Source organism: Manis pentadactyla, chromosome 3 (assembly GCF_030020395.1).
Source record: "Manis pentadactyla isolate mManPen7 chromosome 3, mManPen7.hap1, whole genome shotgun sequence".
NCBI lineage: Eukaryota > Metazoa > Chordata > Mammalia > Pholidota > Manidae > Manis > Manis pentadactyla.
Window position 1 is genome coordinate 214,275,520 of NC_080021.1, and position 111,597 is coordinate 214,387,116.

The window sequence follows — 111,597 nt, forward strand, 5'->3', positions numbered from 1 at the left end:
ATGGTGGGAGGTCCCTCAAGTCTCATGTCCCCAGGGAGGCACCCTTGACCATGACCTCCCCATTCTATCTTGATGAACTTTCCAGACCCTCAGAGCTTCCTGCAACAGGGAGGCCAATTCACTGCCCACTCAGCTGGCTGACAGGTGCCATCCCCATTATCCAGGAGTCCCCCACAGAGAGATGAGGGGGTCAGGGCCAAGGCCATGCAGCAAGGATGCAGCTCTGAGCTCACTTCTGCCTGACCACAAGTCCCCAGGAGCACAGACACTGCCTCAGTCACCCTGGACCCCCAGGCCTGGCACAGCCTCGCCCCAGCATGGCCAGTGTGAGGAAGGGCCCTGGGGCTTCCACCAGAGCCATGGGCAGGCATGGCGGGCCAAGGTGGGCTGAGGGGCCTGAGGAGGAGTGAGGGAGGGTGAGGGGCTGGGACTCAAGGCTGAGGTGGCCTTTCGTGAACTGACTCCATGGAAGTGAAGAATAAGGAGTAAAACCAAATGTCCTTGGAAATGCCTTTAGTGCTCAGCTGTCCATGCAAACAGGATAACGTGGCTTCCTCTGCACTCCAGCCCCGCAGGGTGGAGGCGCTGAGCTCAGGCCAGGACAGCCTTGAGTCAGGACAGGGTGGGGCAGTCTCTGAGCTGGGGAAGCGCTCCAGCATTGCTACTTGAGGGCATCCAGGTGAGTACAGACTTGGGCGAAGACGCTGTCCACGGAGCCTTCGGCATTGACCTGCCGGGAGAAGGGCGTGCAGGTGGAGATGCTGGGGAGGGCTGCACGGACGCTGCAGAGGCAAGGGCTGACCTCCCCTGAGCCCAGGCCTGGCTCACTATCGAGCCAGTGGGGAAACCAAGGCCCGGAGGAGAGAACTGGCCCCAGGTCCCAGCAGCGCGAGGCTGTGCCAGGGCCCCCCGCAATCCCCAGGAGCACACCTTGCGAACAATGCCTCGTTTCTCGTAGAAGGCGATGACCGGCTCTGTGGCCTTGTAGTAGGTCTCCAGCCGCTTTTTGATGGTCTCCTCGTTGTCGTCCACACGCCCGCTGGTCTCTCCGCGCTTCAGGAGCCGCTGGGTCATGGTCTCGGGGCCTGCGTCCACATACAGCAGCAGCGTGGGCTGTCCGATCTGCAGGCCGGGCACTAGTCACATCTGCTCCCCATCTTCCCACTTCTGAGGCCCCGACTTGAGACCCACTCAGATCTTCAAGCTCTTCTCCAAGGCAGCCTGAGGGACCTTCCTAAAATCGGTCTGTCCTCCCACTTGCTCAAACCTCTTCCATAGCTCCCTAGGGCTCTCAAGAGACCGCCCAAACTCCTCTTCAACCTACTAGAGCCCTGACCTCCCTCCCTCCTTACCCCCTGCTTCCTACCCCTTCCCTCTCCTCCCTTCAGCCACACTGTCTGCCTCCGCCTCCTGCCATGCCAGGCCTTTGCTCGTGCCAGAAGCCTCTGCCAGGAGCCCTTACCTCCCATACCAAGTGTTCGCCTTCAGGTGTGAGCTACAGTCTCATTTCTTCGGGGCGGTCCCCCCTGATGCCGTGCCCCCACCAGCTCCCTGGCTCACGGCCGGTTCTCCTTTACTCCCTGAACTGGCTCAGGGGGGCTGCTGGTTATTTGCTTAATGATCGCCCCAAGCCAGGCCTTGAGCCCCTGAGGTCAGGGAGGCGTCTGCTTATACCCGCAGGGCTGGATAAAGATCTGATGAAGGACCAAGGGCTGATTGAAGGGGTGAGGGGCCGCTGGGCGCTGGGGGGTTCTGAACAATGTCGCTCTCACTGGAAGGAGCGTTTCATCCGGGCGGACGACGGCAAGAGCGAGAAGCAGCAGGGCTGACGAGTCCTCCTTCGGGGAGACCCTGGCGCCCCCTGGTGTCCAGAGTCGAGAAGACCAGGTGCAGGGACTCCCGCAGGTAGTGGCTGGGCTGCAGCCGGTACTGACTGAGTCCACCACCCACGGCAGCGCCCACAAGAGCCTCAGGAGGGATGGGCACCTGCATCAACCCTCTTTTATAGATGTGGCCCTGAGAGTTGGAGGTGATATCACATAGCTGGCGTGTGGGGGCCAGGACAGAACGTGCCCCATAGGGTTGATGGCCCACTAGTCTGAAAGAAGCCCAGTGAACTTCCATGCCACAGACGGGGAACCTGAGGCCTAGAGCAGGACAGTTTCTTGAGGTCTTACAGCTACTTACAGGTCAAGAAATACAATCTTCTACTTCTGGATGAGGTCGGAAGCTGGGAAGCCCAAAGGTGGCCCTAGCCTCACAGAAGATGGGGAGTAGGCTGGGGTCTGGTCTTACTCCCAGCTTACTGGGATCCCAGGTCCTCCCTGTGGGGCCTGGAACACGTCCCTCTGCCAAGAAGCCCCCCTTGAGCCCCCCACACTTGCTGACCTCTCCCTCCTAGGCACTTGTAGCCCCATCTGTTTTCCCAGTATGGCCCACGACACCAGAGGCACAGGTGTATGTGTCCACATATGTACTGTACATGTGTGTGCATCCCCGAGTGTGGGTGCACTGTGTCCATGTGCATGCACTATATGGATATGCATGTAGATACACTGCATGTGTGTATGTTCTTTGTGTGCATGCACACATGCCTGTGTACATGTGTATGTTTGGGCAAAATGACTCCCCCGACCCTGGTGGGCACCCATTCCAGGCAGTTCTGGGCCATCATCCTCAAGTCCCTCTCTCTCTACCCAGACTCCCGTCCCTGGCACTGGAAGCCTCCAGCCAGGCCTGAACCTCTCTCTCCCACGTTAGCCCCAGTTGCCCTGTCCCACATATTCTGTCCTCCCCACACCAGCCTGACCCTTCCAGCCCTGTCCATGCTGTTCCTGGCCCTCTGACTGCGTGTTTACAGGGTACCAAGCACCACTTTTGAAGGGTGCATCCTCTCTGATCCCCATGCTGCTCTTGAAGGCAGCTTTGACCTGCTTTTGTGGATGGGATGCTGAGGTCCAGAGAGGGAGAAGGACTGGCCCAAACCCTCACACGGTTGAACTGGAACCTGAGCCCAGGTTTGTGAGCACCCCAGACTGGTGCTGCTTCTTCTAGACTTTTCTCCTAGACTTCTAAAAAGACTCTGGAAAGTCTCCCCAGTTTCCCTCCTTACCCCTTCCACATCCCCGCAGTCAGTCTCTCTCTCTCTCTGCCCAAAACTCTGGTAGCACAGCATCCTTTGCCTGGCTGCCCACACCACAGCTCCCAACGGCCACCCACCAAGGTGCGCCTTACCCTCCACTCAAACTCTTCCCCCTGCTGCACCTCCCGAGGGTAGCCATCGATCAGGAAGCCCTTGGAAGAATCCACCTTGGCCACCATGGCATCGCGGAGCATGTCCAACACTGTGTCCTGGGGGTGCAGGAACAGAGGGAGGGCCATGAGCCCCCGCCCCCTCCTCTGGGCCTTTGCGTGCACTGCCCCGCAGCCCGAAACGCCCTCTGCCCTAACACAGCACAAACGAGCCTCCCTCTCCAGGTAGCCTTCTCTGAACTGTGAAGACTTGATTGATGATGATTCATTCAGTCATTCATTCATTCACTAACAGGAACTGAGCCCCTCCTCCCAGCCAGCTCCTGTCCGGGGGCCCTGAGGACGAGGACGCGGCTGTGGATGCAGCAGACATTTCCTGCCCTCGGGAAGCTCACAGCTTGGTGAGGGAACAATCACACTGTTGATTTATCAATTTTCAAGCACTACCAGTTGAATGAGCAAAGAAGGGGGGCTCCTGGAGTATAAAATTAAGGGGTCTAAGCCCAAACCTGAGGAGTCAGGAAGGCCTGAAGGTTGAGGAGGAAAGGACCTCTAGGCAGGAAGGAGGGTCAGGAGTTCGAGGGGACAGGAAGGCCAGGGCGCCTGGCAGGTGGAGAGCTTGGGGGACTGGGTGGCATGGAACTGGAGGGGCTGGCGGGCAGGAGCTGGAGGCTCAGGGGAGCTTCTGGAAGGAATTTTCTGCCAAGGGGAATGAGACCCACAGGAGGGTTTAGAGCCCAGAAAAGTCACGGCAGCCCTGCCAGCGTATCCACTCATGGCCACCATCACACCCCCTGCCCAGCCCCCCACTGGGGTCCACTCACCAGTGGCACCAGTTGCCCCTTCTCCATGATTTCCGACAGCATCCTGCCCCGGGCTGAGCCCGAGTTGACCTCTGCCCGCAGAAGGTCCCCGGTGGAAAGGTGGGTGTAGCCGTACTTCTGGACAATCTTCTCACACTGGGTTCCCTTCCCCGAGCCGGGCCCGCCTGCAAGTGCCCACCCATTCAGAAGCTCCAAGAAACGGGACCCCACCAGGGACAGGGGCTGCCCGGGCGACCCAGCGGGGGGGGTGGAGCCCGGGCGCCCCCCAGGGCCTGCGACGCCCATCCCTACTTGCTGCCTCACCGCCTGCCTGGGACTCACCCACCACAAAGACGATCTTGGTTTTCTTCAGTTTCTCTGTAGGAGAGAAAAGGAGAGCGGAGCTCAGTCAGTCGCTTGACAAATAGTCAGAAGCGCCCCCGAGTCCCAGGCTGGTGCCGGGCCCTGGGTGGGGGGATGGCCACAACGCACGCTCCTGCCAGGGAGGCCGACAAGTCACAGCGCAGAGTGAAGTGAGGTGGGGCGAGGAAGGCTCAGGGACGGGGACAGGTCAGGGAAGGAGGGCGGTGCAGGCAGAGGGACCCGCAGAGGTGAAGGCCCGGAGGCTACAGGCCTCGAGGGTGGTTCTGAAGGGCTCGATGCCAACCCTCAGGGGCCCCCCTGTGGGGGACTGGAATGCAGGGGCAGGTCACCTGTGGCCTTAGAGTCTTCCACATTCCGGGGACTTCCCCCTGAGCAGCAGGCCCCCATGGTCCTGTCGTGCTGTGTCCCCTATCCTTCCCCCGCCAGGCCCTGGGCCTGCCCATCTCCTGCCTTCCCTGGGAGGTCAGAATGGGGAGTTGGCAACCACACATGTTGCCCTGGAGACAGTTACCGAGGAGGGCTGGGATGGGCACATGGAACCCTCGCCCAGACAGGGAGGCGAGCTTCCATTCCAACCTCTGCCTCACAGCCCTTAGAACTCAGCAAGACCACAGCCCCACCGTTTCAGGGAAACCAAGGCCTAGAGAGTCAGGGGCCTGCTCCGGGGATGCCAGAACCGGAACTGGAACCCAGGCCCTCTTCCCAGGCTGCCTGGCTTTCCCCTCTTCTCACAGAAGTAGGATCTCACTGTGTGACCTTAGCAAAGGAGCACCCGCCCCTCTCTGGCTCTCTGTCCCTGCCCCCGAGGAGGTGGGCTCAGCAGCTCCCAGGGAGCTTCCAGCCGTGAGCGTGGAGGCCTAGTGAGCTGTTGGAAGAATGGCTTCTCTGGTGGGCCCCCGTCCTCTGCCTGGGGGTGAGGCAGGCCACACAGCCCAGTGGCAGCTAATGTTCGGAGCCAGGGGGTGAAGCGTGACTGCTCCACTCAGGCAGCAGCAGCCGTGCCACTGGGCGCCTTTAAGAGCTGCCCGGGCCAAGGCACGATGCCAGCGATGGGTGGATAGTGCTGCCAGGGGGCGGGCAGCCAGGCTCTCTGCCTGCCCTGCCCCAGTCTCCCTCCAGGTCCTGGCGCTCAGCAGCCAGGAGGCCGCAGGCAGCCTTGAGTCCTGCCCACCCCGGGCTACTGGGAGGCGCAGAAGCTGCCTCCTCTCATCAGGCTTGGCATTTGCGCACTTGGGGCGTCTCCTCAGGGCCAGCCACCCCTCGCCAGCACCCACCCTCTTCAAAAGAGGCAGGGATTCGGCTCTATAAATACCAGCGTAGGAGGTGAGCTGAGGGGGCCCTCAGGAGCCTCAGGGAGACCTCATTGCTTCTAAAATTAACCCCGGAGCTGACACATCCCGTGAGGGGCCTGGGGAGGATGCCTGAGGCTCCCAGACAGCCCCCCTCTGGCAGCCCCGGAGCCCCCTCCAACCCGTCCTAGAGTGTCTCCCCAAAGCACACCTCCTTAGCCGGGCCCACCAAGGCCCAAGCCGTGAGCAGGAAAGGAGACTCGTACCTTCCATCCCGCTGAGGTCCAGGGAGCCCAGTCAGTGCTCTGCAAGAAAGGGCACACATCGGTGGGTGAGGGGCACTCTGCCCCCCCCAGTCTGTGCACCCACCAAGCCACTCGGTGTATGCCACTGACGTGCCCTCGGGAGGCAGGGCGGGCCCAGGAGGCTGTGTGACCTTGGGAAAGTCACCTTTCCTCTGCGCGCTTGCAGGGCCTCCCCTGTCACAGCCAGCAGCCCCTCTGTCTGCCTCGTCCTGTCGGAGGAGCCGGAAGGTGAGGGCCGCGCTGAGTGGCACAAACAGAGACACCAGCAACTGCTGAGCCGCTCCCCTTGCAAGGCCCAGCAAGCAGTGTGCGGGTCCCCCGTGTGCGTGCCACCTTGACAACGTGGCCTGGGGACTGGGCAGAAGCTGCTGGGAGGGGACAGAGCTGCCTCCTCCTCTGAGCGTGACACAGAGGCTCAAGGGCGCAGCGGCTGTGCAAGACCCTCCTGTGGACGCAGCCCCACAATTTGCAAACGAGGGGAACCCCAGGCCTTCACCCCTGCACACACCCTGCCTCCACCCCGCCATGAGGCCCCCACCCCTCGCCCCCTTGAGGACTTTGCTCCCCTGACCCCTTCCTCTCAGCACGTTAATCAACTGCAACCCCTCCTGGGACCCCTGTCTTATTCCATGGACCCCAGGAACCACCCTCAACCCCTCCCCCCATCAGTTGCTTTAGAGTTGCCACCTACACGCCTCCACTTCCCACCCACCTGCCCTCCCCAAGGCCACCAGCAACCATCACAGCCATTATTGCATTGACCTTTGATCCTTGACCCTCAATTAATGCATTCCTCCTGCCTGGGACCCCCACCCCAGGCCCCCACTCCACCTTCACAGTGGGTTTCAGGCTCCCAGGACCCCCCATCCCCACACAGCCAGCCCAGGCCTCTCTCCCCCACCCTGTGAGTCTTTAGCTCCTAGACAGGCCCAGAGTCCTGTGGGCTCCTCACACTCTCCCAGCCCCTCTTGAGCCCCCGGCTCTGCACCCTGTTGCCCCAGGCATGTGAACGCCCTTCTCCCCAACCCTGTCCTGCTCATGCACAGCCCAGCCCTCTGGCTCCTGAACCTCTTTTCAGTCTGTGTCCTTACCACCACTTCCCTGTTCCAAGCAGGCGGCCTGGCCACTGCCCCAGCCTCACATGGGCCTCCCATCCTACATACCCCACCAGGCAATCTGTAGGATCTTCTCTGACAAGTCTCAGACCGTGCCCTTACCTGCTTAAAGCCCTCCCCTCTGTGGCCCCCTCTGCTCCCAAGATAAAGCTGTAGCCGGCCCCCCCACCCTCTGCAGCCTTATCAGCCTCTGCTTGACCTTCTTGGAGCCGCTCACCCACCTCCAGGCTTTGGATAATATACCCGACGCTTGGATGTCTTTCCCCACGGCGTTGTTATTTAGGACTCAGCTCAGTTGTCACCTCCTTCAGGAAGCTTCTCTGGCCTCTGCCTTCCACTGGCAGGCGCCTCCTGAGGCCCCACGCTGTGTCGGACCTCTGTGTTGTACTACAGGCCTGTCACCTCAGCAGACTGGGCTCGGCCTGGGCTGAGCGGAGGGCTGGGGGCCTCACTCCAGCCTCCCAGCCACCCTGGAAGGAAACCGAAGCTTGGGGAGGAGGAGAGACTTGCTCCAGGGCCTGGCTGGGGTCGGACCCAGGGCTGCGTTAGCTGAGGCTTGGAGCCTGGAGCCCACTAGGTCCTCAAGCAGCTTTGCTGACTGTCCCGCGTGAGTTACAGCCTCCTCCCTGCTGAGTGTGCTTAAGGAAGAGCAGGGCTGTCGGTGCCCCTCGGCAGCTGGCAGGGGAGGGGGACGGCTCCCAGGCCAGGTGTCCTGCAGTGACACCCTGAGGAGTGGCCTCGACCTCACCCTGCCCTGCACCCTCCCAGTAACCTAAGCCCCTGTCCTGCTGGCACTTGCCACTTCCTTGGTCCAAAATAACTTCAGTTGTGAGGAGGCCTCACAGAGGCCTGGGGTCCAGGATAGAGTTAGGTTACGGACTCAGCACCCAGGCCTTATAAGGCCCCCTCAGTTCGGGGCCACTGAGTCTCCTCCTATGACTGGGTGGTCTGCCTGGGGCTTGGGTAGCGAGGCACAAAGGGACAGAGACTTAACCTCAATCACAAGGCAAGGCCAGGGCAAGACCAGGGTCCCCCAGCTCCTTCCCAAGTGGTTGGCAACAACTAGGGTTCAAGTCCCAGCTCCATCACTCCAGTGTGTGACCTTGGGCAGCTGGTGTCCCCTGCCTGGGCCTGTCCCACCGCTGCTGAAGAGTCCCGGGTGGGTGGTTGAGCAGTGCTCAAGAACGGCCCCCGCTGGCCCCAGGGCTCCTTCACAGCCTCCTCCCATCCAGTGGGCTTCCTGTCCCCTCTGCTCTCAAAAGGATATGACAGGATAGCTCACCTAATCACACAGGCTACCCCCACCCAGGACCTCGGGGCAGGGGGTCAGGCCACAGCCCCCACTCCCTCGGGCCCCAGCTGGGACATGCGAGCCCCAGGAGTACCAGCCGGGACAAAGGGGTGACTGTCTAGGAGGCTAGGAGGATGGTGGTACAGACCCACTTCCACAAAGGCACACACAGCGTGGCACAAATACCCAGAGCAGACCTGGGAATACAGGCAGGCAAATACATGCAGATCATAACCACAGGTACAAACACAGCCGCACAGACCCCAGGATACCCTGACACACAGACACACAGACACACAGACACACAGACACACAGACACACACACACACACACACACACACACACACACACCACACACGCAGCACCACACACACACACACACACACACACACACCACACACGCAGCACCACACACACACACACACACACACCAGGATACCCTGACACACACACACACACACACGCACACGCACGCACACGCACACGCACACACGCACACCACACACGCAGCACCCAGGGCCACGCGGCTTCCCCACTCCGCACAGGGCGCCCCCCAAGCATGCAGATGAGCACAGGGGCACACACTGACCTGGCCGAGGGTTGTGTGTGGGTGGGCGCCCAGGTCGGTGGTGCCCTGCCTGTCGTCGCCAGCCGCCTGCAAAGGCGACTATTTATAAGGCTGTCAGCGGCGCGCAGCATGCCGGGAGCCAGCGCTCCAGCGCTCCGAGAGGGCAGGCAGGGAGGGAGGGAAGTAGGAGGAGAGTGGACCAGGAAGGGAGGGGGCGCCGGCCAGAGCGGAGCCCTGATGGGAAGCCAGAGCAAGACCTTAGTCCTGCACTGTGTACCCCCAGGTGGCTGCGCACCGCACCTCACAGTCTGCTGAGGGTTTTCCATTCCTGCATTACCTCCATTGTGCCCACATCACTCCAGGAGAATGGGACCAGTCTCCCTGAATTACAACTGGAAAAACTGAGGCCCAGGAGAGGCTCTTTGCACAAAATCCTACAGCAAACTGATGGCAGAGAGAGGCCAGAATGAGGGAGGGAGGGGACCAAGGCATGGGTCTTGGGGACTTCGCTGGCCGGACCAGTCTCCCAGCCTTCCTCAGACCCTGCCCGGAGGCCCCTGGGCCAAGATCCACCTGGAACTCCTCCTCTCCTGTTGGAAGGGCCCAGAGAACTCCCCTGGGACTGAAACTCCCCAGGACCCCAAAGGCCACCCCTGTACCCATCCTCCAGCTGGTGATGGTGTAGATGATTATAAAAAACCAGCCGTGCCCCCATGGAGCTGCCAGCGTTCCCAATGAGGACGTGGGACATTGAGAATGCTGTGCGTACCCAACAGGGAATAATCCCGATAAAAAGAACAGCTCCCATAAATGAGCATTCACTGTGTGCCGAGCACTGGCTGGAGTGCTGGAGTCACACCATGTCTGCGAATCCTTAACCATGAAGGAAAGTGCGGGTCACGCCTGCAAAATAGTTTGCCTGAGGGTCCTAGGTAGACAGTTAACTGTTTACCCACGGAGACGGGCACAAGCTCAATAACACAGCAGGGCTGAGACCAGGACCACGCACCTTCCGAACTCATGCACTTGACCACGAGACCCCCTCATGTCCCTGAAGGCAGTGACCCCAGATAGTGGGGTGGGTTGAATGTAGAATTTGTCTTGTAGGCACTAGGGAGCCATGGAAAGTTGTTGAGCAGGAGAGTGAGATCACCAGCAGAGTGAGACCACCTTAGGTGGGTGGTTTCTTAGCAATAACAGCAGCCAGGACGCCAGTGGCCCTGGGTCTAGTCCCAGCTCTGCCACCTGTGACATGAGACAAGGTCCTTATATTTGGGAGCTTAGCTCCCCCTATGATGGAGGGGTGGGTGCTGGGTCAGAATTTCTGCCTTAGAAGTTGCTCCTCTCAGAAAGCTGTCGGTACTTGTGTGCACGGGCATAACCTTTGGGGAAAGCAAATTGATGATGTCAACCAAAATTTCAAACGTGTCCTTCTACTTTCAGAAATCCCACGTGTAGGCACAAAACGTGTACAGGATGGTTCTCTAGCGTCAGCGGGACTGCCTGATGGGAGGGAGTGTGGTGCAGGGCAGGGAGGTAGCCCGAGAAAGGAAGCCAGGGCTCTGCGAGGCTGGTGGGGCAAGAGAAATAGGCAAAGCCCGACTTGCTGGTCTTATCCGCTTCTGTGAAAATAATTCTAATCATGCAGGGGTGCATAGAATCTACCCTGGAGTTAAAAAAAAAATCTCTGAAATCATGCTATCATATAATCAAATCGATGGTATCTTAAAGTTAATGAAATAAAGCAGAACTGAGAGGGTAGATGTGTACACATGATCCCCTTGGGGCTGGACTTTCACTTCTTACTTAAAGCCTTCCCAGGCTTTAAAAAAGTACAAACACAGGCCATCTACTGCCTTATACACATAACAATTTTAACACAGATGTACCTTGAAGACATTATGCTAAGTGAAATTAGTCAGTCACAAAAAGACAAATATTGTATGATTTTACTTACAAGAAGTATCTAAAGTGGTCAAATTCATAGAGACAGAAAGGAGAATGGTGGTTATTAGGGGCCGGGGGAGGGGGAATTCAGAGCTGTTTATGATAGTTTCAGATATGCAGGATGAAAAAGTTCTGAAGATCCGTTTCACACCGATGTAAATATACTTAACACTCCTAAACTGCACACTGAAAAATGGGGTAAATCTTATGTGTTTTGTGCCACGATAAAAAAGAAATTAAAAAATCTTAAAAGCTGAGAAAAAACTATTGTAAGTACCTGTTTTATTCTGCATTTGAGTCTTAACCATATTTCAGTGTGAAAAACACAATTTTGCCTTTTTCATTCTATTTGAGCAAGCTGGAGGTTTCATTAGCTTTCCAGCCAACCAAATTTCTGCATTCGAGTACCTATTTTAATTATTTCATTTGCATTCGACCTATGGATTTCCCACCAATGCTGGGATACCACTGTTTCAGGACTTTTCTTCCCAGCTAGAACCTAAAGAAAAAAAAAAAGAGGGAGCGAGGAAGAGAGGGGGGAAGAATGGAAGGAGGGAAGGGAGAAAGGGGAAGAAAAAAATTGCATGGAGGAAAAATGAAAGATTATACCAGATTTCACAGGGAATAGGACCGGGCAATGACCTTGCTTGCTATCTTTTATGGTTGGTATGGTTTAAGTTATTTTATAACATCTAAAAACATAAGCACCTAAAATGAAACCGATTTTTGAAACAGTTTAAAAGTATATTGGTTAAGAAAGAAATCGGAGGCTTGAAAACCAGGCAGCGTCGGGGATGCACGTGGGGCGGGCAGCCTCTCTCTGAGGTCTGGGGCTGGATCCGTGCCCCAGCACACAGGGCCTTGCGGGGGGCACGGGAGGGATCCACAGGGGTGCAGGGGGCCCTAAAGCCCAAATGAGGAGGTGGACTTGGTCCTGGCCACTGTGGGGAGCCAGTGAAAATTTCAGAACAAAGAGGACCCTGATGCAGTGGCTTTAGGACAATGAGTGGACTGGTCACCCCTGGGCCCCATCTGAAGGGTGGGAGTTTGTGGGTTTTGAGGACTAGGACCCAGGCTTCCTGCACTCGGCATTCTCCACCAAAGTCCTTCCTCTGGATGCCAAACTGAACTTCCCCAGCATCCACTCCCAGCAGCCCACCCCTCTTGACACCCTCCTACTGTACCTTCCTTCATGCCCACCAGTGGGCATAAGGAAGAGCCAGGCATTCTGGAAGGAATCCTACCTAGAAACTTCTGCCTGGGTCCAGAGTCCCGGGAGCCTTAGTGTGGGGCTGGAAGTGTGCTATACTCCCACACCCCATTCCCATGCAGGCCCTTAGGCTCCCCACGTAATGACCTTGCAAGGGGTCCCTGTCCCTCTGACATGCCCACCACCACCAGCACTACTGTCTGGTTGGCCCTGGGCCTGGGTCCTGCAATCTCCCAGCCTCCCCGTCCTGCTGCTGTCAAGCAAGGTTGCTCTTCAAGCAAGAAGGAGGGAGGCTTTGTCCCCTCATGCTGGCCCCAGGTGCTCTCGTCTCCCACTGCTGCCTCCTTCTGTGGCCTCACTGCGTACCAAGCAAGCCCACAGTCCCCTGATCGGGCCTCTGTTCAGGCCATTCTTCCCATCTGACATTCCCTCCCTCGTCAATCGCACGTAACGCAGCCCATGGTACTCGGCTACCTGTTTCTTGAATGTACACTCGAACTGAGAGGCAAACGCAGGTGCTCTGCTCGCCTCCCAGCTCTGTGGCCCACCATCCTGCTGGCCCAGTGCCCAGGGACAGCTCTTGCCCCATGTTCCCGGCAGACCGTCTGCCCCCGTCTCAGACAGCCACCCTTTGTTAGGCCTCTGCTCCCCTGGGCATCTTATCGGCCTAAACAGGTTGTAATCTCCCAGAGTCACAGGCCCCCTTCCTCCTGCCAACCTGGAGTAAATGAGCCCTTTCTTTCGCTGAGTTTGGCGGCCATGAGGAGTCCACCCCTCCCATGGCAGCAGCCCTGCCTTCCTCTTTCCTGCTGGCCCTGCAGGAAATTATGGCTCCCTGTCCCCAGCACTTCCAGGCCCTAGGGCCATCCTCTGGCCCAGGCTGCCCTCCCCTCACTCGATCCGCTCTACTGGCCTCCTCCAAGTCCCCGCCAGCTGCTTTCTCACTTACCTCCGGCTCCTACGCGTCCCCCTTGCTCTTCTCTCCCTGCTGGAAGCTCTTCCCTCAAACCTCTTTGTCCTTCACCTCCTCAAGGCACGCCGTGTTATTGTCCCGTGTGACTGTCCTTGTAGCCCTTACCGCCCTTGGTGGTCAGACTGGGACAGAACCTGCCCGGGCCCACCTCCCTGCACGTTAAGCTTGGGAGCCGTGTCTGGTCCTGTCCTGCCCAAGAGGGAACTGGGGCTCTCGGAGGTGAAGTGACTCACCAGAGGTCACAGAGGCAGGGGGAGGCAGGACTGGAAAAGCCAGGTAAGCCTGGCTCGGGAGTCCATACCCCCAGCCTCCAGAGCTGCCAGGTCTCCACCCAAGCCACAAAATGCATGACTCGCTGGCCAGCTGAAGAAGCCTGTCTGCGGGCGCCCAGCCTGGAGGATGTGGCGCTGTCCTGAGGAAGCCCACAGCACTGGGCCAGAGGGGGCATCCGGGAGACTCAGGAACCACAGCCAGAGCTTAGATGCATTTATTCCTGTACAAATCATACAAAACCAACTCTGGGGCAGTCGCAGGCCCCCCCACCCAATCCCAGTGTGCAATGGCTGCTGCTGGCCTCCTCCTCCTCCACCTGACCCCTCCCGCTCCACAGCCTTCTCCAGGAAGCCCTCCAGTTTTCCTTCCAGGCTCTGGAAGAGCAGGGAGGCAATCCCAGCCCACTGAGGCCCAGCAATAAAGTGCCTGATGTTGAGTGAGGGGACAGAACCCAGGTGGCACAGCTCCTAACCCCCTGGAGCCTTCCCAGGCCCAGTTTGGGGAGACCCTTGGAAGACTCCAGCAATTGCAGACAAACAGGCTGCATGAAACCCCATTTGGCTGGGTTTCCCCTTTCTCAGCCCCAAAGGCTCCTCCGACAGGTGGAAAGCCTCACTGCTGATGACAGAAAAGGGGGCCTGGCTCTTTAAGAGCCAAGCAAGGGGCAGCTGGGTGGAGGGGCTAAGAAAACAGCTGCTTCGGGTTCCTGCCAGAGTCTCCCAAACCCTGGGAGTGTTTGCACAAAAACACCCTTAAGTTTCCAGGAGGCAGTGGGGAAGGGTACCCCAGGCCCTAGGGAAGCTGAGTGCCCCAGCAAGGGGTGGTGCTGGAAGGGCCCAGCCTTTCCTTGTGGGGACAGACCCCAGGCTATCAGTGGGGGAGGCGGGAGGGGGTCTCAGACTCCACATTAGAACCTGACACAGGCAGAAGGGTGACAGAGGGGGCAAGGGGTTTGTCCAAGGCCACTTGGGGCGGAGCCAGGACCCAGATGCTGACCTCCCGCCTCCGGAACCCCTAGAACCCCAAAAATTCCCTGGCCCGGCCTCCAGACAGCTCCCACCCTCACACAACCTCCTCTTAGCTCTGGGGAGTGAAGGGGCAGCACGAAGTTCCCAGCTGCTTGGGATGGGACCCCAGTGTCCCAGCCAATAGGGAGTGATCTGGGTTCCACCCTGGGGCCCTGAACCAAGGCCTCAAGAGAAAGGACATGTGCTTAGCCTCAGATTACTCAGAAATACCCTGATTGACTATGCTTAGACCCTGACTGGACAAGAAGTACCCCTAACACCCCGATTAACCACATAGAAGCCCAAATCCCTGATTGGTCAAGAGACACCCCCCAGCCCTCACTGGCTGGAGGGTAAGTCTTCTACAAGGCCTGGATTGGCCAGAAGACTCTCCGGCCAGCCTTCACAGGCCGGACGATGGCCCTTGGTTGAGTGGCTGAGTGGAAAGCCCCTCTCCTTGTCCCTAAGAGCCCCACAGGCAGGGCAGCCTAGGTCCAGGAGGGGTGGGAGAAGGTGATTCCATACAGCTGGGCCCACGATGAGAAGACCCTCTTCTCAGTGATGAAGCGGTGGTGGTTGCCCTTGCGGCTGTGCTCGTTCTGGATGTAGGTGACACACTCATCCGGCCCCTTGGGCTCATAGTAGTGGTAGGGCATGCGCTGCAGGCGGGGCTGCTGGCTGGGGCAGAGCAGATGGGGCGTAAGGGCAGGGCAGGCCCTGGCAGGGCCCTTGCCCTGCCCAGCCCCTGACTCGCTATCGGATGTTAGTAAGGGAAATCACAGCCCCTCCCTGGGGCTCAGGTTCCCCATCTGTAAAAGGGATACAGGAGGGACTAGGTTTGTGATGATAAAACTTTTTTAATGTAGTGGAAACGTTTCCTTGCCCTGAGAGGGTGGCAGTGTAGGGTAGTGGTAAAGACCACGGGCTTGGAGCCTGGCCCCACCTCTTTGTGTGGGGAACTTAGGCCACTTACAGAACATCGTCCTCAGTTTTCCTTCCTATGAAATGGGGAGAATAATGCACCTACCCATCACGGTCACTGTGAGGAGTAAATGAGAAAAAAAATGTAGCCATGCTTGGTACTTGGTCAGCACTCATAAAGAAGAGCTGTCACCTGGTGGGCTTTTCACATAATAGTAATAGTAGTTGTTATTAATATGCAAACTCGGGCCCCTGGCTGAGCTGCAGTGGAGGCTCCTGAGGTAGCTCCAAGGAGCCCAGGTCTCTGCACAGCAGTTGGAATACCACAAAACCGAAGTGCTCAAAGGCACCCCCGGGCAAAGTTTCCAGGCTCCCAGTTCCTCCTGTGGCCAGTGGCTGGGTGATGTCCTGGGGGTGCTCACCTGCAGTAGTCGGGGGGGACCATGCCATAGACGTGCACATGGTCACACAGCTCCACCGCAATCACCATGGTGAACCAGCCAGTGCTCAACCACGAATGGGACTTTTCCCTAGGGTAGGAGAGGGGCCATCCTGAAGGGGCCTGCAGGCAGGGGTGTGGTGGGCATGAGTCTCCCTGAACTCCTCCCACCACCCATCGGGGCCCTCCCCCCGCTTCAGTTCCCCCAGTCCAGCCCCATTGCAGGAGCCCCGGCATGCTGGCAGAGGGCTTGTCTGGGCAGAAATGAGGCACTTGGGGGAGCTCCTTTAAAGGAACAGGGCATACTGGGGATAAACTCTTAAGGAGACCAGTCACAGGTGAGCAGGCTGGGAGTGACCCGTAGAGCTTGTTAGAAGCATCTGGGCCCATTCGAGGAGCAAATTCCTAAGGGGACACTAATGAGAGAAGGGCATGCTGAGAGTGTCCCTCAGTGCAGAGCAAGGCATAGAAGAACTAGCCAAGAACCTAGAGCTGTGCTGCCCACTAGAGCACCACTAGCCACATGTGTGCACATGCAACACCTCACATGTGGTTGAAATGTGCTGTCAGTATAAAATACACACCGGATTTCAGGATTTCATAGAATGAAAAAAGAATGTAGAGTCTGTCACTGATAATTTTTTTACATTAATTGCATGTTGAACTGAAAATATTTTGGGTATGTTTGATTGAAGGTGGTTCTTTGAAAAGTTTAAAAAGAAAATAAACTTCTCAGAAGACCGACAAAAAGAGAGAAAAAACACAAGTTACCAATATCAAGAGTAAAAGAGAAAACATCACAGACCCTGTAGACATTAAAGGGATAATAAGAAAACCACAAACAACACATACATAAATTTGACAACTTAGATGAAATGGGCCAATTCCTCGAAAATCATGAACTACCAAAACTCACCCAAGATGAAATAGGTAACCTGAATATCCTATAACTTTTAAAGAAATTGAATTCATAGTTTAAAATCTTCTGGAAAGAAAAAAAACCTACCTAGGACCAGATGATTTCACTGGCAAATTCTACCAAACACTTAAAGAAGAAATAACACCAATTCTATACAATCTCTTCCAGAAAATAGAAGAAACATGTCCCAATTCATTTTCTGAGGCCAGCATTACCTTGATACCAAAACCAGGCAAAGACAGTAACAAAAAAAATTATAGACTGCTATCTCTCATGAACACAGACACAGAAAATCTCAACAAAATATTAGCAAATTGTATCCAGCAATATATAAAAAGAGTATATGCCACAACTAAGTAGAGTTTATTCCAGAAGTGCAAGGCTGATCCAATATTTAATAATCCACCCTATTAAGAATCTTAAGGAAAACCACATGACCGTATCAACTGATACAGAAAAACATCTGATAAAATTCAATATCCAGTAATGATGAAAACTCTTAGAAAACTAGTAAGAGTCAGGAACTACCTCAGCCTGATAAAGGGCAGCTAAAAACCCTACAGCTAACAGCATACTGACATCATAACAATGAGGAATGACTGCTTTCTCCTTAAAACTGGGACCAAAGCAAGGATGTCTATTCTCATCACTTCCACTACAATTTGACTTTGTTTTGAAAGTTCTAGCAAGTGCAGTAAGGCAAGAAAAATAAATAAGAGACATAAAGACTGGAAAGGAAGAAATAAAACTGTCCTTGACTGCATGTCCCTTTAACATGATCATCTGTATAGAAAATCCCAAAGAACCTACAAAAATCTCCTAGAACAAATAAGTTTTACAGGATTATAGGATAGAAGGTCAACACACAAAAATCAAACATTTCTCTGTACTAGCAATGAATAATTAGAAACCCGAAAAAATTTTTAAAATACCATTTATAATAGTTCCAATAAGTTTAAAGTATTTAGGTATAAATCAAACAAAATATGTATAAGATCTATATGTTTGTTGGACATGCTGGGTTAAATAAAAACATTAAAATTAATTTTACTTTTTTTTTTTTTACTTTTCTAAAGTGGCTGCTATAAAAACTTTAATTACATATATGGCTTGCATTATATGTCTATTGGACAGCACTGGCCTAGCTTTTCTAGGAAGATTAGTCAGAGCAAGACATGCTGGGAATGACATATCCTTAGAATAAAGCATGCTGGGAACAACTGTATGCTTAAAGCAAAACGTGCTGGAAGACAAGCAACACTTTCCAGGAGACACACATATTACGGGAGTTCTCCTAGAAAGATGCCAGGAGTGAGTGTGCAACCTAGAGCAGAGCATGCTGGGAGCCCTTGTTCCCTCAGAGCAATGCACACTGGGAGGAAACCCTTCTGGGGAGAAAAGGCCATGCAGAGCATGTTGGAAATGACTCATGCTAAGAGCTGGACATAAAGAGAACTCCTATAGGAACCTGACCAGAGGGTGGCAAAAAGTGACCACACCCTCAGAGCAGTGCATGCTGGGAGCAACAGGCCCTCTGGGCAGAGCATGCTGACAGAGAGCATAGGGCTGGTCAAAGGAGGCAGGCAGGAGGCTGGTACCTGTCCTTGCCTGTCTCACCCCGGAAGAGGTCGTCAAATTGGCGCATGCGGCCGGGAGAGACAGCGTAGGCCTCCATATTGGGGAACACCAGGCCTGCCCGCTGGATGACACGCACGAGGCTGCCCTGGGGCTTCTGCATCTTGTTTGGGGGGCCCCAGAAGATGAATATGGTTTCAGGGGTCCGGTTGACGAACTCCTGGGGCCTTCGCAGCACACGGAATACGCTGGAATGGGCCACTACGCGGAAGGTGGTCTTGTTGCCCACATCAGCTGAGTAGCCCGTGGTGGGCGCATCGTTCATGCGGATTGTGCACTCGGCCCGCTCGATCTCAGGGCCCAGCTTGGTGCCCAGCAGGTGGCTAGAGCTGGTGACAATCACACACTGGTGGCACCGGGAGGGCAGTGTCTGAGGGGAGCAAGGAAAGTCAACATTGTCATGATCGCTCATTGCCAGGCCCGGTGCTCTGTACACCAGGCTCCAGGAGACAGGAATTATTATGCCCATTTTAAAGACAGAGACACAAACTCATTCATTCAACATTCAACAAATATTTACAGCGAGCTGGCTAAAGACCAAGTACTACGGACAGAGCAAAGAGCAAAAGAGATGCGGTTCCTGCCTTTAAGAAGCTCACAGCTGGGGAGACAGACAGTGAACAAGTAAAAGATAAAATATGCCAGGTGGTAAGTAAAACATGCTAGGAAGAAAATGAAATCAAGAGTGACGGGAATGGGGCTACCCTAGACAGGTCATCTGGGGAGGCCTCTCTAAGCTGAAACCTGAAGGATGAAAAGGAACCACATAGGGAAAAGTACTCAAGGCAGGAAAGCCAGAGAGACCAGAGGCTCTGAAGCAGGAGTGACTGTGGCTGGTTGAGAAGGAAAAGAAGGCCACTTGGTTGGTGCAGAGTTAAGGAAAAGAACAGGACAGCCATGCAGGGATGTCTCCCAGGTCACACAGCAGAGTGCACGGCTGGGATGTGAACCCAGTCCATGTGGCCACAGACCCTCAGCCTAGCCCAGCTCCCCAAAGGGGACACCCACCCCAATGCACTGAGGACATTTCCACATCACCCACAAACAAGATATCTTGTCAATAAGGAAGGGGTAGAAGCCACTCTGGGCCTCTGGTTCCCCAATAGTGAAATGGATGGGTTGGAACCACATGCTCTCTCAGGCCTATGTTCTGCCCATGGAATGGCCTTTCACCCTTCAAGGCTAAGCTCAGGTGCCACTTCCTCCAGGCAGCCTTCCCTCAACTTACTCTAAGATCCAGCAACATGTGCCATGTACCTGCACTGATGGCTTTTCTACCTTCCCTGAGCTCTATTTTTCTGGCCTCCCCTGTCAGACTAGAGACAGCTACCAGCCAAGCTCTGCGTCTTTCCCTCTGGATCACCCAGTCAAGCCGCTCCACTTTCTCCCAGGTTCTGCCATTTTTATTTCCCTTCCAGGGCTTCTCAGGATAGAGGAAGTCTCAGTTAAGTGTTGTTCTGTCTCTAACACCTACTAATGTGCCCTTTCCCTGTGAGGGTATGTTCAGAGCCCCAGGTTCTATACACTGTGTATGCAAAGACCCTGACAGATTTTAGGGGGTTAGTGAGGGAGGACAGAGAGGTTGGTAGGGCCTTGGAGAGCCCTCCTCCTCCTAGAATGTGAAGTCCATGCTTGAGACCAGTAATTTTCTTCCTGACCCCAGGGAAAACAATTAAGGCTTAGAGGACTACAGGGTGACCCCAGAAATACAACCTGAGTTTCATGGCTACTCAAGGCAAACAGAAGCCTCGGAAATGACTTCTGGCCTCCTGACACAGCTGCAACTCAGCAGGGGTCGGGCAGTACCCTGGTCCACCCGCCCTTGCTGTGTGGCCTTGGACAAGTGGTTTCGTCTCTCTGAGTCTCAGTTTTGCCCCCTCTTCCAGAGAGAGAACATTGCTGACCTCACAGGGTTGGTGTGAGGATGACTGCTGATCACAGTGCCCAGCACACAGCAGGCAACTGGCCAAGGGCAGCCATTATTGTTACTATGTTTGTGCGGTCAAGTACCCTGTCCTGTTCCCCAGTCCTGTGCGCACTCGGCAGCAGAGAAAGAGATCAGAGAAAACAAAACACCTTCCCAAAGGGATTCTGACTCAGGAGACGGTAGGATATTAGCACTAAGGGTGGGACCTTGCAGAGAACTGAGGCCCAGACAGGGACAGGGCACAGGCCACACAGCAAACAAGGGGCTGAGCACTGGAGGCCAGGGCCTGGACTCCCAGGGCCCACCCTCTCCTTTCGGAGGGATGAGCTGGAGGTAGCAGAGAGGAGAGCTGGAGCAGGAGGAGGTGGTGGGAGCACGGATGGAGGGTGACAGGGAGGACCGCCTGCCAGATGGGTGCGGGGCGTTGCCTGAAGTTCCACTCTACCTTGTTGCCAAGAATGGGGACATAGCCGTCAGTGATGCCCCACTTCTTGAGGTTGGCAGGCCGGCGGCCGCGGCCCCGCAGGGAGCCGTAATGGAAGACCTCACTGGCGCTGTTGGAGCTGTAGAGGATGAGGATGGTGATGAGAGCAAAGAGGATCACGAACACTGCTGACCGCTGCTCCTGGAGAGGGAGAGGCCGGTGAGGGCCCAGCCACCCTGCCCCCTACCACGCCTGGCTAACTTTTGTTCTTCACTCCAGACCAGCCCAGGCACTACCTCCTCCAGCCCCCTGAATGTCCCCCATCACTGCCCCATCACACTGCATCTAAACTGTGGGCCCCCCAATTAGACCCTGAGCTCCGAAGCCTGGAACTGAGTCGGCAGCCATCCCCGGCATATCCAGATCCCTGGGCAGGGCCTGGAGCACAGAAGGTTCTCAGGGAGGATTTGCTGGATTGGCCTGGAAGTGGGTGTTGGAAGGACCCCTCCAGCTGCAGCTGGAAGGATACCTGGATGCAGGTGGGACATCCAAGTGACAGCATCAGGTCTTCCCCCTAACAGTAACTCTCCATGAATGTCTACCACTCAGACTTAGAGGGGATGGATCTGGTCAGGAATTGGGATGTGCGGGTAGTTGGCGCAACAATATGTGGCTGACAGGGCAGGAAATTGATATCCAAACTGTCCGCTGAGATTTATTTGCCCAGGGTCTGCAAGGTTAGGTGAGACCTGGGAATCCTAGCTCCTTGTGTTGAATCCCCTGTGCTGCTTCTCAGCTCCAAGTTCATACCCCTTGTCTGCTCTGTGACAGTGGATCTGGGCCCTCTACATGTTTTTCTTTGCCAGGTAACTGCATTTTAAGCTTTGTCAGTAGAGGGCACTGGAGAGACGGTGCCAGAAGGAAGGAGTTTTCTTCCTGGTTCTGTGGGCTTTGCACCTGGTCTGGTGCACATGCTTCAGTGTCTGTGGCTTCTCCAACACCCGCCCACTCCAGAGGCCAGTGGCCAGCACTGCGCTGCACTCAGCAGGCCCCTCCGGCACCACCTTCAGGCGGTTTTGGAGAAGAGTGCCTCTGGCTCCTGATGACCGTGCTTTCTCTGGAGTTCAGCTCATGCAGTGCACTCAGCCATCTGTAACACCCAGAGACCATTAGCTGCCCCTCCCTGGGGCAGTTCTGTCCAGAACTTGGAGTACGTCCTGGGAGTAATCTGTGAACAGACCTCCTTGAGGGTGGATCCATGACAATTTCCACCAGCAGAGCACCACTCTGCTGCCATCCAGTGGGGCAAAGCTGTGCCCTCTGCAGCACAGCCTGCTCTCAGCCCTGGGGGTGGTGGCAGCTCTTGCACCTGCTGTTCCTGTATTCCTTAGAATTCCAATCCCTTGTTACTCCAGTGCCTGGTTCTTGTTAGTAATTCTTTATATTACACTTTCCCTGTTCAAATTACTGTGTGGTTTCTTTCTCCCAACTGGACCCAGACTGATACACCCACATTACCCCACTCCCAATCCTCAGGCTCTGCCAAGACTGCAGAGAGTTGACCCTAGAGAAGGGGTGAGCAGGGTCAGGCACACAGTAGGTGCTCAGGAAAACACGAATGAATGGATGATGGGGAATCCTGCCACACTCGGAGCAATGCTCACAACATTCTGTCATCTTTGACACTGACCAATGCCCCCTGCCCCAGTCTCCCTCTGACCTCCACCTCCACATCCCCACCCCCTACACATCACTCCACAGTCACCTTCTCAGCCAGCCCTTCACCACGGATGGACCAGCCACGCCCAGGAGGACAGAGGTGGACCCGGGACCAGAGAGAGGCAGGAGCTTGCCCAAAGCCACATGGATCAGTGGCCAGAGCAGGTCTGAAACCAGGGCCTCCCAGGCATCAGCGGCTTCCCGGTGGGGAAGATAGCCGTGGCGGCCTGGTTCTGGGGCAGGTCTAAAGAAGCCCTTTCACAGAGGAAGTAAGAGGCTGAGGGGCGGGGAGAGGAAATGGAGGGGAACTTACTTTGTTGCTACTCATCTCTCTCCAGCGGGCTGCAGGTGGCCCAGGGGGCAGGGATGTGGGGTTATACCTGAAAGCCACAGAAAGGGTTATAGCCTGGGCACCCTCCCCTCAGTCCAGCTGGTCAAAGTCTACACCCTCCCCACCTCTGCCAGCCCTCCTACCCACCCCTGACGTCACAGCTCAGGGCCATATCTATTTTGCAGATGGAGACACTGAAGTCCAGAAAGGGCAGGAACCTGCCTCAGGTCCCACAGCCTTGCCTCTCTCCTGGGCCCTTGCTCTCTCCCACTCTGCTCCCTGAGCAGGGGCCTCCCCACACCCTGGCTCTCCTATGCAGTTGGCAGGCCTGCCCCCAACCCAGAAGGAACCCCATTCATACCCTATTCTAAGTACTGCCTTAAATCTCTGTGTTCCCAGAATAACGCAACATTCCTTATAGGTCCCCAAACTCCTCTGCACTCAACACGCTTCCAGGGCTTACAAAAACTGTCCCCTCTGCCTGGGATACCCGTCCTCCTGCACCCTGCTCACGCCCACTCATCCTCTAAGCCTGCGGTGGGCCAGGCACTTCCCCTGTGGACTGGAAGCTCTCTGAGGGCAGCTAGAAAACCTTGTCTGCAGAGCCGCACACTCCCTGCAGAGCTGTGCAGACGGATCGCTGGATGACTTCATCATAAACAAGTAAGGTCTTGGGGTTAAGGGCACAGACTCATCTATCAAGTGGCTATAATTGCATCCCACCCTCTGGAGCGGGGGCTAGGGGATGATGCAGCCTTAGGCAGCCTTTCCTCCCTGCCCAGACCCAGCAACCTCGGCTGCTCAGTGACAAGGCAGCTCTGCTATTCTCTCCCCAAGTGACCCCCATCTTTGCAGGACCCAGCTCCTCTCCAGATCTCAATTTTGGCACCTGCCAAAAGGTGGACAGAGGTGCCCAGTACTTGTGTCCGGCCCCCTCCAGCAGACTTAAGGCCAGAAGACCCTAGGGACCGAGAACGTGCAACGGGAAAAACTGGAGCCCAGAGGCTCCCCAGCTCAGTGCTCCCCTCCAGGGGCCTCCCAGCAGCCACCACTCTCTCTGCCCCTTGACCTAACTGCTGTTTACTCCCAGACTGCCACCAGAATAGCCGTAGAACCTCAGACCCGAGGAGGCTCTCCCCACATGCCGCTCCTGATTGGTTAGGTCATGGCCCCACCCACTGCCTAACCCCGCCCCCTCTCCGCCGGAGCTCTCCCCCTTCCCCAGCCCGGTTTCAGATTTCTCCAGACCGGCCCTCAAGGCCTGTCCACAAGGCCTGGTACCTCATTGGGTCCAGGACCCGAGGTACAGATCAGGAAACAGGCTCATCGGAAAGAAGGAGAGCCCTGTCCTTGGATTCAGCCTGTCAGGGCAAGAGCCAGGAGTCCAGAATCCCAGGATGGCGCCCGTCAGCCCTGACGCTCTGGCATCCCAGGCCCTCCGAGGTCCCGCTGCCTCTGAATTGAGCCTGCCCTCTCCCTACCCCTTTCTTCAGATGCCCCCTGCTCCAGACACACTAGAGCACTCCAGTTCCCAGGCCCACCCAGACTTTCCCACCTTTGCCTCAGCAGTGCCCTCAGCCAGGACCACCGTCCCCCTGGTCAGCCCCGTCACCATCCTGCTCTGAGGAGGCCATGGTCAGTACAGCTTCTCAGGCTCGAGTGTGAAGAGCTCCACCACTTACTGGCTGAGGGGCCTCGGGCAAGCCATGTGGCCTCTCTGAGTCTCAGTTTCCTCATCTGCGAAATGGGAATAATAAGTGTAACTCACAAGGTTATTGAAAGGATTCAAGCAGATGGGGCTTGACAGTGCTCAGTCAGTGCCAGCAGCTGTTGCTCTTATGGTTATTCACGGGTCAAGGCCCCTCTCACCATGAGTTTGCCAGTGAAATACTACCTCCGCCTGTGACACCTAGAGAGCGACTTTAACATCAAGGAAAGCGTGCAGGGAGCCATGCCAAGTTTCACCACTCAAAGACCCTCCAGGCAACGCTGCGTGGTAAGGGCTCTTATTCCCCATTTCACAGATAAGAAGACTGAGGTCCGGAGAGGCAAAGTGCCTTGCGTGGCTGCCCAGAGACTGCTGGGGAGCCTTGTTTACAGGGGGCAGCTCCTCTGCACGGGCTGAGCCTGACGGGATCTTTCCGGAGGACCCACATGGGCCATAAGGAGCCAGAGGCACGGAGTGTTGGCCCAGCACCTGGACCGGTACCGGCGAGCAGGCCTGTCGGGCAGCGACGAGCTCAGGCTGGGGAGGAGGCAGCCCAGAGCCCAGGTCCAGGAACGTGGTGGGACCAGTACCAGGGCGGACGATGCAGGACTGTGGGCTAAGGGTGGGGGCTACCCCTGCCCTCTGTCTGGGGGCTTTGCCTCCCCCAGCCCAGGGAGCCCTCCTGCGTGGGAGGAGGGCTAGGAGGAGGGCGGGAGGGCGCCGCGCCGGTGGGACCACCTGGGGGTGGGAGCGACTCACCCTCTGCTCCCCCTTTGCGCTGACACCCCCTCCCTCCCCAATTCCCGTCTTCCTGGGGGTCCGGAGCCCTGGTCCTAACTGGGAAGAGATGGGAAGCAGGACGGCGGCAGAATCCCAAGCTCTAATGGGGAAGTCAGCGGCAGGGGGCCCCCGTGAACCCCGAGACAGCCCTTCGGCTCGGGCACCGGGATCTCCGGGCGCGGTTGCCAAGAATGAGCGGGGTCTAGGGGAGCCCCGGGGCCCCCGCCCCCGCGCGGCGCCCGCTCACCTCGCCCGGGGAGCGCCTGGCCCCCCGCGGCCCCCGCGCCCCCTCACATGGCTCCGGGAGACCAGAACCGGGTCCGCGCTCCGCAGGCCGCCCAGGCCCCGCCGCAGCCCCAGCCCGCCGGGTCCTAGCGCCGCCGGCAACGCTCAGGTCCAGGCCTGGGAGGGGGGCGGAGCCTCGAGGGTCCGAGGTGGCTCCGCCCCGGGGCGGTGCCGGCGGGGAAGGGTGGTGGGGCAGGAGCCCCGGCCCCGGCCTAGGGAACACCTCGTGTATTCCTCTGGGCGGTCTTTCCCGGGCTGAGAACGAACATACAGCCTTCCGGAGCCCGTTAGTGTAGGAAAGGCCCACTTCTATCTCGCTTTATTGTCACCACGATAGGGATGGGGAAACTGAGTCTCAGAGAACGCTGCACTTGGAACTGGTTGAGTTTCTCCCTGGGTCCCCCTGCCCGGGCCTCCAGAGCCCCTCACCCAGTCACCGTGGGTGAACTCAGGGGTCCACCTCTGGATTTAAGTCCAGCTCTGCCATCTACCAGCTGTGCGACCTCAGCACATCTACCCTAACCCTGCCTACGGAAAATAGGAAGAGCAACCTCATAGGGTATTGTGAAGCCTGAAAATGTTATGTCGCTTCTTTCAGCTACAGGGATATTCATTAAATCATTTTATGTGGTAATGAAAAATAACAGCTTCAGCAGCAGTGATTGGGGCCTGGTTAAATAAAGGCACAAGCCCCACAAAAATGAATAATGCAGATCAATATCTACTGACAGGAAGAGATGTCCAGGGTATTTAAGGGAAGGAAGCAAGTTAAAGAACTGCATCCCTATGATCATTCTGGAAAATGAAGTTGTAAAAATATGCTTTCCATTCCTGGGAAAATACCCCGGGGAAATTCTTACACATGTACATAACAGAGTTCATAGCAGCATTACTTGAAATAAAGAACTGGAAACAGCCCATAGAACCATCAGCAGGGCTTTTACACATCGTGGTGCAGTCTCGGTGTGGAATATCATATAGCAGGGAAAATGAATGAGCTACAATTACGTGAGTGGATCTTAGGGACCTGAGGAATGAGAAAGAAGACAAAATGTACAATATATTGTTTAAGCAGACAGAGGGCAGTAGGCCACCTGTCATAGCAAGGGACAGGAGACATCTTTTGTGTATCAGAGTGATTAAAGTTTTAAAGGCAAAAGTCAAAAATAGTTATCTCAGGGGGGGAAACAGGGATGCGGAAGGAGGGGAGGGAACACAGGTGTGCAGTTCCAGTAATGGGTCTGGTCTTTAGGTGGAGCCTGGGTTCAAGAGGTTCATTATAATATTTTTTTATAACTTAACAGTACGGTACATGCTGTCATTTGTGTGTATCACAGTATTTAAAAAGTAAAGTGAAAAAATGAGATACGTTTTGCCTATCACAGTGATTAATAGTGGTTAGTTCTGGAAGGATGAGATTAGATGCTGCCATTTTTCTTTAGGCTTAACAGTATTTTCCAAAGAGCTTAAGATAATGGTCATATGTTGTGTTTATATTCAAAAACATTTTTAGTTAAAAAAATTATAAATTTTTAATGATATGGTTAACTTGATATACTTTATAAAAAATCACATACGGCATGATTCCTTTTTTAAAAAAGTACAACTACCTATGCATAAGTGTTTGTAAATGCATACACAGGTGTCTGAAGAATCCACATGGCACCACTGGCAGTAGTTTGTGTGATGCGGATGTGCAGGAGAAGGGGTGGGTGCAGTATCTTCCTTTTTTGTTCTATATAAACTTCCAGGTTGCTTGCCCTGGACTAATTTGTTTAGTATCAGTTCGTTTTTAATTAAAACAGAACTCAAAAGCCCCCAAGGTCCAGCCTCCAGGCTGTGGAGACACTGCCCACCAGGCAGTTGGGGGGAGTGGGGAGGGTCAAAGGTGGATTCCAGATTCCTGTCCCTCTGCCTGGGACCACTGGCCACCGGACAGAAAACCACAGAGAAAGGGACAGTGCAGTAAGGCAGGAAGCCTGGTGAACCCAACACCTGGGGGCTCAGAAAGGGGAGTTCCGTGCCTGAGATTAGCGGGCAGGTTGGAGGCTGTATCAGGGTGGGGGCATCCTGTCCCCAGCCCTTCTCCCTGCCCAGGCCAATGACCTGGACTTGCAAGAGGGTGGAGCAACCCAGCTCGGGGAGCTTCCTCTTTAGGCATCCCATGTCTGCAGGCCAGGATTACTCCAGGAGGCTCTGCATTAGGGCAGCTTTCCTTTCCTGGCCCCAAGAACAACGACGCAAACAATGATGAGGATAAGGAAAACAACGGCTCCTATGTGTCCGGTGCTTTCTCTTGTGCTAAGCACTTTGCAGACACACATCACTGAATCCTTAAAATAACCTATGAGATGGGTACTACTTTAGCCCTACTTTCCAGAGGGAGGGAGGAGTGAGGCACACTGAGCTGGGATTTCCCCAGGCCTGTCTGCTGAATAACCCACAAGCTGTTCTCCCCCAAAGCCCCAGGCCTGCCCCATACCCACACCAGGGCCTTCATGGATGGGTAGCCTGGCCAATATTGGTGCTACTCCTTAACCTGGCTTGGGGCTTGTCCTCGCCCTGCATCGCTGCCCCATAATCTGGGAGAGATGGCCTCTGCTTAAGCCCTTCCTGCCCCAGGGTGGATCCTGGATGTAACCCCTCCACCTTACCCCCTTAGCAGTCTTTGCACCGTTAACAATTTTTTCCTTCCATGGGGTCCTGGAAAGAGCCCTCAGAGACCCCTTCACCTGCCACCCCAGCTCTCAATTTACAGAGACTGAAATGAAGGCCCATAGAGGGGGACAGGATTTACCCAAGACACCCCAAAGATCCTAGGCAGAGCCAGGGTGCGAGCCAGGCCTGGAGACTCCAGCCTCTCTCCCTCTGGCAGAGAAGGAACCCAAGGGACAGGCCCCTGGAGAAAGGGGGGTGAAAGCCACTTCAGGTGAGGACCTGCACAAAGTAGTTGCTCCGCAAGTGCCCGTTCTCAAGACCTGGACAGTGGATCTGGAACCGGAGCCTGGTTCTTCACGAACAGAGCTGGAGTGGTCAGGCCAGTCCCGGTGACATTGGACAGAGGGGCCCACCAGTACCTGGAAGATGTTCTTTTCCTCATCTGGCTACAGAGGCTTGAGTGTGAGTTATTGGCCTGGCCCCAAGTTCCTTCTGAGGAGAGAGGCCCCTTAAGATACCTCCAGGCTATGAGGCTCACCTAACTTCCCCTCTGGCCTCAGGAGGAAGTAGGTGGGCCCCCCAGCAGGCCACCTGAGGGGACAGAGGAGCCAGGGTGTGGACAGAAAAATAGATGCCCACAGAGGGGCTGCACAGCAAAGCACCCCAACCACACCATGACACTCCTCTGGGTTGAGAGGAGGCTCCTGCCCCCAACTCACCTCCTAGAAGCTGCAGGAACTGCAGAGGCTGGGAAGGGGGTCCTCCGAGAGGCTTCAGCAGGCCCTGAACGAGTCCCAGCCCAGCCAGGGATGGCCTTCCTCTGCCTGGGGAAATACCTGTGCATCACTGCTGCCAGGTCACCACCCAAGGACACAGTAACTGGGCCACCCCAGCAGTAAACACCCAACCCAGGGGCAGGGCCAGGACAGAGGCACTTCTGTGCACTGGGCCGGCATCTCCCAGGGGACGGAGCAGCAGGAGGAGACAACTTCCTGGGAGGGGTTGAGTTGGATCCCTTGAGAACCAGGAGCCCCTGAGCCTTGGAGACCGAGGAGAGGCTGTGAGCAGAGACACAGCCGACGGGGGGCGAGGTCTTGGTACCCATCTGCCACACTCAAGTAGGGTAGAGCCAGGTGAGGAAGGGCCACCCACTAAAATTGATGGCTCCCAAGTATCAAGCGCCAGTCCTGGGGACAGGCACTTCACAGGTGCCACCTCTGAATTTGTACAATCTCTTGAAGGTGGAGACTACTTTAATACCCTTTACAGATAAGGAAACAGGCCTAGAAAGAGGCACTCATTTGCTGGGGTCCCTCCAGCACAACGTGGAGCCAGAATGAGGCCGGGTCTGACTCCAGAGCCCTCTCTCCGAGCCAGCACGCTCCCCCCACCAGCCCCCTGCCTGCCAGGTTACATCCCACCCTTACCTCTATTTCACAGCTGCTCAGAGAGGCCCGCCCCTGCCAGGCCAGTAGCTGTGGCTTGGCAGCCAGCCCATCCCTCCCGCGGCACCGCTCCTGCCTCCCAGCTCAGGGCGCTCCTTCTTCCTCCCACACCTGCATTGCCTCTGGGCCTGCCAGTACTGGGGAGGGGGAGGCAAGGTGTGGGCCAAGTGCCAGGTCTCCAGCCACTCCTGAGAAGTCACCCCAACTCCCTGCCACGACTGGCTACATAATTTGTGGGGATCCAGTACAAAATGAAAATGTCTGGCTGCTCATCAAAAAAATACATTAGTAATTTCAAGTCTGACACCAGAGCATTATTCTAAGTATAGGACCCTGGGCACCGCCCAGGTCAGATGCCCATGAACTGGGCCCCGACCCCTGGTGCTGGGAGCCAGGACCCCAGGGCTCCTCCCAGCTGAGGGCCTGAGGTCCTGTGCCTTGGTCCTCCTGACTGTCCCGGTCCCCAGAGGAAGGAAGGAGGGAGGGAGGGAGGGAAGGGAGGGAGGCGCAGCCCTCACGGGCTCTCTCCAGCCCTCTGGTGCAGGGCCCAGGACCTCGGGCTCAGCTCTCGCCCTGGGATGGCATCGTGGCTCAGCCCTGGCTTCTCACCTGTCAGGGGCAGCAAGCCCTTGTGGTTTGTTGGTGGGTCTGCTTGCCCCACTTCACAGGTAAGGCAACAGAAATGAGAGAAAGAGAGCCTGGGGCGGCCTCCACCTTCCTTTCTTGCAGTATAACCAACTCCAGAGTTAATAAGGAATTTAACTGGCAAGGTTCCTGGAATTTGACCAAGGACCAGGCAGATGACGTGCAGTAGAGGAATTTACTTCCCACCCTGAGCTGTGTCCTCCCACTGGGAGGCCCCAGATTCTCCTCCCACCAGGGGCAGGGCAGGGGTCCCAAGGAAATCTCTGAGCTGGGGCGTTTCCTAAGTGCTTCCAGGGGGCCAGATCCCCTGACCTGGTGCGGAAGGAGGCAGGCTTCTGGGGAAGAATCATGCAGACAGATTAAATGTCCGGGAGCCAGGCAGTCTCGGGAGGGGCCCCGGGATTCGGCTTCCCCTCGCGTCAACAGGTTATGGGATTGAGGTAGAGAGAGCACCCCCAATCCCCACCCCAGACACATGACCACACTTGAGACAGGCTTCCAGAAAACACTGTTTACCCGTACACTCCAGAGGTGGCCCTGGCAGTCACAGTTCAAAGACCCCTTTGCCCAGCGAGCCCTAGGCTCTGGGTGGCCCTGATGAAGGCAACCAGCCTGGGAAGTGTGGCACCAAAGGTGGGTGGATGGGGGAGTGTGGAGAGGAGGGACCAGGGCTGGTGTAAGGTCAAAGAGCATGTGTAAGGTCAAAGGTCATGATGCTGGTGAATTGGGGGCCATCAGCCCCAGAGGCAAAGGCCACTGGACAGACTCAGAGGTGGGATGAACCCCAAAGTAAAGATCTGGATTACTCAGAGAGCAGGGGTGGGGAGGAGGGTGCAAAGATCGCTGTGGGTCCCTTCTCCTCCCCGTCAAGTCGGAGGCTTGAGATGGCTCCCAGTACCCCCAGGGTAGGACAGGAAGAGACCTGAGGTCCACGCGGCATGTGGCAGGAGACAGGATCCATAAATTAAATGTTTTCGGTGGAGTGTGGATGGAACGGAGGCCTGGTGAGGACGGTGCGGCCAGCTGATGACCGGGCTACTGGGTCCTCCAGGACGGGTGGGCGAACACGATGGGCCTCCTCTTGGCCCAGCGGGAGAACACAGCCTTCTCAGTGATGAAGCGGTGGGCACTGCGGGGCGCCCGTTCGTGTGCCAGGTACATCTGACACTCGTCTAGCCGGCCCTTCTCAAAGTAGTGGTAAGGCACGGAGGGGTGGCTCCGCTCCCTGTGGGTGGGGAATAGGGACAGGCTTGGGGCACCAGGATGCACGCGCCTGCCTGCCGCCGCAAACCTGCCACCTACCGCGACCAACTCTCACTGGTTCCTACGAGCCCACGGAGGCCCATGCCTGGTCCTGGGGAAGGCCAGGTCGGATGGGAGGGGCAGGGCAGCCCACAGATCCCAAAGGCCAGGTTCAACCCCAGCTCTGCCTCTGGCAAGGCTGGCTCTGGGCCAGAGACGCCCCTGTGAGCCGCAATGACCCATCTGTAAAATGGGGATGGTGGCAGCCACCTTCTAGGCTGAGACCCTAGGTGAAAAAGGGTGAAGACTGCGAAGGGCCTTGCTGGTGCTGGGCTCACGGTGACACAGAACTGCCAGCCCTGCCCAGCCACCTACTCACTGGCACCAGGCACACTGGTGGCCTGGCCCGGCAGAGGGCACACAGGCTCCTCTAACCTCATCCTGTGCTCCACAAACAAGTTCCAAAGAGAACAGAACTTGTTATAATGATACTGAAATATAATGATTCCAAAGCAGAAACTTGGATGTACTGTATCACTGACATCTCTATCAGCCCGATGCTGTGGTAAGCACTTTACCAGATTATTCTCCGTGTTTCCACAGCCTTCCAAGGAAGGTGCCATTATTTTCTCTCTTTTACACATAAGGAAACGGAGGCTCTGGGAGGTGACGAGACCAACCCAGGGCCAAACCAGCCTGGAGACTCGTAACCAGCCTGTTCCAGAGGCTGTGCTCCTTCCCCGGCACCAAGTACCTTGGCCACCCACCAAGATGCCCACACACCCTGTGCCCCACAGCTCCTAGGCCCTCCAGTGTGAGGCCAGGACAGGGAGCCCACAGTCCTCCCAGCCCCCTGCTCCCCTCCGGCCCAGGGCCTGGCTGGCCTGACCTGCAGTAGCTGTCGCTGACCATTCCATAGACCACGATCTCCTCACACAGCTCCAGGGCCAGGATCATGGTGAACCAGCCTGTACTGAGAAAGGAGCCAGACTGCTTCCTGGTGGGGACAGGGAACAGTTAGCCGGCCACTTCCCCACTCAGCTCGGAGCAAGCCTCTGCTCTCTCAAGGCACAGCACTGGTGACCCTCCCCACCAGGGCCCTCACCTTGACCCCTACCGAGGGGCCCCTGGAGGAGGCTGGGGAAGGGACAGAGCCAGCCGAGAGCCAGCAGCAGGCATGAGGTGCAGCTGACGCAAACCCAGGTCTATTCAGTTCCTCAGCACCCATGCAGGGCTTGAGCAAACCCCCAGAGGATGGTGCGGGGGCCCTGCCACATCCTCCTGCACCCAAGGGACCAAGCTTAGGGAGACAGCAGGAGGCAGCAGAGCACAGTGGTTCGAGGTAGGGAAGAGGGTTGTACGGGGTCAGATGGTCTTCTGAATCTGCTCTGGGGTATCAGGTGTGCTCATGAACCTCTCTAAGCCTCAGAGACCCATTTGTGAAACAGGGGTAATTATAGGTGGTTATGGGGAGGGAACACTGTTAGCCCAGCACCTTCCCCAGGTTCCCCAACTAAACTTGGAGCAAGGGGCTGTATGGCCACCCCAGGCTTCAACTCTCTCAAGGCAGAGCACCAGTGACTCTCCCAGCCAAGGGCACCTTGCCATCACCTCTACAGAGGGACTGTGGGTGGTTCATTCATTCACACTGAACACCTCCCAGGCCCCGTGCAGGCCAGGAACCTGCCACACCCAGCACTCACATTCCCAAAGGAGGGAGCAGCTGCAGGGGTGCTGCTGAGAAGGGGAGGAAACAAGAAAGGGGGCAAAGAGTGGGTGGCCACAGAGGGCCTCTCTGGGCAGGTGGCATTCCATCCAGACCTGAATGGCAAAAATGAGTCAGTCGTGGGGAGATTTGGGGGAAGAGCATTCCAGGCAGTGGGAATGGCATGTGTCGGGGTCTAGAGGTGGGAACCAGGGTGGGTTTGGAAGCCCATATGGCCAGTATAGCTGGAGCAGAGTGGGCAAAGGGAGACGAGGTCATGGAGTCAGGTAGGGGCCAGAACTCACAAGGCCTGTAGACTAGGGTAGCGGAGGTGCAAGTCTGAGCTTTATTCTCTGTGGGAAGTGAACTTGTTGGATTGAGGGCAGGTGGCTAATGGCATGAATTCACTGGGGAGGGTGGCACTCAGGCTATGGGGACCAGGGTGGCAGCAGAGATATCAGCGAGGGCTGCTGCTAGGGCGGGGTGTAGGGGTGGTGGCTTAGGTCAAGGGGGCACCCATGGGCACAGAGGAGATTCAGCAGCCCGTCACAGGTGGCAGAGAATGGAACGAAAGAAGTCTGGCGCAGAGCCCAAGTTCTTGGTTGGAAAACTAGAGGCTGGTGGCACTGATTCCTGAGCTGGGAAGAAGTGGGGGGGCCAGGGTACAGAGGGGGCCTCCGCGGAAGTGCTCCTGTGGGTGTGGGGTACGAGAGATTTTGAGTGCAGAGTGCTTAACCAGGTGCCTGTGCTTGAGGAGGCTGTTAGCGTGTGACTGCTGCTTTTGCAAATCCGGAAGGACTTCAGAGGCTGGCTGAGATCTCAGGGAGCACCCCTCGAGAGGGAAGCGCCTGTCCCACACCCACACCACCCCTCACTGTAGCGCTCTCCCCCCTAGAGCTCCTAATGCCCCTCACCACCAGTTGGGATTCTCAATCTATGTGATAACTTGATGAATGGAAGTCCCTCTGATTTCTGCCCCCCATTAGAGGACAGGACCACACCAGCCTCCATCACTGCTGACCCCCAGTGCCTGGCAGAGCACAGCCTTGATGGACAAGAAGCACCTCAAGAAGGGAGGCCCCCACCCCTGCCACCACCCGGGAGACCTCCGCAGCAGGCCGCAGGCTCACCGGTTCTTGCCCGTCTCGTCCTGGAAGACCTGGTCGCAGTACGCCATCATGCGCTCGGTGAACGTGTACACCTGCAGGCCTGGGTACATCTGGGTGAGCTGCACCAGCGTGCGGTAGGTGCGGCCGCCCAGCGCCCGGTCCATGTGCCTGCCCTGGCCCCACACCACGTAGAGCGTGTCTCGAGCCTGCCGGAAGTAGTGCGAGTAGTTGCGCAGTAGCAGCGGCACGCTCGTGTGTGAGACCACGCGCAGGGTGCTGCGCCGGCCCACATCTGCCTCAAAGCCCACAGTGGGCGCCTGGTTCATGCGCAGCACACACTCAGCGCCGTCAATCTTTGCACCCAGGCCCGAGCCCAGCATCTGGCCAGAGCTGGACACCACAGCACAGCTGCGGCATGGTTCTCGGACCAGCGGCTGCAGGGGGAGGTAGAGAGAAAGAGAGAGGCATGGGCACACAGCTCCCACCACCCTGCTCCTCCACCCAGTACACCCACTGGCCTCGCTTGATCCTTTTATCAGTTTGAAGTACTTACGGGCCCATTTTGAAGATGAGGAAATTGAGACTGGGCATTGGAGTGACTTTCCCAGTCATATGGACAGCAAAGGACAGAGCTGAGATTCTGTGTTCAGAGCCCCATGCTTCCACATCAGCCATATTCATGGCTCTTGTCCCTACCGCCGAGACCCCAACAGGCCCTAAATCATGAGTCCTCTATTAGTGTAACATGAGCAAATATTTATAAAGCACTTAGAGTAGTACCTGGCACAAGACAGTCATATGTATGTTTGTTAAGTAAATATGAACCTGAGCTTTTGAGAATCACTCTTAGGTTACTCCCTCCTCCGTGCAAGCCCTGCTCATGTTGTGCCCAGTTCGTAAAATAAAAGCAGAGTCCTTAGTGCCCATGACAATGTTGGGAACCTCCAGTTCTGAGCCTGAATCCTGGCTCGGCCCCCTCCTAGCTGTGTGGCCTTAGGCAAGTCACTTTGCCTCACTGAGCCTCAGTTCCCTCATTTGTGAAATGGGAATAAAAAGGGCATCTACTTGACCAGGTTCTCAGCGTTGGATTAAAAATGCCTAGAGAAGGATGAACTAGCAGAAAGAGAAATCAGGAAAACAATTCCATTCACAATTGCATCAGAAAGAATAAAATACCTAGGAATAAACCTAACCAAGGAAGTGGAAGACCTATACCCTGAAAACTACAAGACACTCCTAAGAGAAATTAAAGAGGACACTAACAAATGGAAACTCATCCTATGCTCTTGGCTAGGAAGAATTAATATTGTCAAAATGGCCATCCTGCCCAAAGCAATCTACAGATTCAATGCCTATCAAAATACCAATAGCATTCTTCAACGAACTGGAACAAATAGTTTTAAAATTCACATGGAACGACAAAAGACTCCGAATAGCCAAAGCAATCCAGAGAAGGAAGAATAAAGCAGGGGCATCTTGCTTCCCAACTTCAAGCTCTACTACAAAGCCACAGTAATCAAGACAATTTGGTACTGGCACAAGAACAGACCCATAGACCCACAGGAACAGAATAGAGAATCCAGACATTAACCCAGACATATATGGTCAATTGATATATGATAAAGGAGCCATGGACATACAATGGGGAAATGACAGCCTCTTCAACAGCTGGTGTTGGCAAAACTGGACAGTTACATGTAAGAGAATGAAACTGGATTATTGTCTAACCCCATACACAAAAGTAAATTCAAAATGGATCAAAGACCTGAATGGAAGTCATGAAACCATAAAACTCTTAGAAAACAATATAGGCAAAAATCTCTTGGACATAAACATGAGCAACTTCTTCATGAACATATCTCCCCGGGCAAGGGAAACAAAAGCAAAAATGAACAAGTGGGACTACATCAAACTGAAAAGCATCTGTACAGCAAAGGACACCATCAATAGAACAAAAAGGTATCCTATAGTATGGGAGAATATATTCATAAATGACAGATCCGATAAAGGGTTGACATCCAAAATATATAAAGAGTTCATGTACCTCAACAAACAAAAAGCAAATAATCTAATTAAAAAATGGTCAGAAGAGCTGAACAGACACTTCTCCAAAGAAGAAATTCAGATGGCCAACAGACACATGAAAAGATGCTCCACATCACTAATCATCAGAGAAATGCAAATAAAAACACAATGAGACATCACCTCACACCAGTTAGGATGGCCAGCATCCAAAAGACAAACAACAACAAATGTTGGAGAGGATGTGGAGAAAGGGGAACCCTCCTACACTGCTGGTGGGAATGTAAATTAGTTCAACCATTGTGGAAAGCAGCATGAAGGTTCCTCAAAATACTCAAAATAGATATACCATTTGACCCAGGAATTCCACTCCTAGGAATTTACCCTAAAATGCAGCAACCCAGTTTGAAAAAGACAGATGCACCCCTATGTTTATAGCAGCACTATTTACAATAGCAAAGAAATGGAAGCAACCTAAGTGTCCATCAGTAGATGAATGGATAAAGAAGATGTGGTACATATACACAATGGAATACTATTCAGCCGTAAGAAGAAAACAAATCCTACCATTTGCAACAACATGGATGGAGCTAGAGGGTATTATGCTCAGTGAAATAAGCCAGGCGGAGAAAGACAAGTATCAAATGATTTCAATCCTCTGTGGAGTATAAGAACAAAGCAAAAACTGAAGGAACAAAACAGCAGCAGACTCAGAGAACCCAAGAATGGACTAACATTTACCAAAGGGAAAAGGACAGGGAGGATGGGTGGGAAGGGAGGGATAAGGGGGGGAGAAAAGAAAGGGGGCATTACGATTAGCATGTATAATGTGGGGTGGGGCACGGGGAGGGCTGTGCAACACAGAGCAGACAGGTAGTGATTCTACAGCATCTTACTACGCTGACGGACAGTAATGTAATGCGGTTTGTTGGGGGGACTTGGTGATGGGGGTACTCTAGTAAACATAATGTTCCTCATGTAATTGTAGAGTAATGATACAAAAAAAAAATGCCTAGAGAGTAATAAGCACAGACCTGGGGACAGTGAGGGCCCAGCTACACCTCATTATCCCCTGGGAGGCAGAAGATGAATCAACAACCCTGCCAATAGTTACTGGGGGTGAGGGGCCACGGCTCCCAGGAAATGGCTTGCTCCGCGACCATGCCTCCACCAGGGGAGAAGCAGAACACTTTCTGGGGGGACATGGGTTTATGGAGGATGTAAAGGATGCGGGAACATTTATTCCAGTCAGTAAAGACACAGTGCCATGTCTCACTCAGGGATGGTTTATGTCCACCACATTGTTGACTTAAGGACTCACAGGCCCATTTTCCACACCCCAGCAATAAAGAACAAGTTCCTTCTTCTGCCCTCAGTCTGAGGACAGTCCTGACAACTGGAATCTGTTCATATCTGAGGTTCCCAGCAGCCCAGGAGGTATTCTCCTTGCCCGGAACAAGGTCTTAGAAATATTTGATTAACTCAAAACTTGGATTTCCTGCTTCTCTCAAAAAACCCAGGGGATCTGGTACCTTGGGTCCCCATCCACATGAGCTCTGAGTGTCTGAAATGAATGTTGGCCACCACCATGGAAGATAGGACAGTGTCCAGCCAGGCATCCACTATTTGTCCCACATGGCCAAGCTTGTTTGTGGCCCCAGCCCTGGGTGGTTTTTGCATCTTGATCAAATATTTATGCAGCACCTGTCTGTGTGAACTACCAGACGAACCATCGCAGCGATCTTATAGAGGGAAATGGCAAGGATAGTCTTTTACAGACGAGGAAGCAACTAAGACTGTGAGGGATGAAGACCGGAAGCAGGTCTCCTCAAAGCCAGGGCCCCTAAGCATACCTCCCTCTGACCAGCACTCAAGAGAACCATCAAACTCAGAAGTGGGAGCTTCCTGCACTGGGCATCAATGCAGGATGCCTTTGGAAACCTCACCATGCGGGGCTACTGAAATCAGAGTGAGGAATGGTTGCTGGGAACCGTGTCCAGAAGAGTAAGCACGGGGAGGTGGGCACCTTGGGGCAGGGGCCACAGCGGTCTCATCACCCCTGGGCCCTAATGTCCCCGGCTCCCCATGAGAGGGAGAGCTCTGGGCTTGACATGACTTCTCTGTGTCATCTCTATCCCCAGCAGAGATCAGCACAAGTCAGGATACACCCAAGGTACCAAATACACATTTACACGACTGGATTGTGTGTGTAGGCGTGAAATCTAATGATGCACAGAAGACATGCATCAGCACGATTTGATGGTGTCTGTCTCCCCCACTGGACAGGGAGCTCCAGGTGGCCGGCCACCCTATCTGACTCACCTTTTCCATTGCCAGCATGCAGCTGAGAGAAGCCAGGCAGCATTTGTTGAATACAAAAACCCATTTCCTCTTAGAACTTGTGGCTCAGAGAGGTGAAGTGACTGGTCAACATCCTACAGCTGGTGAGCACAGGAGCCAAGCCCAGGGTCCAGGTTGGCCTGGCATGAGCCCAGGTCTCACTACTCTCCAGAGAGTTATGGGGGGGCACTCTGGCAGCCTGTGCCAGGCCTGCCCCCAACATGTTTGCCTGGCCCACTCACCTTCCCATCTGGCACACTTCTGTATCCACTAAAGTGCAGGGGCCCTGGCACAGTGGGCCTGGAGTTGGCAGAGAGGTGGGGGTCCAGGCAGGTGGCCAGGCAAAAGGGCAGGCAGGCCCAGCAGCATAGCAGGATATAGACAGTGGAGAAGCCCAAGGAACATAGGATGACAAGCAGAAGCCGACCCTGGGGAAAACAGGGGTCATGGAGTTGGGGTGGGGGTCCCTGGGGCTCCTAGGAGCTTCTGCAAGGGTGCTGCACCCAGCCTGGTGGGTCCAAACCCCAGCTCAGCAGCTCCTAGAACATCAGCAGTCTTCTCTCCAATAACCAGGACTTGCTCTGGGCTCAAGCCCCAGAGATAAGCCTTATTATTATCCCCATATTAGATAAGGAAACCAATTTGGGGTGAAGTATGTAACTCAAGGTCACAAAGCAAGAAAGCAGCAGGGTGGAGTCCAAGATTCAGGCTGCAAAGTGCACGTTCTTAACCAGAAGCCTTGGTGCGCGGTGCAGCTTTGGGTGCCTCTCCACCTCTCTGGGCCTGTTCTGCCTCTACAGAATAGGGGCCCATAAGGCCTGCAACGTGAACTGACTACGTGAGGATAGTGGAGAAAATGCTCTGTAAACTGTAGAGTGCCGTGCACATGAGGCTAGGAGAGTGGCCCATAAGAAAGACAACCAGCCCTCTTCAGACCCTGGACTGAGGCCGCCAACGTGCCCATCCCCTATGCCGTCCCCCAGCCGACTCAGTGGCCATCCCCTGAGCTGATGATCACAATCTGGGCCAGCAGTCCCCATGAGTAAAGAGGATGGTAGAAGGGAATGTGAGGGATGCATCCTTCAAGAAGCAGTTTCAATAATTGAAAGCTGCTGCTCAGAGACCCCCACCTCCAGAAACCATGTGCCAAAGGCCATTTAACCAGGAAGCCCTCCTGGCCCCTGGCCCAGGGCCCAGTCTGGGGCTGGTCCACCAAGAGGCTTAGTGAATGGACCCAGCAAGCCTTCGAGAAGGGGCCACCTGATTGGGGACACAACGCAGGGCTGCCATGGTTTGCTGGGCCACCCTGGTCACCTGTGTGTCTCTGGGCTCTCCAAGTCACAGGTCCCTTGCTGCCCCTCAGAAACCACCTAGCAGCTGGCTGGCACTCCGAAAATCAGAGGCGGGAAAGCAGCCTCCACCATCCGCCCCCACCCCCACCACAGGCGTATCCTGCCAGAGGCACACGCTTTCTGCCCACAAGCCACATCAGCTTCTAAAAATAAATCTTCCCTCTGCGGCCAGCTGTGTAGGAGAGAGGGTTCGGCCCCTGAGGACCCAGGCTCTGCTGGCACCTGGTCCCCTGCCCGCGAGGGACCCAGAGATCCGATTCAGGCAGACATGGCGGGCTCCCTGCAACACCCAAGGCTCTCTCCCGCCGCCACAGGCTCCTGAATAAAGTCAAGAGCAGCTAAACAGAACTTTCACACCAGGGAGGTGCCTCGCCTGGGTGACCTCGGCGATGCTCAAAGGAAATAGTACTCCTCTGTTTTACAGGGAGAGGGTCAACACACTGAAACCAGAGAGGGAACACCACTTGCATGCAGCTACCCAGCCTGTCAGGGCAGGGCAGGGCTCGGGCTGGGAGAGGCAACTGAGGTTGGTGGGCCGGAAGCCCTCCAAGCCTTCTTCCTTCCACCACTTACCGGAGCCTTCATGCTGTCGCTGCTGCTCAGCAGCCGGGGGAACGCTGCCTCCAGGGCCCCGGCTGGGAGGCGGAGGGAGCCAGGCACCTGCCAAGACCCAGAAACTCAGAGCTGGGTCCCGGGCCTCTGAGGAAACTGCCCAAGGGAAACTGAGGCAGGGCGGGTACAGGCCGGCATCAAAGCGGATGGCTTCGGGGGCTCAAATGCCTTGAAGTCACCAAATACAGAGCAGCACTGTCTCCGTCCTAAAGGGGCTGGACTCGGTGACCTCTGCGAAAACTCCCCCATTCCCAAATCCCATTGTGCCGATGGGGAAGGAGTAGAGAGAAGGAGCCCCCCTCGGCCCAAGGTCACCCGTCGCGTCTGGGTCAGACAGAACCAGGCGCCCGCAAGCCCCATCCCGCCTCCCACCCGCATCTCCGGGAGGCCTGCGGCGGGCCAGGACCCGGGATAACCTCCCTCCCGGGTTCCACCGCCCCCTCCCCCGGCCGAGCGCCAACCGGGCGGGCAGGTTGGCGGGCGCCGGCTTATCTCGACCCGCCGCGCGGAGCTCCATGGCCCGCGGGCCGGGCGGGCCAGGCTGGAAGCCGGAGCCCGAGGCGGAGGTGGCGCCGCGGCCGCAGCTTCTGGAGGCGAGAAGCTGAAGGCGCGCTGCCGGCGGCGGGGGCGCAGCCCGCGAGGACCGGGAGGGGACAGGCGCGCGGGGCGGGGCCTGCGCGGCGGGGCGGGGCCTACGAGCGCGGCCTGCGCGGCGTGGGGCGGACGTGCGTGGCCCGGCGGGTCGCGCTTTTCACGCGAGCTCTTGCGGGGGTTGGGGTTTGGGGTGGGCGACCCGCAGGGTGAAAGACCCAGAGGCTGTTGGAACCCCCGAGACGTGCCTGTCTTGAGGGCACGAAAGTCTTGAGCTTCTCCATTTCTGAAATTGGGTGTTAGGAAAATTAAACAGGGGCTTGGGGTCAGGCAGCCCTGAGTTTTAATCTGGTAGGTCTGCCAGTTTGGGCAAGTAAAATACAGTAGGCCTACTTATTGGAATTAGAATTTCAAATAAACAACGAATAACTATATTAAAAATGACACTCCTGTGTTTTCTCTGGCAACGCTACCTGGGCTGTCTAGCAGTGAAGTTTCTTCTCTGTGAAGTGGGGATAACTACAGCACCTGCCTCCCAGGGAGATCGTGCAGTGCAGGGTGCTAGTGGCAGAGGCAGGATTCCAGCTCTGGGCAGTCTCACTCCAGAGCCAGGCCTCTGACCACCTACTTGCACTCCCCAAATGCCCCACTCCCAAGGTGTCCTCCAAATCCAAGCAAACTCAGTCTTGGGCCCCTGCACATGCTGAAATGTGTCCCATTTGAAGGCTCAGATGCAGTCCCTCCAGGATTGCAAACTCAAGTGCCTTCAGGAGCAAGAAAGGGTTGAAAGGGCAGATACGGGGCAACAGAGAGAGGTGGGCCTGTGGTGAAGTAGATAGCTTACTTCCCAAGTAAAGCGTTTTTTTTCACAACATGCTTCATGAGCCAGAAAGTTCATCTTACCACCCTTGCCACACCCACATCCCTCTGCAGGGCCCTGGCCTGGGAACCAGCCCGAGTTCTTGCTCTGGCCCCATTTCAAATGGCATTTTCCTTTATCTCAGAGGCTCTGGTGTGAGCACAGTGCCAAGGTATCCATGTTGTGTATCTGCACCCAGGAGATGCTGGGGAAGACGCTGAAGGGGCCTTGCCCCTGGGGCCTCCCTTGAGCACAAGCCACACAGTGAGTCCCCAGAGCTGGAGCCCTTCTGGCCTCCCCCAAGCCCTTATCCTTCAAGCTCAAGTTTCTCTTCTCACAGACCCGACTCCATGGTGACAATGGTGGGAAGTTCCATATGGATTCGTTTATCACCCACAGTGGCTGGTAAAGTGACAGCTCCTTCTCCAGAAAGGCAGCACCCCTTGCTCGGACCACATGGAGGCAGGGGCATGCCTGAATGTCTTGGGCTCACAGAACAGGACAGGATCATATGTCCACAATGGAACTGACACTGAGAAGTCCTACAGCCTGCAATGAGGTTCTTCAATTTGATTTTGGCAAAAGCCCATCCCTTACCCTGTCCTACCAAGTCCTGCACAGTCTGAACTCCTGTTTCCTTTTAGTCACCATCTGCCCACCCTGGCCACCCTTCCCACCCCCAGTCCTGTTGAGCTCATTCCTACTTCAGGACCTTTGCACTTGCTGTATCCTCTACCTGGACTGCTCTGTTCACATGGCCAGCTCCTTCTTGTCATTCAAGTCAAACGTCACCTCCGCAGAAAGGCCCTCACCAACCACTCTATCCAACCCTGCATCCCTGTCCCTCTAGTCCCACCTTGAATTATCTTTTTCATAGTATTTGTATTAACTCTATGTATTAGCTGGTTTTCTTGTTTATGATCAACCCACCCGCTAGAGTCTAAGCTTTGTGTGGGCAGTCAGGCCAGTCCTCTTCCAGGGCATTTCCAGCACATGCACAGTGCCCAGCCCCCACTAGGTCCTGAATGAACCAGTTAGAAAAGCCAGGAGGCCTGAGACCTGAGATCTTGAACAAGTCACTTCCCTCTCCAGCCTCAGGCCCTGCCTCAACCCATTGCCAGAGACCTGAGGGGGTGGGGGCTGAGCCACCCCTGTCCAGGAGCACAGGGCTCTGGGGCTCTGACTCAGTCCTGTCAGGTTCCGAGCCTGGGGAAACCCAGGGCTAAACCCCAGTGCTGCCCAACGGCTGCTGTTTCCACGGCCCACCCACCTCCGGCTTGATGACCTTAATGTTCTGTATGTCTCAACTTCCTGCTGAATCACAACAAGAAAGTCTCTGTGACTTGTGCTCACACAGAGTTTGAGTCATCACTTAAGGTCACCCAGACAACTTGGGGTTATGTTACACACACACACATCTCTGAGGACCCCACACTCCAGCCCTGCAGTACGAGCTATCCCTTCCCCTCCCTCCCCCATCAGCCATTTTCCTTCATTTTATCTGAAAGCCAATGGAAGGAAATGGCAGTGTTTAGTGTGGCTGAGCAGCTTTCCCGAGGTTGAGTTGTGCAGTCCTGGGAGTCAGCTCTTGGCCCACAAGCACCTCTGCAACCACCACACCGTTTTCTCCCCCACTAAACTCCAACCACAGCAAAACAGGTTTCTTTCTCACAAAAGCCAAGTTCTCTCACACATCAGACCTGACCTGTGCTGTGCCCTTGGCCTGGGACCCCAGGGTTGCTGACTCTTCTGGTCTCAGTTTAGAGGGTAGAATCCCCTCCGCCCAGTCAAATAATCAAGTGGGGGCCCTTCTCGAGCTCCACAGCCCCACACTCCTTCACAAGGTTTTGTCACACCAAGCTCCCTTTGTCAGCACCCCTCCCCAGATTGTGAGTTCTGGAAAGTGGAGTTTGTGCATCATGCTTCACCCCCAGGACCCCAACGCCTAGCAGAATGGCTGTCACAGAGCAGGTGCTCAATATATATTTAATGAGTTAATGAGGTCCATTTTCGTCCTTCCCATTTTACAGATGAGACCATTGAAGCACAGAGAGGTTTAGCACCTTGCCTTGGTCATACAGTTAGGCCCCAGAGCAGCTCTAGAGGAAAGGCCCACTTAGGCATGGTGGGACTGGACCAGGGTCAGAGGCTGGGCTGGAGTTCCCTGGAGGAGGGAGAAGGAATGATCAGGGACTATGCAGGAACTTGGTTTCTCTGCTCCCAGGGATGTCTGTGTGGCCCTTGGTCTGACCACCAACCTGTGTCCCCATTTCACAGATAAGTGAAATGATTCCCAGAGGAGGGCAAAGTTTACTCAAGATCAGCAGTGGCCCCAACATAATGCCTCTCAGACTGCAGCCCTCCCATGCCCCACCTTCTCCCACATGTACCCCAAGAGGAGTGCAAGCAAGGGGGCCACCCAGAGGGAGGCCAGTGGATCTTGCTTGAACCAGGGGCAGGGGGTGGGGAGGGCTGGGTTTTCAGTCTGGCCTTGCCACTTACCTGTGCAAAAGCCCCTGAAAGTCTCTGAGCCTCAGCTCCCCCATCTGCATGGTAAGGGGACTGGACTGGAGCCTTGGGCCTCCCCACTTCCCCAGAGCGTGAGGACAGGACAGAGGGAGCTGGTGGGTAAGAACACAGGCTGAGTCCAAAAGGCATAGTTGAGTCCTGGTTCCAGCATTTATTGCTGAATGATCTTGCTCAGTCCCTTCACCCCCTGAGCCTCCATTTCATGGTCTGTAAAGAGAGAATAATAGCATTTTTTTAGGATTAAATGAGCTAATGTAGGGGATACTTGATACAATGCCAGGCACAGCATCTCCCGTGAAATGAGGCTGTGCTGTCATAGTTTTAGTTAGGGGATCTGCCCTCTGGAGGCCAACCGGGGGAACAGCAGGCGATGGGAGCCCGACCCGCCGCCCTGACCAGGCTGGACCCAGCGTTCCCGGCTGGCGCCATGGTCCAGATGGGGAGAGCGCAGCCCGGCGCCTGTCACTCCGTGTGCGCCTCCACCCACTGGCAGAGGCGACGGGCGTAGCGGGCCGGGCTAACTGTGGAGAAGGTCCGGCCCGGGTAGCGCAGCGTCTTCCATAGGTGTTCCAGACGCTTGCGGAGCCCGTAGACCGTGGCGAGGTCCACGAGGCCCAGGAAATAGCGTTGCTCCGGTCCGTCTAGAATGTGGAGCGCGTTGGGGGCGTCGGGCAGCAGTCGTCGGTTCTGGGCTCCCGGCTCCTCCGGGCTCTGCACCCCTCGCACAGACCTGGGGGCCGACAGGAGGATGAGGCTACCGGCTTCCCCAGGGGGGCCCCAGGCAGTGGACGACGGAAGCGTAGCCCGGCGGCCCCTGCTCTTTCCTCATCAGCGTGTCAGGCCTGTGAAGTCAGATAAACTGGAACGCTGAGGAAATGTAGCCGACTGTCTAGGGGCTCACTACCCAATATATAACCGCTAGCTACCCGTGGCCACTGAGCACTTAAATGTGGCCAGTCCCAATTGTGATGCACTGTAAGTGCAAAATACATACTGAATTTCCAAGAAAGTATGTGAAAAAGAATGTAAAATATCCCACAAATGTTTATATTGGTTAGATGATGAAATGATAACATTTTGGATATACTGAATAAATAAAATACACTATTAAAATTATTTTTACCTGTTTCTTTCTACCCTTTTTAAAGAAGCTCCTAGAAAATTAAAACTACAAGTGTGACTTGCATTACAGTGCTATTGGGTAGTGCTGGTCTAGAGCATTTGGATCCCACAGACCCTGGCTCTGCACTCACGTGCCATATCACTTTGCGTATCTCCTGAACATCCGTTTAGGGCTGCCAACCCTGGAAGTTTCAGAGTGCCAGAGCCGAAACTTTGTGAACAGAGTCCAACCCAATTTGTAGATGGCATGTGGGATTTTTTTTTTTTTTTTGCCTCAAAATGTGTTTCAGATCTGAATACGCCTTTGGCTGGGCCCCCAGTCCCAGCCAGAAGCAGGTTCAGTGTCCTCACTTTGCCCCCTGGGGACAGTGGGGAGGTGAGGGGGGAACGTCACTGAGGGGTTTTACTCCTGCCCTGCCAGGCACAGACCAATCAGAACCCAGTGTCCTGGGAGTCCCGGCAAGACACTGGTACCCTCTGCCCAGTCTGGGTTAACCTAGATGATGGAGAGGTGGGAAGCGGGGTCTGTGTTCTGAATGAGGGGCTGGGAACTGGCAGTGGGGTGCATGGTAGGACCAGGACAGTGGCTATTTACTAGCTAGCACAGAAATATTTCAATATGAAAACAACCATTATATGCAAACTTAGGCTTACTGGCTAAATGACAGCTGTAATCTAAACACCAGCCGGGGATAGAGAGCAAGGGGCAAGCTGACCTGACTTGGACAGGCAGACTGGGAAGGTCCTGTGCCCCATGGCAGGAAATCTACCCTCTGGTCAGGATGTGTCCAGCCAGCCACGGGGTACAGGGAGCCAATACCCTGGACTCTGCCCAAGCCTCACCCATCCCAAGATCTTCCTTCAAGGGGAGCAGATGGGAGGCGGGATGAAAGGATGTTCTTTTTCACTTGTCTTGTCCATCCAGCATATCAACGGGCTTCTTTCCCTGAAGTGCCTGTGTTAACCCTTATGTAATTCTGTTGCAGGGCCTTGGAGGACTGAAATCCAAGTGACTAACCAAGAACCAATGTGAATCTCAGATGCCACTCTACAACTTCACTTCCCTCTCCGAGCGCCCAGTTTTCGCCTCTCTAAAAGGGAATGAGCCCACCTTAATGAGGTTCATGGTCAGCATGCAAGGAGTGACTGTTACTACCGCAGAGGGGAGGACGTGGTGATGGTGCCAAAGGAGATAACCTCAGGGTCCTAGAAGTGGAACAGGGTTAAGGGGCAAGAGCTCTTTCTTAGGCAAAAATTAAATAGGTCTGAAACCTTCAGTGGCTCCACATCCTCTTCTGGAAAATGGGCAGATTCTCCAAGTTAGCACGGAAGCCCTTGTCCAGCTGGATGTCATCTGTCTTTCCCTCTGTGGCCCACCTGTGCCCATCACCCCACCAGCCAGGCGTCTCTAGCCCTCCACCCTACACACACACACACACACACACACACACACACCACACTTGCCGGTCTTACGGCATTTGCCTGTGCTGTTCCCCTCATAGCCCCTCAACCTCATTCTTGCTGTCGCCCCTCTCAGGGGCCCACCTGGCTGTGCGGAAGATGAGGCTGCTGCCTAGGCCCTTCTCGTCCTCATGGAGACGCTGGAAGGCCATCAGGAGGCTGTAGTCCAGCACGTTGAGCTCCCGGAGGAAGGTGGTATCCAGTTCCATCTGGTGGAGGAGCCAGCTCCGCTGGGGCCCTGTCGGAGCACCAGTGTCCCCAACTGAGCGCTTGTCATGTGCTAGGTAAGGTACTGAGGGCTCCACATGCATCCGCCCCGGGAGGACAGGTGCTATTACTGTCCCATTTCACATACGAGGAAACTCATCTGTAATCTGCCCTGGTCACCTAGCTAGTAGGTGTGGAGCCAGGATTTGCCTGACTCCAGAACCCAAGCAGAGGGCAGTGCCAGGAACACCCCTCTAACTTCACCCTGAATGGAGGAAGAGCAGGCAGCGACTGCCCCCAGAGCTTACCCAGGTCGATGGTCTTGCCCTGGAAGTTGAGGTCCTTCAGCACCAGCACAAGGGGGCTGCCTTCAGGGGTCGGGTCCACCCACCGGCTCACCTCGCAGCCCTTGATGTCATACCTGGGTGTTGATGGTGAGGGGGACAGACACAGGATTCGGGTTTACACGGACTTGAGACACACAGGGAACCTCACGAGGTAATAATAAGAAACAAGAGCTTTCACTGGGTGACTGTTCAAGAACTTGCACAACCCCGTTCCATTAACGTCCTCATATTAGACAGGAAAGACGAAAAGAGGAAAAGAGTTCCTTTGACACGCCCAAGACCACGCAGTATGTAAAGGGCAGAGCAGGGACTCAAACCCAGGCTTTAGAACCCCTACCTATGCCTGCCCGTCAGCACTTTGCCATCCTGGGTTCGCGGGGAGGTCGGGGACACAGGGGTCCAACCCCCCACAGCACCAGGAGGCATGAGGGAAGTGGGTGGCCCTGAGGGAGCACCAGAGAGGGGCTCTGGGGCAGCGCTGGGGAGGAGGCACAGAGGGCAACGTGCAGACAGAGGCCGCTCCCCACAGGGCAGCTATGAGTTTCTCATCTATAAAACGGGGATGACACCTACACCTCCCCTCAGAGTCGTTCTGGTGAAGAAGGTAATGAATACAAATGGCTCAGCACAATGCCCAGTGCATACTGAGCACTCCTGAGATGCTGGTCGTGGGTACCACTGACTCCAACCCACCAGGAGATCCTGGGAACATCCCTTCTCCCCGGGCCTCAGCTTTGCCATCTATCTAGCGAGTGTGGGTGCTTCAGGTGGCACAATCCGGGTGGCGCCGGGCCCCTGGGAGGCCCACTCACCTCTCAGAGATGCGTCCGGTGGGATAGAAGACGCTCTGCATGATGATGAAGTATATCTGGGGACGCGGGTAGGGAGTGAGGGGGGCCAGTATCTCACCCTCCAGCCGCCCGCTCCGCCCGGGCCCCTCGCCCCGTCCTCACCCACCTTCTTTCCCCTGGCCACCTGCAGGCTGTGCACTCCTGGAAGGGGAGAGGGCATCAGGTGAGGGGCCCCAAACTTGACAACCCCGGATCCATGCGGCCCCAGTCCCGGCTCAGGGCCGCGCCCCAGGCCCTCAGCCAGTCAGTCCCGACTCCATTCGCCTCTAAGTCGAGCCGCAGAGGAGCCGGGTCCTCAGGCATGGCCCCGCCCACATACCCTCTCCTAGAGATGTCCGATCCAAGCCCCGCCCCTTTGGACCCCATCATTCCCCCAACTTTGCCGTCTAGGACCCGCCCCTCACCGAACTCTGCCCGCGGCCAGACCAGCTGCTGTCCGGTTCCCTGAACCCGGCTTGAGCTTGGGTACCCCACATCCCCCACCCTGGCCCCACCCCTCCTTGTCTAGCTCTTCTTCGCCCCCGTCTCCGCAGCAGGTCCCAGCCCCGCGCCCGCCGTACCCAGCAACCGCGCTAACAGCGAGTGCGGGTACCGCTGCAGGTGCTGCGTGTAGCGGGGCAGGTGGGCGAGCAGCGCCCGCACCTCCCGGCGCCGCTGGGTCTTCAGGAAGAAGCGTTGGTCGTGCCTGGGGGTGGGAGGCAGAGGTCACTGCCCATTCCGGGCTGGAGCGGCCCCCAGCAGGCCCCCTGACCCCGCCTGCCCACGTGCAGCTCTGTCTCCCAGGACCCAGGCTCGCGGCCTCCCCGCCGTCCGTCGCCTTCTGCCCTGGCCCTCAGTCTCTCCTCCATCTGACCTCTACCTGGTCTTGACCCCCCCTGACCTGGCCATTCTGTTTCTCTTCCCAAACGTCCCACCTCCGACCCGGAAACCACTCCCACCCTTCCCCCGCTGCCAGCTCACGACAGGAAGAAGCTGGCCTTGCTCTTGGATGTGCTGAGGAACTGCAAGAAGGGCCCGCCGGAGCCCAGCGCAGCCTGATAGTCCTCGTCGGCTAGGCCCAGTGAGCGGCGCAGCCAGGCGAAGGCCGGGCCTGCCAGGGTGCCCAGCTCGAAGCCCTGCAGGAGAAGGAGAGCATTCCCAAGAGTGTCCACGCGGGGGCCAGGGCTGTGTAATTGGCTCCAGTGTGGGAGGGCCAGGGTAGCCACACCCTTCCTGCAAGGCCTTCGGTCCCACTGCACCAAAGGGGAAACTGAGGAAGAAAAAGAACAAAGCCAGGTGCTCACCCCTCCCATGCAGCAGTCTGGGGCTCCATACCTCATGAACCTGGGTCAGGACCTCGGAGAAATCCTCCTCAGTGGGCGCCCCCTGCAGGAGGGGCAGAGAGGCTCAGGGCAAGTCTCAGCCCCACAATGCCAACCCCAAGATCTCCAAACATCCTGCACCTGGTTTTACCCCCTTCTCCTAAGGTGGTCCCTCCAGCAAAGAGAACAGCCCTGGGTGTGTCTGAGGGGCAGATGGGCTGCAGACCTTCCCAGGGTTGGAGGGAAGATGAGAGAATGGCCTGAGGCAGGTGCTGGGTGAGCCTCATCCACAGCTGGGTCCCCAGCACCAGGCTCTGAATTCGAGCCTGACACATTTGTCCGAACACACAGCCAAGTGAACAGATGCCATCCCAGTGAAAAGGGATGGTCTTGAAGCCAAGTGACCTGCCTGACTCAGTCTGGGAAAGGCAAGATCAGAGAAGGCTTCCTGGTGGAGGTGACCTCTAAGCTGAAGTCTGAGAGTAAAGGAGAGGAGGAGCAGGGTGCTTGCAGCAGTGGGAACAGCGCTGGTTGCCACCAGGAAAGGAAGGAGGGCCCAAGGGGCTGATGTAAGGGAGGGATGGAGTGTGAACAAGGTTGACAGTTGGCCCTTGGGCTTGAGCCAGTAGGATCCTGAAGCCATGTTGAGGAGTTCTGGGGAGCTAATGAAGATTTCCAGCAAGGGATGAGATTTAGAGGACTTTCTCGGACTCCTACACTTTCTCTAGACCTCTAGGTCCCTGTGCCAGGACTTGGCCTGTGTGATTTGGTCACACCGTGCACACATATACTCACACACAAAGAACACACATGCTTATCTGGGCCTGTCCAGCTGCTGAGCTTGCTGTCGGTCCACCCTTTCTGCTGAGCCAGCCTGGCCCCAGCCTGAGCTCTGGGAGGATGGGCCCAGCTGGTGGGGTGGGGGTGGGGTCCCTTTTCAACAATACACCTGGCAGAGAGGGGAGGGCCTCAGACACTAAGGAGTACAGTTCTCCACCCACTAGGCAGATGGGGACACTGAGGTCCACAGAGAGGCAGAGGCTCATCTTGAGTCACACAGCAACCACCTGGGTCAGGGGCTCCTCATCCCCAGTACACACCGGGCTTTCCAGTTTTCTGAACTCAGCCCCCACCCCAGAATGTCCCTCCCTCCCGGCATCAAGCCCTGGACTTCCTCCCTTGATAGCCTCTGATCCCCAACCTGGCAGCATGAGCAGGAAGGGGAATCGGCCTGATCTCGCTGTTGGCACAGTGGAGGTACGTGGGACAGACTGGCCACTCACCATGGGTGGGTGGTCCACGGAGACCTGGGTGGCAGACCACAGCCCTGCCTGCATCATACACGTCAGCTGGTGCAGCTCATGCCCGGGGCCAATCTCAAACAGGCCTAAGCGTGACTGCTTGTCTCGGAGACGCCAGAGGAGGCCACGGCGAACTGAGCTGGAGGTGGCTGCTCTGACTCCAGCCTCTGGGGAGGTAGCCAGAACCTGGTGGCAGGAAGCACAGAAACAATGAGCATGTGGCAGCAACTCGGAGGGAAAAAGCTGAGTTTGAGTCCACCTCCACTACTTGTGACCCCTCCTTTCATTTCCCTCTGCCTCAGTTTCCTCAACTATAAAACAGGGATAATGCTGGATACCCCTCTCTGGGTGTTGTGATGGGCCACACAGTGCCTGGCATGCAGTCAGCACCCAGAATAGAGTGATGGTTATTATTGTCAGTAGGAACAGCATGCCTTTGGCAGCCAAATCTGACCCAAGACTGTCTCTCACCAGCTGTGTGACCTTAGATAAGTCACCTAAACTCTCTGTACCTCATTTTCTCATCTGTAAAATAAGAACTACAACTTCTTCCTGGTAGGTGTTAACTGTTACTGTTGAGTCTGAGCTCTGTGCACAGGGGCCCTTGAGAGTAGGAGCTGTGATGCTGGGATTCGGGATCTGTTCCACTCATCTATGCTTAAAGTTCCTCCAGGCCGGCGCAGAGGTCCCACGAAGCTGAACTCATAGCAGCTGACCCACTAGTAGTGGGCACCCATAAGGTGCACAGCACAGCAGAGCTTGACCTCCTAACAACCCCGTGGAGATTTTTCTATCATCTCCATTTTCCCGATGAGGAAGCTGAGGAGGTTCTCAGGGGATGCCCGCCAGAATCTCCTGTTCATACCTGCAGCCCCATGTGGGGCGTGTCCTGGTCCCCGTCCAGTGCCGGACCCCTCCTGGGCTTGGATGGGTGTGTGTCTGGGGAGAAGCAGCCCGGCTCCTTTTCCCCAACCCTTCCCTCTCCTGTCCTCCCTCGGATCCGCACCTACCTCCCGGAGCCCCGGGCTCGGTGCGGCCATCGCCCCCGCAGCAGCTTCCCGGGCTCTGGCCGCTTCCCCCCGCCGCCCGGCTGCGGGACCCGGGCTCCGCCCCTGCCTCTGGACTGACCAATCGCGCGGCGCCGGCCACGACTGCACCCAATCCGCGCGGGGGGCACCGGCGATCTCCTGCGGGCCCCGCCCCCGAGGCTGCAGCATCCCTCGGACCACGGTCCTGAGCGGGGCGGGGCCGCCGCGAGTTTGTTAGGGCTTCGCGAAGTAAAGACGGCCCCCCTAGTTCCCTTCCTGAGGTGAGGCACTGGGTCTAGGGGCCGCTTGGGGAGGCGGGAACCTATATCCAATCCCGCCCACCAACTCTGACGTGAAATTCCCACCGACTGTCTCAGGGAGGAAACTAAGGTCTAGAGAGAGAAGTGACTACCTCCAGGTCACACAGGAAGTCAGGAGCATGCATTCATTCAACACATATTTTGAACACTCACCATGGGCCAAGAGCAGTGCTAGACCCTGGCGATTTAATGGTGAGAGGAAGGAACACAGCTGTCAGTGTAATCTTTTAAAAGCATAAATCGGATGATGTCACTCTCATGTTAAAGCCTCCAGTGGCTTCCCACGACGCTGGAACAAAATCCAAACCTCTCATCGCGGCCCCAGGCCCATCTACCCATTCTCTAGCCCATCTCAAACTACTCTCCCTACACCCAATGCACAGCCAGAGGGGCTCCCGCTGGTCCTTAGCCACCAAACTCTTCCACACCTGGGGCTCTTTCAGGTGCTGCTTGAAATCCTTTTCTCCAGACTTCACTTGCCTTATTTCTTCTTGTCCCCTTGCCCGATTCTGTGTCCCCTCCTCTCATTCTTTTATCACATCACCTTGTTTTTATTTTCATCACACTGAACACTGTCAGAGGTTGTCTTGTTCATTTATTCCATCTCCCGATAGAACGGGAATGCCAAGAGGGCAGGAAATGCCAGGCTCATTTCTTGGTTCAATGCCTGACACAAACGGTTGTTTCACAAGTAACACGTAGAACCAATGTGAGTAGGATGTGTAAGGGGCCCTGGTGAGTCCCAGGAATGAAGGGCCAGCATAGCGAGGAGACAGCAAGCTGGCATGCAGGTTCGTACAGGCCATGGTAGGGAGAGGGTGGGAACAGAAGCCTTACAAGTGTGTGTGAGAAAGACGCTCAGGTGTTTTTAAAAGGCCACTGATTGTCTTGCATAGTCAGATTGGAAGTTGGAAGGGGCCAGAGTGGGCAGGGGGAAAGCCTTCTGATTTAGGACGGAGGATGGCAGCTTGGCATCAGCAAAGTGACTCATAGTGAGGGGAGGGGAGAAAAAAGGGAGAATTCACAGGCTTTGGAGTGGCATGGAAGAGGAGTGGGAGACAGCCAAGTTCAATGATGTCGGCCAGGCTTCTGGCAGGGGTCAGGGGCACAGGATGATGCAGTCATGACAGGGGGCAGGGCATGCGGGAAGAGCCAGATTTGGCCAGGTTGGGGGGGCAGGTTGACAATTCAGATGACAGGAATTTGAGGTGCCACATTACATCTGATGGGGCTGTCAGGTGGACAGCTAATGCATGTGTAATATATCCGGGATCGAGAGAGCTGGGGGGAGGCAAACCCAGGTAAGGATGAGGTCACTCAGGGAGAGGTCACCTCGCCAGGTGGGGTGAAGCCTGTGGAGTCCTGAGGAGCCCACCTTCTCATGACAGAACAGAGGCGCAGGAGCGAGACACAAAGGACAAGAAGAGGTCATCACAGACCCTGAGGGTGCATCCAGGGGGGATGACCCATGCCAGTGTGGGGGAGAGGTCAAGGGAACATGCTTTAAAGACCCGAAGTCACTGGTGGCCTGGGCAGGTGCAGCCCTCCTGGACTGCTGCGAAGCGCAACGGGGAGGAAATGCGGCAGCAGCACTGGGCGCCCTTACAGCTGTGAAGTGCGGAATCTGGGGCACATTCATGAAATTCTGGGAGGGCCCCGGTGGGAGGCAGAGGCTGTTCTCCGGAGAGGGGGCTGAGCAGACATAGGAGGTCCCTGCTATACAGCAGGGCAAAAGGACAGAACCCGAAGCCCAGGGGACAGCTCTGCCTGGACTGGAGGGCAGGGAGAGGGTGGGACAGGTGAGGGCAGGGCAGCTGTGCCTACTGTTGGCTTCTGCTCCGAGGGAGAGAGACACCTGTTAACTGGAAGGAGGCTCATGCCAGGCACCGTGAATGGGAGAGCCAGCTGCTGAGAGCCGTGGTGGGGCTGCTGGGGGGCCAGAGCTGGGGCCTGTGTCAGATTAGTTAGCCTGAGCACAGGGGGTTGGGGAGGGCAGCTGGGCTCTGGCTCAGCAGGAGCCCTCACTGCTTAAGGTCATGCTAAGCTGGGCTGCTGGGTACAAGAGAGGGACAATGGGCTTGGGCTTTTAAGGAACTGAACAGAGGGTCCCTAAAATACTAGTGCCTGCAAGTTGGGCTGGCACAGGGAAGGGTGGTGACCAATGTGGTGTCTGGCACACTGCCATACCACTGACTCCCCAGCCATAAGCCGCCCCAGGCCAGAACCACCTCTGTCCCTGCCCCTGCCCCTGCTTTATTCCTTGGCCGGCACAGGGATGATCCAGGAGGTACAGGAGGCACCTGAGACCAATGCAGAGGCCAGTTCCCAGCCCCTCTAGCTTCCCAGAGGCACAGCTTCAGGCATGGCCGCCCTCATGTGCCCTGAAGCTTAGCATTAGTCCCAGGGCCTGTCACTGCTCCCCATAGGCCTCCCAGGTCCAGAAGTCCTTGTGGGGCCTGGGGCCATGTGAGACCTGGGAAGCGACCTTTGTGGAGGGGCAGGACATGTGAGGAGAGGTCATGTGATGCCTCAGAACCCGCCAAGTCCAACATCAGCACATGCGACAGGAGGGAAACTGAGGCAAGAGGGCAGAACCCAGAGGAAAAAGTGGTAAGAGTCTGGAGGTGAGGTGGGAAGAACCAGGATCTTTCAGGCCCTGAGCCAGGAGGGGGTGAGAGGGAGACCTCCAGGTATTTCTCCCTTGGTGGCTGGAAGGCTGGGCATGGGGGGAGGAGGGGGTCTGGTCAGTGGGGAGTGAGTCCTAAACAGTTCCATCCCTCGAGGGTGTCTGCAGGGCAGCCAAGCTTGAGGGGGCCGCAATGCCTGGATGGGTCCTGAGGGCCCCCCAGGCCCTGTCCCAGAGGGAGGCAGAGGAGGGGTTGGCAGTCTCATTCCTGCCAGGCCTTCACTGAACCTTTTTGGTCACCTTCTGGTTCCTCAGCATCACGTAGGTGATGAATAATCCTGAAATACACAGACCAGAAAGGCCAAGTAAGACCCAGGCTCAGGACTGCCAGGAGGCCAGAGCAGAGCACAGCACGGCACAACAACCCACCTACGGGCCAAGCACCTATCCAACCACCCTCCAGGCCATGGTCATCTCCCTAGCCATTCATCAAACCACACATCCATCCATTCATTCAACAAAAACACCAATGGAGCACCTACCACAAGCAACCTGCTACATTTAGTGCTTCAGATCCTATGGAGAACAAGATCCACCCCATTAGCAAACTACTCACCCCGTCAACCACCTGTCCACCTACCTACCCACTCATCCACCTGCCTACTCACCATCCATTGTCCACCCGCCCATCATCCAGTCATCCAACTGGTGACTCATCCAAACCACTTTCTCCTGAGCACCAACTCAGTGCCACAGTGTGTGCCAGTTGGTGGGGACATAATAATGAAGACAAAGTCCCCATCCCAGGAAGCCCACACACTAAACCATGGGAGACAGAGATGCAGGAATCATGAGCCAGGGTGACAAACTGGTGAAAGGTGACTGAGCTGTGAGCATAGTCGTGGTGATGGGGGAGGGAGAAGGAAAAAGGGAGATATCCTATATGGGTCCAACAAGCCTGAAGTTTTAGGAAGACCAGAGGGGTTACCGACTTGCAGCCCTAAAGGATGAACAGTAAAACGCCAGGGGTAAGCTGGGGGCAAGAAGCCTCAGGCAGATACACAGCAAGTACCAAAGTATAGAGGTATGTTCAGGGGCAGGAGAGGGTCATGAGGTCCCCCAAATACCTGCCCAAAATTGATGGAATGATGACTTACCCACAAACAGGAGCACCAGGAGGCCAGCGGCCAGTGGAATGGCTACAGCATAGGCTCGAGGCAGGAAATACTTATGGATGACATGCTGGCTGTCAATGAAGGGCTGGTATCGAGAACAGAGCTCTGGTGAGCATTCCTCACATTGCCTAGCCCCCTGCGCCCAAACATCTACTTCCTCCATCTCAGAGGCCAACCCCAAAGCACCAGGCCAGTGCTTGCTTTTCTTTAACATGCTGGCATTTCGGGTGCCTTGGTTTGTTTCCTTCATTTCTTTATTTAATAGTTGGTCACCTGCCTAGTGTGTGCCTTAAGTTGGTGCTGGGGATCTGACAATGAACGGAAGACAAGTGACTTGCCCTAAGGTACTCACAGCCTAGCCAAAGGAATCCTTGGGGGTTTCCCAACCTGGGCTCCCAGGTCATCTTTAAACATTTCCCTCAAAAATAGCAAGTTCTGCAAGATTTACCTTCCAAACACACTGCATTTCTTAAGCAATAACAAACAAATTTTCCCACAAGAAAGAAAAAAAAACAAAAAATCCACGGACACGCCTCATGCCCAGGACCCAGCAGGCAAAGAGAAGGGCTGGAACACACATCAAAGGCAAAGCCAAACTGGAACCGGGCTTCGTCATGGTGTAACGGTTAAGGATGTGAACTGGGGCCTGCCCCTTCTTCCCGAACCTCAGCTTCCTCATCCATAAAATGGGACACCACTAGCACCTTCCTCATAGTGCTGTTCTGGAGATTTCGTAACAGAAAGCAGGTGCCCGGTACACAGCAGCTGTTTAAATGATGTTAGGGGTTGGTTTCACGATACAGGGGTGGGAGGGAGGCAAGATGAGGGCGGGAAAGGGGGAGCACACATACCAAGAGAATCACCCAGACGGTGTAGTAGGTAAAGATGATCAAGCTAATGGAGACGAGGCCGAGTCCCACCACCTGGTCCGTCCCCGTGGCCTAGAGAAAAAGGACGTTTGGAGGTGTGGCGCAGCAGCTTGATTACGCTCTAAGCTTCCCATTTGCTTAACAGACATACACAGGGCTGGCCAGGTATCCATTTCCAGGCTGGGAGAGTGCCGGGCCTCGGGGTTTTCATTCGTACGATGGGCCGGCGGGAGAGCAATCCCATTTGCGAGGGTCTAAGCCCTAGCTCCTAAGCAGACCCTTCCTGCAGCTGTCTCCAACCCAGAGGATTCGGCCCCAAACTCACCATTTCGGGGGCTTCAAAGCAGCAAGCCACATCCGGTTCCGGATCCGGGCCTTTCTGGCCTTGGGTCGCGGGGCACGCCGGGAGCCGTAGCCTATCGGTAGGCACGGCCTCCCCTTTGCCTGTCGGGAAACGTAGTTTCTCCACGGCATTGTGGGACATGTGGTCCCCGAATCTCCCTGGGATCGAGTTGGGAACCCGAAACCAGAGAGGGATGGGGTTGAGGGGCTTGAATCTTCATTTCCATGTGAAGATGGGGCTCAGAGAGAGACGAGGACTTTCAGGAAATCACAATTAGAGTTAGATGAAGCGGAGACCGGAACCCGGGGGACCTACTTTCTAGTCCAGAGGCCGTAACTTGGCTGCTGAGGGGAGGGGTGCGGAGAGGTTCACTGCCCGAACTGGACTGGGAGGAGGGCCTGACGGAGCCCCCAGGGTTGGGGAGGATTTCGACTGACTGGGACGGGAGCGTCCCCTTATCATGGCCTAGCTTCCCAGTGACCCTTTGGGTGTCCCCTCTTCACTACAGGGATGAGGCCAGGGTGGCCCTCCCATCACCGCCGATAGCTGTGTGGATTGGCTGTGTGCACAGGTCCCTCCCGGTCCAGGACACTGTCTTCCCACAGCTCACGGGGCTGGCTGCTTCTCGCCCATCAGGTCTCACTGGGCTGCCTCATCCTAGATAAGCTAGGTGAGCAGGGGTTCCCTGCCCGGTGCTCCACAGCCTGAAGTGTCTCCCTGATGTCACTTGTCACCGAGTTTTAATTAGCTGATTCACATGTGGATCTGGCCCATTTGCTGTGAGCTCCGTGAGAGTGGGGTCTGTGGTCACTGCTGTATCCCCAGTGCCCAGAACGGCGTTGGCCCACAATAGGAGCTTTGAGTCAACCAACCAGCTTTAAGATTTGGTGATCCTAAGCTTTCTTAGATCCTGGAATGCTACAGAGAACAGCATCTGGGGACTCCAGGCCTCCTGGGCCCTGCGGAAGCCTGCTCCCAGCGCTGCATGGGGAGGGGAAGTACGCAGAGATGCCGTCTGACTCTGCTATGGCTTGCTCCTGTTGGCAGCGCCTGTATCCCTGGGTCGTCTGAGCCTGTCTCTATGGGGACTGCACTCCCAAAGTTGATAGGAGTAACCCTTTTTGGCCTACAGCCCAATTGTTTCTCTCTCTGTCTCAGGACAGACTTTGAGCTCAGCTAGTAGACTCCTCCCTCCCTCCAAAGGTGTGCTATGTAGAGCAGAAGAGATTGAGGATCATCCTGTGGGGTTTAAAGGGGCTGCTGAGTGAGGCACCAGCCCTGAGCAGTAGGGATGCTGCATGCTGCAGCAGGGACCAGGCCTGATAGCTTGGTCCCTTCTCATCCAGGGCCTCTTCTGAGCTAATTAAAGGTCCAGGCTGACTTGCCTTTTCCAGAGCTTGGCTAACCAATGGGCTTCTATTTAATGTGACAGAGCTGGGGCAGGGAGGGAGGGGCTTGGGACAAGTTGGGAGCATGCTGGGCACCTCTCATGTCAGGCTGTCACCCACTTTCTCATTTGATCCACAACCCCATTTACAGCTGAAGAAACTGAGGAGCAGACATTTGCCCTCACACTGACTGCTGTGGAGGTCCTTAGCGCAGTGGTTAGAACTTGGGCTCTAAGGTCAGAACTGTCCTAGGTGTGAGACTAGCAAGAACTGTCTGTCCTTCTAGGCCTCAGTTTCCTCCCCAGGTATCAGGAATAATACATGTGGTAGTAACTGTGGCTGCAGCCAGGGCTTGAGAACCCCACCCGCAGAACGTGCTTACACCTCTGGCTTCCTTCTGATTCTATCTTTGACCCCAAAATCAAGGCGATAAAACAAAAAACAACGTGCCACAACAAACAAAAACTGCAACATTTAATTTTTTCCCCCAAACCAAGACACTGACACTAGGCTGATTTCCCCTTACAATGTTATTTTCTACAATATAAGCTGGAACAGAGATACAAACACAGCCCACTGAATTGGAGGGGTGGGGATGAGGGGGCAACATTCTGTTAGAAAGGAGGGGAATTAAACAAAAAAAAGACCTCCCCCCACCCCCCTGAAGAGAGAGGAGAGCATTCTCCATCCTAGCAGATCGTGCCATGTGACCAGTTTGTGGGGTGACAGGAAACAAAATAACCTAAAAATATTGTAGACCTTTTCTTTAAATTTCCTAGTAAAAACGTTAAACTGTCTTTCAAGAAGATTCCAAACTTGCATTGCATAGACCAATTCCTTTCCAAAAATACCTCTAATATATTCTTTCTATCTCTATATATAGAATTTTAAATCCAAGAGCTGTGGGCACCTAATGGGAATTCACTGAGCTTGGGACCAGAGGGCCAAAGAAAGGGCTCCCTGTGAGGTTGAGGCCAGGGCTCCAGGCCTCTGGCTCCAGCTTAATTTGGTTGTGGCCAAATTCTCAGTCCCATTACCTTGCCCCAGGGCATAGTGTGGGAGGATGTGGCAGGCTCTGTCTCTTTCTGAGGTGACAGTCAAGCTCAGACCTCGTCTTGGGTGGGGCTGAGGTTCCTGGTTTGGGGGAGTCTCCCCAACAGCAGCAGAGCCAGTTGTTTTATGCCTGAAGCCCCAGAACTTAGAATCAGACCCCGAGTACACCCTGAATGTACCTACGCCCTGGGCTGAGGTCGTGCAGACACGGAAGGAAAGCACTCTCCCGTTTTCTGGGTGTCACTTCATCTGGGGACAGTGCGACCAGCTCCCTTTTAAAGTGCCAGGTGTTTGCAGGGCAGGAAGGGACCCACAGAGCTGACCAGAACCTTCTCCAGCCAGAACAAATGCTCTGTCCTGCCTCAGCAGGCACCTTCTCACATTCATTTTCAAAAAGAGGTGATTAAAAACAACAAATCCTAGAAACGCTCTGGTCCCAATGCCAGGAGGTTCCAAGACAAAGATTCCAAGTCTCACCAGCTGGAGCAGAAGGCAAGGACCCCTCCCAGCCTGGGGAGGACACCCTCACTCCTACCCACACCCCTACCAGAAAGAGAACCAGTATCCTGGCCCCCAGTCAGATCCCCAGCCCGACTGAGACCCGGCCAGCGGGGCGGGTAGGAACAGAACCACCTCCCCTCGCCTGGGGGAGGAGAAAATGCCAAAATATGAATTCAATAAAAAGGAAGGAAGGAGGAATCAGAAATTAAAAGAAAATAAAAAAGGTACAGGGTTGTAAACCCCAGCCTGCCGGGTTTATACAAAATGAATGAAATTTAAGAGTGGCAAGGGATCTGTCTGGAGACTGGCTGCCAGCCAGAACCCACCTTCAAGCAAGTAAGGAAGATGGGGCGGGGGAAAGTGCTCAGAGCAGAGGCTTTACCGAGGGGCAGGGGTGGGGGGCGGGCAGGGCCAGACTGCTCCCCACCAGGAAACCCCGTGAAAGGACCCCACCTCGCCCTCACCCAGAGAGGGGCATGATTTCAGAGGAGGGCTGGGGCTCTTCTGGCCAGGAAGCCAGCTCCAGGCCGGTCCAGTCACAGCCTGCCTGCCCCTCCAGCACTGACCCTGGGCCAGCTGACCCTGAGGAGAGAGAGGGGGCTTTGCTTGCCAAGCCCAGGCCCTCACCTCCAAGGGCTCGGAAGACACCTTCTCTGGCTACCTACGAGAAACCAGCTGCTCAGGACCCAGCCCTGGGCAGAGGCGAACCACTGTGGACGCAAAGACCTTTCTCAGGGTGGGTCTCAGGCCTGGGCTGGAGCTAACAGGAGGAGAGGCAGTGCCACGTTCCAGCCGGGCTGCAAGAGCCGGGCACCGACTGCACAGCAGGCAGCACCCAGCACTCCTGGGAAGGGCTCAAGGAAGGGCAGGTGAAGGCCAGGGGCTGTGCTGGACAAGCATGTGCAAAGAGCAGGCTGCCAGGGCAGCAGGAGAACATTCGTTGGGGGAGGGGGTCTTAATGTGGAGTGTGGGTGGGTCTGAGGTCTTGGCTCCAGGAGGAGGCCGCCAGCGGGTCCCCCAGGACACAGAGAAGGGACAGCTGAAGCACTAAGCAGTCAGAGCCACATGGCAGGACGCTGGGGTGGACAGGCCACCCCAAGGTCTGGCTGAGCCAGTGCTCCTGGAGGGGGCAGGGACACAGGGCAAGAGGCCCCTCAGCCACAGCACCCCCATGCATATGTCCGCCGAGAGGCCAGGTGGTCTCCAGCAGGGTAGTCCTGGCCATCAGTCTCGTCCATCTGCTTCATGGGCCCGTGTGTCCTGCCCCATAGTGGTTCAGAGGAAAATATTCACAGTGGTGCCCAGGGCCTGGCAGGCCAGGAGGGTCCTGGCATGGATGGGAGGGCAATGGAATGATGCTGTGGGGCAGGAGTGGGGCTGCAGCGCATGGAGGACGCACAGATGAGATGCGGTGCGGATGGTGACCCAAAGGAGAAGGTCCCTTGCGGAATGACACGGGTCTGGACACCCATGATGGCAGGGCCCTTCTCCAGTGTGGACACCCGCTCCTCAATGGCTTTCAATCACGACTGGCTCGTAGACCCCAGAGGAGACCCTGTGGGGGAGAGACAGGTCAGCTCAACCTTCCTGATGCTCCTCTGGGCTAGGCCCTTGGAAGTACTTCACAAGAAAGCACTGTTAACTGGCTCTGTTTTGCAGAGGGGGACTCGGGGGTCCAGAGAGACTAAGCCACTTGCCCAGGGAGACACAGACGGTAAATAATGGGATCTGTGGGAGAGCAAAGCTGGCACAGGCTGTGTCCAAACCCTTCCTGGGCACCAGCGGCTTACACAATGGTACTATTGGTAATACCACACCCCTCCCACTTGGCAGAAGAAGAAACTGAGGCTCAGAGGGATTACAAGCCTTGTCAAAGAGGGCGCAGTAGGACAGCAAAACTAAAGGCCAGGCTGACCCTAGTGTGGTGGATGTTTGGGGCTCAACACGCAGCTCTGCTGAGACTCTGTTGCTGATTTAATTGGTTTTTCCATTCCCTGAACCCCAGTTTCATCATCTTCAGAAGGGGCTAGGGAGGGGGTGTTCACAGACCATCAAGCAAGCGACCTCCATGTTCTTGTTCCCCCCCAACCAGGACAGCCCAGGAGGCCACTGGGAGAAGACAGTTGCAATTCTGAGCCTTGGCCAGAAGGGGTCAGCAGAGCAGAGCCCCCGAGGGCAGGTCCCCGGCGCCGGGCGACCCGGCCAGTCTCCTGCTCCAGCCCTGGATGGTGAATGGGCACGTTCCCACCCTGCTCACAGGGCCGCAGGGAGAAAACCTTCAGCACAACCCCGGACACGGGAAGCTCTTCCACTCACATACGCACGCACTCATCCATTCAGTGAGCCAGGCACAGTAAACACTATAAATAGACGACTGCCAGAGCACTCGGTGAACCACGGAGTTCAGGCAGACGTCTGATCCTACCACCTCTCATGCGCGAACCGCATGCGGGCAGACATCGGGGCTGCTCCCTCTGTGTCCCAGTACCTTGCTCAGTGCTTGGTCCACAGCGGTGCTCAATAAATATTTGTTCAATGAACAAACCAGTCATCATCATCCTTTTTTAGGAGTTCCCAGGTCCAGGAGGAAGGGAAGGGAAAGTAGGGTCCAAAGTAAGGATGTATTAAGCCCCTGCTGTGTGCCGAGCTCTGTGCCAGGCATATTCCAAGGTTACCCTTGGAACCCTCAGAACCCCCCCCCCCGGGGCATGGCCCCAGGATTCCAGCTGGGGTGGTAAGGCCCACACCACTTGATTGGGGGGAAACCAGTTCAGAGACGTGACTGGCCCAACACCACACTGTGGTGACAAGAACCGGCACTCAAAGCCATGTCAGTGGGCTGCAGAGACCTTGCTCCCACCACCATGCTCCACAGCCACCCTCACCACCCACCCTGCACCCTCGCCCATACCTGTTGGCCAGCTGGATGCCACTCAGCGTGGCAGAGCCGTCACGGCTCACGAACAGCCGGAGGTTGCTGTCTGTGGGGACACCGGGGAGAGGGGAGGCTGAGTGGGCTGAGGGCAGCCGGGGAGCCCCATTGCCCCCCGAGTCCCCCAGCGCCAAGAAGCTCACCCTCAGTGTTGCTGCCATCGGTAAAGTCCTGGCTCTGCATGATCTTCTCCACGATGTCATCTGCATCGATCCGTGTGTCATCCACCCAGGTCGGGTGGCTCTCCACCGAGTCCTTCTTCCGCCTGGGGTGGGGCAGGGCAGGCACAATGGGCTCAGTGAGGACAACGGCGGACACCTACCAACTCAAGGAGCCGCAGGTGTACGTGAGCGCTTGCCCCCAGCTGTGTTCACTTACCCTAACCTTCCCGTCCCTCCCCAGCACAGGGGCCAGTGCCTGCTTTACAGATGAGGACGCGAAGGCTCACAGACAGAGGCCACACAGCGCAGGAGCAGGGCCTGAGGCACTGGGCTGCAGAGAACCCGCCAGCTGAGCATGTGCGTGCCAGGCACACGCCAGGTGCCCTTCGTGAGCGCCAACTGGCTGAATCGGTACCAGCCCTGAGGTGGGGAGCTGCTGTCCCTATGTCGCAGGTCAAGCAGTGGAGGCTCAGGGGGCCCCCACAGGGGTCCGTCCTCCCGAGCGCTGAGCAGTCAGACTCACCGGAACGAGCGGTCGGACAGGTGTGGGGGCCGGGGGGGCCGCGGTGGCTTCTCGGGGGGCCGGTGCTCACTGCCCTCGGGGCCCTCCACAGCCATGCTGAGGCCACCCGAAGCGCTGCTGCTGGAAGACGTGTTGCGGCGGTGAGTCAGGTCCGAGAGGCTGGAGGAGCGCGAGTGTTCCGTGCTGTGGCCTGGCAGGCGGCAGCGGGGCTTCGTTACGGGGTGACCGGGAAGGCGGGAGGCCAAGGGCATGGGGCAGGGCGGGCACTGACCGGAGATTCTGGACTGCTGGCTGGCATAGCTAGAGTTGCGGGAGTGGCCAGAGTGGAACACCTCCTCGGGGCTGGACAGGTTCTGGTCGGGCTCCTCAGGCACCCCTGGAAAGCAGGGAGGGGCGGCGGTTATCAGCGGTGCCAACCCATGCCCTCCAGGCCGTCCTCTCGCTGAGTCCGGGTGGGGCTGCTTTATGTATTTCCGTTTTACAGACTGAAAAGCTGAGGTTCAGAAGGGCAGCAATCTGCCTGGAGCCACAGTTCCCCATTTGAACCCAGGGCTGTTCCCTCCACAAACCTCTGTCAGGAGCTCTCTGCACAGGGTGCACTGAGTGGCTGCTGTGACTAGGAGATGGGGTGTCACAGGCCAGTGGCAAGAATGTCAAACAAAAAATGACCCACAGCAGAGCACAACTGTGGTGAGTGGCACAGAGCAGGGAGCAGGGCGTATGGTGGGTCTGACCCAGTCTGGGAACAGGGAGGGCTTCTCTGAGCCGGTGGCCCTAATTGACCTTCTGGAGGGAGCAAGCCAGAGAAGGCAGCAGGGAAAGGGCCTTCCAGGCAGAGGGAACAGCATAAGCAAGGGCCCTGAGGCTTGAGTGGGCTTGGGTTAGCATAGCCGGAGCGAAGCAAACACAGGTGGAGCAGAGTTGCCCACATGCCCTGTCCCACCAGTCACCCATAAGCCCGATTTTCAAACAAACTTTCCGGCACTGCCCAGCAGGAGGCATATGGGAGCCAGGCGGGATTCACCCAAAGCTCTGTGCCAATCCACCGGCCAGTCTGGTCAACACAGGAAGTGAAGACTCATCTCCCCCAGACCCTCTTCAGGGATGGGCACACCCAGGGCACAGGCTGGACCCCTGGCTTGTGTCTGCATCCAAAGCCAAATGGCTTTTGAAGTCCTCAACAGGTTCTTTGCATACAGGGGGTGGGGAAGGGCAGAAAACCAGGTACAGCAGCAGGTGGGGGCTCAACCCCACCCTCCTGGGAGAGGTACTTCTACTTGCATAAAAAGCACCATCTGGGTCTGGGTGGCCTGGTTCCCCAAACTCACCTCTGGGGACCCCTAACCTGAAGCAGGAGGGAACAGTGGTGCTGGGAAGTCCTTGACTTTGCACACAGGTGCCAGGCTGAGGACCCCCAGCTTTCTGCTCTGGGCCTCGGCGGGCTGGGTCTGCAGGAGAGCAGGCCCTTGAGGCCAGAGGGCTCGGTACTGTTCCCGGCCCCCAGGGGCAGACTCACCTAGCACACATCTGCTGAGCCGCAGAGGCCCTGTGCCCTCCCTAATTGCTTTTGTGGCACAAATTAGGGCCCTCACCTGCCGCCCTACGAGCTAATCAGCTTGGAGATGGTCTACCTCCCAGCTGAGCTCACCCCCAGGGGGATGCAGGGCCCGAGGCTCATACTCAGGGGGCCTGCTTCGTCCCCAGCTGCACTAGATGAGGGGGCCCTCCTCTCCCGGTAGCAGCTCCTCCTCCTGATTGCCGTGCTGGCCCCTCAGGATCCAGGCTTGTTTGCTTTTTCACATTACTAGGAATAATGATAACTTAATAAAAACAGTGCTGGGAAACAGTTCGTACTATATCCCAGGCAAGGCCCTCATGTTTGTTCAACTAATCCCCAAAGCTACCCGGGTGTGGTTTCTACTGCTGATCACATTATACAGACAAGGACACAGAGCCCTGAAGAGGCAAGGTGGCCAGTCAAGGTCACACAGCAAGTAGGAGCTCACAGCACGCCCCTGCCAAGAACAGGTGCCCACACCCCAGACGCAGCTCAAATGACACCATTGCAGAAGCTCCCAGCTGCTCCCACAGATGTCCACAGGACCCCACAGCTCTGTCGCACCTGTAGGTGGACATGTATTTGGCTTATTTATTGCCTGATTGACATTCGTCTCTCCTGCTGGACTGAGAGGGTCACAAGGCCAGGGACATCATGTCAGTCTGTCTGGGGCACTGTTGTGATCCTGGGGGCCAAGCACAGCACTGGGCACACAAGAGGGGCTCAGATGTCTGCCTAATGGAAGCACAGAAAGAAGTAAACACCATCTCTTCTCAGCAAGCGTCTCCCTTGGGACCTGGGGACACCACTGGGGTAAAAGCCCCCAGCCATGGAGATGGCTGGAGAGGGCAGATGGGGAACGGTACCTGAGCTGAGGATGGGGGGCCGGGTCTTGGGGGGCCGGGACCCCGTCAGGGAGTTGGTGCTGCTGTGGCCACTGCTGTTGGTCCCGCCACCCTTACACGTCAGCTGCAGGGAGGAATCCTGGCCAGGGATGGAGATGGACTTGGCAGTGGATGGCGGCCTTGGGAGGACAGATGGGTGTGACTGGGGTGCCCCACCCCTGGGGTCAGACAAAGACAGGGGAGACCAGAGCCGGGAAGAGTCCCTTCCCCCCTCCCCAGTGCCCGGGATGGGGAGCCCTGCGACGTGCCCCACAGGCAGCCCGCAGCAGCACTCACGTCTTGAAGCAGGGATCTCCGGAGAGCAGGAACATCCCGATGGTGACCTGTGTGAAAGGGGGAGAAATCAGCCAGGCCGTATCCACCCCCAGCCCGGGCACCTGGCCGCCCTGCGGCTGCCCTGCGCTGGCCTCCGACGGGCTTGGACTCTGGTCCTGTCTCCGACCCCTGCTGGCCTGATGAGGCCACTGAACCTCACTGAGCCCGTTTCTCTGGTGGATGAACTGATCCTAACACCCGCCTCGTGGGCAGTGGAGAGGACGTAGCGAGAGGAGGCTGCGCTCGGCTTGGGCCCGGCAGAGTAAGCAAGTAGCGCGTCGGCCGCTGTTGTTTCGGAACTGCCATGAGACGGTGAGCCCCTGAAGGGAAGGGGCCACCTGGCTACTCTCCGGCCTCCTCCCTGCTCCCAGGGCAGGCAGGAGGCAGGCTCACGAAGCCCACCCAGCCCAACATGAACAGGGTGGGGATGCGGCGTTCACAGAGTCCAACACAGAGGACAGGGGCTTGGTGGAAGTTTACTGAGTAAAATAAAGCAAGAAGCCCTCAGAAACTTCATATCTACTGGGCAGATTTTGGCAATGGCCTAAACAAAGCAAGGTTTGGGTCTCTAAATCTTGGCTGAGATGCAGTGACAGGCAGAAGGTGATGGGGTGCTCAGATCCCAGGGCCACCACCAACAAAAATGGAGGCCATTGAGTTGAGGCTTTTTGAATGGAATATTTTATTTGGCTATGATAGCGGCCTACAAAGTAGGTGACAGCCCCAGGCTACAGACAAAGGAATGGGGATTCAGACCCAGACTCAGGGAAACGACTGCACAAGGCCCCGGGGGCAGGACGTGAGCCCCTTCTGCCTGAACGCACCAGGCGAGACTGAAAGGCACCCAGCACAACTAGCCCAGCCTGGGCCTTCTCGGTGCCTCCACGTCCCTCTGCGCAGGGCCCAGGAGGCCCTGAAGCCGCTACCCGCCACCTAGTCCTGGCTCTGCTCCAGGCACAACACACTCCTGCTGGGTCAGCTCACAGGGGCGTGGGCAGGACAAGCCTGATTCCTCAGCCAGGTGGAAGCGTGTGGAGACAAGAGAGGCGTGCTGACTGGCAGCAGATGCCAGGAGGTAAAGAGGCGCTGCCTGGGGTGAGCGAGCTGCCCGGCCACCAGAGGCCTGCATGCGGCTGGGCCCTCCGAGCAGCCACCCTCGGTCTGCCCAGTCGAAGGACGGCAGGTTCTCCTGCTCACTGATGCCGCCTCGTGTCATGTGGGCAACGGCGCAGCTGAGCCTCGGAGTCAAAAGGCTGGGGGTCAAGCGCCACCTTTACCTGTGAGCCCAGGCAAATGATCCAACCTCTGTGCCTCAACAAACCCCTGTGCAGCACTGGGGCCAGTAACAGAAAGAACGCCCGTGGGGCTGTTGTCAGGCATCATGAGGTAAGAGGCGGCAAGCAGTCAGCAAAGCTGGGCTCACCAAACCCTGAAAGAGGCTGTTGGGGTCCTCCCATGACCCCCTGATTATGCTGAGAAATACGCCAGTGGCTGAGCCAGGCCTGTGGTGATGGTTTCCTGATCCCAGGGCCAGGACGTTCCCAAAGTCACTCACTGCGTGTCTGGGGTGAGAACCTGTACTTTCAAAACCTGCCAGGGTCCTTGCGGAGGAGACATTCGCCCTGCCATTTGGCGGGAGGGGGCCAGAGGCAGCACGCCCATACCTTGAGGATGGAGTTGTCCTGCCGCGTGTTCTTCGTGTCATATCCTTCCAGCAGGCAGCAGCGCACGGTGGAGCCTGAGCCTGCAAACTCGGCCAGGTTCAAGTCAGCAAAGCCCAGCTGGGAGGGACGGAGGAGAGTGTGGGAAGCTGCAGGAAACTGGGCTCAGGGTGGCAGCACAAGGGTTAACTTGGCAAGGTGGGGGGGCGGGGGCAGGGCCGGGGGGCAGAGCCCCTGGATCTCCACACAGCCCAGACTGCATGTTGCGTAACTAGCACCCAAGGACAGAGGCCCTAGCTCCCATCCCTGAGCTGCACAAAGCGCCCTTTGTGCCTCATCCCAGCGTGCACCGGGGCAGAGCCTGAGATGAAAGGACATTGTTGTTGTGACACAGACGCATTGTTCCCTGGGAAACAAGGCTGTGCTGTGGGAGCCGTGAGGCCAGCAGTGGGGGGAGGGAAGGCCGTGGGAACTTGGTGTTGGGGTGGGCGGCGGGCACTCCGCAGGGTGGGCAGGAGCCGCTTGTGGAGGCTGGAGTGAAGGGCTCATGGGAGCTCTTGGCTGCTCCTGGGGTACAGAGAGGAGCAAGGGGTGGGGAGGGAAGTGGGAGAAAATGTGAAAACAGGGCATAGGGGCTCCAAAAGTCTCTCAGGTAGAAGCCAAGTCTGCCAGACCTGGAGGGGAAACTAAGGCAAAGGTGGAGGGGTGCTGTGATCAGGCACTTGGGGGACAACCAAACCCCACAGGGAAGTTCACTAAGCACCTGTCGTGTGCAAGTCCCCACCTCAGCATTCAGGGGGACACGCACAGAAGCAAGCGCTCAGGTGCAGATCCCACCCTGCCATCGACTTGGAATGACCCCCATTTTACAGACAAGGAAGCTAAAGTTCAGAGAGAAGTGACTTGCCAGGGCCCCATACAGCACACCCAGCAGAGCCAGGCCTGAAACGAGGCCTGCTCAGTGTCAAGCCTCACTGCCTCTCTGGGCTTCAGTTTTCCCCTCTGGGTGAGGGGAACCGGGCCTGTAGTGGGCCCCTGATTAGAGAACAAAAGGGAAGGACCTGGCAGGTCCCGCACATGTCATAGGTGCCCAGTAAATGTTTGCCAGGCGGAGTGGGATGTTCTGCTGTTTGCTGGTGGTTCCTTTGTAGCTGGGCAGCTGTCCTCACCCATGTGAGTCAACAGGAGGAGAAATTTCCACTCGGACAGCCCCCTCCAGAGCCCAGTCCCAGGCACTCTGCCCTCCACTTCTGGAGAGGGACATCAGCACCCTAACCGGGGCAGGGCACACAACCCAGAGCGCCGAGCTTCCTGGGCTCTGGTCAGGGGGAGGGAACACACTGGGCAGGGTGAGGGGAGGCCAAGCATTTCCCCTCTGGACTAAGCCCACCTCTGTTGCCAGGCCACATCCTACAGGCCACAAAGGGTGGACCAGGAGTCCCCAGAGAGAAGGGGTTGGGGCCAGAACAGGCTTATTCAAAGCCAGAAGTAACCCTTCCAGGGCCATCTTCTCCCACTTTTCCTAGAAGGCTTGATGTGTGGGGTTGAACTGTCTGTGGGTGCCGTGAAACCTGGCAACAAAGGGGGACTGGCCAAGTCACCCGTCACCTGGCCATGCAATGGGACATGGCCACTGTGGACAGCAAAAGGGAACTTGTGATGACATGAAAACATGCCCACAACATATCAGCAAGTCAAAATCCAAGTTGCAGATATCCGTTTAGAACAAGTCCCTTTTGTGTATTTAAAACTCATCCTGTCTGCATGTACACAAGTCACATATAGGGTGCTCATTTTCCATTTCTCTAATCCACATGCATATGTTCTATTCACTACTCTGCATGTATATTTCTTTTTTTTTCTTAAAAGGTAAAACGAATCCAAGAGGAAAGGGTCTGGTGAGCAGGCCTGGAGAGGAAAGGGGACAGAAATTTTCCTTGTCACACTACAATCTTCTGTACCATTTGTGTTGCAACAAGTATATGCTGCCTTCATATTAAGTGCTGAGACTACCAATAAAGATATTTCCAAAATAATACCTCTGATGTATCTCCTCTTTGGGGCGGAGATGGGGCTGGGAGTTCTGGGACCTCTGTCATGCCTGTCCCGTCCCACCCCACCCTATCCACAGCCCCGTCATCCAGCCCCCTCACCTTGGAATAGGTCTTTCCGCCTTTCAGCTCCTGCAGAGACAGACACAAGCACTGGGGTGAGCAGGGAACCCAAAGGACCTCATGCATCGCCCTAATTCCCCTTGGATCTGACTCTAGGGAGGAGGACATGAAAAGGGACAGGGCAACCCAACATGTTCCCTGGGGGCTGGGCCCGAAGTTCTAGGACCGGTGGCCCCACACCCTCCTTTTGGCCTTGGGCTCACAGCCCCAAGCCCAGGCCCTGAAGCTGGCCTCACCTTGCGCACCGACACCCGGAAGATGCAGGGGTCCAGCAGGCCAGTGGCTGGGTTGGCACCCATCTTACACACGAAGGTGAACCTCTTCCGCCACTGCACACAGTTCTCCTGCACCTCCTCCCTGCAGGCCAGACAGACAGTGAGCATAAGCATGCGGGTCAGTGCTGGAGGCGCCCCGTACTGGGCAGGGCTGCCCTTCCGGGAAGCAGGAAGCTGGAAACTGGCCCTGCTACCTCCAAGTGGCAGGGGCAGGGAGCTCCCTTCCCACTCTGTGTTACAAATATGCTTGTGTAAGTGTAAAAACAAAAACAAACATAAACTATAATACAAAATGAAAAGACACAAGGCAGGGTGAGGTCAGGCTGGGGCAGCTTCCCCCTCCCTCTGATCCCAGTCCCCACTCCCTTGTTCTGTGGCCTTAGGCGGCTCCCTTGGCTGCCATTACCCCCACCAGCCAGGCTCCCAGCCAGGCCTACCAGCCCATTTCACAGATGAAGACACCAAACGAAGCTAGGTAAATAGCCCAGGATCACCCAGCCAGGAAACAGCTGGCCCTAAGCCCAGTGGGGCCTGGCTCCAGAGCCCCGTCCTTCACCACTAATAACAACCAGGATCACGCTAATGCTCACACCGTGCCTCCCATGTGCCAGGAACCACTCAAAGCACTTTACAAAACCAGCCGCCTCTGGAGCCTGCTTCAAGTGCTGGGATTCCTGATCACGCCAACCCTTCCAGCAACTGTCGGGGGCACCTACTATTGCAAGCCCAGTCCCATTCAGACAAACCAGGAACTCAGAGGCGAAGGCTCTGGACGGAGGTCCACCACCGGAAAAGCAGAATAGGGACTTGAACCCAGCAGCAGGCTCTGGCTGCCAGGTGCTTAACCCTCACGGCACCAGCACTGAGACACCCAATTGCTTCCACACTGCCAGCTCCCCTGGGCCTGGGGAGTAGGACCTAGCTGAAAAAGTCAGCACTTTCTTAAGTGCCCTGGGAGTGAGTGGGAGCCAGCGACATGAAGGTGAACCTGAGCCCCTCCCAGATGCGGTGGGGCCTTGTTAGGGCCTGGGAGTGGCCATGACATGTAGCAGAGAGATGAATGCTGTGTCTCTGCACAGCTCCGTCCTGCCTGGTGCTCAGGAAGAGGTAACCACGGAAGGGAGGGGCTGGCATGAGAGAGACGTTATCTCGGTCTCATCCCACCTAACAGGACGGCCAAGTGGGCAGCTGAGGAAGTGACCGCTCCACATCCCCGGGGCCCAGAGAGCCCAGGCTAGCTGCCAGACTGCGGTCTGAGGGTGGAGGGTGAGTGCAAGCGGAGCATCTCCTGACCATGGTCTAATTTGCTTCTCAGAGCAACTTCAGCAGGTGGGCTCTATGCCACTCCCCTCTGCAGCTGAGGACACTGAGGTCCCCAGAGACTGCCCAAGATCACACTGCCGATGACTGACAAAGCAGGATTTGAACCCAGGACTGTCTGGCTGCAGAGGCAGAGCACTTGGCCATCACCTTGGCTCCCAGGCCATGGAGCCCGTGAAAGCCTGGCAGGCAGAACCCACTGGGGGTGGGCCCAGCAGTGCCCTGCTATGCGCCTGAGGCATCCACCCATGTCTCTGAATGCCACGTATGCGCTAGGCACTGGGCACCGCAGTGGACTTTATCCACAGACCCACATCTGACAGTTGCCCAGTGATGACTCAGTGTCACCATGAGAGCATGGGGGGAAGGGGTGAGTCAGTGAAGGTGACTGGCCTGGGAAGGTCACATTCAAGCTCAGACCCAAATGAAGAATGGAGAGCAGCCTGTGGGGGAGGCAGTTCCAGGCAGAGAACAGCAGGAATGAGGAGCTGATGTACTCCTGGTTTCCTTGGCCCTGAAAGCCCCTGAGCTGAGCCACGCTGAGGAGCCCCCGGCTCCACAAGCCTTCTTCCCGTCCTGTCAGAGCTGTGACAGGGGAACAGGACTCGGGCCAGGCACACCTGGGCTCACAGCCTTACATTCCTTGTGTGACATGGGCTGGGGCTCAGCTTCTGTCCTCTTCCATAAAATGGGCACACCACTCACTCGTGGGCACCTGGGAGCATTCAGTGAGGTGAGCCTGGGGACCTCCATGCAACATGTCTCATCTGATGAAGATGCTGGGTATCCAGAGGGACTCAGTCGCCAAAAAGCCCCAGCCTAGCCTGTTAGGAGGGTGCACTCCAGCACCCCCAGCAGCCGAAGACTGGGGACATCCCAAAGAACCCACTAAAACGCTATTAGGACACATGAGTTCAGCAAGGTTGCAGAATACAAGGTCAATATACAAAAACCAATTCTTTCTATATACTAGCAAGCATCCACAATGAAATGAAGAAAACAATTCCATTGCACATCAAAAACAATGAGATATGCAGGAATAAATTTAACAAAAGAAGTATAAAACATATAGTCTGGAAAGAAATTCAAGAAGATCTAAATAAATGAAAGACATCCCACAGTCATGGATCAAAAGATTTAATATTGTTCACTCCCAAACTGATGCGCAAATTTAATAGCACAATCCTGATCAAAATCTCAGCTGGCCTCTTTGCAGAGATCTGACAAATTGACTCTAAAACCTTAGAAATTCAAGGAAGCAGAATAGTCGAAACAATCCAGAAAAAGTAGAACACAATTAAAGGATTCACATGTCTTGATGGCAAAACTTTTACAAAGCTACAATAATCAAGAAAGAGTGGCCCTGGCATAAAGATAGACACAAAGACGGATGGAATAGAATTAAAAGCCCAGAAATAACCTTCACATTTACAGTCAATTGGTTTTCAACAAGGATACTCTTTTTAACAAAAGTTGCTGGGACAGCTGGATATTCACATGTATAAGAATGGAGCAGAGCCCATTTCTCACACCGTATATAATAACTAACTCAAAATGGACCAAATGCCTAAGTTTAAGAGCTAAAACTATAAAATTCTTATAAGAAAGTATAAGGGTAACTTCTTGATCCAGGATTAGGCAGTGGTTTCTTAGATATGACACCAGAAGTACAAGGGAGTAAAGAAAAATACAGAAATATTGACCTCATCAAAATTAAATTTTTTGTGACTCAAAGACCACCATCAAGAAAGTGTAAAGACAACCCACAGAATGAAGGAAAATATTTGCAAATCATATATATGGTAATGAACTTGTAGCTAAGAATATATAAAAAGTACTTACAACTCAGTAATAAAAAGACAAATAACCCAATTAAAAATGGGCAAATAATCTGAATAGACAGTTCACCAAAGAAAACATACAAATGGTCAATACGCACCTGTGAAGATAATCAACATCATTAGCTATCAGGGAAACACATCAAAACTATAATGAGTTACCACTTCACACCTACAAGACGGCTGTAATCAAGACAGATAATGACAAGTGCTGGTGAGGAGATAGAGAAACTGGAACCCTCACGCAAAGCTGGTAGCAATGTTAAATGGTGCGGCCACTGTGGGAAATAGTCTGGCAGCTCCTCAAAAGGTTAAACATAGAGTTACCAGATACTCAGCAACTCTATTCCGAGGAATATGAATAGAGAAATGAAACGTGTCTACATAAAAACATGTGCACAAGGAGAGAAATGAAACATGTCTACATAAAAATGCAAACACAAATGTATATTGCAGCATTATGCATAACAGCCAAAAAGTGGAAAGCAACCCAAATGTCCATGTACTGATGACAGGATACGTGGAACGTGGTCTATCCCGACATGGAACATTTTTTGGCGATCAAGGGAAACTAAGCACTTAAACATGCTACAATGTGGATCAACCTTGAAACCATTATGCCAAGTGAATGCCAGTCACGAAGAATTACACAGTGGATGATTCCATTTATATGTAATGTCCAGAATAGGTAAATCCTTAGGAGACAGAAAGACGTGATCACCAGGGGCTGTGTCCGTTGGGAGAAAATGAGAAAGGACTGTTAACAGGTATAGGATTTCTTTTGGGGGTGATGAAAACGTTCTAAAACTGACTGTGGCAATGGCCACACAACTCTGTGAATATATTAAAAACCACTGAACTGTACACAAAAAAATGGGTGAATCATGGGGTATGTGAATTACATCTCAATAAAACTGTTACCAAAAAAAGCAATACAGGGTAAGTCAGAAATTCAGAGAAAAATGGCAAAAACAGGGCAGGGAAGGCAGGTAGGGAGCACTGGGTAGAGGTGAGAGGTGACGGCTGCTACTTAGGGTGGGTGGTTAGGGAAAGCCCTTATGGCAGTGACATCTGGGCAAGGCCTGGAGTGAAGTCAAAGACTGGGAAGAGCTGTCCAGGTGTGGGAATGGCGAGTGCACAGGCCCGAGGCAGAAACCTGCTTGGTAACAGAAAAGCTGCATGGAGGCTGGTGGCTGAGCGGGACTAGGGAGGAACGGAGGGGATGTAGTCGGCCAGGGAGCAGAGGCTTAGCTCATGGTGGACCTCCAGGGCCACGGGGACGACTTTAATCTTACTCTGACAACAGTTGTCTTGTCACTGTGGCTTCTGGCTTTAGACAGAGGCTAAGAGCAGCCCCAGAGGGGGAGAGAAGGGCAAAAAGAGCAGAAACACTTGCTAAACCGTCAAAGGCCCAAGTATGAAAGCAGGAGAGGCTGGGGGGCAGCCGCGGCTCCCGGGTGGACCAGCGGGTCTCCACCCACCCGCTCCGCGTGACCCAGCCCCGGCGCTGAAAGCAGGTGCTGGAGACTGGAGGAGGGGACCGCCAGTGCTGGGCGTGTTAGAACACCCAGGGAATTAGGGTTAGCACTTGGGAACAGAAGCCGGTATCGAAGCGAGGGCTCTCTCCCTTCCCTCTGAGTCAGCCGTGGGAACACCAGGCCAGGAAACCCGAGGCCCGCTTGCGGTTCTGCGGTGGGCCGGGCCAGAGAAAGCCGCACGAAGCCCCCGCAGGCTCAGGTAACAGGCATCTTCCTCTCCCCCCATGGGAAGGCGGGCCAGGGCAGGGCTCCCCGGATAAGCGCTGGGCCTCCCTCTTGTTTCCACGGAGTGCTGACCGCACACTATTAAATGCCACCATTCCCGTGGGAAGAGCTGGCAGCCTCGCCCTGGCCACCCCAGGGGGTCATAAGGGTAAAATAAACATCTCGGCAGGGGCTATGTCTCCAGGGCCTACGGTGTGTCACCTGGAATTCTTCAACGTTGAAAATCGGGGGTTACTGTGGCCTACTTTACAGGTAGGAAAGTGAGGCTCAGAAAGGTTGAGTAAGTCTCTCACAGTCACAGATCTGTGAGGTGCAAACACCCTGTGTCAGCCCCAGGTCCATCTGTGTCACAGAGCCAGAGATGGCACAGCCAGGACTCAGACCTGCGGCCACCTCCAGGATCCCTCTGGAGAGGGGGCGGAGCACCCCAGGTCAGGTGGGATGCAGTCCCAGGCATTCCCAAGGCAGGGATAATGGGGGGAGAGGAACACAGGCTCGGGGTGGGGTGGCGTGTCATTCATTCAGAAGGCAGGAATGAGGATGCCAAGCAGGGAACCATGAGCCCCAGGGTGGGAGCTGGCCGGGCCAGGTTTGAGGAAATCTCAGAGACTTGATTCACTTGGAAACCTTTTTTTAAGTACTTAAGAGGATCAGGTACTGCTGATCTAGGGACATATATAGTGAACACAACAGAAAGAAGTTTCCTACCTTCAAGGGGCTTATAGTCTGGCAGCAGGTAGGAGACAGATAAAATGAGGCAAACACACATCAGATGGTGGTAAGCACTATGGAGGAAAAAGGAACCAGGGACAGAGGCAGGCAGTGCCCAGATAGGGGGAAGCATGAGGCAAAAACGGCCAGGGAAGGAGTTGATGGGAAGGTGACATCTGAGCAATGAACTGAAGGAGGTGAGAGAGCGACCCAGGCAGATACCTGGAGGAAGAGCAGTCTGGTCATGAGGAACAGCAAGTGCAAAGGGCCAGGGGTGGGAATGTGCCTGCCATGTTTAAGGACGGCAAGGAGGCCAGTGTGACTGGAGCAGGGTAAGCTTGGAGAGCGTGGTGGGAAGTGAGATCAGAGAGGAAATCTTGACCCCTGACTTACAAAGGGGCTGAGTGGAGGTGCTGGCAATCATGGGCTCCATGCATGCATAGCGAGTAGGCAAGGACAGAAAAGAAATAAGGGTGTGGTAGGAGGGGTACTGTGTCCTCTTCTTTCTTTTTTGAACTAGAAGCATCAGTTGTGACTTTTTCTTTTAAAGTATTCCTGAGGGCGGGAATAAACTCCTACTGGAGTCCTCAAGATTGCAATGCGGTCAGAGGCCACAAATCCACTGTGGGCAATGACCCCCAGGAACAGCACGGGCCCAGTGCAAAACTCCTGAAAGGGGCCTAGGATTGGAAAAGCTGAGTGCCACCTGGCACCCGCTGTGACCTTGATGGACTGTGGGCCCCGAAGACAGGGATTCAGCCTGCCTGGGCACAGTGAGCTGCCACATACTCCACATACAGTGACACTTAGCACAGTGAGCTGCCCGTCTCAGAAAGAGGCACAGCATGAAAACATTAAAAACAAATGAAGAAAAATCACAAATAAGATGTTCATTAAGAAAGCACAGGACTGTGCCTCCCCCTCCTTGCTCTGCCGATGTGGCTCAGGACTGGGTGGGAAACTGGAACACAAAGGGGACGACGAAGCCAAGCCGAGAGAGGCTGTCCAGAAGCCCGGAGCCTGGGATCTTGGCCGAGGGCTTGTTCCATCTGCACACCGGCACCAAGAGGCAATGGCCCAGGGGAAGAAGGGAGCTCAAAGCAGGTCTGGCTAAGGTGAGGGACTGCTGGGGTCATTTTCTTCAGTCCTGTCCAAGAATCATTTCTATACTCAAAATTTAAACGGTAAAGGGATCTGACTCCTCATCTGCATGATTTAGTGCCTGGGCCCCCCTCGCCTTCCCGGCAGGACCAGGCACTCCCTTGGTGAGAGATGAGAGCGGCCGCAGCCCTGGCCAGCCAGGGCTTTCAGGGCGTGAGTCCCCAGCTCCACGCTGCCAGGGATGGGTAATTACAGAGACTGGGTTTTTAGGGAGTTTCATTTTTAGCTGTAAAATGTACAGTTAGATGTCCAAATCCCAGAGAGGCAGAGCAAGCCCTCCACCCACCACAACCCGCGGAGTGGCCAACGGTGTGGCCGAATTCAGTTATTCCTGGGTTGCCCTGAAATAGGGCAGAGCACCCCACCAGGCCGCCAGGCTCGTGTCCTCCGGCCAGCAGAACTCTGAGAGCTCCCCTGGCCCAAACCCCAGCCGGCCTCTGTTACGCATCCACAAAGACTTACTGTGGGTGCCGGCTTGGACCCAGGCCCATGTGGTGGGAGGGACTCAGGGGAAGCAGACCTCCTGGACGAGCACCCAGCTGGGTGCTGGGTTCAGACACCACACAACCAGTGACTGGTACCAGCTGCCAGCCTCCAGAAGGTGGAAGAGGCCAGGGGGGTGCTGAGCACACAGGGGCCTGGCTGGGGCAGGGATGCCAGAGCTGGGGCCAGCTGATGTCAGCTGGGGGAACCTTCAGGGGGGATGTCACAAGCAGTGCGCACAGCCCAGGAAGGGCCAGAAAGGAGGTGGCTCCCAGGAAGAGGCAGAGGAGGCGAGGGGGTGGGATCCGGCTGGGGAGTGACCCTGGGAGGCCACCTCAGGGAGCCCTGACTTCTTCGTCTCAAATGGGGAAATGTGGGACTTCCAGCAGGAGCCGCCCTGGAGTCTGAGCTCCATGCTCCCCTGAGGCCAGCTTATTGCCACATCCCTAGCACCTGGCCCAGACCAACATCACTGCCCGGGAAGTATAAGGTCCCAGAGCCTTGGCAACCCCACGTTTCCATCATGCAGGTGACAAGGGGTGAGTACTATGGGAGACACTTTCTGGCCACAGGCTGCCCACTGGGTCCTTGCAGACGGGACCTCATGCAGACAAGACCTCATGCAGACAGGGCCTCTCCCCGGAGTGGGAGCAAAGCTGAAGTATGGCTGGCAGTTGTCACAGGGGCATGAAGCCAAGAGAAGGGAACCTTGGGTACCTGTGGAGCAGCTCATGGAATGGGCTCTGGCGTGACCCCACGCCCACCCTCAGCCCTTCCTTCACCTTCCCAGCCACCTGACTGCAAGCACGTGTCGGCCTGTGTAGTCACCACTGTGTGCCCAGCATGGAGCCCTGGCCTGGCAGGGAGCAGCTCACTTGTAGCCAGCTCACTTGTAGCCACAAGCACAGGGTGAGGGTGATGAGGCCCAGCAGGACAGGGCTTCTCAGACTCAAATGAACACTGACAAATCCTTGGCTTGTCACAAACGAGGATTCCCAGGCCTGCCAGGACTATCAACTCCACAGGACAGGGCTTCTCAACATCTGTGCTACTAACATTCTGAGCCGGGTAATTCTAATTGTTTTCAGGGGGTGTCCAGGGCATCCTAGGATGTTTAGCAACATCCTGCTGGTAGCACAGATCCAGCTGTGACAACTAAAAATGTCTCCAGGCATTGTCAACTGTCCCCCCAGGGGGGAAAGTTACCCCTGCCTGAGAATCACTTTTTAAACAAGATCCCAGGTGACTCTGATGCCGGAGCAGGCACCCAGCCAAGGCAGGACACATCCACAAGAACTGAGAGGGGCCTCGGGGCCCTCCCAGCCCCCGCTGTACTCCTGGGGTCCCGAGAGGGCCAGCCCCTCTGATGAGAGGTAACCAGAGCAAGGCGCCATCACAGAAGCCCCCCCGGCAACAGGGCCCCTGGGAGCTGCTGCAACACCCAGCCTCGCCAGGCCCACTCTAGGCTCTCCCAGTCCTTGGCTGGGTTCCTGGAGGAGCAAGTGGTCCTGGTGATGCAATCAAGGTTCCCAGCTGATGAAACCCAGCCCAGGCCAGGAAAGGCGAGTCTAATAAGGAAACAATTTAAATTGACAACATCTGCCTGTGCTTCCCTGAAGAGAAGAGAGTACAGCCGTCTTGGGAGGGGCCTACCCCGGGGACCAGCAAAGGCATCCACCCAGGGACTGCAGGGTGGAAGAGCCTCCATCCCAGCAACGTGGCCAATGTGGCAGGCCAGCAGCAGGTGGCTCCTGCCAGGAATTCCGGGCCGCATGCAGGAGGAGCAACTTGTTGCAGTTCTGACCCAGCCCTCCTTCTGCGACATGAGGCAGCAAGAAGTTCCTAGAAGCCAGGCCACCCTGTGCTCGACACTGGAGTGCTCCAAAGAGTCACCCAGCTGCCCCAAGACCCCTCTCTGCTACATGAGTCCTGAGGGTGGCGGCTGGGTGTGAAGGTAGGTGTCAGCAAGTGACCTGCAGAAGTACAGAGGGAACAGGACACTGGGGACTTCAGAAACTCCAAATCGGTAAAGGGGGTAGGTGGGGAGCCAGCCAAGTCACCAAGGCTTGCTGGGGAAGCAGCAGGTCAGCAGTAAGGGTTCTGGAGTCAGACGCACCAGGTTTCAAGCCCAGGTTAGTCCCAAGCCCAGTAACCCTGAGCGGGATCACAAAAAGAAAAGTGGGCAGGTGCCACCTTCCCCATTTTACAGACGTAAGCATGAGCCTCCCTGCTCTGCCTTCCACACCCAGAGTCAGGCTATGCCGGCAGACTGGGCTTCCCCGTGGCCCAGGCAAATGTCCGTGGATGCTATTCTCAACGATGCCAATGGGCCACTCCCTCCCGCTCTCACAGCCTGACAGGAGAGCAGGCCATTGATGGGATCTCAAGTAAACCACTGGCTTTGGACCAAGCGCTGGTCCAGTCCCACGCACCTGGGCAAAGATGCCCCCACCACCCAGCCTGGCTCCTGTTTCCCAGGCACCTCCTGTGTGCCAGGTGCTGCTCGGGCATGCATGACCACCACCCACTACACAGACAAGCAAACTCTCAAGAAGTCCACAAGTCACACAGGAGTGAGGGGTGATCTGCATCCCCAAGCCCTACCTCAAGAGCCCCTGTGAAGGTTCCTATGGCCAGGATTATCACCTGGCCCTGGTTGCCTAGCTCACTACACACGTGTGGGCAACACGTCGTTATTGACTCTATAATAAAGAGCCCTGCCCAGTGCTCTGGGCAACACGGTGGCATGGCTGCAGGAGAGCAGAGCAGAGGCTGGAGTTGTGGCAGTGCCAAGAACAGAGGCCCAGAGGCAGAGACTGGCTTGATGCACACAGACTCACGGGATTCTAGTGACTGACCTGCCACCGTGGGAATAAAGTTGGGTATAACCCATTCACCCCAGGAATGTTGTACTGTCATTTCTTTGGTCACACTGAATCCATAGTGAGCCTGCCTGGGGCTGAGACTCACTGGCAAGACAGCCTTCCCCACCCCTTATTCTGCAGGACAGCTGGAAAAATGCACCGAGACAGCAGAGTCGTTCTAGGGGACTGTGGCATCAGTCAACGTCCCCGTGCTTTGTGGGCTGACCCTTCACTGCAAGTCTCAATACCAGGGAAGACGTGGCCTTGAGACCAGGCTCAAGCTAGAGGGGTAGTCATGGGTCAGAGTGCATGGGGGGGCATGGCACTGGGCCAAATCTGTCAAGACCTTTTGGTATCAGGGACCAAGCTAGGTCAGTCCAGGGTCAAAGGGAGAAGTAGGAAAATGTTCCATAAAACTTTATAACATCAGCTTCCCACTTCCTGAGCATGTTCTACTTATCAGGCGCTGAACTGGGAGCTCTCCCTTCCTGATCTCCCCGAGTCCACAGCCCAAACCTGGGAGAAAGGTACCATTATCTTCATGTCACAGGTGGGGAAACTGAGGCCCAAAGCACAGATGCCACCTACCCCAGTTCTGCTTGGAAAAGGACTGTAATCTGGACCCACAACTGTCTAACCTCAGAATCTCAAACTGGGCCCCCACGCCAGGGCTGGGCCAGGCTAAAGGCCCTAGAAATCCAAAGTAAGAAGACGGCCAGGCTGTGGTAGTGACTTCCCCCACCCCCGCCAACCCACAGCTGTGGATAACACAGAGCCAAGGGCTTAGGTCTGCCCAGGGAATTTCCCTTCCCAAGCCCCACACCCTTGACAGGCCTGCTCGCATGTCATGTGCACAGAAGGCAAAGACCAGAGTTCAAGGGCAGGCTCTGCCACCCACCGGACACTTGACCTCTCTGGGTCTCAGTGACTGCCCTGCCCGTCTCACAGGGTTGCTGAAAGGCGTACATTGGCTGCCACCCTCAGGAATCACTCTGCGGCGGGTGGTTCGGCAGGAAACCAGGCATGCGTGGCCCCTGACAGAGTGCACAGCTCCCCCACCCTTCATTGCCCCAAACCATGGGGTCAGGACATTTCCCCAGTCCTTGAACCTCGCTGGGATGTCCCGGGAAGTGGACCAGCAGGTGGCCCAGGCATGCCTGCCTCTCCTGGCTGACTCACACCTGGGTGGTGTTTGAATCACCCAAGGAAGGGAGAAGACAGGAGGGAGGGATCCCCATGCCTAGGGCCCGGTTTCTTGAATGGCTGGACTCAAGCGAGTCGGGGGGCTGTCCTTGTCCTCTCGGCCCCTGCCCAGCCCTACAGCCTTTCCCAAAAGCACCCTTCCAACAATTTGGCAGGACAAATCACTTCCTCTTCTGGGCCTGGGTCTTAGGTATGAAAACAGGGGTGGGGGTCTGGGGAAAGGGCTATAGTGTCTCAGGGCATGGAGGTCCCAAAGGCAGGTTTGCTCACTGCTGCTTCCTGTGTCCTGAGGACAGCACCTGGCACATAGTAGGTGCTCAGTAAGTATCCAGTGACTAAATGAGTGACCTTCACAGCCCTGCTTCCAACAAGGACTGCCCTAGGCCTTCTTGCACTCATATACCAGTTGTGGTAGGCCACTCCTCTAGCTCTCTGCAGTCTGAGAGGTCAGGGGTCATTGCCAGCCCCAGATCTGCCCCCAGGTGTTCCCACTGCTTCACACAGCACTCTTCATGGCTCCATGGACTTCTGAGGTGACCAGGGAATAATAAGGGACCAGAGTCACATCTCCTCACATAGGTAGCACAGACTCAGACATGTTTTACCAGCCATATTCAGTAGCCCTCTGAGATCCCAACCATAGAACAAAGGGCTCGGGGTCAGGTGGGACCAGGAGGCCCTGACTCACCAACCTCCATCTCCTCCCTAGACACCTGATTCTCCTGCAGACCCCAGAACCGACCTGTCATTCATTTAGTACATACACATTAGCTGAGCACTTACTATGAGCCAGGCCTGAGCAAAATACTGGGAATACATCCAGAACAAGGGAGGCCTTGCTCTTGCCTACATCCAAAATGAGCATGGCCATTCTCACCCCCATCCCAGGGATTCCTCTTTAGCCAATACTAAACGCTCAGGAGGTGCTGGGGCACAGGGTCAGACCTTCTCCTGGCATTCAAGGAGGGTACCCGTCTCCAAAGACAGGGGCCAGGGCCAGAGCAGGGAAGAGGGGCTGAGGCCTCTCTACCCTCGCTGTGCTCAGCACTTCTGATGGCTGATGTGTCTCATGGTCTCCTTGGGCTCAAGGGCCCCAGGTCAGGGACCAGAGCTGTCTTGGCCATCGCTGGGCCCAGGGCCCAGAGCAGGGCCAGGGCAGCAGCCTGGTTCTAATCACAAAGGCTTACTGGATGGGTGAACCACAGGAAGAGAGAAGAGAAAAAACTACAGAGAGAGAGGAGCGTTGACCTTTCTTTTCTGCTCTCACCCCTTCCATAATTGCTCTGGATTAATACCAACCTTTATTGAGCAATTACTCTGTACCAGGGGCTATGCTGGGTACACAATGGCTGCTAACCCATTTAATTCAAACACCAAGAAGGGGCTTCTCACCCCATTGATGAATAAAGCAAGGCTCAAAGGGATTCTGTGGCCTGGCAGCCCTCAGGAGCCCTCCTCCCTAGGAAGTGCCAAGCCCCACAGCTCCAGCAGCCCCTGCCAGGGTTTACAAAGGCAGAAGAATCCCCAGCCAGAGAAAACCGTTGGCAGCTGCCAAGATGAGTTATGGCCTCATAAACAGGAATGATGTGTATCAGGTTAGGATGAGTCAGGCTGCCTCACAAGAAAGACCCTGGAAGCACCCGAGGACCTCCTCCAGACTTCCAGGCACCCAAAAAGGCACCACGTTTTTGTCTAGAGGATTTGGTGTCCAGCACCTCCAAGGGTATGGGGTGTCTCAAGGCTGGTTCTGACACACAATGTGTGCACACAGCTCACAGTGTGTTCTCTGAACAGCCCTGAGTAAGCAACCGCTCAGAAGCAGGACTATAGTCCCTAGAAGCCCCCTAGACATGACCACAAGCCAGCAAAGGGAACATCATCCTGACTTGCAGCAGGCTGGGTTTCTTCATCAGAATGCTCTTGAACTTTATGTAAACGGCATCACCCAGCCGCTCTTGTCTCCGGCTTATTTCCCACACAATGTTTGTGACACCCATCCGCCGCTCTCGGCGTGAGCAGCAGCAGCTGTGCGTTCTCACTGCTGCACAGTAGGTGCCACTTTTGTTTTTAATCATCCATGATGATTCTGCAACCCGGAGCCTCAAGCAGTCATCCCCATGGCTGCCCTTGGTGGCCTTGAAATACACACCTGACTCTGATTTACCCATTCTGTGGCTCCTCACTCAGGGAAGGTCCAGGCCCCTCCCCGGGGGCCCCCCACTCCAACCCTCCAGGCCGCGGGCTCTTCCCTGCCGGACACTCTGCCCTGGGCTGCTCTTCTCCCACCACCAGCCAACCTACAGGTCCCTGGGACCAAGCGCAGGATCACTTCCCGAGGAAGGGCCCTGTGAGGGCAGGGCTGTGTCCCCAGGAGCCAGCATGGGACCCCACACTAGGCACTCAGGAAATCGCCCCTGAGGGACTCAGGGGTGGGGCAGCTGCAGGTGCGCCGTCTCCACATGTCTGCTCTCAGAGAGGAAGTGGTGGGAGGTGAGACAACTCGCCTGTGAACAGGACCCAGCTTCTGCCTTCACCAGGACCCTCCCCAGAACTGCAGGCTGCACACATTCTCCTCTCTTGGCAGGTATAGTCTGTTCTCAGCTGCCAAGCGCCTGGCACTGTGATGAGCAGGCGGCCCTGATCTAGGCCGCCCTCCCACCCCCACATGAACACCTCCACCCCATTTGATGGCAGAAGCAGCAGAGGTTAAAAGAACAAGGCCTTCAGCCATGGCTTCAGAGCAGTACGCAGCTGCCAAGGACCAACTGCAGAGGCGAGGGTAAGCCCCAGCCCCCTCTGTCTCCCGCTAGGAGCAGCCCCAGCCCCTCCGTCTCCCCACCCTGCTAGGAGCAGCCCCAGCCCCTCCGTCTCCCCATCCTGCTAGGAGCAGCCCCAGCCCCTCCGTCTCCCCACCCTGCTAGGAGCAGCTCCAGCCCCTCCGTCTCCCCACCCTGCTAGGAGCAGCCCCAGCCCCTCCGTCTCCCCATCCTGCTAGGAGCAGCCCCAGCCCCTCCGTCTCCCCACCCTGCTAGGAGCAGTCCCAGCCCCTCCACCTCCCCATCCTGCTAGGAGCATCCCCAGCCCCTCCGTCTCCCCATCCTGCTAGGAGCAGCCCCACCACCACAGTGCCCCAGATGCCTCTCAATCATAGCCTCTGAGCCCAGGGTGGGCCCAGCTGCCTAGTATGCAGGCAAGAGCTTCTCCTGACACAGACTGATATCTCTGGCACCAGAGTGAGGAGGGGCTGGCCCCAAGCAGCTGGTGGTGGCCAAACACCATCAGCGCCCACACTGGTTTAGTGCCAAGGGAGAAGAGTCCTGGCTCTGTGCCGGTGCCAACCTGTGGCAGCAAGCCCCAGGACTAAGGTGTAACAGAGGTCCCTGCTGCCCACAATCTGGGAGGAAGCTAAGAGGCATGGACGGGGGCCCTACTGTCCTGAGATGAGGGCCCACAGCATGTGTACAGGGCCAAAAGAGGCCAAGAAAGGCTTCCCAAGAAAGGGAGGCAGCTCTTAGGCTGAGCAGTTCAGCCAGTGGAAAAAGTGGGGGAAGGGAGACTGAGTTCAAGGCAAGCACAGAAGAAAGAACTAGAAGAGCAAGGTGTGAGGGAGGGGGGGAGGGCCAGGAGTAGCAGGGGCCTCCCACCCACTGAGGGGCCCCTGGCCCCTCCACTTGCCCTGGCTTTCTCCCTGTTCCCTAGCAGTCTGACACATGCCCTTGACCTCTTGTGGGGAGCTGTCTTCTGCCTGCCAGAGTAGGTCCTAGAGCTGGCTGTGCAGAGGGCCCCTTCCCACAGGCAGAAGCCCCCCGCACCCCGCTACAGCCCAGCTCCATGCAGGGAGTGCTCCAGCTCTCACTGGCTGAGAGCCAAACACCCCAAGGCAGGGCAGGTTCAAACCAACTGGGGCAAGAACGCACACCGTCCCCACCCCCACCAGGGACCCTGAGCTCTGCCTCTCAGAAACTATGTATGCTCCTAGCCTATTCCCACCCCTCCGGAGGGCAGGGAGCCCTGCTCAGGAGGACCCTCTCCCTGCAGCACCCCAGTCAGTCCTGCCCCACAGGGAAGTGCCAGCTGCCAGAGGGGCAACGAAGGTGCTCCATCCAGCCCTGCCATGACTCAGCCCAGGGCTGGGAGGACAGACTGCAGCGTGGACCGTGCTTCCACCACGCGCCGGGAGCCGAGCTGGACGCTTGGCAGACATTATCTCACTGCATCCTCCCAGGAACACCAGGAGGCAGGCACCAGCAGCCCCACTTGGTAGGGAAGGCCGTGGAGGCTTCGAGACTAAGCCCCTTGCCCAAGGTCACACAGGCAGCCAGAGGTGGGACCAGGAAGTCCTCCCCGGGCCTGGGTGCGGGGAAAGGCACCAGCCTGATCAAACAGGCAGGAAGTCCTTCATCCGAGCTGCTTCCAACTGATGAACCAAGTAGGCTGGAGGGGGCTGCCGGTGGGCCACTTCCAGCTGACATCTGGGCGGGGTGGGGGGCGGGCAGTCCCAGGCCTGCATGTGAGAGCTGTTCTCAGCCCCCAGTGCCAGAAGAGGCTCCCAGCAAAGTCCAGGCGTTTGCGACCACAGGGCTGAGCAGACACCAACGCCAGGCACAAGCTGGGCGGCCTCGAGCCTCACCAAGGCCACCAATGGCAGGATGTGACCTCATGGAGAGCCAGAAGGCCCGGGGTATCTGGGGCCCTGGGGGCAGGTATGTGCCACAACTCAAAGTATGTGCCAGGTAATGAGTTCTGAGCCTCTTTCTAAGCAAATCTGATGTCTCTCCCCTGCTCAAACCTCTCTGTGGCTGCCTGGTGATGAGGATAAGTCTTCACTGGTCGCCGTGGGTATTATACTGCCCAACCCCAGCAGCAAGCAAGTGACTGCAGGGTCAGCACATGGCAGTCACCAGACTCCACATACTGAGTCCACAGGCTCCTGAGGCCCATGAGGAGACACACTAGCAGCCATCACAGGGCCCAGGCAGGGATTCCTGGATGCAAGTCAGTGCTTCCAGGTACTGAACAAGCAGAGCTCAAAGGCACTCTGGGCCAGCAGACACACAGTGTGGCTGCAGCAAAGAACCTCTGGCCACAGTGGCTCCCAGGGCAGTGCTCGGAGCGAGAAGCAGGCCTCGGAGGATAGCCCTGGCTCTACAGAGCCAAACCACCTCACACCAGGGTTCCACTGCTGGAAGGCAGGTGGCGGGGGCTGCCAGGATGGCACCTGTCAATGGTGTGGCCAGCTGGTGGCAAAGGCCGAGTCCAGGAGCATACACCAAGGCCAGGCACAGACTGACAGCCTCAGGCCCCACCCAGGGCACCAGCAGCCTGGCCTGACCCCACAGAGAGCAACAGCTGGCCTGGTGCCACAGTCTGGCTGCCAGAGGCGGCCTCTGCGGCCTGCCAGCACGATTCTCTCTGCAGGCACCCGCCTCCTCAAGTCCCCCAGCCTGCACGTGGAAGGCCTTCCACAGGGGCCCCAGGGACCAGGCTGGCCCAAGAAAAGCAAGGGAGGCAGACCACGGCCAGGGATCCAAGCGGGTGCAGTGGGTCAGCAGGCAGCCCATGGAAGAGGCGGCCGCCAAGTCCCTTGGGGCAAACGCTGCCATGTGGCACTGTTGCCAGATCTTCCAATTTACAAGAAACCAAAAGTCTGGATTTTTGTGCTGTCAAAAACTATTAGAGCACTGTATGGCATCACAAAACCCGGCTGCATGTGGCCCCTGCATGCCCCCTCAACTTCCAACTTCCAGTACAGACTCCGTGCTGGGTGTGCCAGGCACTTCGGGGTGAGGAAACGCCCTCTGTCTACCAGGTTTCTCTCCAGTCTGCCCACTCTTCTCCCTCTGCCCACCACCTCGCAGCCAGGCCAGCACAGCCTGCCCAGCCAACTCCAACTGTCCCTTACTGGGTGCCTTGCATCTCTCTACCTGACAGCCAAGAGCCATCACCCTAATCAGCAAACCAGGCCACACCACTCCCACCTACCGGCTGGACCCCCAAGGCCAGACACAGTCCAGCCTGGCCACCTGCCTCATTTACTCCAGCTCCTCCCGGCCTGTTGGCTGAGGAAGCTCTCCCTGCCAGTCTCCTCTAGGAAGCGCTTGCTGTAAGGTAAATCAACGCCTCCCTCTTGCTCCCTCCCCTGGCACCACCAGCCACGTGCCGGGGCAGACACAGGACCAATGCCAGCTCAGCTGGGTGCAGAGACCTCCCGGGATGTTCAGGATTCTTCCTGCATGAAGGACAGGCTGACTTGAGGCTAGAAGCCTGCCTCCAGCCCACCCTGGGGAGACCACAGCCTGGCCTGGCTGCTTTCCAACTCGCCAGACTTGGCTGGGACCTCTGCATCTCTTCCCGGACCTCAAGGAAAGCCTCCCAGAGGCTGTTTCGGATGCATCCGCCTGGAAGGCCTCCAGGCAGGGACCTTGGCAAATGCCCACTGTGTCCCAGTGCCAACCCTGGCCTCAAACCCATGGCAGTGACTTCAATAATGGTCCAGGGCCCCTTTTCCTCAGATCTCACATGGCACTCACCAGACCTCACACACGGAGTCCACAGGCTCCTGAGGCCCGTGAGCAGACACACTAGCAGCCATCACAGGGCCCAGGCAGGGCTTCCTGGATGCAAGTCAGTGCTTCCAGGTACTGAACAAGCAGAGCTCAAAGGCACTCTGGGCCAGTAGCTCAGGGCCTTGAAATTATCCAAATCTGGACTTTCCTGTACCACCCAACCTACTGAAAGAACCTTCTTCAAAGGTCTGGGAACATCACATGGGGCTGTAGCTGCCTCCAGCCCTCTGCCACCAAGGCCACACAGGGCTTGGGAACTGGACCTGCCCAAATTTAAGTCACAGCTCTGTCACTACTGGTTGAGTGACACAAGCCATCACTTTATGTCTCCTGATCCATTTTTTCATCAGCTCATGGACTCAACTGGTAACATATTCCAAGAGCTCAGCAGGTCCCTGGCATGCGGTAGTGCACAAAGGCGGTTTAAACCCTAATAATAAAAGGGTTATTTTCCCAAGTGCATTATCAGCCAGGTGACCTCTGGCATGTGGCTTCACCTCTCTGCGTGCCTCTCCTTATGGCTGAGAAGATTAACAGACATACCATTCACAAAACACTCAGCACGGCACCTGGCACATAGCAAGGGCCCTCAGAACATGGTAGCTATGAGGACCGAGGTTCACTAAGGAGGCCTCAGAAAGATGAGGCTGGGGAATAGTGTGACATACCACCTGTTCTACCTGCTTAAATTGGGTCAGGCTGGAGCTGTGTCCCCGGCTGTTGCCATAGCACCCAACACACAGAGAAACACTCCAGCTAGGAGGGTGGGGGCTGCAGGGGTGGGGCCTCAGGACTGTTTCACTCAGACACCACCCCTGCCCCCACCACCACCAGTCTCTGAGCCATCTCAGGGGTCCCTGGCATTGTGGGGAGTATGCTACTGGATCTGGGCCCAGGATATAAACAGGTCTTGTCACCCCTGACTGTACCCCAGCTCCAAAACAATGGGGCCTTGGCGATCTGGAAGGGTGGGCTGTGAGGTGGGGCTCCCAGGCTGCAGTCCAGGCTGGGTGGGAGGGGAGTAGAGTGGGTAGGACCCCAGGGACCCCCATCATCTGGACAGAAGCCAAAGCAACTCTATGCAGCCTCAGGTCGCAAAATCTCTGTCTACTCCCTCCAGTCACTTGTGCCCAGCAGCAAACAGGCTACAGGGCCCACTTAGGGCCCAGCGTTGGGGGGGCTCAATAACTCTTAGTTTTTCAGCCCCACTCAGGTTTCACCCAGGATGAAGGCTAGGAAAGGCTGTTTGGGATTAACCCAGTTCAGGGAATCCATGGCCCCTTGCCAGGAGGGAAGAAGGGGAGGTAATCTCTGTTGTCCGAGGCCTGGAACTTTCCAGATTTTCCAGGATGAGAGGGCAGGTTTAGGGCAATGGAAAGGCTGACTGGTAGGATGACAGTGGCCTCAAGGGCCTGGGAGGCCAGGTGAGACCTCAGCCTGGGGCTGAATACCAATTCCCCAGTGGACCCAAGACCCTGCCCCACCTGCAGCTCATATAGTAGGCCCCCGGCTGACTCCAGTGGTGGTGGTAGTGGGTGCGCTCCCCCAAGATCTGGGACAGGCTGGGCCTGGGGTCTGGGCCCCTTTGCCATAGTAATTACAACTGCTGCAGCAATTTGCAGCCAGACATGGTATATGCATTATCCATTCCCCCCACAACTTTAGGGATACATATGACTTCTCCCATTTCTCAGAAAAGGAAACTAAGGTTCAAAAGCAGAACACGGTAATGGTTAAAAGCACATCCTGAGTTTGAATCTGGACTTGGCTATATTAACTCAGGCAAATCACTGTCTCTGGGCCTCAGTGCCCACCTCTGGAAAGTAGGGATAATAATCCTACAAACCCCCCTGCAACCTTCATCCTGCTCCATGGCACAGTCAAGAGGTTAAGGGAGAGCTGCTAGTAAAACAGGGAGCACAGTGCCAAAACTGCTGCTTCTTGGATTCAGAGAGGTTAAGCAACCTACCCAAGGTCACCCAGCCAGTGAGTACCGACCCCAGGCCCTAGCTCTGAGCACAGCCCTTTCCATGAAACCTTGGGCCAGCGTGTGGGTGACCTCAGGATCACTAGCTTCCCAGGCAATGGAGGATGTGCCACTCACCCCCACAGCAAAGGGAAGCCCTTGTCTGAATTCCTCAGATAAGCATCTCCCAGAGGACTGGGGAGCCTGAGCCAGCCAAGTGCACAGAAAAGGCACCCCACCCTGCCCACACCAGAGATTCCTAAATCTAGGTTACACTGTAAGGGTTCCTTCTCCTTCTCTAGCAGAACAATAGCCCACCAGATTCATCCAACAGGTCTCTAAACAGGCCAAGTTCAGTTGACAGCTACCTCTCATGAGGTCCCTGGCAAGCCACTTACTTCCTCTTTCTGGGCCTCAGTTTCTCCATCTGTAACAGACACCTCCATGTCAGAACCAAAAGGCAGCTCCAGCTAACTGGGCCCACAAGGAGGCCTGGGAAGCAAAGGCATAGACTAGGGAAGGGAACCAGTGTGTCCCAGGCTCAGTGCCAGGTCCTACACTGCATTCTAGGCCCTGAAACTTCTGCACAACTTTGACAGAGACCTGTAATGGTCCCTGAAAGTGACAAAGCCAGCACTCACAGCCACATCATCAGACTCTAAGGTGCTCTCCGGACCATGTGACCCCAGGTGGGCCCAGTCAATGTGAACAGTTTGGGGTCTTGGCTGCCCTCAGCAATGACCTGGGCGGCTGGACTCACAGGATGGGGAACACAAAACCAAGCTCAGCCAAGCTTCTTTCAGAGAGGGCGGATAGAAGATTTGCAATGCAAAGCGGCCTAGCCTGGGCCTGAAGAGGTCACTCAGAGCAGGCTGGGCAGGCCAAATCCAGCCACATCCCTCCAGTCAGAGAGGGAGTGCTTGGGGCTGGGCCTTCCCAGACACTGAAAGTGCCAGGGAACCTGTGGCTGGCCCAGGCTCTTGATCCTACGACAGCCCGAGTGGCCAGCTGTGTGCAAGGGGGCCTGGAACACTTCTCCCCTTCTCAGCCCCTCAAGGTATAAACCCCGCTGGGCTCTATATGCAAGTCTGCAGAATGGGCCTGCTCTGCTGCAGGGCTGAAAGAATAGACCCCCAGGTATCTGGCTGGTTACCTACAAATGGGTGCCCGGTATCCTGCCAGCTTCCTCAGGAACAGACCTCCCAAATCACTCAGCTCTACCTCGTGCAAACCCGCCCCAGAGGACAGGACTCTGGGCCCCAGGGGAGCTTCCACACTTGCCAGGTGGCTAGATCTTGCTCATCATCCCCCTCTGCTTCAAGCGCGACTGCTCCAGCTCCTTCCTACCTTGACGACAAGCTGACAAAATCCCCGCCATCCAGCAGCCGGACCTTGCAGAAGAGGACCCCGTTCACGAAGGGGACTGCAGTCAGCTCTTCCAGGGTGAAAGTGGTTTGGAATTTGAATTTCTTCTTCTTCATCAAGAAAGCCATGAGCAAGTTCCCTGAGTCTGAAGCCCCGAAGGCCAAAATAAGGAGGGGAGCCAGAAATCCCCAGGATTCCTTTCCCTACACCACACCCCCCTCCTCAAAACACCAGAGCGGGATCCCGCCTAGGTGGTGGCGGAGGCGGCAGAGCCGGCGGAGTTCTGAGTTCAGAGGGCCCAGGTCTGAGCGGTAAGTCCAGTTCGCCGGCCGGCTGGCTTTACCTTCGGGGAGCCAGGGCTCGGAGGGGCTCGTTGCGGCCGGGGGCTTCACCGGCATGTAAACAGGTGGGCATGGCCCAGGAGGCAGGGGCAGGGGTAGCGGGTAGCGCGAGAGCGGCCGCACAGGCGGGCAGCATCCCGAGCCGCGATCCCCGGGAAGCTCACGCCCCGCGGCCGGGCTCGGTGGCGGACCGGTGAGACTGAGGGCGGCGGGCGGACGGGCGAGGCTGAGGGCGGCGGGCGGCCCCGCCCCCGCCCCGCTGGCGGCCGGAGGAGGCGCGCTCGCAGCGCCCACGCCCCCGGACCTGGGTGCCAACCGGCCCGCGCAGGTGAGTCCGGGAGGCTGAGGGCACCCCCAGGGGGCGGCCAGGAGCTCTGGGGGCCTCTCCGGGGGGCGCGTCGAGGACGCTCCGGACCAGAAACGTCCGTCCGCGGCCCGCTCCGGGCGGGCACCGGGCCCGGCCCCGCGCAGCGGGGTGGGGGGAGCAGCCTCCTCCTCTTTTCTGGGTCGGCGCTGCGGGCCCCGGCGGAGCTGAGACGCCCCTCCGGCCGGCCGGTGGCGCCCGCCTCTTCCGCCGCCTCTGCCCTGCACCCCGGCGCAGCAGGTTCGCCGCCTACGATCCCGACACCTCCGTCCGAGCCCGACGCTGCGCGGCGATGCTCGGAGAATTCCGAGGCCCAGCGCTGCCGCCAGCGGAGCCGCCGCGGAGAGCGGGAGGGGCGGGGCGCCGGCAGTTCAGCCCGCCCGCGATTGGGCTACCCGGCGGGGCGGGTGCAGAGCGCGATTGGCGGACGGCTTCATGGGGCGGGACTTGCGGGAGGCAGAGGGGCTCGGGACGAACGGATTGATGCGCCTCGTGACTGGGCCCACCTCCTCTGTCGGGCAGGGGGGAGGGAAAGGGAGAGCCCCCCCACCCCCGGGGATAGGCAGTGGGAGGTCGCGGGGCGGGAAACCGGGCCTGGCCCGGCTAGGAGGAGGGCGCGAGCAGAATGAAAGAAGAAACAATGAAGAGAAGAAACAGTATGAGCACCATGGCTGCAGTGGCCCTACACTGTCACCCCAGACCTGAGCTCTTTGGCCACTTTTAAATCCAGCCTGGAAGGTAGAGTGTCCTATTTCTCAGAAAACACACTTGGAGAGGCGGCCAGGACTGGACAAAGCCGGTCATTCTCCTCCGAATCTCTACTTCTCAAGCACTGTGGCGGGAAGGATGCAAGTCTTCGCTAAGGGTATGACTTGCATCAGTGCATCAGGCAGCCTGTGCTGGACGTAACTTCTCCTGTCCTAAAGCTGCTGTCCACGCCTTTTGTTGTCGGTTGGCTTCTTACCCAGCGATGGCTGGTCTCCCTGACTAGATTAACTGCCCTGGTCACAGAGACCGCTTCCAACTCTTACCTGCCAGGGTTTGGACACATTGTACTTCATTCATTCAGTACCCAAATGCGTAGGGACAGTCTGTCCTGAGCCAGGCTCAGACCTAGCAGTGAGCCTGGTGGGCCTGCCTTCCCCAAACTCCAGGCTCAAGACCAAATGGAGAAGCAGACAGGGTACACAGGCAGCGAAAAATCTGATAGATGAGAGCTGTAATGGGGCCCTGGCGGAGCTCTGTGGAGGCAGGGGTGGGGGCGAAGGGAGAAGGCTTCTTGGCTCCAAGTTATCCAATCTGCCATCAGGATGCGTGTCCTGAGTTAGGCAAGGCCCAGGAAGAGGAAGCCTGGAGAGGCCTAGTAGCCAGAGAATGCTCTGCCCACAGAAAGCTGTGAGTATTTCCATCTGTTGTATTGTGGCAATTTGAGAGAGAGGCAGGGGCTAGAGATGGGGCTGGGAGGCCTGTAGTGGCTGAGTCTTGCTGAGTCTTATAGATCAGAGTAAGGAGAGCCACTCTTAACGTTTTGAGCAGGAGAGTGACCCAGATAGATTTACTTCTTGTAAAAAGCTTGTTCTGGCTGCAGGTAGCGTGGAGGAGAGAAGATGGGAAACAGGGGTGAGAGGCCTGTTGTGTGATCCAGGCAAGAGATGATGATGGTAGACCTCAGCCCTGGGGGGAAATGAGAGGATGGATCTGAGAGGCATTTGAGAGACAGAATTGACTGGACTTGAGAATGAGTTAGGTCGGAACATGTAACTGAGGACTCAGATTTCTGATTTCTTTCTGCTTCCCAGCCATAAAAGGAGTGGTGACCTATACTTCTCTCTAGTTTGTCCCATAATTTAGAAAACACAATTAGCCAGATAGGAGAAAAATGATGCTAGCAGCTCTAGTACCATTATGTATCCCCATTTACAGCCAGGGAAGTTGAGGCCCAGAGTTTAAATCACTTGACTAGTAGGGTCTTGACCCTAGAATACAAGCTAGTGTTAAACTGTCTGCCTGGACTAAAGGGTGTGTTCTCCTCACTAATCCTGGCTGGGCCTGTTCCATAAGGAAAGAGCCTATGGCAACCTGACCCCAGGAGGGATTTCAGAGGAGGAGGACAGCGAAGGATGTCCCCAGGCTGGGCTGCCTCCTCAGCTGTGACCACGAGTAACCCCAGGCCACTCCAACAGGAAGCAGGGTGGGCCTTCCTACCAAACTTAGCTGGAGTGAGGGTATATATCTCTAGCAGCCTCAGGGCTGGGACTAGGAAGTTTCTCTTCCCTCATTTCCCAGCAGTGCCTGGGGAAGGGAAAAGTGGTGCCAGGACAGGTGGCTGCATTTGGAGTGAGACAAGCCCAGGTTAGAATCCTGGCTGTGCTGCACATTGGCAGCGTGGTCTTGGTTCAGGACACTGAGGCTTGGGGGTTCCAAACAGACAAGGGGTTCAGTATGGGATGGGTAGGACCACTTCTCTGGAGCCAACAGACTGCCTCAAAATCCAACTGACATAACATTACCCACTGTGTCTCACAAACTTTGGATTTGGTTTTGTACACATAGGAATCTCGAAGGATTCACCCTCAACTTTTCCATCTCTGAGCTACGGTTTTTTTTTTTAATTGAAATAGTTAATATACAATATGTTGGTCTCAGGTATGTTCACCACAGTAAGGGTAATTTATGTCTGTCAGCATACAAAGTTATTTCAATATGATTGACTATATTCCTTATGCTGTACTTCATCCCTGTGACTTATTTATTTTACAACTGGATGTTTGTATCTCTTTATCCCGTCCACCCATTTCACCCATCCCCAACCCACTTCCCCTGAGGCAACCACCAGTGTGTTTTCTGTGTTTATGAGTCTGTTTCTGTTTGTTCGTTCATTTTGTTTTTTAGATTCCATGTATAAGTGAAATCATACAGTATTTGTCTTTCTTTGTCTGACTTACTTCACCTAGCATAATAGCTGCAGGCCCATCCATACTGTTTCAAATGGCAAGATTTCATCCTTTTTTATGGTTGAGTAATATTCCATTGTATATATGATGTACCACATCTTCTTATCCATCTATCAATGGATGCTTCGGTTGCTTCCATATCTTGACTATTGTAAACGATGCTTCAATAACATAGGCGTCTGTATCTTTTTGAATTAGTGATTTTTTTTTCTTCAAGTAAATTCCCAGAAGTGGGATTAATGAGCCATAGTTTCTTTACCTGTAAAATGGGAATGAGAATACCAGCTTTGCCAGAATGACAAGAGTATTTCAAGAGGCTGTGCCTGAAAAAGGCTTAGTCCTGAAGAGGCATGGAGATCTGAGTGTATGGTCAGCAGGGAGCTCCAGGCCAGCACTTCCACACTTCTCCGGCCCCCCAGAATTCACAAGCATAGCCTGTCCTGCCTCCCTGAGGCCCTGGCCAGACCTATAAGGAAACCAGTATCTAACAAGACTATTCAGACAAGTGGTCTGAAGAAGGAAACCAAGGAAAATGTGAGAGGGTGATTGGATTGAGGGTCCTGGTTTCGATGGAGTAGTCTGGAAGGCCTCTGTGAGGTGTTACTCAGCCTTGACCTACATAATAAGGGGAACTCAAGTACAGAAAGCTCTGGGGGCAGAGGCGGGAGCTGGCATGTTTGGAGGACTCTGTATGACTGGAGGAGAGTGGGTAGAGGGAGGAGAGAGAGGCATGGGGTTGGGCAGGAGCCTGTTCACATGCGCCCTGTGGACCTGGAAGGAATTTAGATTTTATTCTAAGCCCATTGGAGACACCGTGTGTCTCCCTTGGAGGATGTAAGCAGGTCAGTGACAAGAACCAAAACAGCTTTTTTTAAACGTTCTTTCTGGCTGTAACACAGAGAATGAACTGACTGTCAGTGGGCAAGAACAGAAGCAGGCAGACAGGTGAGGAAGCTAGTATAGCCAGCTCACCAGGAGACTGGTGGCTCGGAGCCGGGGAGAGCCAGAGCACTGGGGCGCGAAAGGGGGCACATTGCGGCGGAAGAGCTCAGCGCTTGATGAACAATCATCATAGTTACTCAGTGAGAACTTCGTGAACATTACCAGGGCTTCTAATTTGGCTGAGCACCACCAGGTTCTTGCAATGGGTGTGTAAATGAGCACAAGCCCCGGAACAGGTATGAGGCAGGAGTAGAGGAACTGAATTGGTGGGACGGCAGCCTCTAGAATAGAGTCTCAACTGGAAAAAGTGGGAAGGCCTTAGAGAATCCTTAAGCTTTTCTGGCCCTTGACAAACTCTTGTGATGCTGTTTGCTTCTGTCTCTGGCTCTCCCATAACAGCATGAGCTCCACAGGGTCAGACATCTCATCCGTGGTGCCCCACGTGCAGTTCAGGGCCTGCCTCGTGGTAGACATTCCCGAAATGGTTGTCAAAAGAACAAATGCATGGATGATGTGTATTTGTGTATGTGGATAGATGGATGGGTGGATGGATAGATGGGTGGATGGATGGAAGATCCCAGAAGCAGCCAATGTCTGACAGTAGGAAGAGGGAGGCCTTGAGGGCAGGACTGTGTTTTGTTCCCTTTGTTCCCTGCTCCATCCTCGGCACCCAGGACAGTGCCTCGTACACAACAGGGTTCAGTAAGTATTTGTTGAATGAAGGGAAGCGTCATCAATGAGCTACCGTGCCTGTGCTGAGAAGGGTGCTGGGGGTGGGCATGTGCTGAGGCAGGAGATGGCCACCCTCTTGTGCCAAAGCAAGTCACAAAATGGTATGTAAAGGATGAGCTTGCTTTTGTGAAGAAAAATGGATATATTTATGTATGCACAGAAAAGAATCTTGAAGGATACAACCTGAACTGTTACCAGAGACTTTCGTCTGAGGGCAGGGTTCAGAGGGAAATTGTTCCTGCATTTTTATGAATACTCTGGGGAATTGTTTTTTGTAATATGATGAAATTGCTTTATATGTAAAAATATATCATTACATGGATATTATTTTTAAAAAGCCCTTCCATGCTTCTCCATCTTCCTCTGGATGAAGGCAAGTGTTCTTAGCTTGGTATTCAGGCCCTTCTGGAAGCAACTGCTCAGTTTCCCCCTGCCTGCCTCCTTCAGGTGCCTGCAGCCCTGCCAAGGTCCTGGCCTTGACCCCCTGCCCACCTGGTGTCACCTACTAAGTGTCAAGCTTCAGCTCAAATGTCCTTTTCCCCCTCTCCCCTCTACCAGGCACAATGCTCAGCACCCCCCACAAATTACCAGCCATCTGTGGACAGAAAAAATGAGGCTCCCCTTCTGCTTCCTGTCACAATAACTGGTGCATACTTAGCACTCACTGGAAGGGAGGGTGGGAGGGCAGGAGGAGAGAAGGGAGGGAAAAGGGAAAGAAAGAGGAAACTGAGGTAGGGGTGGAGATTGTCACTTGCCCAAATCACCCTGAGGGCAGCTACCCAACTGGCCAGCTCTCTCAGTCACCTGACACCCAGCACAGAGTGCCACGCCAACCTGCCTTCCCAGCCCTGCTTGCCAAGGGCGGCTGGTGCTGATTCACCAGTGACTGGCCTCCAATTATTTGCAGAACTGGAATGGCAGCCGAGCCATCAGAGCAGCTGACCGAGGGCGTATCGATTCGTGCTCGGTTCCTCACTAATATCTGAGCCAGTCATACAAGAAAAAGACTCCAGGGAACCCACCCACAGTGACCCATCCTGCTTAAACCTCCCATGGCCAAGTCCCCAAGTCTCCCTGTCAATCAGCCTACTCTGCCCTTTCCAACCCAAGCCTGACCATCACTCATAGAGGGTAGTCATGGTTCAGAACACAGGATCTGGAGTCAGGCCCAGGGATTACTGAGTCAAAGCGTATTTACATCCTTACTGTTGAGAAATGCTGGCAAACTGCCTTCCAAAATAATTGGACCTATTTATACCCCCACCAACAGAATAAGACAGGACCCATTCCCACACTTTCTCCATTTTTACCAAACTGTTTGACCAAAAAGAAAAAAAAGAAAGCTATACAACTGTACTTGCATTTCATTCATTAGCATCTTTTCATGTTATTTGGCAATTTGAATTTCTTCTGTAAATTGCCTGGCCATATCTTTTGTCCATTTTTTTAAATTGGAGGAGTCATCTTTGTGTTATTTAATGATAGTGGCTCATTACATAGTGTGGATATCAACCTCTGTTATGGTTCAACATTAAAATACTTAATCAATTTTCTTTAGACTTTTGTTTGTGGTGCCTTTTTGCCTCACAGAAACCCTTTACCAAGCCCCAGCTAAGAGACGGGAGTCAACCTACTTCAGTGGAGAGAGCACTGGTTTGGAGTCTGGAGCCCAGGTTTAGAGTTCCACCTCTGTCACTGACTTTCTGTGTGCCTTTGGACCAGTCCCTGACCTCTCTTTCTCTATTGTTAAATAAAACACTGAATTAAATGGCCTCTGAGGTCCTGTCCACCTCTGTGGTCTAGGCCAGAACTATTAATAGAACTTTCTGCAGTCACGGAAATGTTCTTATCTGCACTATTCAGTATGGTAGCCACTAGCTACGTGTGACTAAGGATCTGAATTTTAAACTTTATCTAATTTAAATAACCACATGTGCTAAAGACTACCATGTTGAAGAGCAAGGGGTCTAGTGGTGGAGAACCTTCACCTCGGAGCGAGCTGACATACAGGATTTAATTACGGCAGGGATGGAGAGTCCCCACAGGATTTAGGGCAGGTCACTTCTCCTCTCTGAGCTTCAGTTTCCCTGTCCAGTGGGCCCGCAGAAGTCCCTGCCTCTTGGGGTTGATTAGGAACTGTGTGAAGGCCCAGACCCAATGCCTGACACTGTGCAGAGTCTGAAGCATGAGTGTGTTTAGAGCCACCGGTCTCCCCCTAGACTTTGAAGCCAGCCTCACCTCCTTAAACCTGGGCTTCGGCTCCAGCAAGCCCTCAGCCCAGGACCCCAAATCACTGATCGGACAAAGTCCAAACTTCAGCCTGTGTCCCCGCTCTGAGTGCTGGCTGTGCCCTTGAGGTACAGTCATGTACAACCTGCGGGTCAGCCTAGCAACCTCTGTCTAGCCCAGCCTTCCAAAGTCTGCGAAGAACTTCATTCATTCACTTCATTCACTCATTTTTCATCTCACAGGTGTTTATCATGCCATCTGCTCCGGGGCTGGGGCTGCAGTGGTGGGCACACACATGAGAAGGAGCAGTCATGCACCTCTCATGGGTGTCGGGGGGATTCAGGGAGTGGTGGGAACAGAGGGGGCCGGACCTGGTGTGTGTGGTCAAGGCAGGCTTTCTTGAGGACATGACATATAAGCTGAGGCCTGAAAAAGGGGTAGAAGTCAACCAGGACAGAGGGGTGTTGATGGAGAAGAAAGTTTAAGTTGAGAGAATGTAGGAGCCTAGGATCCATGGGAGGCGAGGTGAGTCTAGAAACACAGGCAGAAGCCATCCCACAGGAAGGCCTTGCAGGCCGTGTTAATGATGTGCTTTATCCTAAAAGTAATGGGGAGCCATGGAAGGTATTAGAGAGAAGGCAGTGTGATTATTCCAGGCCACCTTCCTACATAGCTGTTGCCTCCCTGTAAGATTCAGGAATTTAGCCCCTTTCACTTTCGCTTCCCTGCCTGTCACCTGGATTTCAAGATACTTAATGATCGTACAGTTCCCAGGCCCTTTCTTCTGCCTAAAATGACCTGGGTTCAAATTCCAGCTCTGCCACTCCCTGGCCCTATTGCTTCAACTAAGTTATTAACCTCTTTCACCTTCAGTGTCCTCACCCATAAAATGGAGATGATGACACCTTTGCACAGTTACAGAGAGTATGAGGGAAAAGTATATGGCACAGAGATACTTAGGATATGGAGTCTAGTTGGATTTCTTCTGTGTAAAGTCAGACCAAAGCATTGGAGGGCACCTTGAGGGGCCTTCCCAAAGGGCAAGCAGAAGTCCCATTTCTGGGAAGCGTCCTTCCCTGTGGCCCCAATGGCTCTGACCAGGTAGAGGAAAGGTTAGCTGAGGTCTTTCTCAAACAGTAGTCTGAACACTAGGCAGCCTCAGATGAGCCCTCTGGAGTTCAGTTTGGTCTTCTGGACCTTCTCAGACCTCCACCCAGCAGGCCAGGAGTCAGCAGGTGGATTCGGAGCTTACATAACCGGTCAGGAGTCTAACACCTTTCACCCAGTGATCAGGGCCCTGTTTACCAAGGAGACTTGTTCATAAGCCACCTCCTGTCCTCTTGGGCACAGACAGCCCTTTAGTCCTTGCTGAGCTCTGCTTATTTTCTGAATTCTTAATCACGGTCTGTGGTGGTACTATCAGCAGCAGCTATTGTTTTTAAATATGAAAATCATCAGTGGTGCCATTTATTGGTCTGTCATCCGGGGAACAGTGGGGTTCAGACCAAGGTAAAATTCCCAGACTCCTCCTGTTAGCTCTGTGAGCTGGAGCCGGCCACTTGGAGTCTCTGAGCCTCGGTTTTTACAGCTGTAAAATCATTTTAGTGGTCATACTTACCTCATGAAATTCTTTTGAGGATTTGACGAGGCAATAATGTACAGAAAGGACTTTGTAAATTACCTGGCGCATGGAAGTGCTCATCAAATGTTAGCTATTAACATCACACTGTGTTTTGTAACTTGTTCTCTCGACTCATTATGAACTTCTTTCCAGTGGCAGTAGGAAATTTGACACTCCAGGTTTTCCATCTCATCCCAGACTCCTCACTGCCTCGGGTCACCAGGCTGGGAACAGGGAATCCTGAATTTTAATCTCCTGTTTGGCATTGGGGGTCCCACCTTCTCAGGCCTTAGTCCTCACTTCCCGTTTGTGGAACATCAAAGGAGTGGTGGTAGAGATTGATGCTTGCTAAGGGCCCTGCTCTCTGTTGCTGTATTTCAGACCTAGAGCCCCAGACCCTGTACCTCCCCTTTGCCTTCCTTTATTCCTTCAACAAACATCGCCCAGCATTCAAATTTCACTGCTGCCACTTCTTGGCAGTGGGATCTTGGACAGGTTATGTAATTCCTCTCTATCTCGGTTTCCTGATCTCTAACACAGGAATATATTACCTATTTCCTAAGGATGTTATGAGTAGATACTTGTAAAGTGCTTAGAATAGTGCCTGTTTGACTAAAACAAAAACTGGGTGCCAGGCACAGATGTAAGCAGTGGGGATCCATTCGTGAGCAATCAGAGGGGAGTCCTTACCTCTGAGGTTTTCTTAGAGCGGGGAGTGGGGGCGGTTAGAAATCAGCACCAGTGACGCAGCCCCAAGGCAGGGTTGAGCTGACGTTCTCCTGCAAGGAGGGTGGCTTTAAAGAAGGCCTGGATGCTGTCACTTCTCTTTCTCTAAACAACAATCACAGTTTCTGTGTATTGACCTCACCCTGGGGGCCCATGCTCTGTCTGGGCTAGGCCCTGTGCTCCCAAAATCTCCTCAGATGCCAACAGCCTGCGGGCGCCTCCATCATTGATATAGACCAAATGTTTGTGTCCCCCCAAAATTCATATGCTGAAATCCTAACCTCCAAGGTGATGATATTAGGTGGAGCCTTTGGGAGGTGATTAGGTTCATGCTGGTGGAACCTTCGTGAATGGGATCGGTGCCCCTCCCCACTTCCACCACAAGAGGACCTGAGGAGATGGCCATCTGTGAGCCAGCAAGTGGGCGCTCACCAAATGCCAGGGGCCTTGAACTTGGACTTCCAGCCCCGAAAACTGTGAGAAATAAACATCTGTTTATAAACCACCCAGTCTGTGGCATTTGTCACAGCAGCCAAGACGAACTAAAACAGTTCTTATCCCCATTCCACCCCAGGGCCCAGTACATAACAGGGGCCGGTGAGCAAGTGTGGAATGAAGGAAGGGAAGAACACACCAACAGAACAACACTGACACCAGCCCTCCCCTGGGGTAAGGGTCACACCATGAGTCGGGAGCCCTTTAGCCCCTGGAGGGCAGGGAGCCCAGCATCTATGCTTGTGACAACCACAGAGGGTTCCATGGAGACATGCCCCAGGCACGCAGTTGCCACTGTCCCCTCCTCCTCACCATCACCACCAATGATGTTTCACAGAATGCTCACTGTGTCCCAGACACTGACCTGAGGTTTCTGCATACAAACTCTTTTAAGCCTCACAGCAAGCTCATGTGGTGTGTCCCATTTCACAGGTGAGAAAACTGAGGCCCAGAGAGGCAATGTCACGCCCAGGGTCACGTCGATAGTCAATGATGGAGCTGACTTCCAATCCAGGCTGTCTGGATCCTGAAGCCTGAGTCTTAACCACTGTGCTATTGACACAGTCTCCTTCTCTCTCAATTGCTGCTTTTCTGATTTCAAACATAACACATGCTCTGTAATGGAATGAAACTAGAAAGAAGAGCAGGAGCAAAACTGGAAAATTCACAAATATGTGCAAATTAAACAACACGCCCTTAAGCAACCAATGGGTCAAAGAAGGAATCCCAACAGAAGTTAGAAAATATCTTGAGAACAAATGAAAACCAAAACACAACATACCAAAATCTATGGATGCAACAAAAGCAGGACTCCCAGGGAAGTTCATAGCAGCTGGTGCTTACATTAAACAAGAAGAAAGTTCTCAAAGTGGACATAACACAGGCTCACCATTTTAAAATCCAGGAATTGCACAATTTCATACTGTAGAAACTGAAAGTCCAAAAAGCGAAAGTTCCTGTGATGTCCAGAGATCACTTCTGCCACATGGCTTTAGGAGCACAGGGTCTTCGGGCAGGTTTTTCAAAGTTTGCAGTGATCATATTAATTAAAAAAAAAAAAATCATGGAATAACACAACACACATTGTTTTGTCACTCTTAAGTTTTGTTGTGTTGTCTTGTTTTGCTTTGCCCAATAGTGATTCTTAGGGGCTACTCCTCATTGAAACATTCTCTTGCACAGTGTAGGTGGTGGGGACACCTGCACTGGATGTAGCCTTTTCCATAAAGATATGTTGGAGGTGTTGGCCCTTTTTAACTACTTCAAGCCACTCTGCCGTGAGCACTGTTGTAAATGCCCCCTGTGCATTGGTGAGAGGGTCTCTGGGGGGTGATTTCCAGAAGTAGAACATCTGGGCCAAAGGTCAAGAACATTTTTAATATTTCCGCCAAGAAGGCGAAACCACCTTCGCCTAGAGAGGAGAAGAGGGTCCGCTCCAATACCCTCTCTGTCCTTGCTGTCTTCTTTGTCCAGCTGTTTGGTACAAGTCCAAACTGGCATCTTGCCCTGCTAAGCCTGCCCCTCAAGAGTGACCCAGCCTCTCGGGGTGACAGCCTGGCCACTGCCATCAGGATCTAGAAATCGACCATTCTTGTTGAGAATATCCACCAGATGGCAGAGGCCAAAGCACTTCTCAAAAACCCCAGCGTTTGCTTTTTAACTCATTTAGGAAAGCCAACAATATCCAAAATCAGCCCTTGGAGAGAGGCCAGGGCTGTTCTGCATAAACTGCCAGGGCCCCACTTTCAAGGTGAGTGGTGCTTAGGTTGGCCTCGATAAGCACCACTCTGCATGGGGAGCTGGGCCGGGTGAATTCCCTTCCAGAATCCAGTGAACAGCTTTTTCCCTGAATCATCATGACTCCCACAAACTGGGCACTGAAGTGATCCACGTCCTTCTGGGCCAGTTGATAGCAAACATCTCCTGGAATACACCCACAGGTTTGTTCGGTTGCCACCTCAGAGTTGCAGGCATTCAACTGTGATTGCTGGTAGGGAGGTGAGGCAGGGTCACAGAGAGAGTGGCCAGTCACCTGGAGGCCAGGGTGGGGTCCTTATCATGCCCTGTCACCTTTGCCTGGGGTGACCTTTAGCAAAATGCTTACCTAATCTGTAGTGTGCCGTACATGCTGTTCCCTCTCACCTGCTCCTCTTCCTGCCACACACTCTGCCCTCCCAACTTTGCCTGGAACCACTCCTTGTCACTCTGTAGACCTCAGTATCAGTGTCACTTCTGCAGAGAAGCCCTCCCTGACACCTCCAGGCAAGAACAGTCCCTTTCTTAGAGTACCCAACTTACAGCAGTTAAAACAGCAGTGACAGCTCGTGATGTGGGTTGTTGCTATTTATGACTTATCTATCCAGGCAACAAAAACCCATGAAATAGGATGTGTGTCATGGTCTGTATCCCAGGGACTGAACCAGTGTCAGGCACACACCAGTGCCTAGATGGCAGTGATTATGAGCATGACGTCAGAGCCAGGCTGCCAGGTTTGAATACCACCTCTGTGAACTAAGGAAAATCACTGAACCTCTCTGTGCCTTAGTTTTCCTGTCTGTAAAATGGGAATAATAGTACTTATCTCTTGGAGTTGTTAAGAAGGTTCTGAGTGTATATATGTCAGGTGCTTGAGTGGGTGCCTTGCCTGTAGAAAGTGCTGGAGCAGTGCTAATGTTAGCATTAAACGTTAGTACTTAGACAGTTCCTCCAAGGTTCTATCTGTAGCAGGCCCTGATGTCTGCCTATCCAGCATCGTCCTGCATGGAAATTGCTTAGAACATCACAAGCATGCTTTGTTATTGTGGCTTGGGGTGGCAGGTGTGACAGGGTTGCATGGGACTGCCAGCCCCGTTAGAGTCACAGCTATTCTGACTCCTCTGTTTGCTCTGTGTGTCTTTGCACCCTGGCTCCTACTGACAAAACCCGATCTTCTCCTGCAGAAGTTCAGATTCCTCAGAGGGCTTTTGCCCAGGCCCTGTTGGGCAGGACTTTGCTGCCCCGGGCAGGTGTCTGAACAGTCATCAGGGACGTGATGGTAAGGAACTGGGTGGGGAGCCGCTTCACGGGAGGGGGCTGGACCAGGCTACCTCTCTGATGTCTGGGCTTCTCGGGACAACTGCCACCTAGGGAGGCATCGTGCTGTCTGGGGAATAAACCAGCCAGTCTGATTTTCTCTGCTTGCAGTGTAGTGGACAGCCTTTAGGGAGTGGTGTCATCCTGCCAGTCCCTTTTCTGTGAACCCCCTGGACCCCTGAGACTGGGGCTTAGTGTACTGGACCCCACCCCATTGGCTGACTGGATACCACATGGTCCAGTACAGGCCATCAGATTCTAGCTTGGGAAACTGGCTAGAACTAGTCTTCCCCCCTGCGCCACACGCCCAGGGCAGCAGAGAACTAAGCTTTTCCCGTGGCACTAGGAACTCAGGAGGGTCCTGCTGGTTTTCCAGGTCTCCGATCTGGCCCCTCGGAAGCTGGGCTGCGCCGCCTCTTCTTTCTCCATATAATATACGCCCCCACCCCGTAAAAGCCAAGTGTGTGTGGGCGCCCCTTCTTCACCATCCCCCCATGCATTTCCCTGCCTTGCTGGCCCTTCCTTTGCAGAGGAAACCCTCCGGCCCCTTCCCGGGGTGATTTACTGGTCTAGCCCAGGCTGACCCCCCGGCCCTCCAGGAAGCATCTGTTGGGCTGCTCTCGTCACTGCCCTGGAGGCTGCTGCGTGCGGTGACCACCTCACAGGAAGCCCTCGAGTCTGGGTCAACTCCCGCCTCCGCTCTGGCTGGAGAGGACCCGGCAGGGGAAAGAGCTTCGGACGCTTGTTTAGTTTTCCTCTTGCAAATTCAAACTTGTTTTATTTATTATAAATATAATACAAACATGCGGTAGTTAAAAAAGCATTACGTAAATGCAGAAAAGTTTAAAGAAAAAAGCCTACTTCAGTTCTGACCTCATCACCCAGAAAATGCACACACGCAAAGGCATTTTTTTTTCCAGAAAGGAAATCAGACTGTGTATTACGTTGGAATCTTCTTTGTTCTTGTTTTTTTCAACTTAGCAATGAATCAAGAGGGCGTCTTTTCTTAAAAAAAATGGTTTTATTGAGATAAAATTGGCATGCAATAAACTGCACATATTTAAAATGAGACTCAACATATGTATACACCTATCTGCCAATCACCACATTCAAGATGATGAACATGTCTAATCACCCCCAAAAGCTTCTTTGTGCCATTTTCTAATTCCTCCTGCTACTCCCCTCCTCCCACAAATACTCAAGGAACCACAGATCCTGCTGTTGTCTCTATAGACTAGTTTGCATTTCCTAGAATTTTATATAAATGGAATTACACTGTGTAGTGTGTATTCTTTTTTGTCTGGCTTCTTTTTACTTAGTATAATTATTTCAATTATTTCCAGATTCGTCCATGTGTGGATTGATAACTCATTTCTTTTTATTGCTAAGTAGTATTCTGTAGTGCAGGTATTCCACAGCTTATTTACACATTCACATGTTGATGGACATTTGAGTCGTTTCCATTTTGGAACTTTTACAAATAAAGCTGTTGTAAACATTTATATACAAGTTTTTGTATGGACCTATGCTATTATTTCTCTTGGCAAATACCTCAGAGCGGAATGGTTGAATCATATGGTAAGTGTATGTTTGACTTCTTAAGAAACTACCAAACTGTTTCCCAGAATCATTATGCCATTTTACACCCCCACCAACAGTGTATGCAATTTCCACCGACTCCGTAGTGGTATCTCACTGTGGTTTTATTTTGTGTTTCCCTGGTGACAATGGAGTGGAACCTCTTTTTGTGTGCTTATTTGAGGCTACCATATCACTAAATAGAGATCTACACTATTTTTAATGACTGTGTAGTACTACAACATTGGAGCCATCCTTTTATTTCATCAAGACGCTATTAATAGACAACTGGGTTGGCTTTGGTATTCTGCTGTTCCACCCAATGCTGTGATAATACACCTTGTATGTGTGATTCCGTATAGTGCCTATTTCCTTCATGTGTCATCCACGGGTAAAAGCAATGCACATTTTTAAGGCTTCCAAAACACATCAATAAATAGCTCCCCTGGAAACGTGCACCCATTACAGCCCCATTGGCAGTGTGTAGGAAACAGTCCCTGCTTCTAATTCAGGCAGAAACCTCCAGAACGATGACTTGCAGGGTTTGAGGAAGTCTTTCAAGTATGACCCCATGACTTTGGGCCAGAAGCCAGAAATAAGGGCAAATTGGCCTCAGGACTCCCTTGGACTGGCCTTGGGAAATCATGAAGATAGTCTGGGGGAGGGGAGGCTCTTCAGGGTGGATCAGGGAAGGAGGGGAGGTGCTGGGGTCAGGGCTGGGGGTGAGCATGGCAATATTCACTCTTGACCTGTGACCTTGGGCTGGCCACTTGACCTTTCTACCTAGAGTTTTCATAGATGTGAAATAGAAAAATAATAATAACCCCCAAGTATGTGAAAGCCCTTTAAACTCGAAAACATTCCAGAAAGGTGTGTTGTGAGAAGCCTTTATTTTCTCTCCAGAAATGTGGGCGGCACAGGCTTCCTCTTGAGTCCTAACTGACGGCAGCTGCCTAGTGAGGATGGTGAGGAAGGAGAGCAACTGGTGCTGGTGGGGAGAAGTGTAGCCAACAGACTAATGGCCCCGCAAAGGGGTCCACATCCTAATTCTGTGATTAGTGTGAATATGTTAGGTGACATGACAAAGGGGGTTTAGGAAGCAGATGGAATTAAGGTTGCTAATCAGCTGACCTTAAAATAAGGAGATTATCCTGGATTACCTAGGGGGCCCTGGGTAATCACAAGGGTGCTTCAGTGTAAAAGAGGACTGAAGAAAAACCAGCCAGGGAAGGACTACATTGTTGACTTTGAAGATGGAGGAGGGGCCATGAGCCAAGGAACACAGGAAGCTTCTAGAAAATGGAAAAGATAAGGAAATGGATTCTCTCCTAGGGCCTCCAAAAGGAATGCAGCCCTTTCAAAGGCTTGATTTTAGCCCTCTGAGACCCAGTTCAGACTTCTAACCTCCAGAACTGTAAGATAAAAAAAATGTATGTTGCTTTAAGCTACTAAATTTGTGGTGATTTGTTACAGCAGCCATAGGAAACTAATCCAGGAGGACAGGTGGACCCCTTGAGTTGCAGAGTGATAGGGGAGGAGATTGGCATGCCTCCACTCCCCAAATTCCTGGTGGGGGGACGGCACCGGTAAACATGCAGCAGGCTTCCTGTGTCCTCTGGGGGAACACTGAAGAGGCCCTCTGCTTTGCTGTCGGTTCATGATGGGACAGAGAACCCTGAGCAGCAGACCTTGAATGCCAGGCTTGTGGGCATTCTGGAGGCACCAGGGAGCCTCTGACAGTTGCAAGCAGGGCAGGGGGATGATGAGAACTTGCTTTTAGCCGCAGGAACAGGGTGAAAGAGCCCTGGGGTTGGAGTTAGAGAACGGGGTTCAAATCCCACCATTGCCTACCTGGGTGACTTTGACGCAAGTTGCTAATGCTCTTTGGATTTGGATTCTGTCTTCTGAAAACACAGGCCATTTTTGGAGTCCTTTCTAGTCAAGAACTACAACGGACCCTGACTAGTCAGGGCCTCTTGGGATCAAAGGGAATTCTCTGGCCTGGCACCCAAAGAGTGTAGAAAGCTAATAATAATAATAGCAACATTTGCTGAGCACTAACTATGGGCTAAGAACTTTACATGATGCATCTCATTTAATCTTCTCACCATCCCATCAATGGCTCCCCCGTGCCCTTAGTTTAAAGGTCAACACCGTGGCCCATTATGCCTTGCATGGTGTAATCCAGCTGGGCCCTCTGTCCTCATCTCAGACCTCTCTCCCTTTCATTGTCTATATTCACTCATTTCAGCATCAGAAATGAATGCGACACACCCCTTTCACCTCAGGACCTTTGCACAAGCCATTCCACCCACTGGGAATACAGTTATCCTGCTCTCCACTCTCTTAGCTCCTCCATCCAATGGTCTCAACTCGGTGGTTGGGTAGATACCCCACCCTCCAGCTAAATCCAGTTGCCTGTGTACTTGCAGTCAATTCCAGATGATACAGCCCCATATGTAAGCACATGAAAATACATGCCCATGTGGTTACCTGATCAGTCAGTCTCTGCTAGGGGAGCCAAGAGGAAGGATGGTAAACATTCGCTCAAAGAATGAATGAGTAAATAAATAAATAACCATTTGCTGCAGGAATAAACAACAGACCCTAAAGGTTGGTACTGTTATCAGCTGCACTTTCTCAAAACAGTCATGCGCTCAGAGACAATCAAAGGTTTGTAAAGTCACAAGCTGAACCTGGAAAACTCCTCTCTTTGCAAGAGGTGGAGCTGGGGCCCTTCTGAGCCAGAGGGTCACTGTGAGAGGGGGTCAAGGCTGGAGGAACTTGGGCCTGTCCGTGAGGCAGCAAAGCTCCTTCAAGGGCAGCGCTGAAAGAGGATGTGCTGAGCACAGCTGCTCAGGCGCAAGAGGAAGGAACTGTTGTGGGGGGTTGGGGTTTGCTGGGGCCCCAGACCCTGCTCCTGCAGCCACAGCAGCTCTTCCCGCAGCCCAGGCCCTCGTACCACCCTGGCTGCCTCCTTCACATGCTCACTGGCTAGTGTTGCAGTTTAAGTGGCTTTTCAAGTTGGATCCCACCGGATGTGGACAGGGGTTGGGGCCTGACCCAGTGACCCACTGAGGGTGGGAGTGCAAATTGGTATCACCCTTTTGGAGGGTGATTTAGTAATATCTGTGACAGCTTTTTCGGTGCATACCCTTTGACCCAGCAATTCCACTTCTGGGAATTTATCCTAAGGACTTTCTACCATTAGTTGGCAATGATATTCACACAAGGAGGTAGCACTGTTTGTCATGGCAAGGGATGAGAAGCCACCCAATGTTGATCAGCAGGAAACAGATAAGAGAATTATGCTTCATTGATCCCATGGAAACTATGTAGTTGTTAAAAAGAATGAGCTGATCTACATGAACTGACATAGGAGGATATTCATGATATATGTATATATTGTTAAGATTTTTTAAAAGTCCCAGAACCATCTATGTTTCTATTGCTCAGTAACACACCACCCCAAAACTGGCCAGTCCTTCAGCTTCACAAGACATTATGCGGTCTCATCCAACTTGAGGCTTGGCTGGCCTAGAACTTCCAAGATGGCCTCCCTTCCTCCAGGGCCTCTCCTACATGACCCCGATCGGTCTGCAGTCTAGCATGAGCTTCCTTACAGCATGGCTGCTGGATCCCAGGAGTGAGTATTTCAAGGGGAAAAGCCTCAAAGTGCAAGCCCTATTCAAGCCCCATTTGCACTGTGCTTGCTAATGTCACCTTGGCCAAGGCAACTCACATGACTAGACCCAAATTCAAGGTGAGTGAGGCCTACGCAAGGGCATGGATGCTGGAAGGTAAGATGCATCAGGGGCCATTACAGGAACAATCTAGCACAATATGTCTAATTAGGTAATATTTTATTAAGAAACTATGCATGTTCTTAATATAATATCTTAACATATATGTTGTATAATACCCACATGTATGTTTATACATTTATAAATTCATATGTTTAAATATTTACATACATTGGTGTAAACCCAAAGAACTATTTAATAAGCTGCTAACAGTGGTTAACTCTCAGGAGTAGAAATGTAAAAACCATTCAGGTTTTACTTTATACTTTTCTTTAGGGTTTAAATGTTTGAAATGTAAAAGTGTTATTTTTGCAATAATTTTTTTAATGTTCTATGAAAACCTTTGTGTGTCATTAGATACAAATTTTCAGCACAGCTTTTGAGAGCGTAGAGTTCATTCCCCTGATGCTGGGTATTTAGGCTGTTTCCAATTGCTCTGCCACTGCAGGTCACATTCTGATGAACATCCTCTGAGCCAAATCTTTCAC

At 54.9% G+C, this 111,597-nt stretch overlaps 6 protein-coding genes across 27 annotated transcripts; all 6 read right to left on the reverse strand.

Annotated features, from left to right (window-relative positions):
* Positions 1 to 498: 498 nt before the first annotated feature.
* On the reverse strand, positions 499 to 13,423 carry AK1 (adenylate kinase 1). 3 transcript variants are annotated; one of them, XM_057499069.1, is made up of 9 exons: positions 9,030 to 9,132; positions 7,370 to 7,618; positions 6,179 to 6,273; positions 5,995 to 6,033; positions 4,398 to 4,433; positions 4,077 to 4,240; positions 3,235 to 3,351; positions 931 to 1,122; positions 499 to 730 (listed from the first exon to the last, which is right to left on the reverse strand). In XM_057499069.1, exons 4-9 carry the CDS (start codon positions 5,999 to 6,001, stop codon positions 662 to 664), a joined length of 585 nt encoding a protein of 194 aa, XP_057355052.1. In that variant the 5' UTR covers positions 6,002 to 6,033; positions 6,179 to 6,273; positions 7,370 to 7,618; positions 9,030 to 9,132; the 3' UTR covers positions 499 to 661. The 3 variants fall into 3 exon arrangements, with proteins under 3 accessions (XP_057355052.1, XP_057355053.1, XP_036769732.2); XM_057499070.1 differs by lacking the exon at positions 6,179 to 6,273; XM_036913837.2 differs by lacking the exons at positions 6,179 to 6,273; positions 7,370 to 7,618; positions 9,030 to 9,132 and adding an exon at positions 13,115 to 13,423.
* A 186-nt stretch (positions 13,424 to 13,609) lies between these two features.
* Positions 13,610 to 30,603, reverse strand: ST6GALNAC6 (ST6 N-acetylgalactosaminide alpha-2,6-sialyltransferase 6). 12 transcript variants are annotated; one of them, XM_036913824.2, is made up of 8 exons: positions 30,219 to 30,603; positions 28,884 to 28,988; positions 22,716 to 22,782; positions 21,494 to 21,833; positions 20,705 to 20,884; positions 18,296 to 18,702; positions 15,762 to 15,869; positions 13,610 to 15,092 (listed from the first exon to the last, which is right to left on the reverse strand). In XM_036913824.2, exons 4-8 carry the CDS (start codon positions 21,557 to 21,559, stop codon positions 14,882 to 14,884), a joined length of 972 nt encoding a protein of 323 aa, XP_036769719.2. In that variant the 5' UTR covers positions 21,560 to 21,833; positions 22,716 to 22,782; positions 28,884 to 28,988; positions 30,219 to 30,603; the 3' UTR covers positions 13,610 to 14,881. The 12 variants fall into 12 exon arrangements, with proteins under 12 accessions (XP_036769719.2, XP_057355047.1, XP_057355049.1 ...); XM_057499064.1 differs by lacking the exons at positions 28,884 to 28,988; positions 30,219 to 30,603 and adding exons at positions 24,289 to 24,470; positions 25,469 to 25,581; XM_057499066.1 differs by lacking the exon at positions 21,494 to 21,833.
* A 147-nt stretch (positions 30,604 to 30,750) lies between these two features.
* ST6GALNAC4 (ST6 N-acetylgalactosaminide alpha-2,6-sialyltransferase 4) lies at positions 30,751 to 41,280 on the reverse strand. Of its 3 annotated transcripts, XM_036913833.2 has the most exons (7): positions 41,098 to 41,280; positions 40,598 to 40,684; positions 38,915 to 39,100; positions 34,332 to 34,744; positions 33,200 to 33,317; positions 32,386 to 32,493; positions 31,342 to 31,479 (listed from the first exon to the last, which is right to left on the reverse strand). In XM_036913833.2, the coding sequence occupies exons 2-6, from the start codon at positions 40,607 to 40,609 to the stop codon at positions 32,428 to 32,430; spliced, it is 795 nt and encodes a 264-aa protein (XP_036769728.1). In that variant the 5' UTR covers positions 40,610 to 40,684; positions 41,098 to 41,280; the 3' UTR covers positions 31,342 to 31,479; positions 32,386 to 32,427. The 3 variants fall into 3 exon arrangements, with proteins under 3 accessions (XP_036769727.1, XP_036769729.1, XP_036769728.1); XM_036913832.2 differs by lacking the exon at positions 33,200 to 33,317 and having other exon boundaries at positions 30,751 to 31,479; positions 41,098 to 41,274; XM_036913834.2 differs by lacking the exons at positions 33,200 to 33,317; positions 38,915 to 39,100 and having other exon boundaries at positions 30,751 to 31,479; positions 41,098 to 41,275.
* Positions 41,281 to 44,054: 2,774 nt separating this feature from the next.
* Positions 44,055 to 52,995, reverse strand: PIP5KL1 (phosphatidylinositol-4-phosphate 5-kinase like 1). 4 transcript variants are annotated; one of them, XM_057499072.1, is made up of 12 exons: positions 52,216 to 52,995; positions 51,188 to 51,391; positions 49,918 to 49,968; positions 49,564 to 49,718; positions 49,164 to 49,288; positions 48,710 to 48,744; positions 48,565 to 48,620; positions 47,714 to 47,826; positions 47,283 to 47,436; positions 45,103 to 45,345; positions 44,589 to 44,822; positions 44,055 to 44,250 (listed from the first exon to the last, which is right to left on the reverse strand). In XM_057499072.1, the coding sequence occupies exons 1-11, from the start codon at positions 52,420 to 52,422 to the stop codon at positions 44,816 to 44,818; spliced, it is 1,350 nt and encodes a 449-aa protein (XP_057355055.1). In that variant the 5' UTR covers positions 52,423 to 52,995; the 3' UTR covers positions 44,055 to 44,250; positions 44,589 to 44,815. The 4 variants fall into 4 exon arrangements, with proteins under 4 accessions (XP_057355055.1, XP_057355056.1, XP_057355054.1 ...); XM_057499073.1 differs by having other exon boundaries at positions 44,589 to 45,345; positions 48,565 to 48,599; XM_057499071.1 differs by having other exon boundaries at positions 44,589 to 45,345.
* A 136-nt stretch (positions 52,996 to 53,131) lies between these two features.
* Positions 53,132 to 57,722, reverse strand: DPM2 (dolichyl-phosphate mannosyltransferase subunit 2, regulatory). 3 transcript variants are annotated; one of them, XM_036913814.2, is made up of 4 exons: positions 57,549 to 57,722; positions 57,206 to 57,295; positions 56,337 to 56,439; positions 53,132 to 55,517 (listed from the first exon to the last, which is right to left on the reverse strand). In XM_036913814.2, the coding sequence occupies exons 1-4, from the start codon at positions 57,705 to 57,707 to the stop codon at positions 55,459 to 55,461; spliced, it is 411 nt and encodes a 136-aa protein (XP_036769709.2). In that variant the 5' UTR covers positions 57,708 to 57,722; the 3' UTR covers positions 53,132 to 55,458. The 3 variants fall into 3 exon arrangements, with proteins under 3 accessions (XP_036769709.2, XP_036769711.2, XP_057355058.1); XM_036913816.2 differs by lacking the exon at positions 57,206 to 57,295; XM_057499075.1 differs by lacking the exons at positions 53,132 to 55,517; positions 56,337 to 56,439 and adding an exon at positions 56,446 to 57,119.
* A 1,679-nt stretch (positions 57,723 to 59,401) lies between these two features.
* On the reverse strand, positions 59,402 to 92,462 carry EEIG1 (estrogen-induced osteoclastogenesis regulator 1). Of its 2 annotated transcripts, XM_036913812.2 has the most exons (12): positions 92,235 to 92,462; positions 70,974 to 71,094; positions 70,717 to 70,746; positions 68,567 to 68,683; positions 66,864 to 66,910; positions 66,549 to 66,706; positions 64,396 to 64,500; positions 64,125 to 64,314; positions 63,584 to 63,705; positions 63,420 to 63,489; positions 62,997 to 63,067; positions 59,402 to 62,063 (listed from the first exon to the last, which is right to left on the reverse strand). In XM_036913812.2, exons 1-12 carry the CDS (start codon positions 92,378 to 92,380, stop codon positions 62,032 to 62,034), a joined length of 1,209 nt encoding a protein of 402 aa, XP_036769707.1. In that variant the 5' UTR covers positions 92,381 to 92,462; the 3' UTR covers positions 59,402 to 62,031. The 2 variants fall into 2 exon arrangements, with proteins under 2 accessions (XP_036769707.1, XP_036769708.1); XM_036913813.2 differs by lacking the exon at positions 62,997 to 63,067.
* Between the last annotated feature and the right edge of the window lie 19,135 nt (positions 92,463 to 111,597).

Bases quoted from the DNA above. Each gene is read 5' to 3' on its own strand.
- AK1 (XM_036913837.2), bottom strand. The intron at 4,241-4,397 runs GTGAGTCCCAGG...GGGCACTTGCAG, and splicing joins CAAGATCGTCTTTGTGGTGG to GCGGGCCCGGCTCGGGGAAG. The intron at 1,123-3,234 runs GTAAGGCGCACC...CCCGGCCTGCAG, and splicing joins GGGAAGAGTTTGAGTGGAGG to ATCGGACAGCCCACGCTGCT.
- ST6GALNAC4 (XM_036913832.2), bottom strand. The intron at 32,494-34,331 runs GTGAGCCTGCGG...TGTCCCCACCAG, and splicing joins GACGAGACGGGCAAGAACCG to GAAGCAGTCTGGCTCCTTTC. The intron at 31,480-32,385 runs GTCAGGCCAGCC...CCCCACCCACAG, and splicing joins GTCAGCGACAGCTACTGCAG to GGAGCGGAGCCACCCCTCCG.
- ST6GALNAC6 (XM_036913819.2), bottom strand. From the start codon at position 24,441: ATGGCTTGCCCGAGGCCCCTCAGCCA. The intron at 22,783-24,415 runs GTAAGTGGTGGA...TGTGGCTTTCAG, and splicing joins TGCCCGAGGCCCCTCAGCCA to GTATAACCCCACATCCCTGC. The intron at 15,093-15,761 runs GTGAGCACCCCC...TGCCCCAGCCAG, and splicing joins GTCCCCCCCGACTACTGCAG to CAGCCCCGCCTGCAGCGCAT.
- EEIG1 (XM_036913812.2), bottom strand. From the start codon at position 92,380: ATGGCTTTCTTGATGAAGAAGAAGAAATTCAAATTCCAAACCACTTTC. The intron at 66,911-68,566 runs GTATGGGCGTGC...CCTTTCACACAG, and splicing joins AGGACAACTCCATCCTCAAG to GTCACCATCGGGATGTTCCT. The intron at 63,706-64,124 runs GTGAGTCTGACT...GCCCCACCCCAG, and splicing joins CTGTCCGACCGCTCGTTCCG to GCGGAAGAAGGACTCGGTGG.
- DPM2 (XM_036913814.2), bottom strand. From the start codon at position 57,707: ATGTCCCACAATGCCGTGGAGAAACTACGTTTCCCGACAGGCAAAGGG. The intron at 56,440-57,205 runs GTATGTGTGCTC...TCTCGATACCAG, and splicing joins CCGTCTGGGTGATTCTCTTG to CCCTTCATTGACAGCCAGCA. The intron at 55,518-56,336 runs GTAAGTCATCAT...TGTGTATTTCAG, and splicing joins CCTGGTGCTCCTGTTTGTGG to GATTATTCATCACCTACGTG.
- PIP5KL1 (XM_057499071.1), bottom strand. From the start codon at position 52,422: ATGCTGCAGCCTCGGGGGCGGGGCCCGCAGGAGATCGCCGGTGCCCCC. The intron at 47,827-48,564 runs GTGAGTGGGCCT...ATCAACACCCAG, and splicing joins ACCGGACGCATCTCTGAGAG to GTATGACATCAAGGGCTGCG. The intron at 45,346-47,282 runs GTGGGCCCCTGA...GTCGGCCCCCAG, and splicing joins CTCATCTTCCGCACAGCCAG to GTCTGTGCGAGGGGTGCAGA.